The sequence below is a fragment of the Xenopus laevis genome, chromosome 4L, assembly GCF_017654675.1.
Source record: "Xenopus laevis strain J_2021 chromosome 4L, Xenopus_laevis_v10.1, whole genome shotgun sequence".
In the NCBI taxonomy this organism is placed as follows: Eukaryota; Metazoa; Chordata; class Amphibia; order Anura; family Pipidae; genus Xenopus; species Xenopus laevis.
In genome coordinates, this window is record NC_054377.1 from 28,696,325 (window position 1) to 28,797,923 (window position 101,599).

At 43.2% G+C, this 101,599-nt stretch overlaps 51 non-coding genes across 51 annotated transcripts; 18 read left to right on the top strand and 33 right to left on the bottom strand.

Moving 5' to 3' along the window:
- Positions 1-51,622: 51,622 nt before the first annotated feature.
- Positions 51,623-51,696, top strand: trnai-aau. The gene has a single exon. It is a non-coding gene; the product is annotated as a tRNA-Ile (tRNA).
- Positions 51,697-52,202: 506 nt separating this feature from the next.
- trnaq-cug lies at positions 52,203-52,274 on the bottom strand. The gene has a single exon. It is a non-coding gene; the product is annotated as a tRNA-Gln (tRNA).
- An 808-nt stretch (positions 52,275-53,082) lies between these two features.
- Positions 53,083-53,154, bottom strand: trnaq-uug. The gene has a single exon. It is a non-coding gene; the product is annotated as a tRNA-Gln (tRNA).
- A 462-nt stretch (positions 53,155-53,616) lies between these two features.
- Positions 53,617-53,690, top strand: trnai-aau. Its single transcript has one exon. It is a non-coding gene; the product is annotated as a tRNA-Ile (tRNA).
- A 506-nt stretch (positions 53,691-54,196) lies between these two features.
- Positions 54,197-54,268, bottom strand: trnaq-uug. The gene has a single exon. It is a non-coding gene; the product is annotated as a tRNA-Gln (tRNA).
- An 808-nt stretch (positions 54,269-55,076) lies between these two features.
- On the bottom strand, positions 55,077-55,148 carry trnaq-uug. The gene has a single exon. It is a non-coding gene; the product is annotated as a tRNA-Gln (tRNA).
- Positions 55,149-55,610: 462 nt separating this feature from the next.
- Positions 55,611-55,684, top strand: trnai-aau. The gene has a single exon. It is a non-coding gene; the product is annotated as a tRNA-Ile (tRNA).
- A 506-nt stretch (positions 55,685-56,190) lies between these two features.
- Positions 56,191-56,262, bottom strand: trnaq-uug. Its single transcript has one exon. It is a non-coding gene; the product is annotated as a tRNA-Gln (tRNA).
- Positions 56,263-57,069: 807 nt separating this feature from the next.
- Positions 57,070-57,141, bottom strand: trnaq-uug. Its single transcript has one exon. It is a non-coding gene; the product is annotated as a tRNA-Gln (tRNA).
- A 459-nt stretch (positions 57,142-57,600) lies between these two features.
- On the top strand, positions 57,601-57,674 carry trnai-aau. The gene has a single exon. It is a non-coding gene; the product is annotated as a tRNA-Ile (tRNA).
- Positions 57,675-58,180: 506 nt separating this feature from the next.
- trnaq-uug lies at positions 58,181-58,252 on the bottom strand. Its single transcript has one exon. It is a non-coding gene; the product is annotated as a tRNA-Gln (tRNA).
- An 808-nt stretch (positions 58,253-59,060) lies between these two features.
- trnaq-uug lies at positions 59,061-59,132 on the bottom strand. The gene has a single exon. It is a non-coding gene; the product is annotated as a tRNA-Gln (tRNA).
- A 458-nt stretch (positions 59,133-59,590) lies between these two features.
- Positions 59,591-59,664, top strand: trnai-aau. Its single transcript has one exon. It is a non-coding gene; the product is annotated as a tRNA-Ile (tRNA).
- Positions 59,665-60,169: 505 nt separating this feature from the next.
- trnaq-cug lies at positions 60,170-60,241 on the bottom strand. Its single transcript has one exon. It is a non-coding gene; the product is annotated as a tRNA-Gln (tRNA).
- An 808-nt stretch (positions 60,242-61,049) lies between these two features.
- Positions 61,050-61,121, bottom strand: trnaq-uug. Its single transcript has one exon. It is a non-coding gene; the product is annotated as a tRNA-Gln (tRNA).
- Positions 61,122-61,583: 462 nt separating this feature from the next.
- On the top strand, positions 61,584-61,657 carry trnai-aau. Its single transcript has one exon. It is a non-coding gene; the product is annotated as a tRNA-Ile (tRNA).
- Positions 61,658-62,162: 505 nt separating this feature from the next.
- On the bottom strand, positions 62,163-62,234 carry trnaq-cug. The gene has a single exon. It is a non-coding gene; the product is annotated as a tRNA-Gln (tRNA).
- An 808-nt stretch (positions 62,235-63,042) lies between these two features.
- trnaq-uug lies at positions 63,043-63,114 on the bottom strand. Its single transcript has one exon. It is a non-coding gene; the product is annotated as a tRNA-Gln (tRNA).
- Positions 63,115-63,572: 458 nt separating this feature from the next.
- Positions 63,573-63,646, top strand: trnai-aau. Its single transcript has one exon. It is a non-coding gene; the product is annotated as a tRNA-Ile (tRNA).
- Positions 63,647-64,151: 505 nt separating this feature from the next.
- trnaq-cug lies at positions 64,152-64,223 on the bottom strand. The gene has a single exon. It is a non-coding gene; the product is annotated as a tRNA-Gln (tRNA).
- Positions 64,224-65,031: 808 nt separating this feature from the next.
- trnaq-uug lies at positions 65,032-65,103 on the bottom strand. The gene has a single exon. It is a non-coding gene; the product is annotated as a tRNA-Gln (tRNA).
- A 458-nt stretch (positions 65,104-65,561) lies between these two features.
- On the top strand, positions 65,562-65,635 carry trnai-aau. The gene has a single exon. It is a non-coding gene; the product is annotated as a tRNA-Ile (tRNA).
- A 506-nt stretch (positions 65,636-66,141) lies between these two features.
- On the bottom strand, positions 66,142-66,213 carry trnaq-cug. Its single transcript has one exon. It is a non-coding gene; the product is annotated as a tRNA-Gln (tRNA).
- An 808-nt stretch (positions 66,214-67,021) lies between these two features.
- On the bottom strand, positions 67,022-67,093 carry trnaq-uug. The gene has a single exon. It is a non-coding gene; the product is annotated as a tRNA-Gln (tRNA).
- A 458-nt stretch (positions 67,094-67,551) lies between these two features.
- On the top strand, positions 67,552-67,625 carry trnai-aau. Its single transcript has one exon. It is a non-coding gene; the product is annotated as a tRNA-Ile (tRNA).
- A 505-nt stretch (positions 67,626-68,130) lies between these two features.
- On the bottom strand, positions 68,131-68,202 carry trnaq-uug. The gene has a single exon. It is a non-coding gene; the product is annotated as a tRNA-Gln (tRNA).
- An 808-nt stretch (positions 68,203-69,010) lies between these two features.
- On the bottom strand, positions 69,011-69,082 carry trnaq-uug. The gene has a single exon. It is a non-coding gene; the product is annotated as a tRNA-Gln (tRNA).
- Positions 69,083-69,540: 458 nt separating this feature from the next.
- trnai-aau lies at positions 69,541-69,614 on the top strand. The gene has a single exon. It is a non-coding gene; the product is annotated as a tRNA-Ile (tRNA).
- Positions 69,615-70,120: 506 nt separating this feature from the next.
- Positions 70,121-70,192, bottom strand: trnaq-cug. Its single transcript has one exon. It is a non-coding gene; the product is annotated as a tRNA-Gln (tRNA).
- Positions 70,193-71,000: 808 nt separating this feature from the next.
- trnaq-uug lies at positions 71,001-71,072 on the bottom strand. Its single transcript has one exon. It is a non-coding gene; the product is annotated as a tRNA-Gln (tRNA).
- Positions 71,073-71,530: 458 nt separating this feature from the next.
- On the top strand, positions 71,531-71,604 carry trnai-aau. Its single transcript has one exon. It is a non-coding gene; the product is annotated as a tRNA-Ile (tRNA).
- A 506-nt stretch (positions 71,605-72,110) lies between these two features.
- trnaq-cug lies at positions 72,111-72,182 on the bottom strand. The gene has a single exon. It is a non-coding gene; the product is annotated as a tRNA-Gln (tRNA).
- An 808-nt stretch (positions 72,183-72,990) lies between these two features.
- On the bottom strand, positions 72,991-73,062 carry trnaq-uug. Its single transcript has one exon. It is a non-coding gene; the product is annotated as a tRNA-Gln (tRNA).
- A 458-nt stretch (positions 73,063-73,520) lies between these two features.
- trnai-aau lies at positions 73,521-73,594 on the top strand. The gene has a single exon. It is a non-coding gene; the product is annotated as a tRNA-Ile (tRNA).
- Positions 73,595-74,100: 506 nt separating this feature from the next.
- On the bottom strand, positions 74,101-74,172 carry trnaq-uug. The gene has a single exon. It is a non-coding gene; the product is annotated as a tRNA-Gln (tRNA).
- A 1,338-nt stretch (positions 74,173-75,510) lies between these two features.
- trnai-aau lies at positions 75,511-75,584 on the top strand. The gene has a single exon. It is a non-coding gene; the product is annotated as a tRNA-Ile (tRNA).
- Positions 75,585-76,090: 506 nt separating this feature from the next.
- trnaq-cug lies at positions 76,091-76,162 on the bottom strand. Its single transcript has one exon. It is a non-coding gene; the product is annotated as a tRNA-Gln (tRNA).
- Positions 76,163-76,970: 808 nt separating this feature from the next.
- Positions 76,971-77,042, bottom strand: trnaq-uug. The gene has a single exon. It is a non-coding gene; the product is annotated as a tRNA-Gln (tRNA).
- A 458-nt stretch (positions 77,043-77,500) lies between these two features.
- On the top strand, positions 77,501-77,574 carry trnai-aau. The gene has a single exon. It is a non-coding gene; the product is annotated as a tRNA-Ile (tRNA).
- A 506-nt stretch (positions 77,575-78,080) lies between these two features.
- Positions 78,081-78,152, bottom strand: trnaq-uug. The gene has a single exon. It is a non-coding gene; the product is annotated as a tRNA-Gln (tRNA).
- Positions 78,153-78,960: 808 nt separating this feature from the next.
- On the bottom strand, positions 78,961-79,032 carry trnaq-uug. Its single transcript has one exon. It is a non-coding gene; the product is annotated as a tRNA-Gln (tRNA).
- Positions 79,033-79,491: 459 nt separating this feature from the next.
- Positions 79,492-79,565, top strand: trnai-aau. Its single transcript has one exon. It is a non-coding gene; the product is annotated as a tRNA-Ile (tRNA).
- A 506-nt stretch (positions 79,566-80,071) lies between these two features.
- trnaq-cug lies at positions 80,072-80,143 on the bottom strand. The gene has a single exon. It is a non-coding gene; the product is annotated as a tRNA-Gln (tRNA).
- Positions 80,144-80,951: 808 nt separating this feature from the next.
- trnaq-uug lies at positions 80,952-81,023 on the bottom strand. Its single transcript has one exon. It is a non-coding gene; the product is annotated as a tRNA-Gln (tRNA).
- A 458-nt stretch (positions 81,024-81,481) lies between these two features.
- trnai-aau lies at positions 81,482-81,555 on the top strand. The gene has a single exon. It is a non-coding gene; the product is annotated as a tRNA-Ile (tRNA).
- Positions 81,556-82,061: 506 nt separating this feature from the next.
- trnaq-cug lies at positions 82,062-82,133 on the bottom strand. The gene has a single exon. It is a non-coding gene; the product is annotated as a tRNA-Gln (tRNA).
- An 808-nt stretch (positions 82,134-82,941) lies between these two features.
- On the bottom strand, positions 82,942-83,013 carry trnaq-uug. The gene has a single exon. It is a non-coding gene; the product is annotated as a tRNA-Gln (tRNA).
- Positions 83,014-84,927: 1,914 nt separating this feature from the next.
- trnaq-uug lies at positions 84,928-84,999 on the bottom strand. Its single transcript has one exon. It is a non-coding gene; the product is annotated as a tRNA-Gln (tRNA).
- A 462-nt stretch (positions 85,000-85,461) lies between these two features.
- Positions 85,462-85,535, top strand: trnai-aau. The gene has a single exon. It is a non-coding gene; the product is annotated as a tRNA-Ile (tRNA).
- Positions 85,536-86,914: 1,379 nt separating this feature from the next.
- On the bottom strand, positions 86,915-86,986 carry trnaq-uug. Its single transcript has one exon. It is a non-coding gene; the product is annotated as a tRNA-Gln (tRNA).
- Positions 86,987-87,448: 462 nt separating this feature from the next.
- On the top strand, positions 87,449-87,522 carry trnai-aau. The gene has a single exon. It is a non-coding gene; the product is annotated as a tRNA-Ile (tRNA).
- Positions 87,523-101,599: the final 14,077 nt, after the last annotated feature.

The window sequence follows — 101,599 nt, forward strand, 5'->3', positions numbered from 1 at the left end:
TTGTGTAACTTTTTTTTCAATTGTCATTTTTTTCCTCTTATCAAGTTTGGTATCTCAGCAGAGATGTTAGGGTATATTCCACTATAACCACAAATGGTGGGTCATGCACATTTTGCCAACAGAGAAACCTCATGTAACACTTTTGTAGCCTTAATTGTGACTTCATCAACTATACATGCACGAGACCTGTTAACCAGAATGCTCAAGAACGGGGGGTTTCCAGATAAGGGGGTCTTGCCATAATTTGAATCTTCATACCTTTAAAGCTGGCCATAGATGTAAAGATTCTTAAAAGATCCGATCGTCATTGTGAGACCATGATTATCTCGAAACGATCGTACGAATTGTTCAACTAAAAAGACCATTTGCCAGGAAAACAAAGGGTTTAATAAGGATTAATTATATCTTTGTTGAGGTCAAGTCCAAGGTACTGTTTTATTAAAACAGGAAAAAACATTTTTTAAATTAATTATTTGAATAAAATGGAGTCTATCAGAGATGGCCTTGCCATAATTCGGAGCTTTCTGGATAACAGATCCCATACCTGTATAAGCGTCATCTAAAAGGGAGACTCTTTAATGTGTGATATGCCTGGTTCTACTTTACACTTGATTGCTGATAGCTTTAACATAAACACCCTTTCTATTTTGGTGATCCCCAACCAGTAGATTGTGCTAACCAATTCATTGGATGTTGTTCCTTGTGGCCTCAATGCTTATTTTTGAATTCCTTGCTTGAAGGCTAGCTCTACTTGCATAAAAACTGTGTACTGCCAAACCGAGCCTCCTGTAGGCTGCCAGTCCACACAAGGGCTGTCCATAGGCAATCACATCCCTTATTTGGCACCCCCAGGAACTTTTTTGAATGCTTATGTTGCTCTCCTGCATTTGAATGTGGCTCACGGGTAATAAAAAAAAAAAAAAAAAAAGTTTGGGATCCCTAGTCTATTTGTTAGCAGAGATATTTCTGCTTGTGAATCTCAGCTTGGACTAGCAGTTGGCATTGGTATGACATTTGAAAACTGGACAATATGAGAATATGGTATTTTTTTTTTTTTTTTAAATCACCTAGCTCTAACTAGTTAATGTATCAATACTGCAACTGTGCATCATCTTTTAAAAGGTCTATAAGGCCAGCTGTAACTATAGACCAAAGTTACTTATCTTATCTATCAGGCCTTTTTTATTAGCTAAGCCCTCTTCTGACATTGAGGGAGCTAGCACACGGGCAGATTCAATTTCCGAACGCACCCGAAGTTGCCTCACGAGGAAACGTCTGCAATTTCGGAAATCGAAACGCCGCAAATGCATTGCCGCTGGCTATTTTTTTCATTTTAGCAGGGGGAAGGCATTTTGGGGAGATTGTCGCCCGAAGAAGAGGCGATTCGACGCATGGATATGCCCTTGTGCTTAAACCCTGAAGGGTTTGTTCACCTTTGAGATAAGCTTTAGTATGACGCAGAGAGTGATATTCTGACTATTTGCAAATGATTTTTATTTGTGGTTTTTGAGTTATTTAGCTTTTTAGTCAGCAACTCTCCAGTTTGCTATTTCAGCAATCTGCATTGATTTGAATAAGAGACTGGAGTATGAATAGGAAATAGAAAATATGAGTACTAAAAACTAGCTATTAGAACTATTTTAAGAAGGTTAAGAAGTGTATAGCCCTAAAATATATGTTCTAATGAAGGAGGTGACATGGATTTTATGGGGGCATCAATTGCCACATTAAACTAATCTGGAATTTTATGAGGTTATTTATCAAGGGTCGAGTTTGAGAGTATTTTTTTCTACCTCAAATAAACTCACAACTCAAATGTATGCTTATTTAGGAATAAACCCGAATGTTTAAAACTTGAATCGATGCAATCCGGGGGAAAAACTGGACCCCCCCCGGCAAAGGAAGGCCACCTCAGATGGCGAAAAGGCAAGGATCGCCACTGGGCATAATAAATCTCAAAAAATTAGAGATCCTCTAATGCCCTAGACATGAGCCCATCCTAAAACAAATGTGGCATGCCTCTCAAATGGTTAAAAAAAAGTTAAAACAAAATTTTTTAACAGTTGCTACTTCCCACTTTACAATCCCACTTTAAAATATGAAAAAAAACAGCGATTTTTTTATCTTGTTTATAGATCTTCAGTATACAGGATATGATGTCATTGACATAAGATTGAGGAGTTGAAACTGGCAAAAGGGGTAATGGAAAATTCTCACTTTAGTGAATTTGCGGCGCAACGATTGTCTGCCTGGCAAAAGGGCGCGAAACTTTGCAATGTACTCTTTCGCTAGCAAATTGTCCTACTCCTGTTAGTAAATTGGCTATGTCCCTGCGGATGGTATTTCTGACGAATTTTCGCTCGTGACGGCCACTTTGCCCTTTAGTGAATTTGCCCCAATGTTCTGAAATGTTTGTGTTTGAATTCCAACTTTAACCTAATGAAATCACTTGAATGACCCACTTGTCCTGGATAGTTTTCTTCCATTCCATAGAAAACATTCAAAGTTTTTTTTGTTGAAACTTACTCAAATTTTTTGGGAAAAATACAACTTGGCCTTTAATGAATAACCCCCTTATTGTCAAAGACCAGACTAAGGCACTATATGGTTATTAATATAAAAAATATTTCAGTGGTGGCACAGATTCCTTATCATGATGGTTGTGCATGGCATTATTCATAATGAGCAAATATAGAGATGCCAACCCACCGCTTTTGTATTTTGCCTCAACTGTAAAACCAGCTCTGTCAAACACTGTTTTAGGCCTTTTTCAGTGGTGAGGGTTAATTTTCCTATTGGTGCACATACAAGGTGCAGGAGACTAGACTGTGTACAGGATTCAAATGAAACTTGTGGGAATTTATCTTCCAGCCATAATATGGAAGGAATTTTAGTACATAATTCTTCTGATAAATCAAAAGTTTTGGCCTTGACTATAATATTGTCTAAATAGGCATAGATTTGTATACTTTTTTTCTCTGAGAGCTGCAAGCAATGTGATCAAGACTTTTGTAACTTCTCAGCAAAGCAACGGCAGAACTTGATACAGGAATTGCCTTCCCAGGACAAAAAAACTCAAACTTTGATGAGAGTTGGCCACTGGAACGTGCAGGCATCTTTTATAGCAGTTGAGACAAGCCAGTTTCCTTGATCTACTTCTTGAAGGATTTCTGAATTTCCATTTTAACTCAAATATACGATAGCTCTGTAATCTCCTGGTTTTTTTTTCTCGATAGAAACTAAGGGAAATACACTCCTCTGTTGTTGATGAACTTGCTTTATCACCTTTTGATTCAATAAATTGCTTAAAATTTTTGTGAGATCCCATCCTGACTGAGGATCCACAGGTCTTCAGAAATTAGGCAAATTCACTAAAGGGCAAATTTTTGCCTCGGAAGGCTTGCCACACTTCATGCAACTTATTCAGGTGAAAATTCGCTACCACTACGCTAATTCACTAAAATGCAAAGTTGTGTCTTGGACAAACGCTGGCGAAGTTTCGCTAGTGTAAATTCATCAGCGCGTGCATTTCATATCAAACTTTCGTTAGTGCTCATTTCTGCCTAGCGAAACTTCGTTAGTACTCTTAGGTCAATTTGAATAGGGCGAGTACATAAAGGTCATATATGTGTCTTTGTTAGAGAAGTTGGTGCAAATGCTTGAAGTGGCCACTTATTATTACAAATGTCCAAGGAAGCAAAATAAAGACAAAAGAGATCCTCTATTGCCCTAGACATGAGCCCACCCTAAAACAAATGTGGCATGCCCCTCAAATGGTTAAAAGAAATGTTAAAACAAAAATATTAAATAGTTACAACTTTTAAAATCACTCCCACTTTAAAATATGAAATGCCAGCACTTTGGTTTTTTTTTCCATTTTTATGACACTTTTGCATACAGGATATGATGTCACTGACATAAGATTGAGGAGGATGTAGCTTCATCTTATCTGTTTGCCAGGTCTAAGCTGGCAAATAAAATTCTGGTGAAAGGGATAGCGATCGCTTGCCTGAGCGAAAATTCACTGGCGATAGGGAGCAAAACTTTTTTATGGATGTAGTCTTTTGCTAGCAAATTGTCCTGTTAAATAACACCTGTAAGTAAATTGGCGATGTCCCTGCAGATGGTATTTCTGGTGTATTTTCATTAGATACAGACACTTTGCCCTTTAGTAAATTTGCCCCAATGTTCTGAAATGCTTGTATTTGAATTCCAACTTGATCACTTGAATGACCTGCTTGTCCTGCATAGTTTTGTTCCTTTCCATAGAAAATGTTCAAGGTCTTTTTCCCGCAGGACTTTGGGATGGACTTCTAGAGTCATGCATACCACCTATAACTAGACTTTGCTGGTCTTTCAGAACCCCAACAAATATTTACAGACTTCCAAAACTAATAATATGAATAGGTTCATCCCATTCACTATTATTTAGCCCCTCTTGTCTCCAGTCCTGTGGCAAGAAGAGGCTTTTTTCCCCTTTAATAATGTGTATGTTGATAATAAAACAACCTTCTTAGCACTCACTTTGCCAGAAACTGCACAGTGAAAACAGCTCACAAGTAGTTGGTATAAAGCTTCCAAATCTAGCAATAATATACTGTATGTGAGTATACAGGTATGGGATCCATATCCAGCAACCAGATATCCAGAAAGCTCCGAATTATGGCAAAGCCATCTCTGATAGACTCCATTTTAATCATATAATTCTTATTTATTAAAACGATTTCCTTTTTCTCTGTATATAATACAATAGTAATAAAATAATAATAAAATAGTAACTTGTAATTGATACAAACTAAGATATAATTAATCCTTTTTGAAAGCAAAACCAGCCTATTGGGTTTATTCAATGTTTAAATGATTTCCTAGTAGATTTAAGGTATGAAGATCCAAATGACAGAACAACCCGTTATCTGGAAAAACCCCAGGTCCTGAGCATTCTGGAAAACAGGGCCCATAACTGAACTAAGGAAAAACCCACGTGAATCAGTATTGCTTACCAGAAAGACGCCAAATAATTTTTTGATGCCTGGACGGCAATAGATTGTGGCAGAGGGGCCAGCAAGTTGTGAAAGTTTAAGACTCAAGCATCACTTGGTGTGCCTTACAAATTGGCAACCCCCTCCATGATTCTATTTTTCCTTGAATTTTGATAGGTGAGGGAAAAAAACTGCACCCTATCTTGCAAAATGCTGCCACTATAGGACCCACATCTTCTCGCTCTATACATTACTTCTGTGCTTGCCTTTGGTCCCAAGACAGGGAAGCAGAGGAGTATACTTCTTCAGTCTGATCCTAACCCAACCCTAAACTGCAATGATTTACCAAATTACAACCCCAACCGGCCCAACCAGCGGTAAACCCCCATGGGTGACGGGTCAACCTGCTCATCACTATACTCCATGAAAAAAACACACTAAAGTCAACTGCAGGGAACAATATTGGTTTAGACTTGTTAAATCTTTCAGTTTGGATGCCCAACTTCTTTCTATTTTCTCAATCTCTCTTATATGATCTCTTTATATCTCCTCCATTCTCTCTCCATTTAAAATTGAAACAACAAAGAAAAACTTGCACAAAAAAAAGTCAGCTGCAGGAAATTCAGTTCTTCTTGCAAATAGTTGTATTTTGATACTCTGATATACCCTATGGGCAATTCATAAGATATAGATATAGACCTGTAGTGGCAAATTTCGTGCACACCACGTCAAATTCAGACTTGGCTCAGCGACCCAGTTCTAGTATGTCTGCGGCCTGGCCTGAGTCTGAATTTGACGCGGCGAGACCGAATTTAATGCAGCGTGTACGAAATTTGCTGATGCGCGTTCACATTTGAAGCTAAGTGCCACTCTCAGTTCACGCCCCCCCAGTCCTTGAAAAAAATTAAAGCTTTACAACAGTCCCTGGGGTAAAAAAAGTTTGGCAACCGTTGCTCTAATGTACTTCTAAGTGTAATCAACTTACCAGGAAAACAACCCCAGTCTACCCTCATAATTTAAGTCTTCCTTTAACTAGTTTAGTTGAACCTCTCTACACACTCTCCAGCTCATTTATATGCCTGGAGTCCAAAACTGCACTGCATACTCAAGGTGAGGCCTTACTGGGGACCTACAATGAGGCAAAATTATGTTTTCATTCCGTGAGTTAATTCCCTTTTTTATGCAAGACTTTATTTGCTTTAGTAACCACAGAATGACACTGCCCGGAATTAGGCAACTTGTTATCTACAAAACCCCAAGATCCTTCTCATTTAAGGAAACTCCCAACACACTGACATTTAGGGGCAGATTTACTAAGGGTCGAATATCGAGGGTTAATTAACCCTCGATATTCGACTAGGAACTAAAAGCTTTCGACTTCGAATATCGAAGTCGAACGATTTAGCGCAAATCGTACGATCGAAGGATTATTCGTTCGATCGAACGATTTAATCCTTCGAATCGAACGATTCGAAGGATTTTAATCCAACGATCGAAGGAATATCCTTCGATCAAAAAAACACAGGCAAGCCTATGGGGACCTTCCCCATAGGCTAACATTGAGTTCGGTAGCTTTTAGCTGCCGAACTAGGGGGTCGAAGTTTTTCTTAAAGAGACAGTACTTCGATTATCGAATGGTCGAATAGTCGAACGATTTTTAGTTCGAATCGTTCGATTCGTAGTCGAAGTCGTAGTCGAAGGTCGAACTAGCCCATTCGATGGTCGAAGTAGCCAAAAAAACACTTCGAAATTCGAAGTTTTTTTAATTCGAATCCTTCACTCGAGCTTTGTAAATCTGCCCCTTAGTGTATAACTTGCATTTATATTATTTTTGCCAAAGTGCATAACCTTGCATTTATCAACATTGAACCTCATTTTCCAGTTTTCTGCCCAGTTTTCCAGTTTAGACAAATCACTCTGCAAAGTGGCAGCATCCTGCATGGAACCTATAGTTCTGCACAATTTAGTATCATCTGCAAAAATAGAATTAGTACTTTCAATGCCCACCTCCAGGTCATTAATAAACAAGTTGAAAAGCAAGGGACCTAGTACAGAGCCCTGCGGTACTCCACTAACAACACTGGTCCAATTAGAAAATGTTCCATTCAGGGTCGGACTGGGGGGACCGGGGCCCACCGGGACTGTTGCCGAGGGCCCCCCTCCAGCCACCCGTCCCCCCTCTGTGACGCGCTGGCTCAGCAAGGAAGCCGCTCCGTGCGCATGCGCAACAGCGCCGCTTGGCGCGCAGGCGGCGCTGCTCAGCGCCGATAATTTTTTTTTTTTTTAAATATAAATATTTAGAGAGGGGTTCTGGCCCGGCGGGGGCCCATGAGGGTCGGGGCCCACCGGGTATTTTCCCGGTTTCCCGCCGGGCCAGTCCGACACTGGTTCCATTTACCACCACTCTTTGTAGTCTATCTTTTAGCCAGTTCTCTATCCAGGTACAAATACTATGTTCCAGGCCAACATTCCTTAATTTAACCAGTAACCTTCTGTGTGGCACTGTATCAAATGCTTTAGCAAAGTCTAAGTAAATCACATCCACTGCCATCCCAGAATCGAGTTCTCTGCTCACCTTCTCATAAAATAAATTAAATTAGTCTAGGATTTGTGACATTTGTGTTTTTACTTTTTATGAGGTAATTGTAAGTACAAGACAAAATCTGAGCCTTGAGTTTATTTTAAATATATTTTCACATTATAGAGATTCTCTAAACATAATGAGAAAAGTTTGCCATTTTACTTCTAAGCATCATTTCAAAATTGGAAAAAGTGTAAAATCCAGACTTTCTGTTACTTGTGTTTTAAAACATCACTCTTTGAGGCTTCTATCATTACAGAGCAAGGTAGAGAGTTCCAGGTACGGGACCATCGGTGCCCATTTGTGGCCCACACAAAATTGCCTCCTGTGGGGATGACAAAATGCCTTAACTTACCACAACATTTTAGAGTACAGATATATGATCTGTTATCAGAAAACTTGTTATACAGAAAGCTCAGAATTACACGAAGGCCTTTTCGATAGACTCCATTTTAATTAAATAATTAACATTTTTTTAAAAATGTCTCTGTTATAATAAAACAGTACCTTGTACTTAGGGTTGCCACCTCACCCCTTTAAAACTGAACACAAATGGAATTCACAGCCTGCATGGCTAATTAACAATTAATTTAGATGCATGGCTGCACATAAGGGAAAATTTAACTTCATACTTACCGAAATTTTCTTTTCCTGGTTACTGTGGGCAGCCATCACACTAAGGGTGTTTTCCCACCCCCACATGCTGATAGGACAGAACCTCCAAAATCATCCAATGAGCTACCTACCTCTCCCTTATCCACCCTTTCTGCTCCCCTCCTATTGTCTTTTTTGTCCAAGCTGTACTTTGGGAGGGCTTAGTGTGATGGCTGCCCACAGTAACCAGGAAAAGAAAATTTCGGTAAGTATGAAGTTAAATTTTCCCTTTTCCCCCGGTCACTGTGGCAGCTATCCCACTAAGGGTGATGTACTTGAGCAATATCATAGGGAGGGTTTTAATAACAACTTCAATCTTTTCCTGCTTGGAAGAATGCTTTATTTTGAGTTACAAACTGACTCCAGTACTTTTAAGCCTACATTTGCCTTATTAGTAGACTTAACGTCTAAATGATAATGTTCAAGGAAGGTATTTGCAGAACTCCAAGTTGCTGCTTGACATACTTCCCCCATTGGAACTTCCGCCTGAAATGCCCAAGAAGCACTGATTGCCCTTGTAGAGTGTGCCTTTACACCTTTTGGTAAGCATTTTCCGCTCTCTTCATAAGCCATTTTAATACAGCTTACAATCCATCTACTTATTGTCGAGGTTGCAGCTGCTTGTCCCTTCCTACTTCCTGTAGGGATAATGAATAATTTATCTGTTTTTCTCCACTCCTTGGTTCTCTTTAAATAAACCGTTAAACATCTGACCATGTCTTGATTATGCCAGACTCTTTCTTGTTGTGAATTATGATTCTGAAAAAAAGCTGGCAACACAATTTCCTTATTCATGTGTTGTTGTGATACCACTTTTGGTAAAAATTCTGGTACCGTTCTCATACAGATTTTATCTGCTTGTATAACTGTATATGGCTCTTTTGCTGAAAGTGCCTGTAAGTCACTCACTCTTCGTGACAAAGTGACTGCCACCAAGAAGACTGTTTTTAACGTCAGTATCCTTTCTGACACCGTCTCTATTGGTTCAAATGGGGCCTTTGTTAATTTCTCCAAAACAAGTGGTAGATTCCATACTGCTGATAACTCTCTCGCTGTTGGTTTAATATGTAGTGCTCCTGTTAGAAATTTTATCACTCTGGGGTTCTTTGCCCACTGAACGCCTGTTACTGCCGAAATTGCTGAATTTGCAATTTTAGGGTCCTAACACTTAAATTACTCTCCAATCCATCCTGAAGGAAGTCAAGTATATGAAAAACCGTTACTTCTTCAGGAGTGACTCCTTTTTTAAGTAACCAAGATAAAAAGGTTTTCCACACCCTTTCATAGGTTTTATTTGTTGTGGGTTTTCTAGCCGCTATCATAGTGTCTATTACTGCCACTGAAAACCCTTCTTCCCTTAACCTGTTCCTTTCAATTTCCAGGCCTTTAGGGATAGCTCTTGAGGACATGGATGTTTGATTGGACCTTGTAACAGAAGATCTGATCTGTTGGGTAGAGGTAATGATCTGTTTGTTTCCATGTTTTTCAACAATGGGTACCATACCCTCTTTGGCCAATCTGGAATAATTGCTATTATATTGGCTTTCTCCCTCTGGATTTTCTTCAGAACCCTCTGTATCAGAGGGAATGGTGGGAATATGTACAAAAGTCCCTGACTCCAGTCCTGATCCAGAGCATCTATCGCTTCCGCTTGATGACATTGAAAACGGGAGTAAAAGTTTTTCACTTTCTGATTCCCCCATACTGCCATTAGATCTTTCTCTGGTTGACCCCATACTCTCGTTATCTGGTGAAACACTTTCTGGTTCAATTCCCACTCGTGTTTGTTCACCAGCTTTCGACTTAAAAAGTCTGCTACTTGATTGCATTTCCCAGGTATGTGCAGTGCTGTTAAATACTGCAAATGAGTCTCTGCCCAATTCATAATGGGCTGTAATTCCCTTAACAGATTTGTACTTTGAGTTCCCCCTTGTTTCTTTATGTACATTACTGCTGCTAGATTGTCGGATCTGACTAACAGGGCTGTTCCTGTTAATTGGCGACCAAGTTGTTGTATCGCTTTCCACACTGCCCTGAGTTCTAGCACATTGGCTGTCAAGGTTTGTTCTTCCTTCCTCCAAGTGCCCTGAAGAATTAATTGATTCACATGGGCTCCCCAGCCATGAGGGCTGGAATCTGTCGTCAACATTCTCCAACGTGTCTGATTGAGAGATATCCCTCTGTCTAAATTTTTGTTTGACAACCACCATCTCAATTCTTGTTTTACTTCTTGGGTCAAGATTATTTTCTGTTCCCAATCTGCTTCTGATCTCCTCCACTGCCGTAGGAAGCACTGCTGTAATGGTCTTATGTGCCATCTTGCCCATTTCAACAAGGGTATTGTCGAATTTAGAAGTCCAATTGCACTGTTCATCTCTCTGGCCGTTCTCGTAGATTTCTTCAGCAATTGATTTACTGTAGTTTTTATCTTCTCCCTTTTTTGTACTGGTAATGTAACTACTGCCTGTTTCGTTAGAAACCTTGCTCCTAAATAAATCAGATCTTGAGCTGGGATCAATTGACTTTTCTGCTGATTTATTTCCCATCCATGTTCTTGAAGAAACTGTACTACAAATTCTTTGTGTTGTTGTAAAGTCTTTGGATCTCTGGCCTTTAAGAGTATATCGTCCAAATAGTGATAAATTTGGATCCTGTCTTTCTTATTTCTGCAATTAGCGTTTGCAAAATCTTTGTGAACACACGGGGTGATGTTGCTAGACCGAACGGTAAGCATGTGAATTGGAAATGCTTGTTTTGTTCTATCGCAAATCTTAGAAACTTTTGATGTCTGTGAGCCAATGGTATGTGTAAATATGCATCCTTGAGGTCTAATGACACCATCCAGTCTCCTCGATCTATTTGTGTAATTATAGATTGAATCGACTCCATCTTGAATCTTTGTATCTTTAAATATGAATTTATTGGTCTTAAATCCAACACTGGGCGAAAATCTCCAGTCTTCTTTTTCAGTAGAAATAGTTTTGAATAAACACCTTTCCTTCTGTATTCTTCTGGTACTGGAATAATGGCTCCCTCCTGTAGCATTTGCCGAATGTAACTCAGTAGCAGTTTTCGTTTGTCTATTTGACCAGGAATTTTCGACAATTGGAACAAACTGTCCTTTGGATAAGTCTCGAGTTCCAAAAGATATCCTCTTCTTAACGTTTGGATTACCCATTGATCTTTCACTGACTTTGTCCAGACCCCTAAAAATCTTTCTTATCTTCTGGGTATTGTTGAGGACTGGACTGCCTCTATCCCAGTACCACTTTTTGGACTGTTTAGGATTACTCCTGTTTCCTTGTGTCTTGACACTTGCACTCTGACCTCCTCTCCAATAATTGGTCTTTGTGTTTTGTCTTGTGTCTCTATACTGTCGTCTGTCTCTGAAGAATTTTCTGTCTCGAAAGGAATTTCCTTCTATTCCTGCTTCAAAATTTCTTACCGGTGCCCTTTCCTGTGGCAGGAAAACGCTCTTACCTCCTGTGACTCTTTTTATTATTTCTTCCAGTTTTGTTCCAAACAACATGGAACCTTCGAAAGGCAGATTGCAAAGGCTCATTTTAGAAGCCTTGTCCGCATTCCATGCCCTAAGCCATAGAGCTCTTCTTGCCGCTACAGATAGGGCCATTGACCTGGATGAAGATTTCACTAAATCTAGTGAGGATTCTGTAATGAAATCCGCTGCTAATTTTACTTCCGATAGAGAATCTAGAATCTTTGTTCTGCTTACCCCACCTTTTAGTGCTGATTCCACATTTTGTATCCAACCCTGTAGAGCTCTGGATACTGAGGTTAAAGCTAATGCTGGCTTTATTGTGGCTCCAATTGCCATGTGAGATTTTTTTAGCGATGCCTCCATCTTTCTATCCATCGGATTAATGAAGGATACTACATCATCCACCGGTAGTGCTGTTTTTCTAGATAGACGAGCTACAGCCGCATCCACCTTCGGTGGTTTATCCAGAACCTGTTCTTCATCTCCTGGGAATGGATACAATTTATGAAGCCTTGTGGGAACAGGATACTTTCCTTCTGTCTTTTCCCATTCTCTTACCACCACATCCTTAATGATCTCTTGGATTGGAAAAGTAGTTCTCTCCCTTTTAAGTGACTTAAACGGGTTAAATGTAGAAGTTTGTGCTTCTGCTGTTTCAGGTAAATTTAACTGTTCCCTAACAGCTTTAATTAATGGTTCCACACCACTTAAATCAAAAGAACCTCCTACGGATTCCTCTCTGAAATCTTCTTCATCTGAAACGTCCGATATCACTCCACTAAGACTTTGGCTATGTTCACTTTGAGTGTTCACAAATGGTTCCGGCTCCATCTCAGTCCTAGATCTTTTTGAAGCAGCTCTAACCCCTTCTGCTACTGCTTCTTTGATCCACTTCATAACTTCTGAAGTGTCAGCTGCAGCATCACCCGCTAATCTTCTAGAACATCTCTCACATAATTTTGAGTGTTTCTGTGCTGGGTTTTCACATGCTACACAAATCTTATTCTTCTCCTTACTAGTCCTTTTCTTAGGTGAAGACACACTGAGATATAGAAAAAAACAAAAAAACAGACAAAATCCATTTTTTTTTTTTTCTTCAATAAAAATAAAAATAGCAATAGCTTTTACTCAAAATGGCTCACCTCCTGATACTATGGGCAGCATTTTCTGGGCAACTAGGCATTTGGGATTCCATGCTTGGATTGAGGCTAAAAACAAATGATATTACATTTGTACAATTCTTTCACATATATGTGTTCCAAGCACCTTCATTAATCCATTGCTGACCTGTAATATTACGTCCTGGAAGACGAATGGTGGACTTCTGGCACTTGTCCCCTGTTAGAAAGAAACTCCAACACTTCTGCAGCGTCTGAGCGTGTATTCTCCCTATGCGAAACAAGCTCGCGCGCACAGGAAGCTGCGTGTATTGTGCGCCGACGTATTGGCCGTTTTCCCACAAGAAAGATGGCGCCTAAGGTATGCGCACGTCACTCCCTCCTGCTCGCGCAATCTCCTGGTGTAACACACAGACCTGCGCACTGCCGATGCAGATTTTTGGATGGTAGGAGTCTTCTAAGAAGAAACGCATTACTCAGCCCTTCTAGGAACTTGATAATAACTCCTAGGTTACCGAGCCAAAAGCTATCCATCCTATCAGCCTTGCGAGGACAGAAAAAAAGACAATAGGAGCGGAGCGGAAAGGGTGGATAAGGGAGAGGTAGGTAGCTCATTGGATGATTTTGGAGGTTCTGTCCTATCAGCATGTGGGGGTGGGAAAACACCCTTAGTGGGATGGCTGCCACAGTGACCGGGGAAAAATCAATTCAGTCTGCAGCATGCATCTAAATGAATTGCTAATTAGCCATGCAGGCGGTGAATTCCATATGTGTTCGGTTTTAAAGTGGTGAGGTGACAACCCTACTTGTACTTGATCCCAACTAAGATATAATTAATCCTCATTGAAAGCAAAACAATCCTACTTGGTTTAAATTATTTTTTTTTAAGGTACGGAGATCCAAATTACAGACAGATCCCTTATCTAAAAACCCCCAAGTCCTCAGCATTCTGAACAACAGGCCCCATACCTGTACCAAAATCACTGTGTTCAAAACAGTACAAATTTGTGTATTGCACGAAAATGCAGGAGGAATCAATTTTGCCTAATTATGAAATGTTGTGAACTCACCAATCCCCACACTCCCTACAATACTGAGGTATTTTTGGGCATGCTGGCAATTTTGTGTGGGCAACAAAATGTTCCATCTGACTCTGCCCTTATTAGTTATTTAAATTAATTATACTATTATAATACACAAAAGCCATGAATATCCTGTAAATTATATCCTTATAAACGGTGAGTTCTGATGTCATCAGTTATAAACGGTGAGTTCTGATGTCATTTCTGTCACATGACTCATTGAAATTTGTGTATTATAATAAATAAAGTACCCCCAGTTGTAGAATATGAGGATATTATAAGTTACCTCGGAGTTCCATGACCTGTATAAAAACACTCGGCCTTCGGCCTCGTGTTTTTATATGGTCATGAAACTCCTCGGTAACTTATAATATCCCTATATTTTACAAAAGGGGGTACTTTATTCACTATATATTATAATATTATTAATATATATAGTAGTAATAGTAGTAGTAGTAGTAGAATTCACAATAATAATAAACATTTATAAAATGCCAACATATTCTGCAGCACAGTAAAATAAAACAAACACGTTTTTAGTCGGAGATACAAAACACCTGTGTGTTTAAAAAGAATTCTGATGAGAAGCGAAGTATAATATTTTTTTCTTCATTCATGCCCTATCTCCTCTTATAGGCAGAAAGAAGTATTATTAAAAGAAGGACTCAAGGTCAGTCTCATACCCATGTTCTTATCTATGGATAGAATTGTAGTAAGGGCCTTGAGCTTCTGCTATTTTCTGTTTTATAAAGATACTAAACTTGAACTACCGTGGGAGCAGCCAGCAACTATTTAATTTCTTCTTCACTCCCTATATAGAAGAGAGAGAGAGAGTGGCATTTTTATTGTATTGCTCTTTTGTCCAAATTGTCCATTTTGTAGAAAATTAAAAAAAAAATTTGAAATTCAATACTGCTTTTATTGGCATAAAAACAAACAGAAAGAGTAAGCAGTGGCATACAATGACATGTGCAAGGTATAATGAGCAAGTACACAATAATGGTTCTTATGCAGCAATATAAAATGATAGCACTACCCTGATTCGCCTGACATCTAAGGAACACATTGATCAAGCAATTAGAAAAGACTAGCTTAACACTTATGCGTGGCCCTCAGAGGATGCGAGTTGGCCTTCTGGACTATAAGAATGGGCTAAACAGACTAGGTGGATATGGAAAGCTGGTAGGGAGTCCACGGTTCCCATGTCTGTATGATTCGAAGATTCTTTTCCGGGTATGTTTCCGTCAAAAATTCCATACATTTCCTAGATTCTATCCGTTTGATCAACTGCTGTAACGAAGGAGTAGTTGGTGTCTTCCAAGTACTCGCTATAAGAGTTAGTGCTGCATTGAGTATCTGAAACAGAAGGCGCCTCTCAGCTTTTGAAATTTGTACTGGGTAGATTTGGAGTAGTGCTATCTGGGGCAGTTGGGGTATTTCCCTGTGGAATATCTCCTTTATTAAATTGAAAAGCTCTGTCCAGAAAACTGTAACTTTTACACACTGCCACCACATGTGAAGCATTGTACCTGGCTGTCCACATTGTCTCCAACACATGTTTGGATAATTTGGAGAAATCTTTGCAATCCTGGAGGGTGTTAGGTACCATCTACCAACCACTTTAATGTGAGATTCCAGGTGGTTAGTGCAGTGGGTAGCGCCTTTAGGACTACTAATACATGCGGACCACTGAGCTGGGGAAAACTGCAGTTGAAGCTCTTGTTCCCATTTATCCATGTATGGAAGTTTTTGAGATTCCTCACGTGATATTTGCATTTTATAGCAATCCGACAATATCGATTTACCGTTCCAGAATTTACCACAGAGGCACTCCATAAATGACTGAGTGCGTAATGTTTTGTAATCCACAGCAGCGGTGCGCAGAAAATGCATGATTTGCCCATAAGTATAGACTTGATGTGGTTGTAAACCATAGGTCTGCATCAGGTCCTCAAACCGACGTAGTTTTGAGAGCTGGTAGAGGTGTCCTAGTCGGGAAATCCCAGCAGTAGCCCAGCTGTTAATGTTTATCTGTGGGATGAAATATTTCAGCGCTTTCAGAGGCAATAAAGGGGAAGGAAAGGTACCAAACTTAAGCTTTGTTTGCACAGTATCCCAGATATTTATGGACAGTTTAGTGGTGGGTAAAAGACTGTCCAATGGTGGTCTGGTATGTTTGGGCATCCAGAAAAGGTGAATTATAGACTTATCCCCCATCATTTGAGCTTCCATATCCACCCATGCTCTGCAGCCCCTTTCTGCATGCAAACGGACAACTGATTCCAAAATAGTGGCAATATAATAGGCTTTGACATTGGGTATTCCCAATTCTCCTGAAGATCTAGAATATTGAGTAGTCGAGAAGGCCATTCTCTGGGTTTTTTGCTGCCATAAGAATCTATTCATAGTTCTCTGTATAGTCGCCAAATATTTAGTAGGGAGCGGGATCTGCAACATTCTAAATACATATAAAATTCGTGGTAAAAGGTTCATTTTTATAGCCATTACACGCCAATACCAAGAAATAGTTTCTTTTCGCCATCTGTTACATTCTAATTCAACGAGTTTTATCAATGGGGAATGATTCAATTTAAATATCATGTTCGGGTCTCTGGGTAGCTTGATTCCCAAATAGGTGATATAGGAATCACGCCACTCAAAGTGTGTAATTCCTTCCAGAACCCGCCTATATATGTTAATTGGTAAAGCCTGCGTTTTTGCAGTGTTGATTTTATACCACGATACTACTTGAAACCTGTCAAGTTCCCTGAGAATATTAGGTAGAGAGGTTAAGGGATTCGTAATAGCCAAGAGAATATCGTCTGCGAACAAACCAATTTTCTGTTGTCCAGCAGGTGTGGGGATGCCCTTTATATCCTGATTGTCCCTAATACTGTGGGCTAAAGGTTCGACCATTAAGGCAAAGATCAAAGGCGACAAAGGGCACCCTTGCCTTGTCCCATTTGTAAGCTCGAAGGCGTCTGACAGGGCTCCCTTGGTACAGACTTTAGCTGTGGGATACGAGTATAGTGGAGAGACAGCTTTTAAGAAAGTTGGTCCAAGCTGGAATTTGGCCAATGTAGCTTTCATATATTCCCAATTTACCCTGTCAAACGCCTTGAAAATTAACATTTTAATATATATTACCACTTGTAGAATATTTGGGCTTCTTCCTCAGACCTGTTGTAACAAGGTAACTAAAGCATTGTGGATGAAAAACACAAATAATACGATGTTTAGCAAGTGCTTGGTTTAAAAGCAGATACGTAGGTGTTAGAACTCAGGGGAGCTGTGGATTCCCATAGACTTCTGACTCAGGCAGGCAGCCAGGAGGTGAGAAAAGTTTTTACCTCTCATTCTGCTGTATTTGGCAAGGAAAAAGTTGCTATAAAGAATTTGGGACTATCATAAGCATGACCCGTCTCCTAACCTAGCAAACCTAGCTAAACCTTTAATTATTAACTAATTGTAAAGGCATCTTGCACATGATCACAAGAACTTTTGAAGGTTTATAAAATGTCACAGGGATAAAGTTATTTTAATAGGTCAGCAATTATAGCCCAGTATTTGGATTGCACCATTATTCTACCGCCATGTTGCCCACAGATAGGATTATTGCATTTTATGTGAGTACAGTCATAGCCACGCTGGAAATTGAATCTGAAGTGCTGTAACACCCTGTTTCTTTCAGATGGAGCTGTGCTGTCTAACTTTCTCCATGTTTTGTGCAGATCATTTAAAATATCTTATGCTGGTGGGCCACAATATACAGAAATTATGTTGTTGATATGTTGTTGATAAATAATTCTGCATAATTAATTCATTCATTCACTTGTTGGAAATATTACGTATGCCATAGTTTAAAAAGGTAGATATATATATATATATATATATATATATATATATATATATATATATATATATATATATATATATATATATATATATATAACGAAAAAGAAAAAGATACACACCAGGATTTGTATACAAAAAATTTAAATTCCATATTTATTAATTTACATAAAAAATTCGGGCAACGTTTCGGTCTGCTCCTAAGACCTTTATCAAGACCTTTTTCTTTTTCGTTATTTGGATAATTCTGCCAGTAAAGATAGCACCCAGGTATCGACCAAGATTAATGTATTACGGTGTGCGTTAAGAACTCTTGGACTGTATATATATATATATATATATATAAATAATTGTAAAGAGGACCAGCACTCCGTTTCCAAAACTCAATCATTTATTGTAATAACACATTGTCTTGGAGACACTGTGATATTACAATAAATTATTGAGTTTTGTAAATGGACTGCTGGTCCACTTTACAATTATTTATATACTATTTTATATATATATATATATATATATATACCATTAAATTTTAAACCATTAGGCAGGGGTGCAATCAGGCTGTGACCATAAAATTCATACAGACAAAGACAATAAGTCCTTTGCATCTTTGCAATCCTTTGCACTCCTTTGCATAATCAATATGCTAAGACATTTTGTGCATTAAGAAAACGTTAGCACATATATTGCAATGTATTCAAGTTGGCCAACTACACCGGTCATCCCTGGCCAGTCCTACACTCATTTTCCATCTGATTCATTGAGAATTAAATTGCTTCATTATACATTTAACACAGCTTTCCAGGATTAAACTTGCTTTCCAGGGTTAACATTCCTAAATAGTTGCCTTTTTTATTGAACACCTGATTAGTAGCTAGGAATAATGAGAGCTACAACATGGTCTGAAACTGAAACTGGTCACTGCACCTTTATATACTATAGCAAAAAGCAAAGTTGTGCTCACCATAAAATTTTAAACCATTAGGTGGGGGTGCAATGAGGCTGTTATAACAATTCATACAGTCCTCTGCACTCACCCATAATCAGTATGCTAAGACATTTGTGCCATAAGCTGCCAAAAATGGCCTCCTCTTTAAACAAAACAGGGGTGCAGTGGACCTCTTGCCTTTGTTTACACAAATATATGTGTTAATTCATTACATACTGTAGACAAGAAAATAAAATGTAAACAACAGGGAACATATTAATATGTACTCTCATTACTCTTTTATTTGTCTCCCCACTGACTTAGATATTTTGTTTCATACACACATATCATGACATCACCACATTTTAGCCTTTCTTCTTGTTTCCTCCTCTCATTTTGCGCTGACTGCTTGGATTCCTTTACCAATGGCATAATTTAGCCAGCAAACTTTTGAAATCTGAGCTGGGCTTGTACTCCAGAGACCAACTGTCAGTTCATAATGTGTTCTATGTACAAGATAACTGCCCTTTAACCTTGTTGTATGCCTGTTACGGGCCACAACACAGAATTGGACAAAACTGCAAGTCTTATAATATAATGCTCTTTCATTAGGATAGACATGATCTCTGTAAAAAGCCTTCTTCTGCATGTTCACGGAATTAAAGAATTCAAATGTTTCAACTTCAGCAATTCACGATTGTCCTAATGCAAAGGTGTTTTTGGATGTTTTGATACAACACAGTCAACAAAATGTCATGGGGGCAGATGTGCCAAGGGTCGAAATTCGAGGGTTAATTAACCCTTGATATTCAACTGGGGAATTAAAATCCTTTGACTTCGAATATCAAAAGGTCACAAAGGGTGCAGGAAATTGCACTTCCCCATAGGTGACAAAATGCCTGAAAATACCTTTTCATTGCTGCTTACAGGAGCCAACGTGGGAAAAACATTTCAAACAAGAAATTACAGAAGACTGCATAATTAGAAAATGCACTTGTGTGTTTTATCCACAACAATTTCCATTGTTGCATTCTGTATTTTTAAGTGATTTGTTGCCAGCTAGAAGTGCAATTTTTCCTGGGAACAAAGCTACCTGTGCGTCATTGTCCTATGTAGAGCTTACTTGAGTTTTCTGTGATTGTCAATAAAATGACTGCCCCAGGTTATTCTACAAAATGGTATTTGTGTGCATATTTTTCAGCCTAAAATGAACAATTACTGTATAATAATGTACTTGATAAAAACCATAAGAATAATATCAAACACAGTGATTCTCAACATCTAGACAACTGCAGCTGTTCTGTTGAAATAAAAAGTGGGGAATCTAGGTATTTTATTAAGTTATTGACTTGAGGACAGGGCATTCTTATATGGCTGCTTTGGCTCACCATTTGTAGCCAAACTGGGCAAATATATGCTAATTTGACACAATCTGAACAAATAAGTAGATCTTTTTATGTATGTTAGCTTACTGTATGTCTACCCTAGTCGGCTTCTGCCTATCTATCTTCATATTATGATACGACCTCCTCAAGCTTCATAAAATGTTGCATAAATAGAGTTCTTTTCGTAATAAGAGTGGGGGCTCCAATACTAGTTACGTACTAGTTACAAATCTAGCAATGCACCAAATCCAGGATTCGGTTCAGGATTCGGCCAGGAATCCTAATTTACATATGTAAATTAGGGGCAGGAAGTGAAATCATCTGACTTTTTCCACTTTTTCCTTTCCTGCACCTTATTTGCATATGCAAATCAGGATTCAGATTTGGTTCGGTATTCAGAATTTTTTACAAAGGATTCGGGGATTGGCCGAATCCCAAATAGTAGATTCGGTGCATCCCTAAAAAAATCAAAAGAATAAATGTTCTCAGAGGCCAGATTACAATTAAAAAATGTATGTTGACATATAAAAACAAGCAGAATACCAACCTGGATACAAATAACTCTGCCAATGCCCCACATGGGTCAAGTAAAGTTAAAATGACATGACGGCCCGGGTAATATCACCTTAACAAAAAGCAACTTTGGATAAAAGGTTACTTATTATTTTCTTTTTTCCATTTAATTTGTGTTCTAATGCTAGTCTGTATTTTTCCTTTTGTGTTGATAAAAAGAATAATATGTATAGCTACAACAGTGACCTTGCTTCTGATGTGTGAACGGTGCAATGTTTGAATAATATTTTATTCTGTTTAACTGAACAAAACCAATAAAGGGAGTTATAAAAAAATATGTACGTTATATTCTACTCTTCCAATAATAACTTTTGACCATGGTGTCATGAATGGTGTCTCACTGAGTTCGATTCCATTGTTAGACATAATATCAAAGGCTATTGTGATACTAAACTCTATAGTTAGTATAGATATGGGTATATAGAATTTATGTGAAAGTATGGAGGGGTGTGTGTATGGATGCTGGGTTTTCATTTGGAGCGGTTGAACTTGATGGACTTTGTCTGTTTTTCAACCCGATTTAACTATGTAACTATGTAACTATGTAACTACGTGGCCACTGCAAGGTGTTTGCATGTTCTCCCCAAGTGTTTCATCCATGTACTCCACATTCTTCCCACACCCCAAAAAACATACATAAACGTTAAATGACTATGGTAATGTATGGCAATAGCTTAATTCCTGTTTTATTCAGTGTTAATAACATAGTTTGTATTATTACCAATACAACTGTCTGTTGCCTTTCTTACAGCTCAGATTGTACTTATCAAGCATTAAGCAATACTGTGTTAAAATCACTGACTCAGACACAGGTGCCAGGCAGATGGTAGGGATATGGGTCAGTTTAAGCGAAACTCATAGTTTTACTCTGTATACTTTAGAGGAAGTACAGTAAACATTTTAAAGGTTATATGTATCTGTCCATGTACACTAGGCACATTCTGTTTGAACTGGCCTTATGTTGGCACTTTGTGGGGTATTGGGGGCAGAGGTCCATACAGTCCCCCACTGTTAAGTGACAACAGTGAGTGGAATGGTGCCCTTTAAAACAAACTAACGTGACCCATGAATGAAACTGCTTGGAGCAATTTGAAGGCTGTTAAATTTCTGTAATTTTCCTTGCATGATAAAAGTCACTTTTAAAAACGTGTTATCGGTGAAGATAAGATAGCATGCTAATGGAAACCTACCAGCGTTCTTTGTTGGGAACAGGTTTCTTTACTGAAGGGCTGCAAGACATTTACAGCATACACTAAAGGTAAAAAGAAAAAAAACGTCCTTACAATATATCACTCATGTTTCAAAGTTTCCTAAAAGACACATAAAGTACTTTCTGCAGTGATCTCAAATTTAACTCCTTACTATTTATCACTGTTAAGTGGCAAATTCTAATAAATCAGAAGACTAATAAATGAGCACGTCCATCTCTATAATCTGGGCTGTTTTAATAAATGGCCAATGGGGCTTTCGCCTATTGCCCACCAGGACGGGGGGCTCACCATCAGACCTTTCATCTGCCATAAAATTTGACTGAAGCATCCCCCAGAAGTGTCAGAATTCTATAACACAACCATTATTATTATTATTATTATTATTAATAATAATAATAACATGTATTATTTGTTTTTTTTTTAATAAAAGACTGTGATTGTGGATTAGTACCTCTAATATCTTCATATGACTACAGGGGGGCCACCAACTACATCTTTGCACTTGGCCCACTAGCAGCTTAGTCTAATGGCACATGTGGAATTTTCTCAGTCACAAAAAAGGCCACAAGTCCCCTCTTTAAAACTCTAGGTTCAGTCGTACTGACATTGTTATCATGACACTGACATTGTTATAATGTGCGCATCTGAAAGAAACTCGTGTGTCAGGCAGGTTTTGGCACATCAGTTGCCCCTAGAGGCGGGTCATGGCAGGTAGTGAGCTTAATTGCTGCCACCCAGCAACTATCACAACCTCTCTGCACCATACCAAGCTTCTCTAATGACGAGACAACATTTTTTTCATACTTAAGCTCCACTATCCCCTCTGATGACTTCAGAGAATGGACAGGCAGGTAAATAAATTGGTCGCTTCTTGACGAGCTGGGTGCGGGTTAGGGTCCAATGCAAGTGTAATATTATTTAACCGGCACATCTCTACTACTGACTATAGTGGGGGTCCCCAGCCTACTTTACCTGTGAGCAACATTCAGATGTAAAAGTGTAGCAACGCAAGCATGAAAAAAGTTACAGGAAGGGTGCCCAATAGAGTATATAATTTGCTATCTGGTAGCCTTATATGAATTGGCATTCTACAGGATACTATGTTTGGCCAGAAACCTGGTTTTCATTCAACCAAAACTTTCTTCTAAAACAAAAATAAGATCCTGCTTTGAGGCCACTAGGAGCAAAATCCACAGGGCCGGATTTCTATAAGCAGCGCCCCCAGGCCCTACGTAAACTGTCTGCTGCCCTGCCCCCCTGGTGCATATGTGCGCATACACTCAGTGCGCACACACTTCCGGCACTGTCTTTTTCACTGCATTAGGAAAATGATGTGGCTGGGTGGCATACCGCCCCTCGAATCATGCCGCCCTAGGCCTGGGCCTTTGTGGCCTCGCCAAAAATCCAGGCCTGAAAATCCAAGGGGTTGGTGAGCATCATGTCGCTCACCAACCACTAGTTGGGGATCACTGGACTAGGGAATCGTAAGTAGAGGACTGGTGGTATCTCCTCTAGGGTTTTTTCTGATTTTGGAGAAAATGCCACAGGTGTTTTCAGCCATAAAGCAGCCCAGTCTTTCATTACAGTGTCTGCAAGTAGATACATTTTGAAACAGATCAGTTTTAGGTAGATATTTATGATCACTGAGGTGTAAGAACAGCTGCACCAACACCCCCCTCAGTGCAGCAATGTAATTAGAACCCCATGAGCCTCAGTGTAGTTAAACCTATACAGACTGTGCATAGCTAAAACTAGTCATTAAATCAATGGGCTCAGTTAAAAACATTGGTGCTAAATAGCACATAATTAGTTATACATACCGTAGCAACCAAAGGGCAATAAGTTTTGGTCAGGTTACTACTAGTAACAGAATGAAAGTAAAGATCTGCTTGGGCAACTGCAGTGGTGCAATTTAGCACCAGTCTTACTATATCAGCCCCTTAATGTATTAAACAGAAAGTCTGGGAATTGTATGGATATTTTATTAATTGTACATCACTGCATGCGTTCTACAGCTTGCTGTACAACAGTTTGCTTGCTGACAATAAAACTTTCTGCAATTTTCCTGTGTTTGGTTAGCAAAACATCAACATATTGAAAGGGTTCATCTGCCGTGGCCACAAGTGCTTGAAAGGGCAGTGTACCACTTTGTTCAACATGAGCGCAATGAATAAGGATCTGCCATAACATTTGACTAAAGCATCCCCAGAAATGGCAGAATTCTTTAACACAATCAATATACATGTTCCTTATAGAAGACAATAGTTATCACTTTTTATTTAATTTACTTGTGATTATAGTTTAGAACCTCAGATATCATAATGTGACTACAGGGGACCCACCAATAAGAATGGCGTATTCTCATTCACCAGCAGAGATCAGTCCGTTCCTTAAGGCTCCATGTTTAGTAGTACTGACATTGTTATCTATGCTACTGACTAAAGATGTGCCGGACATCCGAACCCTACAGGTCAGGTAGGTTCAGGCAGACCAATTGCCACCAGAGGCGGGTCAGGTGAGTGCAATGAATAGGGCTTATATGAATAGGGCCTCACTTTGGGTATGCAGTGCAGTTTTGGGCTCTGGAGGGATATTAATGAGCTGGAGAGAGTACAGAAACATGAAACTAAACAGGTTAAGGGGATGGAAGATTTAAAACTGTCAGGGATAGCGTTGTTCTCTCTAGAGAAAAGACACTTGCAAGGGAACATGAATACTCTTTATAAGTACGTTAAAGGGCATTATAGACAGATGGTGGCAGATCTTTTTACCAATAAAAAGGGTTAACCCACCAGAGGCCACTTTCATTTGAAGCAACATAGGTGAGTTTTCACAGTGAGGACAGTGAGGTTGTGGTAGAGTCCTGTATCGGGTCAGGTACCTGCAGAATACTCAAAATATGATTGTGACTCGGGCGGATTATTCTTCATTTGCCCAGTGTGCAGATGCCCCTTTGGTACCCGATCCTCTGCATTTGGGTGGGGGCTATAGGTGGCCAATGCAGGGGAAACAGCTAAAATTTCAAGTGTCCTAATGGCTAAAAATGTTCGCTGTGACGCCACTTCCGGTCAACGTGATGTCCCTGATGATGGCGCGAGGTACACTGCGGGAAGTAGGACAGGTGAAGATTCGTGGAGGTGGGTCAGCGGGTCCAGGTTAGGTTTGGGAAAATCGGGTATGGGTTGGGTTTTAAAAAACAGATGCGTGCAGGTCTCTAGGTTGTTGAATTCCCACCCGGATGACGTGAGGGCTGATTCTGTTAATACCTTTAAGAGGTATTTGGATGATATGCAAGTCACTTGAGTCTGCTTTGCGTGCTATCTCTGTATAATTGAGAGTTTTGGAAAGCGGGCTGGCTTGTATATAAAAAAGGAGTATAACTATACTACACTATATACTACTATCTGCTGTACTGCTTACTCCCCTTAAGCTTTTTAGTGCTGATTCAACTTTATCTGAAGGAAAGGTCTGGTGTACTCGGAATAGAACGAGTGTTTTTTAGAATCGGCAAAAAGGGGAATTCCGGTAAGCTTTGGACTAATCATTTGACTGTTGTTTTGCATTAATTCAGAAGCCTTGTTGACCATTTAACTATATGCATTCCTGTTTTCCCTTGTCCCATTATTATAAGTAATGTACTTAAGGGGCTATGATCAGTACACAGCGTAAATTCTTGACCCCCATAGGTGCATTCTACATTTTTCTTTTGCACAAACACATGCTAGAGCTTCTTTTAAGCATTAAAATACTTGTGTTCCTCTTTAAGGGACCATAATGCATATAGTTTTCTTACATGATCTGCATGGGACTGCTTAAAGGTTGTCATATATATATATATATATATATATATATATGATATATATATATATATATATATATATATATATATATATATATATATATATATATATATTGTATGTGTATATATATATATGTATATTTACATATTTATATACATTTTCATATGCTTTTCACTGGCCAAGGATGTAGGTCCATGAATTCGGTGGGCCTATGATGCGATGGCGGCTGGGCTGTGGCAAAGAATGTCCAAAGAATTGTAAGGAGGCAGGTTTAAGTGGACCTTGGCCAAATTGCTAATGCAGCAATCATTAACCTAGATGCAGTTGTCCATCAGATGTTACTTTTTAAGCATCTGACCATGTAGATAACAAGTTGTCTGTAGATAACAAGTTGTCTAATTCTGGGCAGTGTCATTCTGTGGCTACTAAAGCAAATAAAGTTCTGTCTCGCATAAAAAATGGCTTAAGGATGAAAACATAATTATGCTTCTTTATAGGTCCCTGGTGAGGCCTCATCTGGAGTATGCAGTGCAGTTTTGGACTCCAGTCCTTAAGAGGGATATAAATGAGCTGGAGAGAGTGCAGAGACGTGCAACTAAATTGGTTAGAGGGACAGAAGACTTAAATTATGAGGGTAGACTGTCAAGGTTGGGGTTGTTTTCTCTGGAAAAAGGCGCTTGCGAGGGGACATGATTACACTTTATGTACAAGTACATTAGAGGACATTATAGACAAATAGCAGGGGACCTTTTTACCCATAAAGTGGATCACCGTACCAGAGGCCTAGAAGAAAAGAAATTTCATTTGAAGCAACGTAGGGGGTTCTTCACAGTCAGGACAGGGAGGTTGTGGAATGCACTGCCGGGTGATGTTGTGATGGCTGATTCAGTTAATGCCTTTAAGAATGGCTTGGATGATTTTTTGGACAGACATAATATCAAAGGCTATTGTGATACTAAGCTCTTTAGTTAGTATAGATATGGATATATAAAATTTATGTGAAAGTAGGGAGGGGTGTGTTATGGATAGAGATGGCGCGAACTGTTCGCCGGCGAACTTGTTCGCGCGAACATCGGGTGTTCGCGCTCGCCGGAAGTTCGCGAACGTCGCGCGACGTTCGCCATTTTGGGTTCGCCATTGTTGGCGCTTTTTTTTGCCCTCTCACCCCAGACCAGCAGGTACATGGCAGCCAATCAGGAAGCTCTCCCCTGGACCACTCCCCTTCCCTATAAAAACCGAAGCCCTGCAGCGTTTTTTCACTCTGCCTGTGTGTGCTGAAGAGATAGTGTAGGGAGAGAGCTGCTGCCTGTTAGTGATTTCAGGGACAGTTGAAAGTTTGCTGGCTAGTAATCGTTTTGATACTGCTCTGTTATTGGAGGGATGTGTGACCTTGTTCACATTCTGTCTAAATATCCATAATATTACCGTCTCCAGAAAAAACACCGGAGTGACTTTTTTCAAGCAGCCATAATATATTTTACGTAATCCGTATCCATCGCTGTAGTAGTGTATAAGTTGACCTTTTAGGCATTATTTGCCCTGTAGGCATTTTTTGCCCAGTGTGTTATTCAACCAACTGCCATCTAGCTGTGTGACCTTGTTCACATTCTGTCTAAATATCCATAATATTACCGTCTCCAGAAAAAACACCGGAGTGACTTTTTTCAAGCAGCCATAATATATTTTACGTAATCCGTATCCATCGCTGTATTAGTGTATAAATTGACCTTTTAGGCATTATTTGCCCAGTTTTTTTGGCCGCAGCCACTGAAGCACAGAGGCCAGAAAAAATATGCCATATAAATGCTGAAAATAGTCATTTTTTGCCATACGTTGACTCAACGTATATGGCAAAAAATTACTATTTTCAGCATTTATATGGCATATTTTTTCTGGCAACTGTGCTTCAGTGGCTGCGACCAAAAAAACTGGGCAAACAATGCCTACAAGGTCAACGTATGGCAAAAAATGACTATTTTCAGCATTTATATGGCATATTTTTTCTGGCAACTGTGCTTCAGTGGCTGCAACCAAAAAAACTGGGCAAACAATGTCTACAAGGTCAACGTATGGCGAAAAATTACTATTTTCAGCATTTATATGGCATATTTTTTCTGGCAACTGTGCTTCAGTGGCTGCGTCCAAAAAAACTGGGCAAACAATGCCTACAAGGTCAACGTATGGCAGTTGTTTAAAGAGAACAGTAGATTACTAGCCAGCAAAGCTACCTAAGCTAAAATGTCCCTCAAATCCCTGCAGACTTCTGTCCCTCCAATACAGAGCAGTATCAAGCAGATTACTAGCCAGCAAACTTACTATCATCTGTCCCTGAAATCACTAACAGCTCTCCCCCTACACTATCTCTTCCAAGCACACACAGGCAGATTTTTCAGATACATTTTTGCCCTTGATCCCCCTCTGGCATGCCACTGTCCAGGTCGTTGCACCCTTTAAACAACTTTAAAATCATTTTTCTGGCCAGAAATGTCTTTTTTAGATGTTAAAGTTCGCCTTCCCATTGAAGTCTATGGGGTTCGCGAACCGTTCGCGAACCGCTCGCATTTTTGCGCAAGTTCGCGAATATGTTCGCGAACTTTTTTTCCGACGTTCGCTACATCCCTAGTTATGGATGCTGGGTTTTCATTTGGAGGGGTTGAACTTGATGGACTTTGTCTTTTTTCAACCCAATTTAATTATGTAACTATGTAACTATGACCAGTAAATGCTTCCTGCTGATTGGTTGATATGGGTGACTTGGCCACTACAAAACTTTGCACCTTTTATTACATTATCCCCAATCTCTTCATTAATTTAGAAACTCTACGTTCCCACAAGTTTTGCAGTGTACTAATCTGATAATACACCATAAAATAATAAACCCAAAGTTAAATTACGATTGTCAAAATATTTAAACATACTTAATTTTGTGTTTTCGTTTTAATCTTGACAAAACAGAAGCTCTTTTCAAATACAGGAAGTGGTGCGGAACTTCCTGGCCAGATAAATATTTGTTTTTCTTTGGCAAAATGATAGTTTCAATTATTAAATGACGTTTTAGCAGGACCATGGGTTTGCTTTATTGCTGACATGGAAATCACAGTTTTTTTCCTGTCAGAATTCCAGGCAGTGTGTTCATCTCGAATCAGTATGTGACATTGGTCAGATTCCTGTGTCACTTCAAGAGCAGTTCACAAGGACTTGTGGAGGGCAAGAGCCCATTCACAAAAAACTATTTCCAGTATCAGCTTTCCTTTCTTGGTTGCTAATGTTCTCATGCTTACCAGAATACATGGCAGGTGCATTTAGATACTTTTGCAACAACTTAAGATAAGCAAATTAAAAATTCTAATTATTTAAGAAAAGCAGGTCTCTTGGGGAAACTGTAAGCTTAAAGGGAAACTGTCATGGTAAAACGTTTAAAAAAAAAACAAAAAAAAAACAGTGCTTCTATTAGTACTGCACGTTGGAGTGATATCATCCCCCCTAACCAGCAGCTTAACAACAGAACAGTGGGAAGGCAGGGTCGGACTGGCCCGGCGGGAAACGGGGAAAAAACCCGGTGGGCCTCGACCCATCATGGGCCCCGTTGGGCCAGACCAATCGTGGTATTTAAAAAAAAGAAAGCCGGAGCAACGCGCCGTCTGCGCATGTGCGCCGGCGTGGAACACAAGGAAGGCAGTGCACAGCACGGTGTGGAGCAGCAAGGGGGGCAGGGGGCCCTGAACAGCAGTCCCGGTTGGCCCCGGGCCCCCCAGTCCAACACTGTGGGAAGGTAACCAGATAACAACTCCCTGATAGATATAAGAACAGCACTTAGTAAAAATCCATGTCCCACTGCAACTCCTTCAGTTACACAGAGTAGGAGAAACAATAGCCTGCCTGAAAGCAAGTTCCATAGTGCAGCAATGGCTCTTTCTGAAAGCACATGACCAGGCAAAATGACTTGAGATGGCTGCTGATACTTATTTGTGTTCTGGGCTACAGTGTAACTGGTCACATTTTGATGAATGACTTCTCTATGGCTTAGAATGAAGACATGTGCAGCTGCTGATTACTTCCTGATATGAACAATGTGACATAACTCTCAGAGGCAACACCAGTGAATGAATTTGTCATTTAGTCTCAGGCCTGAAGTCAGCAAGTCAATAATTAACTTTACTTTTACTAACACAGCCTGAGTCAACGAGATAAACAAACATTAAAATGCCTGTTGTGATTCATATATTGGCAAAAAATGAATGTTAATGTTAATTGTTAATAAAATACTAAATGATAAAGTAACTGCTCTAATTTGGATTTAAAGGAACAATGGCACTAATAGATGCAGATTATTTCTGAACCAGTTACTGTTGCCCTTCATAGTTGCATCTGTAATTATATTTTAAAAATAATAAGATTGTAATTCTAAAATGTAATTTTAATTATAGATATCGAATACAACCTCTTTAAAAGCTTCCACCAGAGTGCTTTACTGTATGGCTTAAAGGGGAAGTCCAATGTGTTTGTCCCATTTTGTGCATCTGGTTCTGACTCTCCAAATAATTTGGCAAAAGTCTGCATCTTTATAAAACTGTGCAGATTATCATTTAACATTTAATTATTATAAAATCTTGTTAATGTGCCTGAATACTAAATATAGCACATCAATTAGATTTATGAACTATTAAATATGGATTAAACCTAAATGAGTCATTTCCTTTTGCATGACTCAAGTGTTCATAAACTGGCAATAATTTCCTTTTGTTAACTGCTTCACTACTTTCAATATCTGCCCCTCTTAAACTAAAGTTCTGCTTTTTGCTGTATCTGTACCCAACCAACTCTCTTATATATATATAACTCTTCTATATATATATATATATATATATATATATATATATATATATATATATATATATATATATATATATATATATATATATATATAATAACTATATATATATATATATATATATATATAGTTATTTTATTATTATATGTTAAAGAACCAGTCAGGGCTAAAACTAAACACACCGTTTATATATTGCTTAAACATTGAGGTGTTTTCCCCCCAATTATTTAAAATATTTTGGAAATCATGTATGTATAACTTTATTTATAAAGTGCTGTAAGAACTAGTATAACTACAATATATAAAAGTTTGCAAAGGGTGGACAGGAAACAAGATAAATACAATAAATATAAATGTAAGGACACAGAGTTTATGACCATAATGATAGGAATCAGAAAGGAATATCACTAAAATTAGAATAAGTGAGCAGTAGAATAAAAGGAAAATGATACCCCCAAAATGAATACTTAATCAACAGATAGTTTAGATGAAATTAGGTTAAGTGGCATATTAAAGAATCTTACCAAACTGGAATATATATTTAAGTAAATATTGCTTCTGGCACATGTGCATTTGGAGCCAGTCCGTATAAGAAGCATCTGCGCATGTGCCAAAAGCTCAAGTGTCGGCGTTACTTCACAATGAAATCCAAAGCTAACGAAGATGGCGCCCATGAGCTCCTCTGGACCTCTCTACATTGATTGGTCAGCGTTGCTGCCAGGGACACTTTTTTTTGTAGAATCCTATGCTTGGAGAAAGCATAGGGCCAGTGAAGGATGACGGATGGGGACTTGTAACTTTTATCCATAGTTTAAAAACAAAAATAAAGTTTGTGTGTCCCCATACATAGACATTAAAGAAATTTGCTTATTTTTAAAAATGTTGTTATATTTAAGAAATAACAGCTAAAGCTGCTCTTGCTTCCCCGATGTGCCCTCAGAGCCATTCATTATTATTTTGTGACAGTCTTCGACTGCTGATTAGAAGGAATGTTTGTCTTTGTTCTCCACTGCCTGCAAGGGTTGTAACACCAGTTTTGTGAATTCCCCCCATGGATTGACTAGCAAAAGGTCAAAATATTTTTGCCTAAAACAAATCTTTCTACAAGCAAGCAATATGTGTAGGATTCCATACAGCTACAGTCACCCTATTACATATGTTCTAGGGCTGTACCTTGCTCTGGCCATACTGGACTACAGTCCTGCAGCTATGTAGACAGATTTTGGGACAGATTCCCTAGCTCAGGTCTTAATTTTCTAAATATAAAGGATTTAGACGGTACCCGGACGAGCCCTGGAGAGGCATAACTTTCCGTCTATACAGATAGACAGAAGAAAGATTTAAGAGATACCTGCCTCAGGTGGTTCCTCTTTAAGGATTCAAAACTATCAGAGGTCCCTCAGGCTGCAAATATAATTTGCGATTCATTAACAACTTTTTTATCTTCATAGGAACATAATGGCAATACAGAGTAAGCATACCACGCAGACTGACATAGCTTATTACTCAGACAACATGGGTCAAATGCTGTATAGCACTATCCTTGTGTTATTTTATCTTGTATTCAATATCATATTTGTAATTCTTGAAACTGCATTCTTGCTGTGCTAACAGTGGTGTGTACTTACAACTCCCTTCCATTTCTAATTCCTGTACCCACTCCTTATTTGTCTAAAACTATTCAATAAAAAATTCATGATATATATAAACAATTTTTACCCATGATCAGGGCTACAATCAGGGGGCACAGGAGTACTGTTGTACTAGACCTGGGTATGGCTGTAATGCACTTTTTGAATTAGCCGGGCCCCCCTTGACAGCACCAAATTCATGCGCCAAACCGCAGAAGAGCTGTCCCCACCTTTATAGGGGGGGGGGCCTGGCCACCAATGATTTTTTTTAACTTGTATGGGGGCCATGTTGCAATTTTTTTTTAACATATAGGGGGCCTTGACCACCAATGTTTTCTTAAAAACTTTTATGTGGGATCCTGGCTGCCAATGGGGTTTTTTAAAATCGTGTGTGTGTGGGAGTTTTTTACAGTTTGTAGCGCTTGTAAGTACTGCATAGCAGCACAGTTCTCACAGAATGCAAAAAAAGTCAATATAGCATATAGCAACATGGACTCAGTAGCCTCATTTGTTTTTACATTTTTTTTATTTACACAGAATTTGCGTTATGGAAAAGTAAACACAGCAGGGTCTTCAGTATGTACCATGAGTATGACACAAGCATGACCTTTTTATGGACTTCATATATTTTTCTTGGGTAATGTTTATTTACTTTATTCATTCACTCATAAATTGGGTTATGGAAAAGCAAACACTGCAGGGTCTTGAATGTACCGTGAACATAACACAAAAAAGATCTTTTACGTTCCTTCTAGAGAATCTAGACCAAAATTTCAGATGTAAATATGTGTAAAATAACTACTTGCTAAAACAGACCCCACCTTCACCCATGTTGGAATTAAAATTGCTAATCTACACTAGTGCTGGAGGTTTTACTATATATATATTAAATATGCTATGGAGTATTTAGGGAGACCCGTACTGCATTTCTGCAGAGAAAATAGTTTTAATAGACTGACCTATAGTTTTGTGGCTGAGAATGGGATTCCTTTTTGAATAGCGGCACCACATTAGCAATTCGCCAGTCTCTCAGCACCATGCCAGACCTCAATGAATCCTGAAAAATTAAGTAAAGAGGTTTGGCAATCACAAGGCTAAGTACCCTGGGATGAATACCATCTGGCGACGGACCTTTGTTTATCTTAACATGTTCTAGTCTCTTTTGAATTTCCTTATGTGTGAACCATGCATAGTTAGTTGTATTACTAGAATTGGGACTATTAATAAGGAAACCTTCATTAACTGGTTCTTCATTTGTGTAGACAGACAAAAAATATGAGTTCAGAATCTGAGCTTTTATTTGTTCAACCAGCTGACCCCCCTCATTTTTTTACTATTAACATATTTAAAAAATAATTTTGGGTTATTTTTACTGATGCAATATCCTTTTCAATATCGATTTTAGCTGGCCTCATAGCTTTTTTAAATGTTTTATTGGCTTCCTTTTTTGATTCGGCTGTCCCAGCTAATGTTCTTTGCTTACAAGTGGAATATACTGACATGTATATTTATTAAGCAGCAGTTTGAAGACTTCCCATTTTTGTTCTGTATTTAACCCTGTGAAAAGCATTTCCCACTTAATATGTTGCAGAGATGCCCTTATACTGTAAAAATTAAGCATTTTAGTTACTCCCTTATAGAATTGCTTCTGCAACAGAATCTCAAAGGAGACCATGTTATGATCACTATTCCCTAAATGTTCACCCACACAAATGCTAGAGATGAGTTCAGTATTATTAATTATTACAAGACCCAAAAAAAGAGTTATTCCTAGGTTCCTACGTAGGTTCTTGAATGAGCTGAAATAAAAAGTTCTCATTCAGCATATTTACAAACCTACTATTTTTTTCTGTTTTAGCAACCTCATTACCCCAGTCAATGTCTGGATAATTGAAGTCACTCATAGTAATAACTTGACCTAGTTGTGAAGCTGCTTCTATTTGTAAGAGTAGCTGGGCTTCATACTCGTCACTTATACGAGGTGGTTTATAGCATATACCAATGATAATTCTCTTTGTAACCTTTTGCCCAGTCAAAATCTCTACCCAGAGTGATTCTACACCCTCACCAGTGACAGCTATGGTTATTTCTTTAGTGCATGGCTTTAATTCAGGCTTTACATACATGTCTATGGCAACTTACAGCAGCCCATCTGGCATTTGCCAGAACTCACAGATTGTCAGCCCGGGCCTGGTGGAGAATTATATGTTTTAGTATTAGTCTGTTTCCTTGTAAAAGAGGGACCTCTTTAGCTGCTAAACTGTATGCCCCCATCATTCCTCCCCCTTGACTCCTTACTAATCCCACTGCCCCGTCTACCCTAGCTTCCCCATAATTCTTTATCTCACCCCCCCCTTGCCTAGTTTAAACACTCCTCCAACCTCTTAACCATTCTTTCCCCTAGCACAGTGGACCCCTTCCATTGAGGTGCAATCCATCACCACTGATTAGGTTGTACCCCAAGGAAAAATCAGCCCAGTGCGCTATGAACCCAAACCCTTCCTTCCTACACCAAGACACATTTAGCTCCCTAAGCTCCTGCTGTCTTCCTAAACTTGCAGGTGGCATGGGCAAAATTTCAGAAAAAATTTCATTGGAAGACCTTCCCTTAATCTTAGAGCCTAGATCCCTAAAAAGGTTCTCTATCTTCCATTTATTTTTGTCAAAGTACTATGACAGTTGTGACAGCAAACTGTTCGGTTGTAGTGATTACAACCGAACCTATCCACTTTCCTAATAATTGAATCCCCTACAACCACAATCTGCTTAGGCCTTACTCTGCTCTCCTCCCCACCACTACTAGAGAAACTGCCCCATCTAGAATTGCCAATCCAGAGTTCAGATTCCCATCTTCTTCACACATCTGGTGAACCTGTTGGGATGTATAAACCCCAGATCAGCCTCCATTTTCCTTTTGCCCACACTAAATTTTATAACTGTCACCCAGCTAGCTGCCTCAACATCCTGCTGCTGTTCTGCTCCCCCCCAAACTATCTGACCCCACTAGGCCCTACTCAGTGAGCAAGAAAATTTGCCAGCGTTCGGCAACCTGGACGCAACTTCGCATTTTAGTGAATTAGCATTGTCTTAGCGAATTTACGCCTGGTGAAGTGCTGCAATGGCTGTGAAGCCATCGCTGGTGAATTTTCGCCAGTTAGGGGATTTGCCCCCATTGCTACATAACCCACAATACATTACTGTGATGTTCCTTTACTTATTGACATCACCATCAGTACAGGGATTTGTAGAATTTGGAGGTTGCAGGTTGAAGGCAGGCTGAGGACAGCTAACTACTGTTACTAGTCTCAAGTTACTTGAAATTATGTTTGCTTTTCAAAAAGCATAAGTTGTTTTAGAGCAGAGTTCCCCTTTAAGAGTTCATTTGGAGGGGGCCTACTATACTCATTGTTTATATGAATGCAGTTAATTGAAAATGAAGAGCTTGATGTATATTTATTCTATTTTATTTCCCCAAGCGTCTGTTTGTATCGCTGCGTCAGTCACTAATTTTAGCCCAAGCAGCCATTGTCTCATTGGCAAGTTGGCCATAAGCTCTTTAATACCCCAATCTGGATCCTGTTGTGTTTATATCTCCCATATAGGGGGAACGTATCCCCACATCCCATGGCATTCTATATGATGATCAGCAGTACAGGGCAGTGTTGTGCTGAATGGCAGGCCTGGATTTGTGGGCAGGCCACAAAGGCCTGAGCTTAGGGTGGCAAAGTTTGGGGGACGGCATGCTGCATCTTCACAGGGGACTGGGTGGGAGAAACAGAGCCAGAAGGTTTAGGGGCGCACCTTAAATTCGGTCCTGCTAATTTTGTAGCTTTTGTAGCTTTGCAGTAAAATGGTGACTCTAATTATGATTAGGGATGTCATCTAGCCTGTATGTTATTGGCCAGTAAAAGGGATGCTTGATGCCATTGTTATTAACAGGGAAGAAAGATACAAATATAAGAAAGTAGGTATATTTTTTCCAGAAAAGGTGGCAACCATAATTATAACAGAAAGCAATGGAGGCAAAGAGAAGTACATACAGGCACCAGTTGGAAAGCTTCTTTGTCCAGGGCAGAACAGTTGCAAATGCATACACCCTTCTTTGTAGTCAGGGAACTATCTGCATCGTCTTGAATTATTTCTCACAGCTCTGAATCAGTTTGAAGAAGTAACATGTGGCACACATACAAATTAGCATGAGCCAGCAGTGCAGCAAGTACATCTGAAGGTGGAAACGGCAGAGGAAAGTGCTTTGTGTATTTTAAATATGCCTGAAGAAGCAGAAATAATCAGTTCTTACCCTTTTTTGCATCTGTAATAGTGTACATTGCCCCTATATTGTTGGAGAGACATATTACAGTTATTATAAGGTATATCTGGTACCCCTACAAATTGCAGTTAAGCTGGCCATAGATAGCAAGGCATTGTCATGCAGCCCTAAATGGTTGTAAGACTATTCATTTGATATATAGAAGATTGATGTGCTAACAAACAAAGAAAAGTTACCAAACTATTTTGCCTATGATTAACTCTGGCTCCTTGTTTAACTGGCCATATATACTCTCTAAAGCAGATTGAATAGGTATAATAGTTTTCAAAATAGTGCACTACACTTAAATAACTCAGTGAAGAGACTCAGTGAAGAGAATAATGTAAGCTACTATTCAGGAATCAGTCACACTTGGGTGCAGAAGCCCTGGATCACAGTACATCATATCAACATAGCAATCTCCCAAACACAGAAAGGTCACCAAAATAACAGGGAACTATTATACGAATACATTGATGCTTCAGAGACTAAGAGGCAAAAGCATTTAACGTAAAAAAATATTATCCCCCAAGTTGACAGAATATAATATGTAATACTAAAGTGTTTTGCTGACCTTGTTTGTCAATGGTATAATTAATTCTTCCCCCTGTGGAGCTCACACTCTAAATTCCCTTGACTTTTTCCTACAGTCTCTTTTGCCAGAAGACTTGCATGTACAGTTTTGCCAACTCCATGAAGAACCTGGTCTGAATGAATCCCAGGCGCCCCAACCCTGAACCACAGACTTACCATGCATGTAATGATGCCAGATTGTGAACATCATCCCTTTGCTTCAATCAGATATTATGGTCTGCTTGAATCACATTGACCAAAACGTTCAAACCTGCCCAATCGACAAAACAATAAATACAAAGCTCTAATGTAAATAGGGGTCATTTGAAGTTACCCTGGGTGCTACTACTACAGCACTAGCGATAGTGTTCATTTGATAAACACTTGCACCTAGGGTCTTGCTGCGCTCTACACCTTAAAAACACTAGGTGCAGAGTGCAGCATCAGTGGGTCACAAAGTAGCCCTGGATTCATCACAAGGTTAGGTACAAAGGTCTATTGCAGACTGTGCCTGCCAGTGCTCCCTAACTTGTGCCGTCTGATGGGTAGAGGGAGGGATGGAATCTATGGGCCTCCTTCTACTCACCCCTTATGAATACACAACTGCTGAACACCGGCAGCACTATATTCAGGGGGATTATGCTGAACCTGCAGCCAGAGCTTCCAACAGCAGGCAGAAGTATGAAAAACTTTGCATCTTGTGTTTGTTTTTTGCACTTTGCACCCTGCCTCATATGCTCACACCCTACACACATGATCACTTACACATACACAAAGAACAAGGTGTAGAATTGATATACAGTGCACTTTGTCCCTGTGCCAGTCATGACTATGATAACAAATCATAATCAGTACATCCTGTATCAATTTATAGAGTAGATATCTGTGTACATTTTGTGCAAGATTAATTAATAAGTGTGTTGTGTTTGTTACATCACATATTGATTTCAATTCTAAAGAAATTCTATGGTCTATACATTTGGAGGTTGTTGTGTAACCACAGCATGCAATAAAAAGTCATTTTGTTCTGTATAAATATGCCATTTGCGGGTTGTTCTATCACAAAATACTGTCTGTGAAATGTAAACATATGCAGTGAAATCAGTTGGGAACGTAATGTTTTTAAACAGAAACAAGCAGTGCAAAAGTATGCTTGGAATGTTGTGCACAGAAGTTGCCTTGTGGGAAACGGAAAACCTGGGTCAGAAAAAAGAGGCTTTTCTTTGTTTTGGTTACAATCCCATCTCAATGATGTTATAAACTTTTATTATTTTGTACGCACAGTGGTATTTTCCTTTTATGGAACCATTATCACCTCTTGTTGCAAAGTTCATCAATACATTTCAGAGAAGCTACACAAACAAGAATATATTGTTGTCACAACTTCAGCAGCAAGTAAAAGTAAGACTTTCAACTGCAGTAACACGTGGCTCAGTGTATAAGATATAGTTACATTCCTCTTATCCCCTGGGATTTCAGGACTCAAACACTGGTTTTGAGAGAAAAACTGTTTTGAAATTCAAAACATTGTTGTAATTGTTGAAAAATGTTTAATATTGGAAAAGTAGTTATCAAATATTAGGTTGCTATATTTAAAAAGTAAACATTGGAAGCATTTATTTCTGGGTGATTTCTTCCAGCCCACCTGCTCAGTACATCCAGGTTCACACTGTACCAGGGTCGAACTGGGGGGCACGGGGCCCACTGGGACTGCTATCCAGGGCCCCTCTCCAGCCCCCCTCACCCCCTACTATGATGTGCATTCATGAAGGTGCAGCTCGGCACACATGCACGAACGGCACCAAAAAAATGTGTTTTTCTAGAATTAGAATATCGGGAGAGGGTCGGAGCCCACCGGGTTTTTTCCCAGTGTCCCGCCAGGCCAGTCCAACCCTGCACCGCACCATTCTTTTAAAGGGTAGCAGAGCGGCTGGGGGGAGACTATGATACAGCAGACCCCACAGTCTGCCCCCCCGACATCTGGGCCCCCTGCAGGGTCTGCTGTAAAGGTAGTTGGATGACACCACTGGATGACACTAAAAAAAAGCAAACAAAGCTGCATGAGCACAGCATAGAGAGAACACTGTCTTTATTGTAAATATAGTTTATCTGATTTCCAACCTTGCATATGCATTTTCCCATATTAACTAAACTAAACTGAACTTAACTAACAGGCAGAACCTAACACAGAGTTACCTCATGCGAGGGGGGGGGTACTTGTAAATTGGGTAATTAAATGTTTAGGAGAGCTGTTGGGCTACCGGTACCGTATCTGTATACTAGCCACAGTGTCCATACTTATAGGAATTTTTGAGGAGAATCTAATAGGACACTTGACATCTTCTCTTGGGCCATAATCCAATCTACTTTGTGTTTGGTGGCATCAATGGAGATTTGTTTTGTTTTCCATGCTCTTGCAAGAGGCTGCTTTGCAGCTGTCATTATCCCAATAAGCTGTCATTATCCCAATAAATAATTGAAATTGAGTTGAAGATAATGGGGCTAATTTATCAACATTGCTTTTTTGAGGCAGCTGCAGGTAGAACAGTGAATGCAACAATCTGATTGGTTGCTATAGGTAACTGCCCATCGGCAAATTTGCCCAGTGTTGATAAATGAGCCCCAATGTGTCTGTTTTTTAAAATAAAAAAGCAGGGAGTGATATGTAAACGACTGAGTAAATCATATTGTCGATTCTGATACCTTTGAGCTACTGGGCATTGCCACCATATGTGGTACATGGTCCCTTTGTGGCCACAACCCCTAAAGCACCTACAGTCCTCCTAAGGTATAAATTGTGCCTGAGATACATTTTTTATCTATTTATAAGTCAATGGGTTTTTAAAACCCATTTGCTACCTGGCTACCTTTCTGCAGGGTTGTAGTTAGTATGCCTGCCTAGTCAAGCCTGCCCCTTTAGTGGGAGACCCACCCTTTTGTGGAAGCCCAAGGCTTCCAGCTTGAACTTGGACCCTGATAAAGATTTCCTGACCACCCCACCTGTTTGCAGACGTGCTTTCAGGTCTAATTCAGTGGTGGCGTAACTTGACAGCAGCAGTCCACCCCACAACAAAACCGTTTGAGGGGCCCGGAGAGTTCAAACCACCCGCGCTCTTTTATAGAAGAGAGGCTGGGGAGGGGGAATTTCTACACAACTTTGGAGAAAGCAGACCAGTTATGTAACTAGATGTTACAGGGCCCCATAGAAAATTCAGGTTAGGGCCCCAAATTGATAAGATAGCCTATTCTACCAAGATATATTAATTAGGGCCTCACTGGGCCATCTATACTCCAAGGCCACCATGCTTCCCCTGTAGTTATGCCCATGAAGCAGACCCTGTAGGCTAGGTTCCCCACAACCATGGGGTCTGCTTCCTCTATAGTTATGGCAGACTGCAGTGGTTTCTATACATATGAGCTAATTAATTCACTTTTAATGTTGGTATTATTGGTGTTCTGTTTAAAAGGGGCAGGTTATCTATAAAACAAGACGCATCTGAAAATACACACGTATAATGGCTGATAAACCTGAATACTGCATAGCATGAAAGCCAACCAAGTTATCAGCATACATGTTAACTGATGTAATTGTGTAACCATCAGCCCACAGAATAGACAAACAACACTATCTTGCTTTAAAAAGGAAGTTTTGGACCTTGAGATGACTTGAGCAATGTAACTATTCGTCAAGCATGTGGAACCGCTGCATATTATTACCATTTGCGCCATCTAGTGTTGATTGAGATAACTAAAACATCATACACAAAGGTTACTTATTCCATTGCAGCATTTCATTGTTACTGTTATTTATCTAGAACTGTGCGGCATACACTCCTTGTATCAAGATCATTCCACTGCAGCACTAAGGAGTTATTCCTCAACATAAAATGTGTTTCTTTTGCTAAACTGATAAGAATGAATCTAAAATAAATAGAAACCATTTAGGTGAAGCCAATGTTTAAATAAAAGGCAATGAATTATAATTGTATTAAATCTTTTAAAAGTGACTGACACCCTTGTTGTGACAGAATAAAATAAAAGACCTCCTATGTGAAAAGTGGATAGCAAGAACTACAAATTAATTATTCTAAATTCCTTAAAGGATAAGTAAACCTTAAAAATAAGTGAATATAAAATTGATGGGGCGCTATTCTAAGCACTTTTGCAATGTACCTTCATTATTTATTTCTTTTTAATTCCAAGATATTAAAGGATACATGTACTGTTAACATGAATGCATTTTATTACAATTGTGCCGCCTGCTGGTCATTTTGTGACCAGTCTGACCACTAAGTTGTCAAGGAAGTTGTCAAGAGAAAGAAAGAGGGTTGCTGTGATATTCTTCTACTTAGGAAAGATTTGAGAAAGGTATATTTTTTTACTAACCAGAAGAGCATCAGAGCAGCACTCTTTCTTTCTACTGACAATTTCCTTGACTACTTAGTAGTCAGACTGGTCAGAAAATGACCAGCAAGTGGCGCAATAGTTACACAATTCATTCGTGTTAACAGTACATGTATCCTTTAATTTCTTGGAATTAAAAAATTAAATAAATCAATAATGAATGTACATTGCAAAAATGATTACAATAGCACCCTCGTCAATTTTATTTACATTAGTTTTTATGGTTTACTTATCCTTTAAGATATGGAAACATTGGCTTCATTGAAATCTATTATGAGACTTCAATCCCAGTCTAGATGAAACACAGGGTCTAAGTACACAGATAAAGAGATCACACTCAGGAAATAGCTAGTATGAAAGCCTATTAACTACTAAATGGATTTCAAGAACAGACTGTTATAGTTATATTAACCTATCCTATTCCTCCACTCCAGTTTTATTCCCCACTAAATGTATGTCCTCCCTCTCTCCTATGCTATTAAGGTGGCCATACATGGGCCGATAGAAGCTGCCGACAGACCGAGTCGGCAGCTTCTCCGATCGATCTCGAGCGGATGGGACTAAAAATCCAGTCGGATCGCGGCGGCATCTGTTCATTGATGCGGTCCCGCGATCCGAAACGAGCGGATCTCTCCATGTATGGGCACCTTTACTCATGATACTCATGATATTGTTGATTACACTATTCCCTTTTTCCTTTTCCTCTTCTGATTTCATCCCAATAGAGTACTCTCCTCGATCCTCATACATAGAGATGTACTGAGACATATACAAATAATTCCATATCTGTGTTATGTTTTGTATATTATGTAAGTAAGCAAAAACTGAAATGAAAGGACTAATCGGATGCTAGCAACATTACACAACATGCACTGAACCTCCTTGCCAACAGGAAAGGCTTAGGCTAATACCACAGCAGGCTGTTTGTGTTTGTACTCAGGTATAGAAAAAGCTTTTTCACTCTCATCTGCTCCATCAGGGTCAAACTGGCCCACAGGCACTGGGAAAATCCCAGTGGGTCCCAACCCTGTTGGGCCCTGCCTGCAAACCACCCACACCCAGCCACTTCTGCTTCTTGCTCTGCTGCCATGCATTCCACTGTGGAGGCATGGCCATTTTTAACAGTGAAGTAAGTAGCATACAGCATACAGGGCCAGTAGCGTCACTAGAGGGGGGCGGGCCCATGTGCATGACACGCAGCCGGGCCCGCCCCCCTCCGTACGGCCGCATTTGTCAGTGGCGCGTGAGCTGTCGGGGGGCCCTGAGGGGGTGCAGGCCCTGGCCCACTCGCACCCTCTGCTCCCCCGGTAGTTCCGCCACTGTACAGGGCAGTGGCGTAACTACCGGAGGAACAGGGGGTGCGATTGGGCCAGGTTCCCACAACCCCTCAGGGCCCCCGGCAGCTCACGTGCCACTGATGGAGATCCAGACTGATTCCGGGCGTATGAAGGGGGGCACGTCCCGCGCCAGGGCCCGCCCCCCTCTAGTTACATTACTGATACAGGGTGCAGCAGTGGCTGGAGGCAGAGCGGAACAAGGGAGGGTGGTGGGTTATTTAATGGATGGCCCTTGAGTTGACCTACCAGTCCCCAGTCTGACACGGCATCATCCTTTGTGCATGTACACAAAGCAGATTTTGTCCCAAAAATGCATACTTTTGCAGTCTTGTGTGGCATTGAAGTGTGGAATGAAGTTTATTGCAAAAGTTTATTGTAAATTCAATTATTGGAATTAATTGAGCTGTATAGTTTTATGTCGTCTGCAAACACTGATACATTACTTGCAATACCCTCCGCTAAGTCATTAATGAACAAGTTAAGTAAAAGTGGACCCAATACTGAACTCTAAAGGACCCCGCTAATGTACCATTAACAACCACGTCTGTACCCAATCTTGTAGCCAGTTTCCTATTCATGTGCAAATGACTGAGATCATAATCCCTTTTTAAATAAAAAACAAAAGAATTACATTAGCTTTCCTCCAATCCAAAGGTACTTTACCTGATGAAAGTGAGTCTGATAAAATCAGAAATAGGGGCAGGTCTAAAATTGAACTAAGCTCTCTTAGATCCCAAGGTTATATTCCATCTGGCCCTGGTGCCTTGTTCACATTACTTTTAAGCAAAGCTTTATGAATCATATCCTAAATCAGCCACTGACTAAATTGAGCAGAGCCAACAGTACAGCTATGAGGTGGGTCTGGGAACTCTGACTCCTCTTTTGTATACACTGAAGAAAAGTACTGATTTAGCACATTTGCCTTTACTGTTTCTGTTACTTCCATATTGGAACCATTATTTAAAGGAGCCACACTCTCAATCTGCATCTTTTTACTATTAAAATACTTAAAAAACAGTTTTGGGGTTAGTCTAAGCCTCTGCTGCAATAAGATCCTCATTTCCAATCTTTGCTGTTTTACAACATTCATTATAGTATTTATATTAGTTAAATGCAGCTTCTGTAAAGGGTAACAGGGAGGTTTTTGGTGCTTCTACATTTACTTCTAGGAGAACTAACCCTAAAAATTAATATGGCTAAAATTCCAAATTCCAAAATTAGACCTGAATTCCAAAATATTCTGAACTTATTGCACCAGTGTAAAGTTTCAGCTTCTCAATACCAGCAATAATCCAGAACTTAAAACTTGTCACAGGGGGCCACCATCTTGGAAAGTGTCTGTGACACTCACATGCTCAGTGGGCTCTGAGCAGCTGTTGAGAAGCTAAGCTTAGCGGTTGTCACAAATTATCAAGATGAAAATTAGGTTGGCCTGTAATATAAAATGATTATTTAATTGTGATGCTAAATTAAATTCTTGTTCCCATTAACTGACATGGCAGTACTGTTGCTCCAGTCAATGTCTGGGTAATTAAAATCCCCCATTATCATTACTTTCCCCAAACCATCAGCCATTTCTGTTTGCATCAGGAGCTTAGCCTCCCCCTCCTCCTCACTTACATTAATGGGTCTATAAGATACTCCTACAATTAATTTGCTGGACTCTTTACAATCAGTGAAGAGCTCCATCCATAAAACTGCAGCCCTCTTGTTTTCTAACATCACCTCCTCATTTATATTAGGTTTTAAATTCTGCCTAACAAACAGACATACCCCCCTCTCCTATTGCCTCTTTCCCTCCGAAACAAAGTATAGCAAGGCCCGGATTTGTGGAAAGGCCACCAAGGCCTGGGCCTAGGGCAGCAGGATTTTAGGGGGCAGCATGAAGCCCAACCACACCCACATTGGTTCGGAAGCTCTGGGGATGATCATGATATGCAATCGTCCTTGCATTTGAAAACATACATTTAACCCAATACAATCGAGCGAAAACCCAAAACGTGCGTTTTTTTGGACTTTTTGCCCAAAAACCCAGAATTTTTCACATTATCTGGCTAGACCACAATATCTTCAAATTGAGATAGAATGCCTCTCCCATTGACTTATACAGGACCTTGACAAAACTGAGATGGCGAATTAGATTTTAGCTTTTTGGAGCAAAAATATTTAAGTTTTTGCCCCAAAAAGCCAGACGAGATAAATTTGAGGTTTAGTAAATAACCCCTTAATACTGAAACCAGTGTGAGAATTTTGTAAATAAAACATGTCATCCTCCCTGTCCTTAACAGTACCCGCAACAAAATCTCCTCCCCATTTTCCCTTCCTATGCACCCTAACTTATTTAACCTATCTTCCATGGAATCCTTTACTGAACCCCCCCCCCACACCTAGTTTAAAATCTTCTTCAACCCTCTAGCCATCTTCTACCCCAAAACATCTGCACCATCATCATTGAGGTGCAGCCCATCCCTAGCAAAGAGACTGTAGCCAATTGAAAAATCAGCCCAATTCTCCAAAAACCAAAATCCCTCATCCCTACACCAATTTCTCAGCCACACTTTAATCTTCCTAAACTCCCGCTGTCTTCTTAACAGTTGCTCGTGGCACAAGTGATATCTCTGAGAAAATCACCTCGAAGTCAGCCTGCTCAATACACGTCAATATCTTCAGCCAAAATGGAGAATCAGTTGCTTTGGATGAGCTGTGAACAGCCTATCACAAACCTATCTCCCTCATTTGCCTCCACTGCCCCATCTCCACCCCTCACTACACTGGCCCCTGCCACTGCCAGTGGTTGCTCTGTGAGCCTCCATACCTCACACACATTTACCATTGCCCTCAGTGCTGCAAGTTCCCCCCTTAGAGTCTACAGTTCAAATTCCATGATGATAACCCACCTGTATCTCTCACACCTAAAAACTGCATGGAACTGCTGCTCCAACACCACATACATGTGACAAGACAAAAGATACCAGCAACCCCACTTGCACTCATATTTACACAGGGTACTTACAGTCTCCCAAGTGCAATTCCTCAAAAAAGCCCTTTTACGATTTTAGCGTCTTTAGGTTTTTAACGCTGCTAAACACTTAATGCACATGCAACAGTTAGATCACATGCAACACTTGCTTAGCAGCCCACACTTGCTGTGCAGATACTTATTGAGGTATCAAACCAGAGAACACCCTGGTAAGAATTTAACTGATTAACTTCTCCCCCTCAGTCAGATAAAGGAACAGTAACACTCACGCGCGGCGAAGCGTTTTCAATAGTCGCCCAAAGTTGCCTCAGTGAGGCAACTTTGGGCGACTATAGAAAACGCATCGCCGTGTGTGCATTAGCGCAGGTGACTTTTCATTATAGCCTATGGGAAAACACTCAGAGGCAGTTTGGGGAGATAGTCGCTCAGAAGACGAGGCGATTAGTCGCCAGGCGACAAAATCTCCCCAAATCTCCTCATGTGGCCTTACCCTAAAGTATTTAAAATATAATATGGTGTTGTCCTGCACTGAATGTTGTCCTGCATTCAAAATCTGAATGTAGAATTAATTTGCTTCATTTAGGAAGTCTGGCACTGAACATCACTTCTTGGGTGGTCGTCATCATCATCGTCGTGGTATGCTTCACCATTATAATGCCTACGCCTTTGTTGAGATGGATCAAAATCCATTAGTACAACTGGTGTGTTTTTTTCAAAAACTCTACTATAGTTTATATAAACAAGCTGCTGTGTAGCCATGGGCAGCCATTCAAAGCACAGGTTACAAAGCAGAAAAAGGGATACACTCTGCAGGATCCTGTTGTATGCTATTAAAGAGCAAATCTGTTAACTGCTAAGTAGCCTGTACTCCTTTTTTAGCTTGAATGGCTGCCCCCATGGCTATACAGCAGGCTATTTACATAAACTATCATTGTCTTTCTAAAGCAAATACATAACTTTTACCAACACAGGGTAACAGTACAATATATTTTAATTACTTTAAAATGCTTTTATTTTAGTTGTTACTGTTCCTTTAGCGCTTAAACGCATAACAGTCAGTTATTTGCACTCAAATACTAATTATACTCTTTGGGCAAAAAAAAAATATATTCATGTGTTTTTTTTTGTTTTTTTATGTTTGCTTTAGTAAAATAGTACATGTTGTCATTTTCTACAAAAGTGAAGGCCTATAACTGATTTTCTGAATGCTGGGGAATGTGCTGCTATAAGATGCAACATTTATTAATATAATGTATTATTATTATTATTATGGCCTTAGTACTATAGATAAATATGTTTATAGTTATTAATCAATTTTAGGAATTATTTTGACTCTAGTGGCTCCTTTGCATGTTTTTCATACTATCTAACATAAATTCATCTTGGCTGAGAAAACATGGAGGTGAAGAGAGGACAGTGCCTTAATACCTTTCCTTAGTACCACTCATCTATTTCATAGAGTTGCTAGAGCTTTCTTTGTCAGTGGTATTATGGACTGAGGGCAATAAGTGCTTATTGGGTACCCCTGGGACTATAGCAAGGTGGCTGTTACACCAATGTTATAACACTGAAACCTTGTTATAAGTTAAGGGGCTAAGCCTGATGTCCAGTTAAGGTGAGATTTTGGGTAAGTGTTTATTTGCTTCCCCAGATTTTACCAGAATGATAGCTCATTGCAGAGGGTTTTAATCCAACTTGGAAGTATTTGAGAACAGATATATGTCTGCTGGAAGTGTTATATGTATATCATTCATAGAACACATGATCTAACTTCACTTCTAAACATTTGGTTTAAGGGACTGGATGCAGTTTTGGACTGGCCCAGCTGGAAAAAACCCTTTGGGCCTAGTTATTGTAAACAGTCCGCGGCAAGACAGGGCAGGTAAAGGGAAATGATTAGGCAGCATAGGTGCAGGAATAGGACTGGAACAGGAACAAGACTGGAGCAAGAGCAAAGGCAGCAAGAACTATGGATAAGCTCCAGTGTTCAAGCCAATGCTTAAGCAAGAACATTCCAAAACAAAGGCAATCAAAGGCCAAAGCTTAGGCAAGAAAGTGACACTGCTTGGTTATGGAAGGACAAGATGACAACCTGAATAAATGAGGATGAGAGGACTCACCGGTTGCACTGTTTGCCTAGTTGTTAAGGAGAGTGTTCAGAAACCTGTGGGTTCCTGGCTCACATTGCAGCTGATCCTAACACATCCCTACATAATATATTGCAAGTTTATTAGGTCATATATGTCAAACTATCATTAAATGACTGATAGACCTTTTCTTATATATTTAGCCTTGTTATGAATTTAAGAAGGCCTGATCAAAATCTGGACCTCCAAGGGGTGCTTAACCAGAAACATGCGAGAGAGATGATAAAAAACAATATATATATATATATATATATATATATATATATATATATATATATATATATATATATATATATATATATATATATATATATATATATATACAGAATCATATAAACGCTAGTGCCAAATTCTTGCAAATTCTTGGATTATTACTAGTAATGCACTAATCAGATTAAAAAGAAAATCATGGCATGTATGCAGAAGGGATTCTAGGAGCCTTAGCCTCATTAACCACCTCTCTGTAGTAACTTGTCCGTTCTGAAGTGAATACCATTTGTTTTACAGAGGAGGAATGTGTTAATGGCTTAAATGGGGGATTAAACTGTCCTCAGAACACGGTGTTTGCTAGTTTTGGAAAAACATTTTTACTTTGCTGCTGGGAAAGTCCATGATTTTTCTGGAAAAAAACAGAACACTTCTTCACTTTATGTGTTGGATTCAAGATATACATATATTAGCAGAGCCTACTCAGGACAAAGCAGATTTAAAGGGGCAAGAATATACCAATAAACACCTTTACATAACAAGGTAGGGAAGGTAAGGGAAAATAGTTTGGGGAGATTGTCACCCCAAAGAAGAGGAGATTTGTCACCTGTGTGCCCTTACCCTTAAGGTATGAAGATCCAAATTATGGAAAGATCTGTTATCAAGAAAACCCAAGGTCCTGAACATTCTAGATAACAGACCCCATACCTGTATTGCAATTATTAAGCACTAATGGATAATTGTTTTGATTTTCTCTGAACTTACTCCTTCTCCCTCCCCTACAAACAGTGTAATTTTTCAAATGGAGATAAGGAGCTCTGTATAAACATGCCCTCCTTTCTGTAATATTCAGCCTCTGTTAGGCTTTCAGATAAGGAGCAGCTCATTATACAGAGAACGTTTCTGTGAACTGCTCATTTGTTTTACAAGCGTGTCCTCTACTCACCTGAACCAGGAAGTGACAGGAAGTTAGAACGTAAAAGTTTCTAGATTTTCAAAATCACCCCTTTTAATTTCTATGGCCAAATGCCTGAAAGAGCTGGTGCATTTGCTTATCGGGTAATTGTCAACTGAAAACATGGCTGTCTGTCTTTCCAAGAAAATATTTCCTGGAATGGTATTTAGATTAATTCTTATCAATGTTATTATAATAAGAGAGAATTATCAGGTGATGAGAATGCTTGGGACCCGGGGATTTCTGGCTCTTCCCATAAGTTGGATCTTCATACCTTAAAGGGATCCTGTCATCGGACATGACTTGGGGCAGCTGGGAAATTGACAATATGTCTAGCCCCATGTCAGATTTCAAAATTGAATATAAAAAAATCTGTTTGCTCTTTTGAGAAATGGATTTCAGTGCAGAATTCTGCTGGAGCAGCACTATTAACTGATTCATTTTGAAAAAATTTTTTTTTTCCCATGACAGTATCCCTTTAATGTAACTGAATGTGTCTCAGTGAAACATGGGTTTTTACTATGGACTGTTGTTCTTAGATCTACCAGGCAGCTGTTATCTTGTGTTAGGGAGCTGCTATCTGGTTACCTTCCCATTGTTCTTTTGTTTTGGCTGCTGGGGGGGGAAAGGGAGGGGTGATATCACTCCAACTTGCAGTACAGCAGTAAAGCAGTACAGAGCACAAGTCACATGACTTGGGGCAGCTGGGAAATTGACAAAATGTCTAGCCCCATGTCAGATTTCAAAACTGAATATAAAAAACATCTTTTGAGAAATGGATTTCAGTGCAGAATTCTGCCAGAGCAGCACTATTAACTGATGCATTTTTAATTTTCCCATGACAGTATCCCTTTAAGTTTACTGGAAAATCATGTAAACATTAAACAAACCCAGTAGACTGGTTTTGCATTCAATAGGGAATAATTTCATCTTTAATCTAATATTTAGATAAAACAGAGTCTATGTGAGACAAACTTTCCATAATTTTGAGATTTCTGGATGTCAGGTTTCTGGATAAAGGATCCCATACCTGTACATCTAAGCTATTTGCTCAACAGCTTCTGTAATATCACAAACTGCATCTTGGCAGTGCTACGAATTACTTGCTTTTGCTCTGGTTTTGTTAGCCAAAACTGACAATAACACTGGCTCCATGACATCAGTAGGGATGTAGCGAACTGTTCGCCGGCGAACTAGTTCGCGCGAACTTCGACTGTTCGCGTCTGCCGCAAGTTCGCGAACGTCGCGCGACGTTCGCCAATAGGCGTTCGCGTCAAAATCGTTCGACCATTCGATCGCTAAAATCGAACGATTTTCGTTCGATTCGATGAAAATCGTTCAATCGAACGATTAAAATCCTTCGATCATTCGAATCGAACGATTTTCGGATGTTCGAAGTTCGCGAACAGTTCGCGAACTGTTCGCATTTTTTGCCGGTGTTCGCGAACGGCGTTCGCGAACACATACTCGGCAGTTCGCTACATCCCTAGACATCAGTGGTGGATGTAATGTTATAATCACAGTTCAGAGAATGGATGGTCCACTGAACTGTGATTCACTGGGAAATTTCCCGGTATCCTGGTGGGGCAGTCCAACATTGATAATACATAAATGTGCTAACAGGCTTTAAATAGCTAAAATAAGGTACAAAAAGCCACCATAATGCCAGTAAATCTCGTCCAATAAAATCTCTTCACATTAGATTACAATGTAATTCACTTCAAATGGTACATGCGACATATAAAACTCAGTATACAGTGTCACCAGTAGATGTCCTCATAACACTCATTTTAAACATCAATTCTTAAAAAATCCATGTATGATTCATCCATTTCATAACACTCTGTAAAACATAATGTGCAAAAAATACAATTTAATTGTACTACATCCAAAAACGAATTTCCTCTTTCGGTAAAATGTGTTACTTTCTGTCTGGATATATTTCTGAGAATATTTACCACATATTGACTTCCATTTCAACATAACACATACCTCCCAACATTTTGGAAATAAAAAGAGGGACAAAAAAGTTGCCGCACTTAGTGCGGTATATTTTTTTTGACCATGCCCATTTTTGTAGCCACACCCCCTAATTTATTAAACCCACTAAACACCAGTTTATAAGTCATGGCAAAACACACCCATTTAAAAAGAGTTAACCCTGGAGGGCTGTAGTGTAGGGTCCTGTTGCAAAATGCTTCTTTTACACTTAAAACCTGTCCAGCATGGCGGGAAATCAGCAAACAAAAAGATGAAAATGTCAGAATAGCGTCTTCACTTTGTTGTTCAGGCAGCATTAGAAAATCCGGTATGGCGTTTTGCTAAATCTAGGCCTGGATTGGAGCTTCGCCTAGTAACCACAAGACGTTGCACCATGGCGTCAAATCAGCAAATAACGACCAGACTAATTCTTGGGAGGGTGGGGACGCGCAGCTCGGTCTTTGCTCAGGTTGCGAAAGATTCACAATCATGCGATACTGCACGCAAACAAAAGCCTAATTACAAGCTAAAAGCCGATGATCAGGCCAGATTTAACAACAATAATGTCTCCCGCCGTTACCACAAGCTAGCTGCCTGCTGCGTCCAGGCCGGTTAGCTCAGTTGGTTAGAGCGTGGTGCTAATAACGCCAAGGTCGCTTGTTCGATCCCCGTACGGGCCATTCAGCTTCTTTTCACCGGTTCAGCCTTTCGTAATGAACTCACTTTCACATTCCTCAGCTGAATTGCCAGTATGCCTTTGGATTGCTGCATTTGTGTTAGAAGAAATGCCTTTTCTTCCCCTTCTTTTTTCATTTTAAATCAGGTTCTTTTGCTGGCCATTCACTCCTTTTGTTCTTCAGGATAGCTGCTGAATGCAAAGGCCCCTGCTCATTTGACAAGTTTGCAATGAGCTGTAGCGGGAATTTTCTGGACGTCTGCTGCAAAAGGCAGTCTGAAGGTTGAGCCAATCGTGCACCTTTCTTGCTTCGAGAAACAGACTCGCTATGCTAAGATGCAGAAAAGTCCTAGCTGAGCCAAAGTGTCTTTGGAGCTGTATGAGCAGGGGAGGCTGACACAGGGCTAAGAATGGCTCGAGGGCAAGGCGCTTATTTCGGCATTACACATGGGCCACGTGGGTTTTGGTATATCCGAAAGCAGGTCAGCTCTGCCGCTGTAAAACCCTTGTAGGTTCCACCGAGATTTGAACTCGGATCGCTGGATTCAGAGTCCAGAGTGCTAACCATTACACCATGGAACCCGGCTGCGGAAAGGCTTTTCCTGCAGCAAGTGTGGCAGACGTAAAAGGTCATTTAAAAATTAAATTCCAATGGTAGAAGGGGTCTTCCAACGGATGGCTTTTCTTTGCAGGTAAAACGCCGGCAGGCTCGGAAACAACGCGCGGCTTTTTTGGGAAGAAGCATTCTCTGGGTTCCCTTAGCAGGGGAGCCCCTTGGGGCTCTGCAGGCGGAGCTGCAGCATCGGCTGCTGCTTGAGCATCAAAAGCTCGCACAAAGAAAGCCAGGATTTTGGCAGATCAGACAGCGAGTGAGTGGCAGGTTCCACTGAGATTTTAACTCCGATGGCTTGATTCCGAGTGCTAACCATTACACCATGGAACCACACACGGAGCTACCAGACCCCCCTAGCTGAACGGGTGATGTAAATGATCGTTTAAAAAAAGTTTGCTGCAGGAAACGTGGAGTTTTGCCCGGGCGAATTTCCTTTCAACTACGAATTCTAAACAACGGCAGCCTCGAAACAGACATGTGGCTTTTCGCTCAACCGCCCTACTTTGGAACTATGTCTGGAAACGTTTTGACGTGGCCCGACTGTTCAGAAAGGGAAAAGCGTGGAGCAGAGGTGAGTGTAACGATTCTTTTGATGTGCAACAGGAAGAGGACCAAACGGCCGTTTTGCTGTTATGGCTAGCTCGTGACCCTCTAGCTTACGTGATGGCCCTCTATGAGAGTTGCAGAGGAGCTCTGGCACCGTTATTACAGCCAGGATGTTGGCTCCTTGACAGATCAACGCGCTTTGGCAGAGCTGAGCTCTGAAAAAGTGGTGCCAGGTTCCACCGAGATTTGAACTCGGATCGCTGGATTCAAAGTCCAGAGTGCTAACCATTACACCATGGAACCAGGACAAGTTGCGCTTGCCCTCCCCATGGCGTGCTGAAGGGCTGTAGTGTAGGGTCCTGTCGCACAATGCTTCTTTTGCGCTTAAGACCTGTCCAGCATGGCGGGAAATCAGCCAACAAAAAGATGAAAATGTCAGAATAGCGTCTTCACTTCGTTGTTCAGGCAGCATTAGAAAATCCGGTGTGGCGTTTTGCTAAATCTCGGCCTGGATTGGAGCTACGCCTAGTAACCACAAGACGTTGCACCATGGCGTCAAATCAGCAAATAACGACCAGACTAATTCTTGGGAGGGAGGGAGGGGACGCGCAGCTCGGTCTTTGCTCAGGTTGCGAAAGATTCGCAATCATGCGATACTGCACGCAAACAAAAGCCTAATTACAAGCTAAAAGCCGACGATCAGGCCAGATTTAACAACAATAATGTCTCCCGCCGTTACCACAAGCTAGCCGCCTGCTGCGTCCAGGCCGGTTAGCTCAGTTGGTTAGAGCGTGATGCTAATAACGACAAGGTCGCGGGTTCGATCCCCGTACGGGCCATTCAGCTTCTTTTCACCGGTTCAGCCTTTCGTAATGAACCCACTTTCACATTCCTCAGCTGAATTGCCAGTATGCCTTTGGATTGCTGCATTTGTGTTAGAAGAAATGCCTTTTCTTCCCCTTCTTTTTTCATTTTAAATCAGGTTCTTTTGCTGGCCATTCACTCCTTTTGTTCTTCAGGATAGCTGCTGAATGCAAAGGCCCCTGCTCATTAGACAAGTTTGCAATGAGCTGTAGCGGGAATTTTCTGGACGTCTGCTGCAAAAGGCAGTCTGAAGGTTGAGCCAATCGTGCACCTTTCTTGCTTCGAGAAACAGGCTCGCTATGCTAAGATGCAGAAAAGTCCTAGCTGAGCCAAAGTGTCTTTGGAGCTGTATGAGCAGGGGAGGCTGACACAGGGCTAAGAATGGCTCGAGGGCAAGGCGCTTATTTCGGCATTACACATGGGCCACGTGGGTTTTGGTATATCCGAAAGCAGGTCAGCTCTGCCGCTGTAAAACCCTTGCAGGTTCCACCGAGATTTGAACTCGGATCGCTGGATTCAAAGTCCAGAGTGCTAACCATTACACCATGGAACCCGGCTGCGGAAAGGCTTTTCCTGCAGCAAGTGTGGCAGACGTAAAAGGTCATTTAAAAATTAAATTCCAATGGTAGAAGGGGTCTTCCAACGGATGGCTTTTCTTTGCAGGTAAAACGCCGGCAGGCTCGGAAACAACGCGCGGCTTTTTTGGGAAGAAGCATTCTCTGGGTTCCCTTAGCAGGGGAGCCCCTTGGGGCTCTGCAGGCGGAGCTGCAGCATCGGCTGCTGCTTGAGCATCAAAAGCTCGCACAAAGAAAGCCAGGATTTTGGCAGATCAGACAGCGAGTGAGTGGCAGGTTCCACTGAGATTTTAACTCCGATGGCTTGATTCCGAGTGCTAACCATTACACCATGGAACCACACACGGAGCTACCAGACCCCCCTAGCTGAACGGGTGATGTAAATGATCGTTTAAAAAAAGTTTGCTGCAGGAAACGTGGAGTTTTGCCCGGGCGAATTTCCTTTCAACTACGAATTCTAAACAACGGCAGCCTCGAAACAGACATGTGGCTTTTCGCTCAACCGCCCTACTTTGGAACTATGTCTGGAAACGTTTTGACGTGGCCCGACTGTTCAGAAAGGGAAAAGCGTGGAGCAGAGGTGAGTGTAACGATTCTTTTGATGTGCAACAGGAAGAGGACCAAACGGCCGTTTTGCTGTTATGGCTAGCTCGTGACCCTCTAGCTTACGTGATGGCCCTCTATGAGAGTTGCAGAGGAGCTCTGGCACCGTTATTACAGCCAGGATGTTGGCTCCTTGACAGTTCAACGCGCTTTGGCAGAGCTGAGCTCTGAAAAAGTGGTGCCAGGTTCCACCGAGATTTGAACTCGGATCGCTGGATTCAAAGTCCAGAGTGCTAACCATTACACCATGGAACCAGGACAAGTTGCGCTTGCCCTCCCCATGGCGTGCTGAAGGGCTGTAGTGTAGGGTCCTGTCGCACAATGCTTCTTTTGCGCTTAAGACCTGTCCAGCATGGCGGGAAATCAGCCAACAAAAAGATGAAAATGTCAGAATAGCGTCTTCACTTCGTTGTTCAGGCAGCATTAGAAAATCCGGTGTGGCGTTTTGCTTAATCTCGGCCTGGATTGGAGCTACGCCTAGTAACCACAAGACGTTGCACCATGGCGTCAAATCAGCAAATAACGACCAGACTAATTCTTGGGAGGGAGGGAGGGGACGCGCAGCTCTGTCTTTGCTCAGGTTGCGAAAGATTCGCAATCATGCGATACTGCACGCAAACAAAAGCCTAATTACAAGCTAAAAGCCGACGATCAGGCCAGATTTAACAACAATAATGTCTCCCGCCGTTACCACAAGCTAGCCGCCTGCTGTGTCCAGGCCGGTTAGCTCAGTTGGTTAGAGCGTGGTGCTAATAACGCCAAGGTCGCGGGTTCGATCCCCGTACGGGCCATTCAGCTTCTTTTCACCGGTTCAGCCTTTCGTAATGAACCCACTTTCACATTCCTCAGCTGAATTGCCAGTATGCCTTTGGATTGCTGCATTTGTGTTAGAAGAAATGCCTTTTCTTCCCCTTCTTTTTTCATTTTAAATCAGGTTCTTTTGCTGGCCATTCACTCCTTTTGTTCTTCAGGATAGCTGCTGAATGCAAAGGCCCCTGCTCATTAGACAAGTTTGCAATGAGCTGTAGCGGGAATTTTCTGGACGTCTGCTGCAAAAGGCAGTCTGAAGGTTGAGCCAATCGTGCACCTTTCTTGCTTCGAGAAACAGGCTCGCTATGCTAAGATGCAGAAAAGTCCTAGCTGAGCCAAAGTGTCTTTGGAGCTGTATGAGCAGGGGAGGCTGACACAGGGCTAAGAATGGCTCGAGGGCAAGGCGCTTATTTCGGCATTACACATGGGCCACGTGGGTTTTGGTATATCCGAAAGCAGGTCAGCTCTGCCGCTGTAAAACCCTTGCAGGTTCCACCGAGATTTGAACTCGGATCGCTGGATTCAAAGTCCAGAGTGCTAACCATTACACCATGGAACCCGGCTGCGGAAAGGCTTTTCCTGCAGCAAGTGTGGCAGACGTAAAAGGTCATTTAAAAATTAAATTCCAATGGTAGAAGGGGTCTTCCAACGGATGGCTTTTCTTTGCAGGTAAAACGCCGGCAGGCTCGGAAACAACGCGCGGCTTTTTTGGGAAGAAGCATTCTCTGGGTTCCCTTAGCAGGGGAGCCCCTTGGGGCTCTGCAGGCGGAGCTGCAGCATCGGCTGCTGCTTGAGCATCAAAAGCTCGCACAAAGAAAGCCAGGATTTTGGCAGATCAGACAGCGAGTGAGTGGCAGGTTCCACTGAGATTTTAACTCCGATGGCTTGATTCCGAGTGCTAACCATTACACCATGGAACCACACACGGAGCTACCAGACCCCCCTAGCTGAACGGGTGATGTAAATGATCGTTTAAAAAAAGTTTGCTGCAGGAAACGTGGAGTTTTCCCGGGCGGATTTCCTTTCAACTACGAATTCTAAACAACGGCAGCCTCGAAACAGACATGTGGCTTTTCGCTCAACCGCCCTACTTTGGAACTATGTCTGGAAACGTTTTGACATGGCCCGACTGTTCAGAAAGGGAAAAGCGTGGAGCAGAGGTGAGTGTAACGATTCTTTTGATGTGCAACAGGAAGAGGACCAAACGGCCGTTTTGCTGTTATGGCTAGCTCGTGACCCTCTAGCTTACGTGATGGCCCTCTATGAGAGTTGCAGAGGAGCTCTGGCACCGTTATTACAGCCAGGATGTTGGCTCCTTGACAGATCAACGCGCTTTGGCAGAGCTGAGCTCTGAAAAAGTGGTGCCAGGTTCCACTGAGATTTGAACTCGGATCGCTGGATTCAAAGTCCAGAGTGCTAACCATTACACCATGGAACCAGGACAAGTTGCGCTTGCCCTCCCCATGGCGTGCTGAAGGGCTGTAGTGTAGGGTCCTGTCGCACAATGCTTCTTTTGCGCTTAAGACCTGTCCAGCATGGCGGGAAATCAGCCAACAAAAAGATGAAAATGTCAGAATAGCGTCTTCACTTCGTTGTTCAGGCAGCATTAGAAAATCCGGTGTGGCGTTTTGCTAATCTCGGCCTGGATTGGAGCTACGCCTAGTAACCACAAGACGTTGCACCATGGCGTCAAATCAGCAAATAACGACCAGACTAATTCTTGGGAGGGAGGGGGGACGCGCAGCTCGGTCTTTGCTCAGGTTGCGAAAGATTCGCAATCATGCGATACTGCACGCAAACAAAAGCCTAATTACAAGCTAAAAGCCGACGATCAGGCCAGATTTAACAACAATAATGTCTCCCGCCGTTACCACAAGCTAGCCGCCTGCTGCGTCCAGGCCGGTTAGCTCAGTTGGTTAGAGCGTGGTGCTAATAACGCCAAGGTCGCGGGTTCGATCCCCGTACGGGCCATTCAGCTTCTTTTCACCGGTTCAGCCTTTCGTAATGAACCCACTTTCACATTCCTCAGCTGAATTGCCAGTATGCCTTTGGATTGCTGCATTTGTGTTAGAAGAAATGCCTTTTCTTCCCCTTCTTTTTTCATTTTAAATCAGGTTCTTTTGCTGGCCATTCACTCCTTTTGTTCTTCAGGATAGCTGCTGAATGCAAAGGCCCCTGCTCATTAGACAAGTTTGCAATGAGCTGTAGCGGGAATTTTCTGGACGTCTGCTGCAAAAGGCAGTCTGAAGGTTGAGCCAATCGTGCACCTTTCTTGCTTCGAGAAACAGGCTCGCTATGCTAAGATGCAGAAAAGTCCTAGCTGAGCCAAAGTGTCTTTGGAGCTGTATGAGCAGGGGAGGCTGACACAGGGCTAAGAATGGCTCGAGGGCAAGGCGCTTATTTCGGCATTACACATGGGCCACGTGGGTTTTGGTATATCCGAAAGCAGGTCAGCTCTGCCGCTGTAAAACCCTTGCAGGTTCCACCGAGATTTGAACTCGGATCGCTGGATTCAAAGTCCAGAGTGCTAACCATTACACCATGGAACCCGGCTGCGGAAAGGCTTTTCCTGCAGCAAGTGTGGCAGACGTAAAAGGTCATTTAAAAATTAAATTCCAATGGTAGAAGGGGTCTTCCAACGGATGGCTTTTCTTTGCAGGTAAAACGCCGGCAGGCTCGGAAACAACGCGCGGCTTTTTTGGGAAGAAGCATTCTCTGGGTTCCCTTAGCAGGGGAGCCCCTTGGGGCTCTGCAGGCGGAGCTGCAGCATCGGCTGCTGCTTGAGCATCAAAAGCTCGCACAAAGAAAGCCAGGATTTTGGCAGATCAGACAGCGAGTGAGTGGCAGGTTCCACTGAGATTTTAACTCCGATGGCTTGATTCCGAGTGCTAACCATTACACCATGGAACCACACACGGAGCTACCAGACCCCCCTAGCTGAACGGGTGATGTAAATGATCGTTTAAAAAAAGTTTGCTGCAGGAAACGTGGAGTTTTGCCCGGGCGAATTTCCTTTCAACTACGAATTCTAAACAACGGCAGCCTCGAAACAGACATGTGGCTTTTCGCTCAACCGCCCTACTTTGGAACTATGTCTGGAAACGTTTTGACGTGGCCCGACTGTTCAGAAAGGGAAAAGCGTGGAGCAGAGGTGAGTGTAACGATTCTTTTGATGTGCAACAGGAAGAGGACCAAACGGCCGTTTTGCTGTTATGGCTAGCTCGTGACCCTCTAGCTTACGTGATGGCCCTCTATGAGAGTTGCAGAGGAGCTCTGGCACCGTTATTACAGCCAGGATGTTGGCTCCTTGACAGTTCAACGCGCTTTGGCAGAGCTGAGCTCTGAAAAAGTGGTGCCAGGTTCCACTGAGATTTGAACTCGGATCGCTGGATTCAAAGTCCAGAGTGCTAACCATTACACCATGGAACCAGGACAAGTTGCGCTTGCCCTCCCCATGGCGTGCTGAAGGGCTGTAGTGTAGGGTCCTGTCGCACAATGCTTCTTTTGCGCTTAAGACCTGTCCAGCATGGCGGGAAATCAGCCAACAAAAAGATGAAAATGTCAGAATAGCGTCTTCACTTCGTTGTTCAGGCAGCATTAGAAAATCCGGTGTGGCGTTTTGCTAAATCTCGGCCTGGATTGGAGCTACGCCTAGTAACCACAAGACGTTGCACCATGGCGTCAAATCAGCAAATAACGACCAGACTAATTCTTGGGAGGGAGGGGACGCGCAGCTCGGTCTTTGCTCAGGTTGCGAAAGATTCGCAATCATGCGATACTGCACGCAAACAAAAGCCTAATTACAAGCTAAAAGCCGACGATCAGGCCAGATTTAACAACAATAATGTCTCCCGCCGTTACCACAAGCTAGCCGCCTGCTGCGTCCAGGCCGGTTAGCTCAGTTGGTTAGAGCGTGGTGCTAATAACGCCAAGGTCGCGGGTTCGATCCCCGTACGGGCCATTCAGCTTCTTTTCACCGGTTCAGCCTTTCGTAATGAACCCACTTTCACATTCCTCAGCTGAATTGCCAGTATGCCTTTGGATTGCTGCATTTGTGTTAGAAGAAATGCCTTTTCTTCCCCTTCTTTTTTCATTTTAAATCAGGTTCTTTTGCTGGCCATTCACTCCTTTTGTTCTTCAGGATAGCTGCTGAATGCAAAGGCCCCTGCTCATTAGACAAGTTTGCAATGAGCTGTAGCGGGAATTTTCTGGACGTCTGCTGCAAAAGGCAGTCTGAAGGTTGAGCCAATCGTGCACCTTTCTTGCTTCGAGAAACAGGCTCGCTATGCTAAGATGCAGAAAAGTCCTAGCTGAGCCAAAGTGTCTTTGGAGCTGTATGAGCAGGGGAGGCTGACACAGGGCTAAGAATGGCTCGAGGGCAAGGCGCTTATTTCGGCATTACACATGGGCCACGTGGGTTTTGGTATATCCGAAAGCAGGTCAGCTCTGCCGCTGTATACCCTTGCAGGTTCCACCGAGATTTGAACTCGGATCGCTGGATTCAGAGTCCAGAGTGCTAACCATTACACCATGGAACCCGGCTGCGGAAAGGCTTTTCCTGCAGCAAGTGTGGCAGACGTAAAAGGTCATTTAAAAATTAAATTCCAATGGTAGAAGGGGTCTTCCAACGGATGGCTTTTCTTTGCAGGTAAAACGCCGGCAGGCTCGGAAACAACGCGCGGCTTTTTTGGGAAGAAGCATTCTCTGGGTTCCCTTAGCAGGGGAGCCCCTTGGGGCTCTGCAGGCGGAGCTGCAGCATCGGCTGCTGCTTGAGCATCAAAAGCTCGCACAAAGAAAGCCAGGATTTTGGCAGATCAGACAGCGAGTGAGTGGCAGGTTCCACTGAGATTTTAACTCCGATGGCTTGATTCCGAGTGCTAACCATTACACCATGGAACCACACACGGAGCTACCAGACCCCCCTAGCTGAACGGGTGATGTAAATGATCGTTTAAAAAAAGTTTGCTGCAGGAAACGTGGAGTTTTGCCCGGGCGAATTTCCTTTCAACTACGAATTCTAAACAACGGCAGCCTCGAAACAGACATGTGGCTTTTCGCTCAACCGCCCTACTTTGGAACTATGTCTGGAAACGTTTTGACGTGGCCCGACTGTTCAGAAAGGGAAAAGCGTGGAGCAGAGGTGAGTGTAACGATTCTTTTGATGTGCAACAGGAAGAGGACCAAACGGCCGTTTTGCTGTTATGGCTAGCTCGTGACCCTCTAGCTTACGTGATGGCCCTCTATGAGAGTTGCAGAGGAGCTCTGGCACCGTTATTACAGCCAGGATGTTGGCTCCTTGACAGTTCAACGCGCTTTGGCAGAGCTGAGCTCTGAAAAAGTGGTGCCAGGTTCCACCGAGATTTGAACTCGGATCGCTGGATTCAAAGTCCAGAGTGCTAACCATTACACCATGGAACCAGGACAAGTTGCGCTTGCCCTCCCCATGGCGTGCTGAAGGGCTGTAGTGTAGGGTCCTGTCGCACAATGCTTCTTTTGCGCTTAAGACCTGTCCAGCATGGCGGGAAATCAGCCAACAAAAAGATGAAAATGTCAGAATAGCGTCTTCACTTCGTTGTTCAGGCAGCATTAGAAAATCCGGTGTGGCGTTTTGCTTAATCTCGGCCTGGATTGGAGCTACGCCTAGTAACCACAAGACGTTGCACCATGGCGTCAAATCAGCAAATAACGACCAGACTAATTCTTGGGAGGGAGGGAGGGGACGCGCAGCTCTGTCTTTGCTCAGGTTGCGAAAGATTCGCAATCATGCGATACTGCACGCAAACAAAAGCCTAATTACAAGCTAAAAGCCGACGATCAGGCCAGATTTAACAACAATAATGTCTCCCGCCGTTACCACAAGCTAGCCGCCTGCTGCGTCCAGGCCGGTTAGCTCAGTTGGTTAGAGCGTGGTGCTAATAACGCCAAGGTCGCGGGTTCGATCCCCGTACGGGCCATTCAGCTTCTTTTCACCGGTTCAGCCTTTCGTAATGAACCCACTTTCACATTCCTCAGCTGAATTGCCAGTATGCCTTTGGATTGCTGCATTTGTGTTAGAAGAAATGCCTTTTCTTCCCCTTCTTTTTTCATTTTAAATCAGGTTCTTTTGCTGGCCATTCACTCCTTTTGTTCTTCAGGATAGCTGCTGAATGCAAAGGCCCCTGCTCATTAGACAAGTTTGCAATGAGCTGTAGCGGGAATTTTCTGGACGTCTGCTGCAAAAGGCAGTCTGAAGGTTGAGCCAATCGTGCACCTTTCTTGCTTCGAGAAACAGGCTCGCTATGCTAAGATGCAGAAAAGTCCTAGCTGAGCCAAAGTGTCTTTGGAGCTGTATGAGCAGGGGAGGCTGACACAGGGCTAAGAATGGCTCGAGGGCAAGGCGCTTATTTCAGCATTACACATGGGCCACGTGGGTTTTGGTATATCCGAAAGCAGGTCAGCTCTGCCGCTGTATACCCTTGCAGGTTCCACCGAGATTTGAACTCGGATCGCTGGATTCAGAGTCCAGAGTGCTAACCATTACACCATGGAACCCGGCTGCGGAAAGGCTTTTCCTGCAGCAAGTGTGGCAGACGTAAAAGGTCATTTAAAAATTAAATTCCAATGGTAGAAGGGGTCTTCCAACGGATGGCTTTTCTTTGCAGGTAAAACGCCGGCAGGCTCGGAAACAACGCGCGGCTTTTTTGGGAAGAAGCATTCTCTGGGTTCCCTTAGCAGGGGAGCCCCTTGGGGCTCTGCAGGCGGAGCTGCAGCATCGGCTGCTGCTTGAGCATCAAAAGCTCGCACAAAGAAAGCCAGGATTTTGGCAGATCAGACAGCGAGTGAGTGGCAGGTTCCACTGAGATTTTAACTCCGATGGCTTGATTCCGAGTGCTAACCATTACACCATGGAACCACACACGGAGCTACCAGACCCCCCTAGCTGAACGGGTGATGTAAATGATCGTTTAAAAAAAGTTTGCTGCAGGAAACGTGGAGTTTTGCCCGGGCGAATTTCCTTTCAACTACGAATTCTAAACAACGGCAGCCTCGAAACAGACATGTGGCTTTTCGCTCAACCGCCCTACTTTGGAACTATGTCTGGAAACGTTTTGACGTGGCCCGACTGTTCAGAAAGGGAAAAGCGTGGAGCAGAGGTGAGTGTAACGATTCTTTTGATGTGCAACAGGAAGAGGACCAAACGGCCGTTTTGCTGTTATGGCTAGCTCGTGACCCTCTAGCTTACGTGATGGCCCTCTATGAGAGTTGCAGAGGAGCTCTGGCACCGTTATTACAGCCAGGATGTTGGCTCCTTGACAGATCAACGCGCTTTGGCAGAGCTGAGCTCTGAAAAAGTGGTGCCAGGTTCCACTGAGATTTGAACTCGGATCGCTGGATTCAAAGTCCAGAGTGCTAACCATTACACCATGGAACCAGGACAAGTTGCGCTTGCCCTCCCCATGGCGTGCTGAAGGGCTGTAGTGTAGGGTCCTGTCGCACAATGCTTCTTTTGCGCTTAAGACCTGTCCAGCATGGCGGGAAATCAGCCAACAAAAAGATGAAAATGTCAGAATAGCGTCTTCACTTCGTTGTTCAGGCAGCATTAGAAAATCCGGTGTGGCGTTTTGCTAAATCTCGGCCTGGATTGGAGCTACGCCTAGTAACCACAAGACGTTGCACCATGGCGTCAAATCAGCAAATAACGACCAGACTAATTCTTGGGAGGGAGGGGACGCGCAGCTCGGTCTTTGCTCAGGTTGCGAAAGATTCGCAATCATGCGATACTGCACGCAAACAAAAGCCTAATTACAAGCTAAAAGCCGACGATCAGGCCAGATTTAACAACAATAATGTCTCCCGCCGTTACCACAAGCTAGCCGCCTGCTGCGTCCAGGCCGGTTAGCTCAGTTGGTTAGAGCGTGGTGCTAATAACGCCAAGGTCGCGGGTTCGATCCCCGTACGGGCCATTCAGCTTCTTTTCACCGGTTCAGCCTTTCGTAATGAACCCACTTTCACATTCCTCAGCTGAATTGCCAGTATGCCTTTGGATTGCTGCATTTGTGTTAGAAGAAATGCCTTTTCTTCCCCTTCTTTTTTCATTTTAAATCAGGTTCTTTTGCTGGCCATTCACTCCTTTTGTTCTTCAGGATAGCTGCTGAATGCAAAGGCCCCTGCTCATTAGACAAGTTTGCAATGAGCTGTAGCGGGAATTTTCTGGACGTCTGCTGCAAAAGGCAGTCTGAAGGTTGAGCCAATCGTGCACCTTTCTTGCTTCGAGAAACAGGCTCGCTATGCTAAGATGCAGAAAAGTCCTAGCTGAGCCAAAGTGTCTTTGGAGCTGTATGAGCAGGGGAGGCTGACACAGGGCTAAGAATGGCTCGAGGGCAAGGCGCTTATTTCGGCATTACACATGGGCCACGTGGGTTTTGGTATATCCGAAAGCAGGTCAGCTCTGCCGCTGTAAACCCTTGCAGGTTCCACCGAGATTTGAACTCGGATCGCTGGATTCAGAGTCCAGAGTGCTAACCATTACACCATGGAACCCGGCTGCGGAAAGGCTTTTCCTGCAGCAAGTGTGGCAGACGTAAAAGGTCATTTAAAAATTAAATTCCAATGGTAGAAGGGGTCTTCCAACGGATGGCTTTTCTTTGCAGGTAAAACGCCGGCAGGCTCGGAAACAACGCGCGGCTTTTTTGGGAAGAAGCATTCTCTGGGTTCCCTTAGCAGGGGAGCCCCTTGGGGCTCTGCAGGCGGAGCTGCAGCATCGGCTGCTGCTTGAGCATCAAAAGCTCGCACAAAGAAAGCCAGGATTTTGGCAGATCAGACAGCGAGTGAGTGGCAGGTTCCACTGAGATTTTAACTCCGATGGCTTGATTCCGAGTGCTAACCATTACACCATGGAACCACACACGGAGCTACCAGACCCCCCTAGCTGAACGGGTGATGTAAATGATCGTTTAAAAAAAGTTTGCTGCAGGAAACGTGGAGTTTTGCCCGGGCGAATTTCCTTTCAACTACGAATTCTAAACAACGGCAGCCTCGAAACAGACATGTGGCTTTTCGCTCAACCGCCCTACTTTGGAACTATGTCTGGAAACGTTTTGACGTGGCCCGACTGTTCAGAAAGGGAAAAGCGTGGAGCAGAGGTGAGTGTAACGATTCTTTTGATGTGCAACAGGAAGAGGACCAAACGGCCGTTTTGCTGTTATGGCTAGCTCGTGACCCTCTAGCTTACGTGATGGCCCTCTATGAGAGTTGCAGAGGAGCTCTGGCACCGTTATTACAGCCAGGATGTTGGCTCCTTGACAGTTCAACGCGCTTTGGCAGAGCTGAGCTCTGAAAAAGTGGTGCCAGGTTCCACTGAGATTTGAACTCGGATCGCTGGATTCAAAGTCCAGAGTGCTAACCATTACACCATGGAACCAGGACAAGTTGCGCTTGCCCTCCCCATGGCGTGCTGAAGGGCTGTAGTGTAGGGTCCTGTCGCACAATGCTTCTTTTGCGCTTAAGACCTGTCCAGCATGGCGGGAAATCAGCCAACAAAAAGATGAAAATGTCAGAATAGCGTCTTCACTTCGTTGTTCAGGCAGCATTAGAAAATCCGGTGTGGCGTTTTGCTTAATCTCGGCCTGGATTGGAGCTACGCCTAGTAACCACAAGACGTTGCACCATGGCGTCAAATCAGCAAATAACGACCAGACTAATTCTTGGGAGGGAGGGGACGCGCAGCTCGGTCTTTGCTCAGGTTGCGAAAGATTCGCAATCATGCGATACTGCACGCAAACAAAAGCCTAATTACAAGCTAAAAGCCGACGATCAGGCCAGATTTAACAACAATAATGTCTCCCGCCGTTACCACAAGCTAGCCGCCTGCTGCGTCCAGGCCGGTTAGCTCAGTTGGTTAGAGCGTGGTGCTAATAACGCCAAGGTCGCGGGTTCGATCCCCGTACGGGCCATTCAGCTTCTTTTCACCGGTTCAGCCTTTCGTAATGAACCCACTTTCACATTCCTCAGCTGAATTGCCAGTATGCCTTTGGATTGCTGCATTTGTGTTAGAAGAAATGCCTTTTCTTCCCCTTCTTTTTTCATTTTAAATCAGGTTCTTTTGCTGGCCATTCACTCCTTTTGTTCTTCAGGATAGCTGCTGAATGCAAAGGCCCCTGCTCATTAGACAAGTTTGCAATGAGCTGTAGCGGGAATTTTCTGGACGTCTGCTGCAAAAGGCAGTCTGAAGGTTGAGCCAATCGTGCACCTTTCTTGCTTCGAGAAACAGGCTCGCTATGCTAAGATGCAGAAAAGTCCTAGCTGAGCCAAAGTGTCTTTGGAGCTGTATGAGCAGGGGAGGCTGACACAGGGCTAAGAATGGCTCGAGGGCAAGGCGCTTATTTCGGCATTACACATGGGCCACGTGGGTTTTGGTATATCCGAAAGCAGGTCAGCTCTGCCGCTGTAAAACCCTTGCAGGTTCCACCGAGATTTGAACTCGGATCGCTGGATTCAGAGTCCAGAGTGCTAACCATTACACCATGGAACCCGGCTGCGGAAAGGCTTTTCCTGCAGCAAGTGTGGCAGACGTAAAAGGTCATTTAAAAATTAAATTCCAATGGTAGAAGGGGTCTTCCAACGGATGGCTTTTCTTTGCAGGTAAAACGCCGGCAGGCTCGGAAACAACGCGCGGCTTTTTTGGGAAGAAGCATTCTCTGGGTTCCCTTAGCAGGGGAGCCCCTTGGGGCTCTGCAGGCGGAGCTGCAGCATCGGCTGCTGCTTGAGCATCAAAAGCTCGCACAAAGAAAGCCAGGATTTTGGCAGATCAGACAGCGAGTGAGTGGCAGGTTCCACTGAGATTTTAACTCCGATGGCTTGATTCCGAGTGCTAACCATTACACCATGGAACCACACACGGAGCTACCAGACCCCCCTAGCTGAACGGGTGATGTAAATGATCGTTTAAAAAAAGTTTGCTGCAGGAAACGTGGAGTTTTGCCCGGGCGAATTTCCTTTCAACTACGAATTCTAAACAACGGCAGCCTCGAAACAGACATGTGGCTTTTCGCTCAACCGCCCTACTTTGGAACTATGTCTGGAAACGTTTTGACGTGGCCCGACTGTTCAGAAAGGGAAAAGCGTGGAGCAGAGGTGAGTGTAACGATTCTTTTGATGTGCAACAGGAAGAGGACCAAACGGCCGTTTTGCTGTTATGGCTAGCTCGTGACCCTCTAGCTTACGTGATGGCCCTCTATGAGAGTTGCAGAGGAGCTCTGGCACCGTTATTACAGCCAGGATGTTGGCTCCTTGACAGTTCAACGCGCTTTGGCAGAGCTGAGCTCTGAAAAAGTGGTGCCAGGTTCCACCGAGATTTGAACTCGGATCGCTGGATTCAAAGTCCAGAGTGCTAACCATTACACCATGGAACCAGGACAAGTTGCGCTTGCCCTCCCCATGGCGTGCTGAAGGGCTGTAGTGTAGGGTCCTGTCGCACAATGCTTCTTTTGCGCTTAAGACCTGTCCAGCATGGCGGGAAATCAGCCAACAAAAAGATGAAAATGTCAGAATAGCGTCTTCACTTCGTTGTTCAGGCAGCATTAGAAAATCCGGTGTGGCGTTTTGCTTAATCTCGGCCTGGATTGGAGCTACGCCTAGTAACCACAAGACGTTGCACCATGGCGTCAAATCAGCAAATAACGACCAGACTAATTCTTGGGAGGGAGGGGACGCGCAGCTCTGTCTTTGCTCAGGTTGCGAAAGATTCGCAATCATGCGATACTGCACGCAAACAAAAGCCTAATTACAAGCTAAAAGCCGACGATCAGGCCAGATTTAACAACAATAATGTCTCCCGCCGTTACCACAAGCTAGCCGCCTGCTGCGTCCAGGCCGGTTAGCTCAGTTGGTTAGAGCGTGGTGCTAATAACGCCAAGGTCGCGGGTTCGATCCCCGTACGGGCCATTCAGCTTCTTTTCACCGGTTCAGCCTTTCGTAATGAACCCACTTTCACATTCCTCAGCTGAATTGCCAGTATGCCTTTGGATTGCTGCATTTGTGTTAGAAGAAATGCCTTTTCTTCCCCTTCTTTTTTCATTTTAAATCAGGTTCTTTTGCTGGCCATTCACTCCTTTTGTTCTTCAGGATAGCTGCTGAATGCAAAGGCCCCTGCTCATTAGACAAGTTTGCAATGAGCTGTAGCGGGAATTTTCTGGACGTCTGCTGCAAAAGGCAGTCTGAAGGTTGAGCCAATCGTGCACCTTTCTTGCTTCGAGAAACAGGCTCGCTATGCTAAGATGCAGAAAAGTCCTAGCTGAGCCAAAGTGTCTTTGGAGCTGTATGAGCAGGGGAGGCTGACACAGGGCTAAGAATGGCTCGAGGGCAAGGCGCTTATTTCGGCATTACACATGGGCCACGTGGGTTTTGGTATATCCGAAAGCAGGTCAGCTCTGCCGCTGTAAACCCTTGCAGGTTCCACCGAGATTTGAACTCGGATCGCTGGATTCAAAGTCCAGAGTGCTAACCATTACACCATGGAACCCGGCTGCGGAAAGGCTTTTCCTGCAGCAAGTGTGGCAGACGTAAAAGGTCATTTAAAAATTAAATTCCAATGGTAGAAGGGGTCTTCCAACGGATGGCTTTTCTTTGCAGGTAAAACGCCGGCAGGCTCGGAAACAACGCGCGGCTTTTTTGGGAAGAAGCATTCTCTGGGTTCCCTTAGCAGGGGAGCCCCTTGGGGCTCTGCAGGCGGAGCTGCAGCATCGGCTGCTGCTTGAGCATCAAAAGCTCGCACAAAGAAAGCCAGGATTTTGGCAGATCAGACAGCGAGTGAGTGGCAGGTTCCACTGAGATTTTAACTCCGATGGCTTGATTCCGAGTGCTAACCATTACACCATGGAACCACACACGGAGCTACCAGACCCCCCTAGCTGAACGGGTGATGTAAATGATCGTTTAAAAAAAGTTTGCTGCAGGAAACGTGGAGTTTTGCCCGGGCGAATTTCCTTTCAACTACGAATTCTAAACAACGGCAGCCTCGAAACAGACATGTGGCTTTTCGCTCAACCGCCCTACTTTGGAACTATGTCTGGAAACGTTTTGACGTGGCCCGACTGTTCAGAAAGGGAAAAGCGTGGAGCAGAGGTGAGTGTAACGATTCTTTTGATGTGCAACAGGAAGAGGACCAAACGGCCGTTTTGCTGTTATGGCTAGCTCGTGACCCTCTAGCTTACGTGATGGCCCTCTATGAGAGTTGCAGAGGAGCTCTGGCACCGTTATTACAGCCAGGATGTTGGCTCCTTGACAGTTCAACGCGCTTTGGCAGAGCTGAGCTCTGAAAAAGTGGTGCCAGGTTCCACCGAGATTTGAACTCGGATCGCTGGATTCAAAGTCCAGAGTGCTAACCATTACACCATGGAACCAGGACAAGTTGCGCTTGCCCTCCCCATGGCGTGCTGAAGGGCTGTAGTGTAGGGTCCTGTCGCACAATGCTTCTTTTGCGCTTAAGACCTGTCCAGCATGGCGGGAAATCAGCCAACAAAAAGATGAAAATGTCAGAATAGCGTCTTCACTTCGTTGTTCAGGCAGCATTAGAAAATCCGGTGTGGCGTTTTGCTAAATCTCGGCCTGGATTGGAGCTACGCCTAGTAACCACAAGACGTTGCACCATGGCGTCAAATCAGCAAATAACGACCAGACTAATTCTTGGGAGGGAGGGGACGCGCAGCTCGGTCTTTGCTCAGGTTGCGAAAGATTCGCAATCATGCGATACTGCACGCAAACAAAAGCCTAATTACAAGCTAAAAGCCGACGATCAGGCCAGATTTAACAACAATAATGTCTCCCGCCGTTACCACAAGCTAGCCGCCTGCTGCGTCCAGGCCGGTTAGCTCAGTTGGTTAGAGCGTGGTGCTAATAACGCCAAGGTCGCGGGTTCGATCCCCGTACGGGCCATTCAGCTTCTTTTCACCGGTTCAGCCTTTCGTAATGAACCCACTTTCACATTCCTCAGCTGAATTGCCAGTATGCCTTTGGATTGCTGCATTTGTGTTAGAAGAAATGCCTTTTCTTCCCCTTCTTTTTTCATTTTAAATCAGGTTCTTTTGCTGGCCATTCACTCCTTTTGTTCTTCAGGATAGCTGCTGAATGCAAAGGCCCCTGCTCATTAGACAAGTTTGCAATGAGCTGTAGCGGGAATTTTCTGGACGTCTGCTGCAAAAGGCAGTCTGAAGGTTGAGCCAATCGTGCACCTTTCTTGCTTCGAGAAACAGGCTCGCTATGCTAAGATGCAGAAAAGTCCTAGCTGAGCCAAAGTGTCTTTGGAGCTGTATGAGCAGGGGAGGCTGACACAGGGCTAAGAATGGCTCGAGGGCAAGGCGCTTATTTCGGCATTACACATGGGCCACGTGGGTTTTGGTATATCCGAAAGCAGGTCAGCTCTGCCGCTGTAAAACCCTTGCAGGTTCCACCGAGATTTGAACTCGGATCGCTGGATTCAGAGTCCAGAGTGCTAACCATTACACCATGGAACCCGGCTGCGGAAAGGCTTTTCCTGCAGCAAGTGTGGCAGACGTAAAAGGTCATTTAAAAATTAAATTCCAATGGTAGAAGGGGTCTTCCAACGGATGGCTTTTCTTTGCAGGTAAAACGCCGGCAGGCTCGGAAACAACGCGCGGCTTTTTTGGGAAGAAGCATTCTCTGGGTTCCCTTAGCAGGGGAGCCCCTTGGGGCTCTGCAGGCGGAGCTGCAGCATCGGCTGCTGCTTGAGCATCAAAAGCTCGCACAAAGAAAGCCAGGATTTTGGCAGATCAGACAGCGAGTGAGTGGCAGGTTCCACTGAGATTTTAACTCCGATGGCTTGATTCCGAGTGCTAACCATTACACCATGGAACCACACACGGAGCTACCAGACCCCCCTAGCTGAACGGGTGATGTAAATGATCGTTTAAAAAAAGTTTGCTGCAGGAAACGTGGAGTTTTGCCCGGGCGAATTTCCTTTCAACTACGAATTCTAAACAACGGCAGCCTCGAAACAGACATGTGGCTTTTCGCTCAACCGCCCTACTTTGGAACTATGTCTGGAAACGTTTTGACGTGGCCCGACTGTTCAGAAAGGGAAAAGCGTGGAGCAGAGGTGAGTGTAACGATTCTTTTGATGTGCAACAGGAAGAGGACCAAACGGCCGTTTTGCTGTTATGGCTAGCTCGTGACCCTCTAGCTTACGTGATGGCCCTCTATGAGAGTTGCAGAGGAGCTCTGGCACCGTTATTACAGCCAGGATGTTGGCTCCTTGACAGATCAACGCGCTTTGGCAGAGCTGAGCTCTGAAAAAGTGGTGCCAGGTTCCACCGAGATTTGAACTCGGATCGCTGGATTCAAAGTCCAGAGTGCTAACCATTACACCATGGAACCAGGACAAGTTGCGCTTGCCCTCCCCATGGCGTGCTGAAGGGCTGTAGTGTAGGGTCCTGTCGCACAATGCTTCTTTTGCGCTTAAGACCTGTCCAGCATGGCGGGAAATCAGCCAACAAAAAGATGAAAATGTCAGAATAGCGTCTTCACTTCGTTGTTCAGGCAGCATTAGAAAATCCGGTGTGGCGTTTTGCTAAATCTCGGCCTGGATTGGAGCTACGCCTAGTAACCACAAGACGTTGCACCATGGCGTCAAATCAGCAAATAACGACCAGACTAATTCTTGGGAGGGAGGGGACGCGCAGCTCGGTCTTTGCTCAGGTTGCGAAAGATTCGCAATCATGCGATACTGCACGCAAACAAAAGCCTAATTACAAGCTAAAAGCCGACGATCAGGCCAGATTTAACAACAATAATGTCTCCCGCCGTTACCACAAGCTAGCCGCCTGCTGCGTCCAGGCCGGTTAGCTCAGTTGGTTAGAGCGTGGTGCTAATAACGCCAAGGTCGCGGGTTCGATCCCCGTACGGGCCATTCAGCTTCTTTTCACCGGTTCAGCCTTTCGTAATGAACCCACTTTCACATTCCTCAGCTGAATTGCCAGTATGCCTTTGGATTGCTGCATTTGTGTTAGAAGAAATGCCTTTTCTTCCCCTTCTTTTTTCATTTTAAATCAGGTTCTTTTGCTGGCCATTCACTCCTTTTGTTCTTCAGGATAGCTGCTGAATGCAAAGGCCCCTGCTCATTAGACAAGTTTGCAATGAGCTGTAGCGGGAATTTTCTGGACGTCTGCTGCAAAAGGCAGTCTGAAGGTTGAGCCAATCGTGCACCTTTCTTGCTTCGAGAAACAGGCTCGCTATGCTAAGATGCAGAAAAGTCCTAGCTGAGCCAAAGTGTCTTTGGAGCTGTATGAGCAGGGGAGGCTGACACAGGGCTAAGAATGGCTCGAGGGCAAGGCGCTTATTTCGGCATTACACATGGGCCACGTGGGTTTTGGTATATCCGAAAGCAGGTCAGCTCTGCCGCTGTAAAACCCTTGCAGGTTCCACCGAGATTTGAACTCGGATCGCTGGATTCAGAGTCCAGAGTGCTAACCATTACACCATGGAACCCGGCTGCGGAAAGGCTTTTCCTGCAGCAAGTGTGGCAGACGTAAAAGGTCATTTAAAAATTAAATTCCAATGGTAGAAGGGGTCTTCCAACGGATGGCTTTTCTTTGCAGGTAAAACGCCGGCAGGCTCGGAAACAACGCGCGGCTTTTTTGGGAAGAAGCATTCTCTGGGTTCCCTTAGCAGGGGAGCCCCTTGGGGCTCTGCAGGCGGAGCTGCAGCATCGGCTGCTGCTTGAGCATCAAAAGCTCGCACAAAGAAAGCCAGGATTTTGGCAGATCAGACAGCGAGTGAGTGGCAGGTTCCACTGAGATTTTAACTCCGATGGCTTGATTCCGAGTGCTAACCATTACACCATGGAACCACACACGGAGCTACCAGACCCCCCTAGCTGAACGGGTGATGTAAATGATCGTTTAAAAAAAGTTTGCTGCAGGAAACGTGGAGTTTTGCCCGGGCGAATTTCCTTTCAACTACGAATTCTAAACAACGGCAGCCTCGAAACAGACATGTGGCTTTTCGCTCAACCGCCCTACTTTGGAACTATGTCTGGAAACGTTTTGACGTGGCCCGACTGTTCAGAAAGGGAAAAGCGTGGAGCAGAGGTGAGTGTAACGATTCTTTTGATGTGCAACAGGAAGAGGACCAAACGGCCGTTTTGCTGTTATGGCTAGCTCGTGACCCTCTAGCTTACGTGATGGCCCTCTATGAGAGTTGCAGAGGAGCTCTGGCACCGTTATTACAGCCAGGATGTTGGCTCCTTGACAGTTCAACGCGCTTTGGCAGAGCTGAGCTCTGAAAAAGTGGTGCCAGGTTCCACCGAGATTTGAACTCGGATCGCTGGATTCAAAGTCCAGAGTGCTAACCATTACACCATGGAACCAGGACAAGTTGCGCTTGCCCTCCCCATGGCGTGCTGAAGGGCTGTAGTGTAGGGTCCTGTCGCACAATGCTTCTTTTGCGCTTAAGACCTGTCCAGCATGGCGGGAAATCAGCCAACAAAAAGATGAAAATGTCAGAATAGCGTCTTCACTTCGTTGTTCAGGCAGCATTAGAAAATCCGGTGTGGCGTTTTGCTAAATCTCGGCCTGGATTGGAGCTACGCCTAGTAACCACAAGACGTTGCACCATGGCGTCAAATCAGCAAATAACGACCAGACTAATTCTTGGGAGGGAGGGGACGCGCAGCTCGGTCTTTGCTCAGGTTGCGAAAGATTCGCAATCATGCGATACTGCACGCAAACAAAAGCCTAATTACAAGCTAAAAGCCGACGATCAGGCCAGATTTAACAACAATAATGTCTCCCGCCGTTACCACAAGCTAGCCGCCTGCTGCGTCCAGGCCGGTTAGCTCAGTTGGTTAGAGCGTGGTGCTAATAACGCCAAGGTCGCGGGTTCGATCCCCGTACGGGCCATTCAGCTTCTTTTCACCGGTTCAGCCTTTCGTAATGAACCCACTTTCACATTCCTCAGCTGAATTGCCAGTATGCCTTTGGATTGCTGCATTTGTGTTAGAAGAAATGCCTTTTCTTCCCCTTCTTTTTTCATTTTAAATCAGGTTCTTTTGCTGGCCATTCACTCCTTTTGTTCTTCAGGATAGCTGCTGAATGCAAAGGCCCCTGCTCATTAGACAAGTTTGCAATGAGCTGTAGCGGGAATTTTCTGGACGTCTGCTGCAAAAGGCAGTCTGAAGGTTGAGCCAATCGTGCACCTTTCTTGCTTCGAGAAACAGGCTCGCTATGCTAAGATGCAGAAAAGTCCTAGCTGAGCCAAAGTGTCTTTGGAGCTGTATGAGCAGGGGAGGCTGACACAGGGCTAAGAATGGCTCGAGGGCAAGGCGCTTATTTCGGCATTACACATGGGCCACGTGGGTTTTGGTATATCCGAAAGCAGGTCAGCTCTGCCGCTGTAAAACCCTTGCAGGTTCCACCGAGATTTGAACTCGGATCGCTGGATTCAAAGTCCAGAGTGCTAACCATTACACCATGGAACCCGGCTGCGGAAAGGCTTTTCCTGCAGCAAGTGTGGCAGACGTAAAAGGTCATTTAAAAATTAAATTCCAATGGTAGAAGGGGTCTTCCAACGGATGGCTTTTCTTTGCAGGTAAAACGCCGGCAGGCTCGGAAACAACGCGCGGCTTTTTTGGGAAGAAGCATTCTCTGGGTTCCCTTAGCAGGGGAGCCCCTTGGGGCTCTGCAGGCGGAGCTGCAGCATCGGCTGCTGCTTGAGCATCAAAAGCTCGCACAAAGAAAGCCAGGATTTTGGCAGATCAGACAGCGAGTGAGTGGCAGGTTCCACTGAGATTTTAACTCCGATGGCTTGATTCCGAGTGCTAACCATTACACCATGGAACCACACACGGAGCTACCAGACCCCCCTAGCTGAACGGGTGATGTAAATGATCGTTTAAAAAAAGTTTGCTGCAGGAAACGTGGAGTTTTGCCCGGGCGAATTTCCTTTCAACTACGAATTCTAAACAACGGCAGCCTCGAAACAGACATGTGGCTTTTCGCTCAACCGCCCTACTTTGGAACTATGTCTGGAAACGTTTTGACGTGGCCCGACTGTTCAGAAAGGGAAAAGCGTGGAGCAGAGGTGAGTGTAACGATTCTTTTGATGTGCAACAGGAAGAGGACCAAACGGCCGTTTTGCTGTTATGGCTAGCTCGTGACCCTCTAGCTTACGTGATGGCCCTCTATGAGAGTTGCAGAGGAGCTCTGGCACCGTTATTACAGCCAGGATGTTGGCTCCTTGACAGTTCAACGCGCTTTGGCAGAGCTGAGCTCTGAAAAAGTGGTGCCAGGTTCCACGAGATTTGAACTCGGATCGCTGGATTCAAAGTCCAGAGTGCTAACCATTACACCATGGAACCAGGACAAGTTGCGCTTGCCCTCCCCATGGCGTGCTGAAGGGCTGTAGTGTAGGGTCCTGTCGCACAATGCTTCTTTTGCGCTTAAGACCTGTCCAGCATGGCGGGAAATCAGCCAACAAAAAGATGAAAATGTCAGAATAGCGTCTTCACTTCGTTGTTCAGGCAGCATTAGAAAATCCGGTGTGGCGTTTTGCTAAATCTCGGCCTGGATTGGAGCTACGCCTAGTAACCACAAGACGTTGCACCATGGCGTCAAATCAGCAAATAACGACCAGACTAATTCTTGGGAGGGAGGGGGACGCGCAGCTCGGTCTTTGCTCAGGTTGCGAAAGATTCGCAATCATGCGATACTGCACGCAAACAAAAGCCTAATTACAAGCTAAAAGCCGACGATCAGGCCAGATTTAACAACAATAATGTCTCCCGCCGTTACCACAAGCTAGCCGCCTGCTGCGTCCAGGCCGGTTAGCTCAGTTGGTTAGAGCGTGGTGCTAATAACGCCAAGGTCGCGGGTTCGATCCCCGTACGGGCCATTCAGCTTCTTTTCACCGGTTCAGCCTTTCGTAATGAACCCACTTTCACATTCCTCAGCTGAATTGCCAGTATGCCTTTGGATTGCTGCATTTGTGTTAGAAGAAATGCCTTTTCTTCCCCTTCTTTTTTCATTTTAAATCAGGTTCTTTTGCTGGCCATTCACTCCTTTTGTTCTTCAGGATAGCTGCTGAATGCAAAGGCCCCTGCTCATTAGACAAGTTTGCAATGAGCTGTAGCGGGAATTTTCTGGACGTCTGCTGCAAAAGGCAGTCTGAAGGTTGAGCCAATCGTGCACCTTTCTTGCTTCGAGAAACAGGCTCGCTATGCTAAGATGCAGAAAAGTCCTAGCTGAGCCAAAGTGTCTTTGGAGCTGTATGAGCAGGGGAGGCTGACACAGGGCTAAGAATGGCTCGAGGGCAAGGCGCTTATTTCGGCATTACACATGGGCCACGTGGGTTTTGGTATATCCGAAAGCAGGTCAGCTCTGCCGCTGTAAAACCCTTGCAGGTTCCACCGAGATTTGAACTCGGATCGCTGGATTCAGAGTCCAGAGTGCTAACCATTACACCATGGAACCCGGCTGCGGAAAGGCTTTTCCTGCAGCAAGTGTGGCAGACGTAAAAGGTCATTTAAAAATTAAATTCCAATGGTAGAAGGGGTCTTCCAACGGATGGCTTTTCTTTGCAGGTAAAACGCCGGCAGGCTCGGAAACAACGCGCGGCTTTTTTGGGAAGAAGCATTCTCTGGGTTCCCTTAGCAGGGGAGCCCCTTGGGGCTCTGCAGGCGGAGCTGCAGCATCGGCTGCTGCTTGAGCATCAAAAGCTCGCACAAAGAAAGCCAGGATTTTGGCAGATCAGACAGCGAGTGAGTGGCAGGTTCCACTGAGATTTTAACTCCGATGGCTTGATTCCGAGTGCTAACCATTACACCATGGAACCACACACGGAGCTACCAGACCCCCCTAGCTGAACGGGTGATGTAAATGATCGTTTAAAAAAAGTTTGCTGCAGGAAACGTGGAGTTTTGCCCGGGCGAATTTCCTTTCAACTACGAATTCTAAACAACGGCAGCCTCGAAACAGACATGTGGCTTTTCGCTCAACCGCCCTACTTTGGAACTATGTCTGGAAACGTTTTGACGTGGCCCGACTGTTCAGAAAGGGAAAAGCGTGGAGCAGAGGTGAGTGTAACGATTCTTTTGATGTGCAACAGGAAGAGGACCAAACGGCCGTTTTGCTGTTATGGCTAGCTCGTGACCCTCTAGCTTACGTGATGGCCCTCTATGAGAGTTGCAGAGGAGCTCTGGCACCGTTATTACAGCCAGGATGTTGGCTCCTTGACAGTTCAACGCGCTTTGGCAGAGCTGAGCTCTGAAAAAGTGGTGCCAGGTTCCACCGAGATTTGAACTCGGATCGCTGGATTCAAAGTCCAGAGTGCTAACCATTACACCATGGAACCAGGACAAGTTGCGCTTGCCCTCCCCATGGCGTGCTGAAGGGCTGTAGTGTAGGGTCCTGTCGCACAATGCTTCTTTTGCGCTTAAGACCTGTCCAGCATGGCGGGAAATCAGCCAACAAAAAGATGAAAATGTCAGAATAGCGTCTTCACTTCGTTGTTCAGGCAGCATTAGAAAATCCGGTGTGGCGTTTTGCTTAATCTCGGCCTGGATTGGAGCTACGCCTAGTAACCACAAGACGTTGCACCATGGCGTCAAATCAGCAAATAACGACCAGACTAATTCTTGGGAGGGAGGGGACGCGCAGCTCGGTCTTTGCTCAGGTTGCGAAAGATTCGCAATCATGCGATACTGCACGCAAACAAAAGCCTAATTACAAGCTAAAAGCCGACGATCAGGCCAGATTTAACAACAATAATGTCTCCCGCCGTTACCACAAGCTAGCCGCCTGCTGCGTCCAGGCCGGTTAGCTCAGTTGGTTAGAGCGTGGTGCTAATAACGCCAAGGTCGCGGGTTCGATCCCCGTACGGGCCATTCAGCTTCTTTTCACCGGTTCAGCCTTTCGTAATGAACCCACTTTCACATTCCTCAGCTGAATTGCCAGTATGCCTTTGGATTGCTGCATTTGTGTTAGAAGAAATGCCTTTTCTTCCCCTTCTTTTTTCATTTTAAATCAGGTTCTTTTGCTGGCCATTCACTCCTTTTGTTCTTCAGGATAGCTGCTGAATGCAAAGGCCCCTGCTCATTAGACAAGTTTGCAATGAGCTGTAGCGGGAATTTTCTGGACGTCTGCTGCAAAAGGCAGTCTGAAGGTTGAGCCAATCGTGCACCTTTCTTGCTTCGAGAAACAGGCTCGCTATGCTAAGATGCAGAAAAGTCCTAGCTGAGCCAAAGTGTCTTTGGAGCTGTATGAGCAGGGGAGGCTGACACAGGGCTAAGAATGGCTCGAGGGCAAGGCGCTTATTTCGGCATTACACATGGGCCACGTGGGTTTTGGTATATCCGAAAGCAGGTCAGCTCTGCCGCTGTAAAACCCTTGCAGGTTCCACCGAGATTTGAACTCGGATCGCTGGATTCAAAGTCCAGAGTGCTAACCATTACACCATGGAACCCGGCTGCGGAAAGGCTTTTCCTGCAGCAAGTGTGGCAGACGTAAAAGGTCATTTAAAAATTAAATTCCAATGGTAGAAGGGGTCTTCCAACGGATGGCTTTTCTTTGCAGGTAAAACGCCGGCAGGCTCGGAAACAACGCGCGGCTTTTTTGGGAAGAAGCATTCTCTGGGTTCCCTTAGCAGGGGAGCCCCTTGGGGCTCTGCAGGCGGAGCTGCAGCATCGGCTGCTGCTTGAGCATCAAAAGCTCGCACAAAGAAAGCCAGGATTTTGGCAGATCAGACAGCGAGTGAGTGGCAGGTTCCACTGAGATTTTAACTCCGATGGCTTGATTCCGAGTGCTAACCATTACACCATGGAACCACACACGGAGCTACCAGACCCCCCTAGCTGAACGGGTGATGTAAATGATCGTTTAAAAAAAGTTTGCTGCAGGAAACGTGGAGTTTTGCCCGGGCGAATTTCCTTTCAACTACGAATTCTAAACAACGGCAGCCTCGAAACAGACATGTGGCTTTTCGCTCAACCGCCCTACTTTGGAACTATGTCTGGAAACGTTTTGACGTGGCCCGACTGTTCAGAAAGGGAAAAGCGTGGAGCAGAGGTGAGTGTAACGATTCTTTTGATGTGCAACAGGAAGAGGACCAAACGGCCGTTTTGCTGTTATGGCTAGCTCGTGACCCTCTAGCTTACGTGATGGCCCTCTATGAGAGTTGCAGAGGAGCTCTGGCACCGTTATTACAGCCAGGATGTTGGCTCCTTGACAGATCAACGCGCTTTGGCAGAGCTGAGCTCTGAAAAAGTGGTGCCAGGTTCCACCGAGATTTGAACTCGGATCGCTGGATTCAAAGTCCAGAGTGCTAACCATTACACCATGGAACCAGGACAAGTTGCGCTTGCCCTCCCCATGGCGTGCTGAAGGGCTGTAGTGTAGGGTCCTGTCGCACAATGCTTCTTTTGCGCTTAAGACCTGTCCAGCATGGCGGGAAATCAGCCAACAAAAAGATGAAAATGTCAGAATAGCGTCTTCACTTCGTTGTTCAGGCAGCATTAGAAAATCCGGGTGTGGCGTTTTGCTAAATCTCGGCCTGGATTGGAGCTACGCCTAGTAACCACAAGACGTTGCACCATGGCGTCAAATCAGCAAATAACGACCAGACTAATTCTTGGGAGGGAGGGGACGCGCAGCTCGGTCTTTGCTCAGGTTGCGAAAGATTCGCAATCATGCGATACTGCACGCAAACAAAAGCCTAATTACAAGCTAAAAGCCGACGATCAGGCCAGATTTAACAACAATAATGTCTCCCGCCGTTACCACAAGCTAGCCGCCTGCTGCGTCCAGGCCGGTTAGCTCAGTTGGTTAGAGCGTGGTGCTAATAACGCCAAGGTCGCGGGTTCGATCCCCGTACGGGCCATTCAGCTTCTTTTCACCGGTTCAGCCTTTCGTAATGAACCCACTTTCACATTCCTCAGCTGAATTGCCAGTATGCCTTTGGATTGCTGCATTTGTGTTAGAAGAAATGCCTTTTCTTCCCCTTCTTTTTTCATTTTAAATCAGGTTCTTTTGCTGGCCATTCACTCCTTTTGTTCTTCAGGATAGCTGCTGAATGCAAAGGCCCCTGCTCATTAGACAAGTTTGCAATGAGCTGTAGCGGGAATTTTCTGGACGTCTGCTGCAAAAGGCAGTCTGAAGGTTGAGCCAATCGTGCACCTTTCTTGCTTCGAGAAACAGGCTCGCTATGCTAAGATGCAGAAAAGTCCTAGCTGAGCCAAAGTGTCTTTGGAGCTGTATGAGCAGGGGAGGCTGACACAGGGCTAAGAATGGCTCGAGGGCAAGGCGCTTATTTCGGCATTACACATGGGCCACGTGGGTTTTGGTATATCCGAAAGCAGGTCAGCTCTGCCGCTGTAAAACCCTTGCAGGTTCCACCGAGATTTGAACTCGGATCGCTGGATTCAGAGTCCAGAGTGCTAACCATTACACCATGGAACCCGGCTGCGGAAAGGCTTTTCCTGCAGCAAGTGTGGCAGACGTAAAAGGTCATTTAAAAATTAAATTCCAATGGTAGAAGGGGTCTTCCAACGGATGGCTTTTCTTTGCAGGTAAAACGCCGGCAGGCTCGGAAACAACGCGCGGCTTTTTTGGGAAGAAGCATTCTCTGGGTTCCCTTAGCAGGGGAGCCCCTTGGGGCTCTGCAGGCGGAGCTGCAGCATCGGCTGCTGCTTGAGCATCAAAAGCTCGCACAAAGAAAGCCAGGATTTTGGCAGATCAGACAGCGAGTGAGTGGCAGGTTCCACTGAGATTTTAACTCCGATGGCTTGATTCCGAGTGCTAACCATTACACCATGGAACCACACACGGAGCTACCAGACCCCCCTAGCTGAACGGGTGATGTAAATGATCGTTTAAAAAAAGTTTGCTGCAGGAAACGTGGAGTTTTGCCCGGGCGAATTTCCTTTCAACTACGAATTCTAAACAACGGCAGCCTCGAAACAGACATGTGGCTTTTCGCTCAACCGCCCTACTTTGGAACTATGTCTGGAAACGTTTTGACGTGGCCCGACTGTTCAGAAAGGGAAAAGCGTGGAGCAGAGGTGAGTGTAACGATTCTTTTGATGTGCAACAGGAAGAGGACCAAACGGCCGTTTTGCTGTTATGGCTAGCTCGTGACCCTCTAGCTTACGTGATGGCCCTCTATGAGAGTTGCAGAGGAGCTCTGGCACCGTTATTACAGCCAGGATGTTGGCTCCTTGACAGATCAACGCGCTTTGGCAGAGCTGAGCTCTGAAAAAGTGGTGCCAGGTTCCACCGAGATTTGAACTCGGATCGCTGGATTCAAAGTCCAGAGTGCTAACCATTACACCATGGAACCAGGACAAGTTGCGCTTGCCCTCCCCATGGCGTGCTGAAGGGCTGTAGTGTAGGGTCCTGTCGCACAATGCTTCTTTTGCGCTTAAGACCTGTCCAGCATGGCGGGAAATCAGCCAACAAAAAGATGAAAATGTCAGAATAGCGTCTTCACTTCGTTGTTCAGGCAGCATTAGAAAATCCGGTGTGGCGTTTTGCTAAATCTCGGCCTGGATTGGAGCTACGCCTAGTAACCACAAGACGTTGCACCATGGCGTCAAATCAGCAAATAACGACCAGACTAATTCTTGGGAGGGAGGGGACGCGCAGCTCGGTCTTTGCTCAGGTTGCGAAAGATTCGCAATCATGCGATACTGCACGCAAACAAAAGCCTAATTACAAGCTAAAAGCCGACGATCAGGCCAGATTTAACAACAATAATGTCTCCCGCCGTTACCACAAGCTAGCCGCCTGCTGCGTCCAGGCCGGTTAGCTCAGTTGGTTAGAGCGTGGTGCTAATAACGCCAAGGTCGCGGGTTCGATCCCCGTACGGGCCATTCAGCTTCTTTTCACCGGTTCAGCCTTTCGTAATGAACCCACTTTCACATTCCTCAGCTGAATTGCCAGTATGCCTTTGGATTGCTGCATTTGTGTTAGAAGAAATGCCTTTTCTTCCCCTTCTTTTTTCATTTTAAATCAGGTTCTTTTGCTGGCCATTCACTCCTTTTGTTCTTCAGGATAGCTGCTGAATGCAAAGGCCCCTGCTCATTAGACAAGTTTGCAATGAGCTGTAGCGGGAATTTTCTGGACGTCTGCTGCAAAAGGCAGTCTGAAGGTTGAGCCAATCGTGCACCTTTCTTGCTTCGAGAAACAGGCTCGCTATGCTAAGATGCAGAAAAGTCCTAGCTGAGCCAAAGTGTCTTTGGAGCTGTATGAGCAGGGGAGGCTGACACAGGGCTAAGAATGGCTCGAGGGCAAGGCGCTTATTTCGGCATTACACATGGGCCACGTGGGTTTTGGTATATCCGAAAGCAGGTCAGCTCTGCCGCTGTAAAACCCTTGCAGGTTCCACCGAGATTTGAACTCGGATCGCTGGATTCAGAGTCCAGAGTGCTAACCATTACACCATGGAACCCGGCTGCGGAAAGGCTTTTCCTGCAGCAAGTGTGGCAGACGTAAAAGGTCATTTAAAAATTAAATTCCAATGGTAGAAGGGGTCTTCCAACGGATGGCTTTTCTTTGCAGGTAAAACGCCGGCAGGCTCGGAAACAACGCGCGGCTTTTTTGGGAAGAAGCATTCTCTGGGTTCCCTTAGCAGGGGAGCCCCTTGGGGCTCTGCAGGCGGAGCTGCAGCATCGGCTGCTGCTTGAGCATCAAAAGCTCGCACAAAGAAAGCCAGGATTTTGGCAGATCAGACAGCGAGTGAGTGGCAGGTTCCACTGAGATTTTAACTCCGATGGCTTGATTCCGAGTGCTAACCATTACACCATGGAACCACACACGGAGCTACCAGACCCCCCTAGCTGAACGGGTGATGTAAATGATCGTTTAAAAAAAGTTTGCTGCAGGAAACGTGGAGTTTTGCCCGGGCGAATTTCCTTTCAACTACGAATTCTAAACAACGGCAGCCTCGAAACAGACATGTGGCTTTTCGCTCAACCGCCCTACTTTGGAACTATGTCTGGAAACGTTTTGACGTGGCCCGACTGTTCAGAAAGGGAAAAGCGTGGAGCAGAGGTGAGTGTAACGATTCTTTTGATGTGCAACAGGAAGAGGACCAAACGGCCGTTTTGCTGTTATGGCTAGCTCGTGACCCTCTAGCTTACGTGATGGCCCTCTATGAGAGTTGCAGAGGAGCTCTGGCACCGTTATTACAGCCAGGATGTTGGCTCCTTGACAGTTCAACGCGCTTTGGCAGAGCTGAGCTCTGAAAAAGTGGTGCCAGGTTCCACCGAGATTTGAACTCGGATCGCTGGATTCAAAGTCCAGAGTGCTAACCATTACACCATGGAACCAGGACAAGTTGCGCTTGCCCTCCCCATGGCGTGCTGAAGGGCTGTAGTGTAGGGTCCTGTCGCACAATGCTTCTTTTGCGCTTAAGACCTGTCCAGCATGGCGGGAAATCAGCCAACAAAAAGATGAAAATGTCAGAATAGCGTCTTCACTTCGTTGTTCAGGCAGCATTAGAAAATCCGGTGTGGCGTTTTGCTAAATCTCGGCCTGGATTGGAGCTACGCCTAGTAACCACAAGACGTTGCACCATGGCGTCAAATCAGCAAATAACGACCAGACTAATTCTTGGGAGGGAGGGAGGGGACGCGCAGCTCGGTCTTTGCTCAGGTTGCGAAAGATTCGCAATCATGCGATACTGCACGCAAACAAAAGCCTAATTACAAGCTAAAAGCCGACGATCAGGCCAGATTTAACAACAATAATGTCTCCCGCCGTTACCACAAGCTAGCCGCCTGCTGCGTCCAGGCCGGTTAGCTCAGTTGGTTAGAGCGTGGTCAAATAACGCCAAGGTCGCGGGTTCGATCCCCGTACGGGCCATGCAGCTTCTTTTCACCGGTTCAGCCTTTCGTAATGAACCCACTTTTACATTCCTCACCTGAATTGCCAGTATGCCTTTGGATTGCTCCATTTGTGTTAGAAGAAATGCCTTTTCTTCCCCTTCTTTTTTCATTTTAAATCAGGTTCTTTTGCTGGCCATTCACTCCTTTTGTTCTTCAGGATAGCTGCTGAATGCAAAGGCCCCTGCTCATTAGACAAGTTTGCAATGAGCTGTAGCGGGAATTTTCTGGACGTCTGCTGCAAAAGGCAGTCTGAAGGTTGAGCCAATCGTGCACCTTTCTTGCTTCGAGAAACGGGCTCGCTATGCTAAGATGCAGAAAAGTCCTAGCTGAGCCAAAGTGTCTTTGGAGCTGTATGAGCAGGGGAGGCTGACACAGGGCTAAGAATGGCTCGAGGGCAAGGCGCTTATTTCGGCATTACACATGGGACACGTGGGTTTTGGTATATCCGAAAGCAGGTCAGCTCTGCCGCTGTAAAACCCTTGCAGGTTCCACTGAGATTTGAACTCGGATCGCTGGATTCAGAGTCCTAACCATTACAACATGGAACCCGGCTGCGGAAAGGCTTTTCCTGCAGCAAGTGTGGCAGACGTAAAAGGTCATTTAAAAATTAAATTCCAATGGTAGAAGGGGTCTTCCAACGGATGGCTTTTCTTTGCAGGTAAAACGCCGGCAGGCTCGGAAACAACGCGCGGCTTTTTTGGGAAGAAGCATTCTCTGGGTTCCCTTAGCAGGGGAGCCCCTTGGGGCTCTGCAGGCGGAGCTGCAGCATCGGCTGCTGCTTGAGCATCAAAAGCTCACACAAAGAAAGCCAGGATTTTGGCAGATCAGACAGCGAGTCAGTGGCAGGTTCCACTGAGATCTTAACTCCGATGGCTTGATTCCGAGTGCTAACCATTACACCATGGAACCAGACACGAAGCTACCAGACCCCCCTAGCTGAACGGGTGATGTAAATGATCGTTTAAAAAAAGTTTGCTGCAGGAAACGTGGAGTTTTGCCCGGGCGAATTTCCTTTCAACTACGAATTCTAAACAACGGCAGCCTCGAAACAGACATGTGGCTTTTCGCTCAACCGCCCTACTTTGGAACTATGTCTGGAAACGTTTTGACGTGGCCCGACTGTTCAGAAAGGGAAAAGCGTGGAGCAGAGGTGAGTGTAACGATTCTTTTGATGTGCAACAGGAAGAGGACCAAACGGCCGTTTTGCTGTTATGGCTAGTTTGTGACCCTCTAGCTTACGTGATGGCCCTCTATGAGAGTTGCAGAGGAGCTCTGGCACCGTTATTACAGCCAGGATGTTGGCTCCTTGACAGTTCAACGCGCTTTGGCAGAGCTGAGCTCTGAAAAAGTGGTGCCAGGTTCCACCGAGATTTGAACTCGGATCGCTGGATTCAAAGTCCAGAGTGCTAACCATTACACCATGGAACCAGGACAAGTTGCGCTTGCCCTCCCCATGGCGTGCTGAAGGGCTGTAGTGTAGGGTCCTGTTGCACAATGCTTCTTTTGCGCTTAAGACCTGTCCAGCATGGCGGGAAATCAGCCAACAAAAAGATGAAAATGTCAGAATAGCGTCTTCACTTCGTTGTTCAGGCAGCATTAGAAAATCCGGTGTGGTGTTTTGCTAAATCTCGGCCTGGATTGGAGCTACGCCTAGTAACCACAAGACGTTGCACCATGGCGTCAAATCAGCAAATAACGACCAGACTAATTCTTGGGAGGGAGGGAGGGGACGCGCAGCTCTGTCTTTGCTCAGGTTGCGAAAGATTCGCAATCATGCGATACTGCACGCAAACAAAAGCCTAATTACAAGCTAAAAGCCGACGATCAGGCCAGATTTAACAACAATAATGTCTCCCGACGTTACCACAAGCTAGCCGCCTGCTGCGTCCAGGCCGGTTAGCTCAGTTGGTTAGAGCGTGGTGCTAATAACGCCAAGGTCGCGGGTACGATCCCCGTACGGGCCATTCAGCTTCGTTTCACCGGTTCAGCCTTTCGTAATGAACCCACTTCCAGATTCCTCAGCTGAATTGCCAGTATGCCTTTGGATTGCTGCATTTGTGTTAGAAGAAATGCCTTTTCTTCCCCTTCTTTTTTCATTTTAAATCAGGTTCTTTTGCTGGCCATTCACTCCTTTTGTTCTTCAGGATAGCTGCTGAATGCAAAGGCCCCTGCTCATTAGACAAGTTTGCAATGAGCTGTAGCGGGAATTTTCTGGACGTCTGCTGCAAAAGGCAGTCTGCAGGTTGAGCCAATCGTGCACCTTTCTTGCTTCGAGAAACAGGCTCGCTATGCTAAGATGCAGAAAAGTCCTAGCTGAGCCAAAGTGTCTTTGGAGCTGTATGAGCAGGGGAGGCTGACACAGGGCTAAGAATGGCTCGAGGGCAAGGCGCTTATTTCGGCATTACACATGGGCCACGTGGGTTTTGGTATATCCGAAAGCAGGTCAGCTCTGCCGCTGTAAAACCCTTGCAGGTTCCACCGAGATTTGAACTCGGATCGCTGGATTCAGAGTGCTAACCATTATACCATGGAACCCGGCTGCGGAAAGGCTTTTCCTGCAGCAAGTGTGGCAGACGTAAAAGGTCATTTAAAAATTAAATTCCAATGGTAGAAGGGGTCTTCCAACGGATGGCTTTTCTTTGCAGGTAAAACGCCGGCAGGCTCGGAAACAACGCGCGGCTTTTTTGGGAAGAAGCATTCTCTGGGTTCCCTTAGCAGGGGAGCCCCTTGGGGCTCTGCAGGCGGAGCTGCAGCATCGGCTGCTGCTTGAGCATCAAAAGCTCGCACAAAGAAAGCCAGGATTTTGGCAGATCAGACTGCGAGTGAGTGGCAGGTTCCACCGAGATTTTAACTCCGATGGCTTGATTCCGAGTGCTAACCATTACACCATGGAACCACACACGGAGCTACCAGACCCCCCTAGCTGAACGGGTGATGTAAATGATCGTTTAAAAAAAGTTTGCTGCAGGAAACGTGGAGTTTTGCCCGGGCGAATTTCCTTTCAACTACGAATTCTAAACAACGGCAGCCTCGAAACAGACATATGGCTTTTCGCTCAACCGCCCTACTTTGGAACTATGTCTGGAAACGTTTTGACGTGGCCCGACTGTTCAGAAAGGGAAAAGCGTGGAGCAGAGGTGAGTGTAACGATTCTTTTGATGTGCAACAGGAAGAGGACCAAACGGCCGTTTTGCTGTTATGGCTAGCTCGTGACCCTCTAGCTCACGTGATGGCCCTCTATGAGAGTTGCAGAGGAGCTCTGGCACCGTTATTACAGCCAGGATGTTGGCTCCTTGACAGATCACCGCGCTTTGGCAGAGCTGAGCTCTGAAAAAGTGGTGCCAGGTTCCACCGAGATTTGAACTCGGATCGCTGGATTCAAAGTCCAGAGTGCTAACCATTACACGATGGAACCAGGACAAGTTACGCTTGCCCTCCCCATGGCGTGCTGAAGGGCTGTACTGTAGGGTCCTGTCGCACAATGCTTCTTTTGCGCTTAAGACCTGTCCAGCATGGCAGGAAATCAGCCAACAAAAAGATGAAAATGTCAGAATAGCGTCTTCACTTAGTTGTTCAGGCAGCATTAGAAAATCCGGTGTGGCGTTTTGCTAAATCTCGGCCTGGATTGGAGCTACGCCTAGTAACCACAAGACGTTGCACCATGGCGTCAAATCAGCAAATAACGACCAGACTAATTCTTGGGAGGGAGGGAGGGGACGCGCAGCTCGGTCTTTGCTCAGGTTGCGAAAGATTTGCAATCATGCGATACTGCACGCAAAAAAAAGCCTAATTACAAGCTAAAAGCCGACGATCAGGCCAGATTTAACAACAATAATGTCTCCCGCCGTTACCACAAGCTAGCCGCCTGCGGCATCCAGGCCGGTTAGCTCAGTTGGTTAGAGCGTGATGCTAATAACGACAAGGTCGCGGGTTCGATCCCCGTACGGGCCATTCAGCTTCTTTTCACCGGTTCAGCCTTTCGTAATGAACCCACTTTCACATTCCTCAGCTGAATTGCCAGTATGCCTTTGGATTGCTCCATTTGTGTTAGAAGAAATGCCTTTTCTTCCCCTTCTTTTTTCATTTTAAATCAGTTTCTTTTGCTGGCCATTCACTCCTTTTGTTCATCAGGAACGCTGCTGAATGCAAAGGCCCCTGCTCATTATACAAGTTTGCAATGAGCTGTAGCGGGAAATTTCTGGACTTCTGCTGCAAAAAGCCATCTCTTGTAAATTTAAGAGCCATATTTCTGGGTTTTAACCTGGAAATTTGGCTATATTAGTGCTAAGAGCGTAATTGCGCTCAATGGACTAGCGATGCTGTCCCATTTTGACCCACTCCGACGCTGATTTTGAAGTGCGGATCAGGAGAGGGGTGGCGGCATCTCAGATGGCATAAGCCCCAGAATTGGCACTGGATCGCTGCTTTCATACTAGACGAAATCCCTTTTCTTCTCCTTCTTAATCATTTGGGTTATTTTGCCAGCCGTTTCACTGCTTTTATTTTTTTTTCTTTTGAGGATAGCTGCTAAATGCACATTTTTCATGTTTTTTTTATACCCCAAAGCTAGAAATAGATTGAATCTGAAAATACTTCAGCTAAAACATGTTAAGGTCATGTAGAAGCCAATGGCAGAGGTCCCTTGAACCATTTGAAGATATTAACAGCCTTCATGACTTTTTTTGGTGGGTTTCGCTAGAAAACTCGATCAATTCAAGTTTTCTCCCATGGAAAACTTTATGAATTTGAGTTTTCTGGTTATTCCCCTGAATTCACTGATTCAAGTTTTTTCCATTCAAGTTTCTTCTTAAATCGGAAAATATTTGAGTTGTGAGTTTATTCAAGGTATAAAAAACCTCAAAAAGCTCTAAAATTCGACTTTTGATAAATTATCCCCTAAATTTTATACATGCAAACTTTGCCTGTATAAGTGTATCGCTGGAACATATTTTCACAAGGTTAAACACAGATGTTCTCTGATGTTCTTCTGCTTAGGAAAAAAAATTGAAACCCTTCTGAGATTGTTCTTAACCAGAAGAGCATCAGAGCAACATCTTTCTTTCTCCTGACAACTTCTTTGACTACTTGGTGGTCAGACTAGTTGGTAATAAAAAACAGCTGAAACGTTTGTTAGGTATAAGAAGGCTAATAAATCATGCAAAAAAGCTAAAAATGTGGAAAAGTGTACTGCAGCGTAAAATGAATTAATTCTTTTTAAAAAAAAATGTAAATAGTAACAAAAAAGAAGCAGGATGGCGTGGGAACCTTGATGTTAGAGGGGGGGTCAGTTGGTCGATGAGAACATAGAAAAAGCAGAGATTTCAAACTGTTCTTTTTCAACTGTCTACACAAAGTAGGAACCAATTGATGAAGGTAATACAACAAATGATGCATGGTTCACACAAGAGGAAATTCAAAAGAAACTGGAAATGTAAAGGTTCAGGACTGGACTAAAAAAGCTTAGCTCTGTTATTGCCAAATCTCTTTACTTAAATTTTCAGGATTAACTGAGGTCTGGCATGGTGCTGAGAGACTAACGAATTGTTAATGTGGTGCTTCTGTTCAAGAAGAGATCCTGTTCTAAGACTCAAAACTATAGGCCGGTTAGTTTGAAGTGAGTGGTGCTAAAGCATTTTGGATAGAAACTTTCCCCAGTCCTCTCCATGTCATTACTTTACGGGATAGGCCCTCCCTCTCCTAATTACAGAACCCACCGATCAATTAATAAATACTTACCGTATGACCCCCCTTTGGTGTCTGTTTTTGGGTTCATATTTTTTCTCTCATAGCTCCATTCAGGAGCTTGTTGTTCTTTTTACAGGGGTGTAACATGGGGCTGTCGTCAGCGTCCAAGAGACGTTTTTTGGTCCAAATGGCAGACCTTTTCTCCTACAGCGAGTCCTATAACAACGGACCTGATCAGCACAGCTGTGGTCTCCCTGCTCTTTCTCACCTAACCGGCCCTCGTAGGAGTCCGGCGGAGTGGGTTCCCCTCACCCACCCCAGGATTTTTGGGAAAGCAGGGGGGGATGGCGGCAGGTAGGAACAGCAGCTTACTTCAGGGGGGAAAGGATGATGGACAGGAAGACACAGAGATTCTGTGTCTCTTCCGCCTTAGAGTCCGCTCTTCCTCCCCGGGATAATACCTTACAAGGTATCTCAATAGGAGCATGACGCTCTCTAGTGGGTGGGGCCTCCCAGGCCTTATAAGAAAGCAGGAAGTAGCGCTTGGTTTCAGCTTCAGTCTGGCAGACAAGACGCTGCTCCTGGCCTACAATTTCAATTGCTAATTGTAAGTAGAGAAACGGTACCAGATGACTGGGATAAGGGGCCTGTTGATGCCTAATTTATCCATTTCTTTTTGCCTCAATTTTTTCTTTTTGGCAGGTTTTTTCCCAGTACCTGGTTTGTTCCAAACGCCATCCCCAAAGAGTCTACACCCCTGGTTGAGGTAAAAAAAAAAAAAAAGTCTGATAGGGGATGCTACTTTAGCAGGTCCCAGGACTTTTTAACTATTTTCTCTTATTTCTGGCAGCGCTATGTGGCCATCCAGAGAAAGATCCAAAGAACAGTCCATTCCCAAAGAGGATAATGTTCAAACACAGGCTCAATGCCTGGGATTATCGGAAGCACCTCTTCCTGACAAGAAATTATGCCAATCATGCCTGAATGCAGTGGCAGGACAGTCTTCGGGCTCCAACTCTGACATCCTGGCCTGGATTAAAGAAACTGTAGCCAAGGAGGTACAAGCAACATCAAAGGAGATGGGAGGACCTTCAAGGGTCTCCATGGTTCCAGAAGAGGAAACGGAAGTATGTACAGGTTCGGTTCTTGAATCCGACTCCAATGAGGAAGATGATACCCTACAGTCATCCTTTGATTTTGCCTTAGTACAACCATTTATAAAAGCAGTAAGGGCATCACTAGCTATGCATCAGGAGGAACATCCACTTTTCTTCCCAAGAACAAGGGTTTGGCTCAAGCCTGTATTAGGAAGTGCTGGATTTGGTTAAATCCGAATGGGAATCAGTATCCAAGCGGAGTTCAACTCAAGCCCAGTTCAACAAACTGTACCCATTTAAGGAGGAGGATTTGAAGGATATTTCGACTCTTCCTAAAGTTGATGCTCCAGTTCTTAATTTGTCGAAAAACACAGTTCGTCTGGAAACTGATCTAAAAAAGGGCTTTCTTGGTGGCAGGAGAGTCCCTTAAGCCAGCCATGTCAAGCCTGTCGGTAGTCAAAGGCCAAGAAGAGCATTGTGACTTAGATCCTGGGAAGCGGATACAACCTCCAAATTCGCCCTATTCTCCTTACCATTTCAGGAGCAATCATTATTTGGAAAAAAATTGGAGGACCTTATTTCAAAGGCATCAGGAGGCAAGAGTCAGCTGTTGACACATAAAAGAAAAAGGAGATATCCTAACAAACAATCGACTAGGGGCAGAGGCTCCAATAGAGCTAGATCTCCATCATATGACCAACGCTCCGTTCGTTCGTTCGAGTGGATACTTCAAGATCAGGCAGCTGGAGAGCGGGCAATCAGGATTCTACAGAGCAACCAGAGGAAGTTGCTCAGGCAATCCTAGGAAACAATTCTGAAGGTGGTGTTCCCCAGGTGCAAATAGTAGGCGCAAGACTGATACTGTTTTGAATGGCCTGGGAAAGGTCAAACAAATGGATCCTGAGCATCATTCAAGAAGGCTACCGACTGGAATTCGAGCATCTTCCTGTTCCTTTCTTTCGGTAATCTCCTCTTCCGTCATGCCCAATATAAAGAGTAGCCCTTCAGTCATGCCTCTCGATGTTAAAGGACCAAAGGGTCATCTTGCCGGTTCCAAGAGAAGAATGGGGACTAGGGAACTACTCTATCTTCTTCATAGTCCAGAAACACTCAGGGGCCTGGTGTCCAATCCTGGATCTAAACATGGTCAATCGGGCCTTGAAAGTTCAACGGTTCAGAATGGAATCCATAGATTCAGTCAGGTTAGCCATTTCACCAGGAGACTGGATGTGCTCTCTAGACATCAGAGACGCTTATCATCACATACCAGTATACAAAAGGGACCAAAAGTTCTTGTGATTCAAAGTGGGCAACGATCACTTTCAATTCCACTGTCTGCCCTTCGGCTGTCCACAGCCCCAAGAGTATTCTCAAAGGTCATGGTAACTCTTATAGCTCATCTTCGATGGCAGGACATTCGTGTGTTTCATTATCTGGACGATCTCATAATCTTAGCTTCCTCTCGGGTCAACTGATCAATCACAGAGATCGAATGATGGATTTCCTGAAATTCCATGGCTGGAGTCTGAACTTACTGAAAATTCAGCTTGTTCCGTCGCAAAATTTACAATTTTTAGGAGCAATCTTAGACTCCAGGAAGGGGATTATATCTCTGTACTTGGAAAGACAATAGGAGCCCTAATAGGAGAAGTCATGTCCATTCTCGGGTGCCCCAGCATCTCGACAGCAACATGCCTAAGAATCCTGGGAACGATGTCGTCCACCATTGGTCTCGTGCTTTGGGCTCATTGGAGAACTACAGTTTGTATTTATCCAACAATGGGACGGTTGGAACAAGAACCAACAGATAGAGATCTTCTCTTCACTAAGTCCAGAACTACATTGGTGGCTGGTTCCCCAACACCTGTCTCAGGGTTCCAAGCTCTTCCCAAGACCCTGGTTATAATGACCACAGACGCCTCAGTATAGGTTGGGGGGCCCAGCTAGGTTTCCAGGTCGCAACATCCCCATGTGTCTCGTTTTTTCAAGGCCGCTATAAGGAATTTACCAGTCAGAAGACCAAGGTGTCCCTGTTGGAACCTTCCGAAGGTCCTAAAGATGTTGTCCTCTTCTCCATTTGACACAATGGATTCTCTCTCATTATGGCTACTGACGGTTAAAGCAGCCTTTCTGGTGGCCATTACTTCAGCAAAAAGAGTGGGGGAATTACAGGCACTTCGTTTTTCCCCAGACAGTCCAACCTTCTTACCGGACAGAGTAATCCTGAGATTTAAAGGGAAAATTCTATAATACTTACCGTAATTTTCCTTTCCTGGTCCTCTCCATGTCAAGGTTTCCCTACCCAGATTGTCATAGATTTATTCGAACTTGATACTGTACAACGAAGGGGGGTCATAGGGTATTTATTAATTGATGGGTGGGTTCAGTAATTAGGAGAGGGAGGGCCTATCCCATAAAGTAATTACATGGAGAGGACCAGGAAAGGAAAATTACGGTAAGTATGATAGAATTTTCCCTTATCCAAGTATTTGTAGATAGAAACTGAAGCCTGAAGGATAGATTACAAAGAGTGATGGTAAATGGAACATTTTCTAATTGGACCAGTTTTGTAAGTGAAGGGGTCTGTACTTGGTTCTTTGCTTTTCAATCAATTTAAAATTGATTTACTGTTATTAAGATATATTTAACTATTTAAATTGATTTACTTTTATTAAGATATATTTAACTTCTGTGATATTTTTTCATCTATCTAAAAATGAATGTTGACTGTTATAGTTATCTACAGTTTTTTCTGTTGCATTTCAGCATGTTAAGTTAATTATTTTATACTATTTACTATTTTACAATTTGTGGGTCAATTCTCTCTGCTCAATGTTTACTATTAACCTTAGCTACATAGAACAAATTGCATTAACTAATCTTGATTTGATAGTACTTTCTGTCTTTGGATAGAAATTAATTGGACTGATCTGATAGAAGTTCAAAGAAAATATCTTTAAAGAAAAAATCTAAACAGTTATCTCACGTTTTAAAAGATACCAGGGTGTAGTTGATATTTTTATACTACTGCTGTATCCTTGTGATAAAGGTTTAATTTTTTCACATCCTCGTGATTTAGGTACTAGAATTGACTGTTTACATCAATAGATGCATTTAATAATACCCTTTTTATACTGGTAAAATTCATATGCTCCTGTTTCCATTTAAGTTAAATTGAATTAGCCTCCATTATGTTATGTCCCATGGTCTGAGCTTCCAGATTTTATAAAATTGCTTACCAGACTTCCTGGGTATGGCGTCTGAGTGGTACGCAGCACTGTAGAGCCACTCCACATTTTTCTCTGAACTGAATAAGTGAGAAACTCACCTTCAGCGACAAGGCTAAATCATGACGGGAGACTCACCAAAACAGAGGAAGAAGGGAAATAACCCCTCTTCGGCCTCTAACACCAATAGCCCTGAAATTAAAAGAAAGAAGGACGGCCCATCAGCAAACGCAAGTGCAAACGTCAAACAGGCCAGCCTCGCGCAAGTACCACCCACCACTCTCAACAGCACTCCCACTGACAAACTATAAACAAATAGCTACAGAAGTAGCCAATTTGATTAACCCTACAATTGAAGCAGCAATAGAGAAAGCAATTGGCAGGGTACAAGCTGATATTCACTATTTAGCATAAAATGACACAATTTCAGGAATGGAGGAAAGGATTTCTTCTCTGGAAGACAATGCCAACTCCTCAAATAATAAAATATTGATCCTGGAAAAAAATGAAAGAGATAGAAAATAAGAATGAAGACGTGGAAAATAGATCCAGACATAATAATCTACATTTTACTGGTATACCAGAGTCTTTAATACCTCTTCTCACACAATGTATACCCTAAGGCTTTGGACCTACAAAAAGAGATCCCTCTATTGAAAATAGAAAGAGCAGCTCAGCAACAGAGTTAAACACTCAGAAACCAAGGACAGTATTGGTAAGATTTCTAGACTATAATGACAAGGAACACATTTTGCAAGCATTCAAAAAATCTAGAAGACCGTTTATAGAAAATCACAAAATACTGGTCTTCCAAGTGTTTTCTCCAGATTCATCAAAAAAAAAAGACAGACTTTCAACAAATCCTGCCAGATGCTGTTCCAGCTCAAAATAAAATTTGCCATGCTTTGTCCTGCTACTCTGGTCCCAAAGTATACCCCGTTACTGAGGGGTCCTCTAACTACCAAAAGTCCACATCCAAATCAGATATGGTCTTGGAGTCTCACATTTCCAGAAACATAACCCAATTTAATAAAAGAGACAACAAACATCCTTCTAACCAGCGTTCTAGATCCCCACACTTACAGAGGATCTTTCCTTTGCAACCAGTAGAGATGGACACTTAGGATATCTATAAAAGCTAATTGTATTCACAGTTTACATTGTCACCATTACTTGATGTATCCCATACATAAAAGGAGGCGGCCTAAGCCTCTATGGGTTAGATTCGCTACAAGAGTTTATTAAGCTGTTTTCTTAACCTCTCTAGGAAAAAAGAGAAGTCTTTGAATTTGTTTAATATTTAAATATTCATTTAATTTTTCAACAAATGTTATTAACAATGCTATATGTATTTTATATCACTTTACCTTTTATTGTTTTGCTCCTCATTCATTTATTTCATAAATTTTTCTTTGTAATTTTATGTTTTGACACTAAGGGGCCGATTCACTAAGCTCGAGTGAAGGATTCGAATGAAAAAAATTCGAATTTCGAAGTATTTTTTGGGTACTTCGACCATCGAATTGGTTAAATTCGTTCGAATTCGAACGAAATCGAACGATTCGAAGTAAAAATCGTTCGACCATTCGATAGTCGAAGTACTTTCCCTTTAAAAAAAACTTCGACCCCCTACTTCGGCAGCTAAAAGCTACCGAAGTCAATGTTAGCCTATGGGGAAGGTCCCCATAGGCTTGCTAACCTTTTTTTGATCGAAGGATTTTCCTTCGATCGTTGGATTAAAATCGTTCGAATCGTTCGATTGGAACGATTTAATCGTTCGATCGAACGAAAAATCCTTCGATCGATCGAACGCAGGATTAGCGCTAAATCGTTCGACTTCGATATTCGAAGTCGAACGATTTTAGTTCCCAGTCGAATATCGAGGGTTAATTAACCCTCGATATTCGACTCTTGATGAATCGGCCCCTTAGGTTATCTTATGCAAGAATATTCTTTCATGAGCCTTTGTATAAATTATTACTTTTCCTTATGAAACATGGATAAGTTAAAAGTTATTTCCTGGATATGTTAATGGAATTAATTCTCCTGTGAAACGCAAAAGAATTCTACAAGGATAAAAAAAAATGAAAGCAGATATTGCTCTACTTCAAGAGACACACTTAAACGACGACCAAAACCAGAAGTTATACTCCACCTGGGTAGGAGAGAATATCTATTCCCCAGCAATTAAGAAGAAAGGAGGTGTAACAACCTTACCTGCTGGTCTAGCAGGAGGGGGTCTGCAGGGATGCCTGCAGCCCCCTCGGCGGAGACGCCCGTAAAGTTGCTCCTTTGGGCCGCAAATGGGGAATGATTAGGGCGCGCGCGGTGCGCTTCTTCCTGATTTATGTGCGCATGCGCGCTGGCGTGTGACGTCAGCGCGCAGTGGCGCGAAATTTAAAAGTATTAAAGGCACAGTTTGGATTTTTCACATTGCCCGTGATAGAATTTTGTTCCTGGTGCTTCTGAGCCTTGTGCTATATTCTGTTTTTCACCCCTGCCTGGCTATTTGACTATTCTGACCCTTGCCTGATTACCGACTACCTCCTCTGATTAACCCTCTGATTGACTTCCTGGTTTGACCCTTGGCTGCCTGATAACGTTTATTCTCTGCCTGCCTCGACCCGGCCTGATCTGACTACTCTTTTGCCTAACGTCTTGTACTACGATCTTCTGTCCAAAGACTTTGCTTTACTGTCATGCCCCTCTGCTTATCCAGAACCCTCATCTTGCACCTCTCGTTTAAGTCCAGGTGGCATCCAAGTAAGCCGAGGGCTCCTCCCGAGGCCCAAAGGCGGTCACACTACTGGTGAAGCACGAGCCGAGACCAGGGTGCCTGGTGTTTTGTTCTGGTGTTGGGTGCCAACCGTGACAGGAGGAGTTTCAATCTTATTACATAAAAACCTGAATTATCACTTAATTAAAGTTAATGTTAAATAAGAAGTCAGATAATAAAGGGAGATGCTCAAATTGAGATTCTCATAAATAACCTACCATGGAATATTTGTTCAGTTTATGTTCCCAATGATGGCAAAGCTGAATTTTACTCTGAACTCACCCAAAAAATATGCTCTTTTAACTCACATAATTTAATTGTGGGAGGTGCTTTCAATGAATCCCGTTTGTGGATCCTTGACAAATGTAACACAAACTTAGGGATATATTTATCAAAGAGTGAAGTTAACAGTGAAGTTCCGCCACTAGAGAGAAATTCCATCACTCTCCATTCATTTCTATGGGATTTTTATAGGCGTATTTATTAAAGGGTGAACTTTCACTTTCAAAATCCCATAGAAATGAATTGAGAGCTGCGGAATTTCACTCTAGTGGCGGAACTTCACTCTTTGATAAATTTACCCCTTAAAGTCAACCCAGAAAAAATCCAAACTTCTAACTTGCTAGAACAAACTAACGTAAATGCTTGATGGAGAATCATCAACGGTTCTCATGGTTCTGCCACAAGAATAGATTATATTCTAACATCCACTAATCTTCTAAATCATATTCAAGAAGCCAATATAGGAAACTTTTCATAATCGGACCATACTCCAATCAACATTGTTCTGACAATTTACTCAGCTCCTAAATCTTATATGCCATGGAACTTTCCTGTTTTTCTTGCTTCAAGACCAGATTTCCAAAAAGATGTTAAAGGATAAATAGGCTTTATTTTTAAAGGATAATATCAATCATAAAGACAACCCAACTCTCTTATGGGATACCTGGAACGCCTATATTAGAGGTGAAATATCTGTAACGCTATCTTGGGCTATACGGGCCAACGGGGTTAATTACCAGCTAGTGCACTAGAGCATGGTTTACACGTGACTCTAACCCTTCAGGCTAGGGTCTTCGCTACATGGGAGATTAAAGGTGTGGTGTAGTGTAACTACAACTCCCACAGGCTACTGTGCAATAAAACAGGAAAAAGAATGGGCGCCAGGAGGTTCTTGCAGTAAAACAGAACAAAAAGGGTTTATTGAAGATTCACAGTGGTTCAGAGACAAGTGGTACAGGCACATCACATGCAGAGTGTAACACAGGCTGACACTCCCCTGGGACAGACTTGGCAGGAAACTCACTTCACCTCTGCGACATATCCCAGTAGTGGTCTGGATCACCTCAGGGAAATCCTCTAGTTTGATTCCCTCTCCACTGGGATCCCTATACTACAGGCATTATGGCCTGGGAGAGATACCTCCAAACTGCCACTCCTATGTTGGAGCTTAGAACTGTTCTTTTTAGCTCAACCCTAACTGACTTAAACTCCTATAGTGTACTATTACAGGAGTTACACCTGCCATTATCTAATGTCTCATTCACGGGGCCCTGCATTATGACTTTATTGGACCCATGCCCAGGCTCAGAGCAAACATCCACCCTGTTCCTCAGGTAAAGAGCAAGTGCCACTCCTTTCCCAGCATTATAGTAAAGTGAGGCAAGAAGTGGTCACAGAGCCTCCTGGCCAATAACTGGGATATGCAAATACTTAAACTAGATACATGAGCATCTGCCCAGTAATTATGAAGATAAGGAAGTTATGGACTTAAAGCCATAGAGACACATTTAACTCTATGGGCCCCTACATATTCTTTTTTAAATATGCATTTTTGAAAAACTTCAATTCAAAATTTTTACAGTTAAGTAAAAAACAAAAGGATGTATTCATATTCAAATCAAATCCCACACAATAATCATGTACCGCCTTTGAGGGAGCTTTAAAAGAAAACAAAATCTGGCTTAACATGAGAGACTCCCTATACCAAACGTATTTCAAATTCAAATATTTTATTCTGGCAAACAAGGCAAATAAGTTACTGTCCAATTTTTCAAAAAATTGGTCCAAACATCAAAGAATCTCAAAAATTTAAAAAGCCTTAGGCAAATATACTCATATCCCCTCATAAATAGTTAATTCCTTCAAACAGTTCTATAAACAACTCTACTCTCCGACAAACACTTAAAAGTGAAAAGAGAAAAGCTTTATTCAATATGATAAACCTTCCTCAGTTATCTAAAGAAGACCTTGAAGATCTCAGTATACCATTTACAGAAAGAGAAATAAGGGATATAATTTCTCATTAAAACCATACAAATCAGGAGGTCTGGATGGTCTTACATGCCCTTTTTACAAATGTTTAATAAATTAAATATCTCCATTTCTGACACAATTATTCAATACTATTATATCACAGAAAATACCACTACCTTCCATCTTAAATTCTCTCACAAAGGTGATTCTAAAACAAGGCAAAGATCTGACCCAATTAAATTCCTATAGACCAATAGCCTTACTCAATGAGGATCTAAAAATTCTGACAAATATTTTTGCTAACTGTCTTTCGAGAATCCTCCCAAATCTTATCTCCTCTGAACAAGGAGGTTTCATAAAAGGAAGATCTGGAACAAAAAAAATAAGAACTATCATCAATGTCATATATGCAGCAAACCAAAAAAAATACCAATTACTCTAGTTGGAATTGATGCGGAGAAAGCATTTGACAACGTATGCTGGAAACACCTGAATGACTCTGTATCTGCCTTTGGTTTTCAAGATTCCTTTAAGGATACAATTGTTATATTATTTTCCAACAACGAGAATAATTGCAGCAGGTGAAACGTCAGAAACTATCCATCTGAAGAGGGGAACCAGACAATGCTGCCCTCTTTCTCCCCTCTTGTTAAATCTCTCTCTCTGGAACCCCTCATCAGATATCTTCAAATGTCTACCTATTTACCTGGTTCGGTAATAAATGGGGTTACAGTGAAACTAACAGCCTTTGCAGATGACTTATTGCTAATTATTAGAGATCCCAAAAATAATTTAAAAGAATATTTTCTTTTTTATATTTAAATATTTTATTAATTTTTTTTATAACAAATACATAATATCCACATTATTGTACACATCGGTTGGAGGAACACAGAAAACCTATAGTACCTATAATAGTTATTGGTGTTCTTTTAATGTAGGAGGCATGTGCCTATAATCCTCTAAGAAAAGTATTAGTGATATTATGTGGGGCAGTGTCAAAAAAAAAAAATTTACTAGTGCTTTGTGTAGGACAAATCTGTGTTGTCCAAAAGAGAAAAAGAAGTGCCTCTTTTATTATTATAGAATCAATTTGTGAAACTACTTAAAGGGACATATCTATTCTAATAAAAGTGCTACCCCTTTCAATGTGTGCTTTTAGTATTATCAATAGCCAGTGCCTTATTTACTGTGAATGGCCAGTATTCTAGCCCTATAGGGCTTGTGTGTTACTTTGTTTCTTGGGAACACGTGCCCGTGCTATCGTGAGGGGACAGTGTCTGTGTTGTTGAAGGGCGGGTACCGTTTCCTTATATTTTAATTGCATATAGATATATATAAATTCTATTTCCCAAACCTCCCATCTTCCACATGCTCCATATCAGGGACATTATCGAGAGAACAACACAGAAGAAAGAATATTTTCTATATTACAAGACTTCACTTTGATATCTGTGTTTAAAATCAATATTAAAAAACAGAGTTAATGGATATTTATGGTCACACTTCCTCCAAGATCTTAAATCATTTATGGAATAGAAAAGAGACAAACCAATATAAAATACTTGGGTCTTCTACTTCCTTCTGACCATAGACTATAATGCTTTAAATTTTACTCCGATAATTAAAAATATGACAAATGTACCTTTAAACCTAAAAGGTAGAATTGCCTCATCCCATGGAACCAACAGCGAAAAAATGGTCTACTTTTCGACAACAAGATCTACTGATTCACTGGTTAATGCTATAAACAATTTTGACAAACAAATTTTCTCTGAAATTTGGAGAGAACAAAACTTTAAGTTAATTTACCTTGCATACAAACAATTCAATTTTACTTCTAAAAACAGTAAATATCTCAGCATATATCCTAAATGTGACTCTCCATCTCCCAACGCCTTTCATTGTTATGGGAATGTTCATTAATTAGAAACTACTGGAAAGAGATAAGAGACTTTTTGAACAGTATTTTGAATTGACAGTTAACACTTTCTTCTAAAATTGCTCTTTTAGGAGACGGTACTGATATAGATTTTTCCGCTATAATAAGGAATTCCAATGAATGGAGCATTTCAAATATTTATTTCTTCATCAAATTAATTTTAGCTGCTGCTCGGAGAATTATTTTTATAATGGATAGAGATTTCTCCACCTACTTTTAAGGCGGTACAATTAGAACTACAAAATATATATATCAATGAAACCACATATCTTAGTTTTGATAATATGAAGATCCATTCAAAGCTAACCTCCAAATGGAAAATTTTCTTACATAGTCTAGACACCGAAGAAAGAGAAAAGATCAATACATTCCTTTTTGGTTCTGAGGATAATTTACATGCTTTGCTTCCTAGCCTTAACAATTAACTAAATATTTATCATTAATGAACTGTTTCACAAAAACTAGAAACAAGGATTGAATCTTTAAATATAATCCATATGTTCTAGCTACTTCTTGCTTCATGAAGACAACTCTACATTTTTGTTTCATCCATCTAATATCTAACATGGGACATATGGCAACATTTTGTTTTATATTGCATGAATATATATATTCAAACATAACTATTATAGTTATTATTGTTATTGTTAATAAATAAATATAATAAAACTATTTTAAAAAAATGCTTACCAATAGGTAGGTTATGTTCATAAAATAAAGATTCTCAGAATAACCTTCCTTTGTTGTGGGATAGGTAGAAGGCAGTGGTTAGAGGTGAAATTACATCATATAAAATAAAATTCTTAAGAAAGGTTAACAAGGAATTTATGTTATTGAGTAAACAACAAGGGAAAGCATATTCAAATGTTTGCCTCCCTCCACCTAAACAAAATTGTGAAAAACACAAAACATCTCTGAATAACTTAAAACAATGGAGTGACTTAAGAGATAATTTTTATGCATCTTTTACCAAAGCAAAGCAAATATCAAAAACGATATTGTCATTTTAATCCAGACTTATTAGACATAGAAAAGTTTCTATGTT